Source organism: Brassica rapa, chromosome A07 (genome assembly GCF_000309985.2).
Source record: "Brassica rapa cultivar Chiifu-401-42 chromosome A07, CAAS_Brap_v3.01, whole genome shotgun sequence".
NCBI lineage: Eukaryota > Viridiplantae > Streptophyta > Magnoliopsida > Brassicales > Brassicaceae > Brassica > Brassica rapa.
This window is the reverse complement of record NC_024801.2, coordinates 7,824,113-7,951,972: the sequence shown is the minus strand read 5'-3', so window position 1 is coordinate 7,951,972 and position 127,860 is coordinate 7,824,113. Positions and strand designations below refer to the sequence as shown.

Genomic DNA, 127,860 nt, shown 5'->3' with positions numbered 1-127,860 from the left:
ATTTTTACTATCATGTTTATCATTAATTGTTTTAAGTAAAAATTACTATTAAATAAAATTTTACAATTCTCTCTAAAGATTTTTTTTTTTAAAAGAAAAAAAATCTTAGTTGGTTAAGATTAGAAAATATTTATTTTTTTAGAAATCTCTTTTATTAGGATTTCATGGAAAAGAAGAAGTTATTTTCACGTAATGGCATTTTTTTACGGGAAATTGTCACTAATACCACTTTTCTAATACCACATTTCATTTTTACCTTAATCATCTTTACCATTAAAATTTAAACAGGGAAAATACTATTGTACCCCTAATCTATTCTCTCCCACAAACTCTCCAGATCCAAATCCGATGAACTTCCAATTGTTTTACGGCGGCCAAATCCGACGAGGCCAAACGAGCTTTCTACGAACCTGAGGAGCTCTCCGCCAGATCTCCGATGAGCCTGACGAGCTCTCCGCCGAGCTCTCCGACGAACCTGAAAAACTTGACGAGCTCCGACGAACCTGAAAAACTTGACGAGCTCCGAAGAACCGAACAAGCTCTTTCACGAATGCGTAAGAACGTTAACGAAGTAACAAGATAATAGATGGAGATTTTCGTTCTATTTCATTAATTTTAGCTTGATTTGTCAAAATCGATCTGTTTCTGGGAAAAGAGACGAAGTTTTTTAATGATATTTTACATTCTCAAATTTATAAAACCTTATAATTATTTATCCATGAAGAACATAGTGTTTATGCATTAACGTTTTGATATATTTTGTTAATTCTTCTTTCCGATGAGTATTTTTGTGTTCAGTATATATGTTTCCTCCCTTGATCGCTATATTATTATAATCATGTTATGATGATTGAAATATATTTTATTTGTTGAGAATGGAAACTAATAAATGGAGTTCACTCGATGAAGAGGAATGTGATTTTTGTCTTCTTCTTTTGTTTTTCTGAAAACGATTTGTTTAATTAATTTCAAGTTGAAAATTTTCAAATATGATCTGTTTATGTGATGTTGACAAAGGTGTCGATATTGAAATTGAAATTATACTCTGTGATATTTATAATCCCTTATAAATTTCATATTATAGAAAATACAGAATATTTCTAAAAGTTTTGATGTTTGAATAGTAATCCTGGAACACCACTTTCTTTGGCTTTTGGTTCATGATTGTCAATCTAACTCTATGTGGAAACACTTCTGCTCCTTTGATTAAATATGTACATGTGTGTGCTTAGGTTTGCAGATAATGGGAAGGAACCGCTCTGAAAGCCAATAAGGATGTAAGAGTTACCCTCATCCTCATTAGTGTTGTTCTTGGTAAAGATGGTGGGGCTTTAGGTGTGTGCTCTGTCTTTCTCTCTCTAATGAAACTTGTTCGTGATTGTGTGTGCTGATGATGTTTTATTCGTATTAGCCATGATGATCCCTTTTTCCAAATGTTTGCTGGAGGTCCTCTCGGTACAGGACAACAATGGTAAATTATTCTTGTCGCCTCTCCGCGAATCTAACGACCATTTTTTTCTGCATAATTTACTGTGTAGGTTCTCCTGGATTCACGTGGATGACTTGGTGAATGTAATCTACGAGGCCCTCACTAAACCATCCTACCAAGGTAACAACATAACAAACATACCTGCTTGTTTTCTCTGTTGTGTTTTGATCAAAGATTTAAAGCGGAATGCTATTGGTGTTGTTTGTCGTTGCATGAGTTATAAATGGGACTGCGCCAAACCCGGTTAGGCTTGGGAAGATGTGTCAGCAGCTAGGCAGCGTTTTTGGTCGACCGTCATGGCTACCAAATTCCTGACTTTGCACTCAAAGCTTTGGTCACAGTAAAACAAGAGATTCTTTTTTTTCTATTTGTTATTTTTGAGTAATATTACATTGCTTACATTTATAAGGATTTATAAAATAATCGTACAAGCTTTATTAACTCAATGCTTTTATGTTGAAGATAGAAACACAAAGATCACCATTGATGGTATCAAGTGTGATAAAACTTCGAGATGAAGTTTCTAGTACACAAGATTTGCTTATTCTTCCAAGTAGTAATACTCTTGAGGTATATATTATAATTTTTACATTTATAAGGACTTATAAAACAATGTTATAACACTTTTTCACTTCATGTTTTGTGTTTTAGGGAATAACACCACCATTGATTTTATCAAACACTATTATGTCTCTACTATTCAGTTTTGTCTAATGCTGTTGAGTTTTCTTAATAAAATATTTGTTTTTTAAATATTTTAAAAAGGTTTAAAAAAATTGGAACATAATTAACTTTTAGTAAATAACTGTATGATTAATGTTGTAGAGAGAAACTCTCACATATCCTGAGACTGAATTGAACAACATTTAAAGAGTTGATGAAACCGGTTGTTTAGAACATATTCATATAAATTGTTTTTATAAATGTTTTATAAACTCTTATAAACTATTTACATACCTTTATAAACCCTTAAAATTATTTTATTAACTTTTATAAATTTGTGTAATAAGCCTTTCAAATGGCTATATACTTTTATAATTGATTTAAAGACCTCCAATTGATTTCTAAACATGTATATACCTATATAAACTTTATAAATTATATACATACCCCTTATAAATTATTTATAAACTTTTATAATTTTTTTTGTAATAAACATATTTATATACTTTATAAATTGTTTTATAAGCCTTTATAAATGGTTTATAGACTCTTACAAATAATTTGTAAACCTTTATAAAAGGTTTATAAAATTCATGAATTGTTTTTAATAAAAATTTATAAATGATTTATAAATCCTTATTAATTATTTACATATCGTTATAAATTCTTATAAATTATTTTACATACTTTATCAATTGTTTTGCAAGCCTTTATAAATGGTTATATATTCTTATAAATAATATAGAGACCATATAATTGGTTTCTACACCTATATAAACCCTTGTTAATAGTATACATACCCCTTATAGATTATTTATAAACTTTCATAACTTTGTTATTAATATTTATACATGGTTTATAGATTTTATAACTTGTTTTATAAGCCTCTATGGTTTATAGACTCTTACAAATAATTTTACATACCCTTATAAATTGTTTTATAATTCTTTATAATGGTGTATGAATTTTATAAATTGTTTTTATAAACCCTTATAAATTATTTACATACCCTTATAAACCCTTATAAATTATTATACATACCATTATAAATTGTTTTATAAGCCTTTTAAAATGGTTATAGACTCTTTTAGTTGATTTCTAAACCTATATAACTCTTATAATACAATGGAGAAGCTCTCCTGAAAATTGAATGCTATTCTTTCTAGCCAGTTTTACAACACTTCCAAGGTGTGAATTCTCTCTATTCCACAAACTCCTCAGTACCTAAAATGCAAGCAACATTTTCAACATAATCCAGCTTTGAACATTGGATGATCAGTTTTGGCTTGTCTGATGGATCTATTGAAGTATCACAATACCTTGCAGGTAACTTTAAGGTTGTGCAAAATTTGTTGCTTTGACTGCAAAACATGACAGAATAAATTTCTTAAGCGAACGAATTTATAATACTCTATAAAACACTGATTTGAACTTAGTATTATTGACTAGAAAACCTTATCAACAAAATCAGTTAAATGATAAGTTATACAATTTGAAAACCTTTAACTAAGCAAAATATTCATGTATTACAACTAGCATTCTTATTAAAAATCTAAAACATGATCTTTCTTTTACCTTTATAAATGGTCTAAGAGAAGATATTCTTTTATGTTTTATAAACCTTTTTATAGATATATCTTGTTCAAATATTACTTTATAAAAGCTCATAAATTGTTTTGATGTACTATCAAAATATCATAAAACCAAAATTTATAAGTGGTTATAATGTTTTTAATGTAACTTTGAAACACCAAACTTTATTATATAATAAGATTAAGAGTTTTGCCTGTATCTCATACAAGCATATTCTTTTTACGAAAATTTAGAAATATATCCTTTGGATTATTGCACAAGAGTTCGATTTAAAGATCAGACATAAGGCTGGTGATGTAAATCAACAGCCGTGAAATGGCAAGAGTTAAAACTTAAAAGGAAGATGAGTAAATTTACTTTGCGAGAATTTCAATAACATTCAAGACAATAACCAAAAACGATTTTAGGAGAATAATTTCTGAAAAAAAACTATTAAAAGATACATGCGTACTGTTAGTGCAAAGATGACACCACAATAATGTAATGCATAAGATAAATCAAAGAGACAATCAGATACAAGCAACTAACTATGATTTATTAGAAATCGCCTAAACAATCTATTACAAGACTTACTTATCAGCTTTACACAGCCTGTTAACACCTTAACAACTGTTACTGAAAGATTCCTAATCTACCCAAATTTGTCTCTCTATCGTGAGTACTTCAGCAACTGCTCCAGCACGACTCAAGAACACCCCTAAGGGATTTTTATCATTCCTCTATAATAATAGCCAGTGTTTTCTGGAATACACACGATTTCATAGCTCTTTTATAGTGATCTCAACGTTCCTGAAACCCTAGCCTCTAAGGAACATGGATATTGACAACTTTCATATCAATAATTGCACTTTTCTTTTCTTGAAGCACTTACTCCTCAAGGCATAAACTTGCTCTACAAGTTTATCTCTTGCCTTTTTCTCTAGGTATAAACTTGCTCCTCAAGTTTATCCCACGCCAGCTCAGCATCTTGCGTCCACATGGTCTCTACCACTCCGCATGCCTCCTAGTTCACTCTCTGACACACACTGCCTCAACAACTACTTCAATGACTACATCAAAATATAAACCCTCAGTTTATCCTTCTCCATCTCAGCATATCTTACATTCACATGGTAACCCACCACTTTGCATGCCTTATGTAGTAACGACTAATGCATCCAACATCAGTGACTTTGTCGCCTAGTTAGTCACGGAAGACTATTGACATCTACAAGCTCCACTTGCATCTTCAGTCTCCCCTTTTTAGCTTTGTGTGCTAATCAAGCACAATATCTTTTTGGTTCAGCAACCATGTTTCCTCACCTGGAAACTTCCACACTTGATATGCCATTCTCCCCCACGAGAGTTGCACTATCTTCATCTTCTACAATAGATATACTTTTCTCTCCCACGAGATAAGCACCATCTACTTCAGGATGTCCATCACCATGCTCTTCGCCCCCACGAGATATGCACTCCTTGGACCAGAACGTCACCACTTCTCCCCCTGCTTGATTGCATACTAAGCTAAAACAGATGCTTAGATGTCAAAACAAACATCACAGACACACCCATCTGATTCTTCATGCGTACTGCATTATCTTCTGACGTATCCGCCGAACTACTTCTTGAACTACCTCTCGAACCACTCTTTGTCTTGGCTCCTTAGGCTTGGGCTTCTTCCCCTCTTCTGTAAATATGGTAGGCTCCTCCCACTCAGTCTTCACAACTATCCACGCAGCATCATTGATTCCTCGAACCAACAACTTCATGTGCACCTTCCAATGACCATACCGGCCATCTTTCAACATGATTGTCTTCTGCATAGAACAATCGTGTACATCTTCATAGGATTACACCGATAACTTAGGTGCCCTGCTCTGATACCACTTGTTAGTGCAAAGATGACACCACAATATGGTAATGCAGAAGATAAATCAAAGAGACAATCGGATACAAGCAACTAACTATGCTTTATTAGAAATCGCCTAAACAATCTATTACAAGACTTGCTTTACACAGCATGTTAACACCCTAACATCTGCTACTGAAACATTCATAATATACCCAAACTTGTCTCTCTGTCGTCAGTGCTTCAGCAACTGCTTTAGCATGACCCAAGAACACCCCTAAGGGATTTTCACACTTCCTCTATAATAATAGCCAGTTTCTTCTGGAATACACACAACTCTCTTTTATAGTGATTTCCACGTTCCTGAAACCGTACCCTCCAAGGAACATGGATATGGACAACTTCCATATCAACAAGTCCACTTTTTTTTTCTTGAAATGCACTTATTCCTTAAGGCATACACTTGCTCCCCAAGTTTATCTCTTGCTTTTTCTCCACGGTATAAACTTGCTCCTCAAGTTTATCCCATGCCAGCTCAACATCTTGCGTCCACATGGTCTCTACCACTCCGCATGCCTCCTGGTTCACTCTTTGACACACACTGCCTCAACAACAACTTCAACGACTACGTTAAGACATAAACCCTCAGTTTATCCTTCTCCATCTCAGCATATCTTGCATCCATATGATAACCCACCACTCCGCATGCCTTATGTAGTAACGACTAATGCAACCAACATCAGTGAATTCGTCGCCTAGTTAGTCACAGAAGACTATTGACATCTACAAACTCTACTTGCATCTTCAGTTAACATATGCAAAACGTACAACACAGGAAATATCATATTTACATTAATCTAATACTTTCTAGTTACTATAGATTGAAATTACTCTTTAGTAACCAAGAACAAAGGAGCAATAATGACGTATTCCAATGCTAGGAAGCTAGAAGAAAAACCTACACCAAAAACAACAGACTTTCAACAAAACTCCAATCTAGACACTCTTTGAAGACCTTGCATTTCTAACCATCAATAAAAATCGGCCTTGAACCAACCAAAGTAATACTATATATTTGGCAGGAAATGGAACTCATAACATCAAGAATCTCGCCAAAACCACATGGAGCCGATATATATCATCAAAAAGATTTGATTGGCTTATAAAGAGGAAATAAATCATGAAAAGGGCTATGAAGCAAGGCACATGAAACATTTGAAGATCTCAACTATTTCAACTACAAGAGAGTTAAAGGGGAAGAATGCATAAAATAACCAAGCTGAACGGATCAAAACCAGCCTTGAACACTCCAGCTACAAAACTAGACACTACACAAGCAAACAAGGTACATTCTATTAGTTATGAGTCGATGCAGGTAATCTAAAGTATTACAGTGGTTTCTAGAGCTGAAAGTGACCATGGTTTAAGCCCCAGAAAAAATTGTGACTAGTGTAAATAGTTTTTTTTTTTGCGAACATGCACTTTCTTGTATATTAGATGTCTTTTAGTTTTCCTTTACAAATGCACTTTCTTGTATTTTAGATGTCTTTTAGTTTTTCTTTACAAATCTAAGTTGTTTTGAATCTCTTATTTCTATCTTGTGTAGGCCTAATAAATTCCTGATTAATAAAGTAACACAACTCTTCTTAGATCAGAGCCACTGCCTTATCAAGAAAACTTTTATATGTTCTTAATGTGTGTGGTTCACATAAGACTGAGTGTCTTGTCAGGTGATAATTAATCTAAGAAGTCATTCTTCCTGTTTAGAGCATATGATAGATCATGGTTTATAAGTTTTGATCATGATATAAGTATTATTTTAGAGTCTATATTATATAATTCGAGTCATTTATAGAGTTTTTTACATGTTTAAGTAAATTTTAGAATACTATAGAGATTCTAGAACAATTTGGAGCATCAAGAGAATTGGAGCTGAAAAAATTAAGTTGGAGTCGATTTTTAGACATGGTGTCGGACGACACCCATCCCAAGTTAATAAATCCGACGAGTTTGATGAAGATTCAAGAACTTACAAGTTTAATCCAAAAGTCTTCAGTATTCACAAAAAATCTCAAATATCTTTTAGACCTATGTATTCTACTCTACTCCATTGTTTAAACTAAACTTTAATTTAGATATGGAGAGACAAGTCAGAATGCTTTTAAAGAGTGATTTCAAACTCAAATATTTCTTATCTTAATCTATTTATGCAATTTATTCAGACTATGATTAAGTTTTTTTTATTTATCAATATTAGACCTCAAAACTGAGAGAGAGAGAGGCGACAATAAAGGCGACTAGCGCTTCGTCGCTACTGTCTTCGCCGTCGGTGTGGCCTCACGTCCACCGACGAGAATCTTCTTCTTCATTCCTCGTCTTCCTTTCTGTCATGGCTATGGTGGTGCTTGCTCGGTTTTCATCCTCGACGATTCCGGTTCCAGATCTAGATCCGCAATTCACCTTCCTCTCAGATCTACTTGTTGTGGCTCCACCTCCAGAACTGCCTGACCCATCAGATTAGTTCCTTCCTCTATGTCCACTTTACATCCTTGAAGCTTCAGCCTCCCCTCGAATATCTCGTTCTAGCTTAGACAGTTCAGTTCTTGTGTCTTCTGGAGTGCAGCAATCTACTGCTTTGTTCAGTTCTCAATCATGTCCTATTCTCGAGGAGAACCCATGGTTACCTCTTGCTGGGCCCTTCGCTCCTTGCATCAAGCGTCCACAAGGTTTGGGTTTCTCAGTCTATTGGAGTAAATCACTTATTTTAGAACCTTGCCTTTTCTTAGGTTTCAATTATCTCAATACGAGTCTCCTTTTACCCTGGAATGAGGATGATGTGATCTCTTTGAAGCTCTTTTTACCTCAGTTTGAGGATGTTGCAGGCGCTGTGAGTTTCAGTACGAAACTCTATTTACCTCAGTATGAGGATATTACACTGTGGTGTACCAGTTTTTTACCGCAGTATGAGGTTATTTGGACCTTTGCCTTGGTGGTTTTGGTTCCAATTGTTTCAGGTTTACTCATATGGCAATGGTGGTCCTATTCACAGCTTTCACACTTCATAAAGCGGGGCTTTGTCACCTCTGAGTTTGTAGCTGTAGGGTCCCCAAATGTTAAAACCCTTCCGAGTGATTCGGTGAATGGAATGTGGTTCAAAGCTTTAAAAAGTGTTGGTTTTGGGTGGTCTATCTATGGAAAGGGTGAAGCCCTTGACTCCCAAGTCTCCTCTATTCTTTTGAGCGCATGCTCGTCCCTTGCCAAGGAAGCTATAAGGATGCTTGAAGCTCTTCAATTAGCAAAGACTCATAGACTCTCAAGTCTTCAGTTAATTTTGGACTCTATTGTCGTCTTCTTTGTCATGCGTTCATGGCTGGACATGACTAAGATCACATGTCTTCTTTTCAGAAATCTTGTCACTCTTTTCACTCCACTATCTTGCAGTTTTAATCAATGCACAACCACTTGGTGGATTTTGACTCGCAAGTACTCGCCAATCCACAAATATTTTTAAAACATATTAAATTTGTTTGAAAATTTGAAAAAAAATATGGATTTTCCATAAAAATAACTAAAATAATATAAATTTGTATTTATAAATCATTTTTAGAAAAAATTATATAAAAGAATTATTTTTTAAATAAAAATATTATGTGCGGTCCTGCGGATTATCCGCAAAATTAAGGGAAGCAGGTGCGGGTTGGTAGATTTTAAATTATAGGTTGAACGGGTGAGGATTTTCAGTTAAATAAAAAGTTGACCGGCAAACCCATGCCTACTTGCCGCGTACAATGATAGGGCATAAAGTCACGAGACAGGCCATGTTCGTTTATGTGTCGTGCCATGCGACCTGCAACTAAGGTTATGTTCGTTTACATGTCGCGTGATCTGCGACTAAACCTGCGACTAAAATTATATTTGTTTATGTGTCGTGTAATCTGCTATATGCGACTAGTCGCACGATCAAAATTTTCTTAATTTTTAGTTGTTATTTTTTCGGTCGACTTGAATCAGAGCCTGCGATCGTGCGATATTAAAACGAACAATAACCTATGACTTGCGACCAACGACCAATCGCAGGTTGCCCCATAGGTAACCAAGCGATAGGTAAAGCTACAGTAAAAAGATGACTGCCACGTCTACGAACCTCGATAAACCACATCTCACCTTCAACAAGAAACATCCGGTAACCGGTCATCTCTCACTCTCAATCAAAAGTCTCATTAAGGAATCGAATCAAGCAATAATAAAATAATTAGTAACACATTTTTTCTTCCATAAATCTTAGATTTCTCCTCCTCGAGTGTTTAGGGATTTGTCTGTGTAAAAATGGACATGGGGGAAGAGAAGGAAGTAGTTTCTCTGGGAACTCTGAGTAAGAAGATGGATGATTTTGCAAAGGCTAGAGATTGGGAGAAGTATCACAGCCCAAGGAACCTCCTTTTAGCCATGGTATCTTCTTTTACTCCTTTGATTTATCTCTAAATCTCAAGTTAGTGTATTAATCTTCCAGTTACGATACAAGTGTACTGGAGTGTCACATGGAAATTTAACTTGGGTCTTGTCTGATAAACAGAAAAGTTGGCTTCTTTTGCTATGTAATGGAATCTCTCCTTTTCTTTTTGTTAATTCTTTACATTTCATGGATCTTCGAGTTGGTTATAATGTCTGGTTTTCTCTTGATCTTGTCTTATAAGCTGATCTTGGTTCGTAAAAAATTGATTATGTAATTAAGAACCCGCAAATAAAAAAAGGGGATATTGTGGCTTTGTACCAACTTTGACATGATTGCAAGTGATGGAGCAATGAATTTGCAATTAACATAAACAATGAGAAAAACATGTGATTTTTGTCAACAAAGTCAAAAAAAGGTCAAAACTTTTGTCCTGCAAAACCAAGTGAACTCTTGTTTCTTGTTGTTTTAGAAATAATATTTAATATGAAATGTAGGTGGGTGAAGTGGGAGAGTTATCAGAGATATTCCAATGGAGAGGGGAAGTGGAAAGAGGACTTCCGGATTGGAAAGAAGAAGACAAAGTTCATCTTGGTGAAGAATTATCAGATGTGTTGTTGTATCTGGTGAGGCTTTCTGATGTTTGTGGTGTCGATTTGGGCAAGGCCGCTCTGCGGAAACTCGATCTCAATGCCATTAAGTACCCAGCACCCAAACAGACTGATCATTGTGTTGGTGAACATTCAAGCGACAATACTAAGTTGACCGAAGATAATTAATCTCTGTTTTTTCTCAAAAAAAAAAAAAAAAATCCTAATGTGAGTTGTTGACTCTTGCTTTGTACAACTTTTCCATTGGTCTCTGTATTGTTACTTTCCCCGTCTTGCACTGAATCTTAACATTAGAGTTAACCTTTTTACATATATTGCTCGTGGAGTTGTTTGATTCATCAAGAGAACAGAGCATTTGCGAGTGTCAAAGCAGTTTCTGGTTCACATGTTGAATTGGTTTAGATTATGTTCGTTGAACATCGATCCCTATACAAGTCCACATTAATAGTTATGTTACATGGAAGCGGAAATGTATGGAAGCACGAAAGCGAGATTTAAAAAATAAATAGGAAGCGGATACGTATTGAAAACGTATTCGTGTATATATATATATATATTTTTTTTTTTAAATGAACTAAAAATTATATGATTTAAATTTAAAATAAAACATTTATTCATTTATAATAATTTCGAAATGATTTTATATTAAAACTGTGAATATACACAGAAATTAAATTTAAAATAAATTATTATATTAATTATTTTTAATAGTTTATAATTAACTGAAATAATATATTTGAATATATGATTATCTTTAATAAAAACATCAGTGCATAAAGATAATTTATAGTGCTAATTTTAATATTTGTATTCTCTCTATTCAATACTATTAAAATTTGGATTTTATATAATTAAAAACTATAATTTTATATTGTTATTGATATAAGACGTTTTTTTTAAAGAATGGAAAGTGTAATTTCAAAACGGAATTGTAATCTTTCAACATGTTATTAAAGATAATATTTTAGAAGCTTTTTGAAAGCGAAATTCCGTAAACTTCCACAAGGTTCCAATTCTGATTCCAGTTCCGAAGCGGGAAAGCTTCCGTGTAGATTACTAGTGAACGTAGAGTGAACCCCTCATTATATTCTTTAGATCAAGTCTGAGATCTTTATTTTCTATCACTGCAACGGCGTTATTTTCATTGTGCATTTGTCAGTTTCACTGTTCAACTCTGCATTGGTCTCTTTATATTTGCTTAACCTGTCTTGCACTGAATGGATATAAGCGTTCACTTTTTATATCATGAATTAGTAGACTACGTACATGATGACTGATGAACACTTACATGTAATGTGAGCACGTCTACACTACTACCTATACCATCCCCTCTAAAACCCTTAATCTTTACCTTCCCAAATGCTGTTTGTTCCTCAAAATCCAAAACCTGAAAGAATTTGCGATGAATACTCAAGGTGTGGTTCCCTTGCTTTACAGGTTTGTTGTGGCTCTGCTCATGATTCAGCCGTATTGTCACTAGTTTGCGGTGTTAGTAGAGACAGAACGTCCCTGATACGAAGCCCATTGCCCCAGAAAGAGGCAAGACATAGACCCATTATGGCCATCACAACCACAGAGCATGCTGCTGGCACGGCTTGGCTGCTTCCAAGAAACTGGCTTGCAAGCAGCCCAGCTAAGGTCGAGCTTTGCATTCCTGTGCAGAGAGATATCGTCCGGCTTACTTCCTCCTCTTGCCTGGTTAAGAGATTCAACAGCAGAACTCAACAAAAGTATTGAAGCTAGAAAGAAAAAAAGAAGATTATTACATGTTGCAGTTGTGTTACCTTAAGCCTGGGATCTTGGAGAACCAATATCCCACAACAAATGCTACCGCGTGGAATGTGATAACTGGAAGAATCAATCTAAGACCTTCTGCCGAAAGAATCTGACTTCGATTTATCGAAAGCGGGCTTCCGATGCAGAGTGAAGTGCATACCATAGCAACAAACGGCATCACAGGTCGAAGAAGAGTGACCACAGGCTTTGCGTAAGTATTCAACACAAGGCCAAGAGTGACTGGAACAAGCACAACCTACAAGTTTTGACCTCAAACGATGATTGTTTCTTCATGATCATATAGCTAAAAAGAACTTTTGGTTACCTGAAGTATAGACTTGGACATGGCAACAGCATCAACGGGAACAACGGATCCAATAAGAAGACCGCTTAGCAAAGGAGTAAAGAGAACAGAGGCAATAGTAGTAGAGCTAGTAAGAAGAATGCTCATGGCAACATCAGCTTTGCTGAGAGAGCTGGCGTAGCTAGACAGCTGAGCTCCAGCGACACAACAGGTGAGGACAAAACCAGCGTAGAAAGTGGTCGGCATCCCAAAGGTGTTAGCAACTAAAACCCCAAGGAGCGGCTTCAGAACGTACTGAGCAACAAAGCCAACAGATAACGGCACTGGTCTGCAACCAAAACAAATAATGTTACTCAAAAACTAGAACAGCCTCAAGAAGAAACTTGAATGATCAAATAACCTTTTGAAAGCAAGAGCAAAATCTTGAACTGAAAGCTGGATTCCGATAGATAACATAATCCCACCAAGAGCAGGAGCATAGAGTTCTTTAGATACCCTGCAAACATTTCATCTGATATTCATCTTAAACACTACTCAATTCTCATCAGATAGCTTGAGAACAGAGCAATGGAGAGAGAGAGAGAGAGAGTGCAAACCAGGTGAAAGTGGATGGATAGGAGAGAGCAGCGAGGGCGGTGAGGGCCACGACGAAAGGAAGCAAAGCGGACAAGACCTGAGAGGAGGAATCGGAGTTGTAAGGAGAATGGTTTCCTCCGCAGAAAGATAAGAGAGACATGTTGCCATCTCTCCACTGCAATCCAACTCTTCCCGTAAACGGCGTCGTTGAGCACGCTACTTCCCCCACGCGTCTTTGAAAGCTACTAGTAAGCGATGGCGGAACGATCGAAGAGAAAGATGAATGAGAACAATTGAAGAACCGAGATTTAGCGGCAAGTGTTCGTTTGGGTACTGCTGGTGGTGAGAATGGGAAAGAGAAAGAGGTGATTGAAGCCATTCTCTTTCTTTCTGCCTTGTCTGAAAATTGAGAGGGTCAAGTTTGGAGTTTGAAGAAGGCAAGCAAAAGGGATAATATAGAAAATAAATGTTAAGTGTATGCCAAACTCATGGCGTGGTCGTCTAATAGTCATTTGTACTTAGCCGGTCGGTTTTTGTCTATTTAGATGCACAATTTGGGTGTTACAACTTTGTTTGTTTGGTCCAATTACTTCAGAATTCACGGGTTTTTGGTTGGTAACTGTTAGGTTTTCAAGGTTAAAGATGTCGTCTTTCTCATAATTAACCCTTGAAGAATCTAATCAGTTTCTTCTTCTAACTATATAATCTTTCATATTTACAGCCCCTCCCTATAGATTAAAAGATAGAAAATCGAGTTAGCCAAACATAAAATAATTTAACAGAGCCCAATAAGAATAGTTCATAGTTAGCAGGGCCATGTCCAATGAAACATTTGCCACATGTCTTTATTTTTTATTTATTTTTTTGACAACAAAAAATTGTTTCGTCCCTCAAACTAGAAATAGTCTATGAATCTGACCGGAACAGAAAAACTAATAAAAACTAAATTCTTGTAAAAAAAAATCGTACAATCCTGGCAAGCTAATCAGTTGTCTTGTTTTGTGCCCTTGGAACATGAATGATTTTGAAGTCTTGAAGCGATGCTATCTCTGGTAGTTCCGGTGATAATCATGGCCATGCTGTCGGATCCTTTACCATCGAAATTAGCTCCTTGCAGTCCGTCCCGAAATGCTGGCATGTTATATGTTGAATCATATTCTCCATGGACCAATTGAGTGCGTCTAGTTATGAGTGTAAAGATGACAATCTTTTCTCCTTGTTTTTCAACCCTAGGAATTGTTTATTTCCCACTTCATCTATCCATACCCAACCATATACGTTGTATTGTGAATCTGCAGTCCAAGATCCATCGATCAAACAAATACTTTGCAAGCATAAGACATGTGTATTTTGTGTTTGATGTGATTGTTGTGCATCATCGCTGGACTTTGAGTTTGCATCAAACCAAACGTTACATTTACTTTGGGCATGCCACATGCCCCTATTTTTATGGGAAATTAGAGCGTATAACTATGAAAAAACCATAATTCACATTCTAGCTATTTCCCTAACGGTTCTATACACGTTGTTATATATATATATATATATATATATTAATACTATAATACCTTTTCCTGCAACCGGTGTAACCTGCTAAAAAAAATTATAAATATTAATTATTAACCACACAAAAGTAAATAGTGGTGTATCCTATTTCTTATCTTCCCTTTTTTATTTTCTTTGCTTCGCCTGATTTCGAATGCTTTGCCATATCTTTCGTACTCTCATTCCAATCATGTACTTTTCTCTGCTTGTGCCATCCTCCGACATCGTACGGCGTTAAAGTTGCAGCAGTGGTTAGTAACAAACCCTTCTTCTCCAATTTCACCAAGTTAATTCTTCTCAAATCTTTGGAACTACAGTAAGTTCTCAGGTGTTTACCTTTAAATCTCTTCATATGTTGTTATTTTTCTTTTATATTTGAGATATTGTCGGAATTAGGGTATTATAATTGGTAAATCTGCAACCTCGTTAACATTGCATGTTCGATCTGATTTTTGTGTAGAAGTTTGCCAATTGATTTAGGGTTTTGGTTTCCCCGGCTGTTTTTAAATTTGCATTTTAGGGAAGATACATAGTAAATAGTATAGTAATATAGTTTGTTGTATGGAATAACATTTGTAATACAAGTTATATGCAGTGGCGGAGCCACAGTGTTGGCATATGGGTCAGTTGACCCAGGTGGATTTTGTGTTAAAAAAAGATTTATTGGTATAATTCTATAAAAGTTATGTAACTATTGATAAGTTTAGTTAGATGACCCATGTAATATATGCTATTTTTTAGAGTCTGACCCTCCTAAATAATTTTCCTACCTCCGCCACTGGTTATATGCGTGAGATCTCTATATGCCTATTTTATTTGAGGTGGAATATAAAAACTATATGTTCAAACTATTGTATTTGAGATGGAATTGATTGACAAACTATTCTACTTGAGATGGAATTGAATGATCTGTAACATATGCACTATCATTTTTTATCAACAATCATATTGTTTGAAATATAAAAAGTTATTTTCTATATAAAATAGAATGAATTACTCTGTCATAACCATGTTTCCCTCTTATTTTGTTATTCAGGTTTGACATGGACGATTTTCGTTCCTAATAGATTGTTTGAGATATGTTTTGAACCCACTGGAACAAAGGACTAATAACTATTTCAACCTTCGTTGAATTGAGGTGATCAAAAATGCATTAGAGGGTTCAATCTTGTCCGTTGTTCAATCGTGTTCGTTATATTGGTGTATATGTGTGTGTATATAATTTTGTAAAGAAAAAATAACATATTGAACGTAAATGGAATATAATTTATTATGACATCAAATAAAACAAAATATAATGTGATATTCAATGGGAATGATATTCATATGATGTTGTCTCTTCCACCTCTTTTCTTTAATATCGTTAATCTTCATTTCTTTCGCTACAATCAATCTAAATTTGGTGTAAGTATTACTTCATTCCCTGCAATTATATACACTTCAAAATTTGAACAATATGTACTGTGTTATATCGTTTATCACATTTTCTGTTCTATATGCTCATGTAGAAAGTAAATGCATCTTACTAGCATTTTGAAATTTGAGTTTAGTTTATGAAAGACTGGGGTTGCCATTGGATTAGGGTTTATATTTCCAAGTAGGGTTTACTGATTAGTGGCTTTGGTTTAATTTATGGAAAATTGGAGTTGACATTGGATTAGGGGTTATATTTTCGTGTATGGTTTAGTGATTAGTTGATAGGATTTAGTTTATGTACGATTGGATTGACATTGGATAAGGGTTTACCATTCTGTTCCGGTTTGTGTGATTGGTGGACAGTGTTTAGTTTATGGAAGATTAGACTGAACATTTGGTCTTTAGTTTATTCCTGTGTGGTTGATTAGTTTATTTCTGAAATATTTGGCTTGCTTTTGGGTAGAGCATTACGTACTTTCCTTGCAACATGTACTTTTTTAACTGTAGTGAAATTATGAAGACCATATTTCACTTGGAACTACAATTATAATATTACTATTTTATATACGGTACGTTGTATGGAAACTCATACAATCGGTATAGAATATACTTGTCATCATCTTTAGTTCGCCGTTAGGTTACCATAGGTTCTGGCACACTTACAACTGTTATTCACTCCTCTCGATTCATACCCTTACATCATATGTGTTGAATACATCTGCACAACGCGATCTGTATGTTATGTGATTGTTACGATGCCACACATAAACGCCACGTCTTTTACTTTAAAATATAGAACCGGTAACCTGTTACTTGAATGGGTATAACCGGATAGAAGAAAGCACAAAACTCTGACAATGAATTATGTCAAAATCATAGCTACTTTCTTAATTTATCACCAAAATATGGCCATTTGGCCAATAAGCCCTATTTTTATAGGATCCATTAAGCAAAAAAATCTATATACATTATACATATGAATAATTTTTTTTATATAAAGCCCACTTATTTCTTTTTTTTTAATAACTTAACTAAGTTGAACGGGCTAAACAACAAAGCAACTTAATGATACAATAAATTAAAAAATTTAGTCCACAGAACTAAAAACCTGATTTACACTTAAGTAACAAAATATTTCTCTTTTCTCTCATTTTTTTTTCTTATAAAAAAACTCTCTAACTTCTTTCATTCTCTTGTAAAATTTAAAGCTGTCCCCCATTTTATATCTTGTTTAAGGTCTCCATAATTTTAGGGCCGGTCCTGATAATTGGCACAGACTTAAGCAACGTTGCTTTCATCGGTGGAAGTAAGTGTAATAGAAAGAAGCTGAGAAAGTGAAGTGAAGAGGCAAAACGAAAAGGTTTTTGCAAATATGGATTCTTTATTCTGGAGGATTGGATCATACATTGAGGGTCATCAGTTTGCATGGATTCTTTGGTACATTTAGAAAACGCGAAACAAAAATGTTTTAAATGATCTAGATAAGAATCCAATGGTTACATTGCAGTTGGCAGAAACAGGACAGCACTTTGGAAGGAAGCTCAATTGGAGATAGAGAGCAGAGGAACAAGGAATGAGGATGTACATGGTACACCGCGTCAAATTGGTAGATGGTGCATTACATATGCTTCTTAGAAAGAGAAGGACTTACTATCAAGACAATGTTGATATAGCACTTTAGAAGGCTTTGAAGGTTTGATGGGGGCAAAACACATCAGAGCTCACATTCACCTCTGCACGCAAATATGGAAGTGTTAATTTGGGCGATGGAGTGTATGAAACGGCTACGGCAGTTCCATGTAATGTTTGCAACAAATTGTTTTCAATCGGTAAAGATGGTTTTGGAATTAGAAAAATGGTCTGCTTTTGTAGTATACTTAGAAGAATATCAAAGAATAGATTTGTCGCTTTTCAATTCAAGCACGTTCCTAGGACTTATAACTCATTCTCCTGCTCGTGGTGCAAGAAATCACTATGTTTACTTTGTCCATATGAACACAGAATCCACAATTTTGTTAGTAAAGTCCTGATTAAGTATGTTTATGTTATTGATAAAAAAAATTGTACAATAAATTGAATCAGGTGTAATGAAGCTAATTTATATAGGAGTTTAAAATGAATGAAAACTTTATGTAAAAAAAAGGTAATTATACACATAAAACATGACACATCAATGTTTTCAAATAAAATTATTTAAAACGTAAAATTATTTAAATATTTCAGTTAGCATTTATTAAATTTTAATAAAAAAATATATTTAAATTAACCAAAAAAAATTAATAATTACTAAAATATATTGTTTATATGATTGAATGGTAGATCAAGTTATAGTTGATATTTTGTGACCGCATAGTTTTACATAAAACATGCAATATATTTAGATCCATATGAAGTGAGTTAAAACAATTATCATTTAAATTATAAAATACTAAAATAAACCTTGATCAATGTAAGAATGGTTAAAAATGATAAATTAATATATTTCATTTATAAAAATATTTAGAAACCAAAACTAATAAAAGATACATTAAATAGATGGATTAAAGTTTTCAACAATAGTTTTATTTATTTCTATTTACTACGTATTACAATAAGTTATAAAATCAATAAAATGTGTATATTACATTTTAGCACTCAATCACTTTAGTTCATACACCAAACCCAGTCAATATGTATAAAACATTTAAAAGAAATAATTATTTGATTAAAATTTGTCAAAATAACTATACACTTTAAAAATACGGTTAAAAATATAGTTCACATTTTAATCAGAATCATACTCTAAAAAATCAATAAAAGTCAAGAAAATAAATTCAAATCTCTTATTATCATTTATAGAAATAATTTTGTATTTGAAAATTAACTATTGCATGAGTTTCATATGTGTTTATGACACAAAAGTATTTAACTTGAATACTTGATCATATTATGTGAGTTTATCTCTATTTAATATATTTATACAAACATGAAAGATCTGAAAGTACTATGACACAAAAGTATTTGACTGGTATATTTTATAATATTATGGGTGATTGGTTGTAGCTATAGATGCTAAGACAACTAAAAATTAGTTTAGAGTCAAAAATGTCATCCAATTGAACTTACTTTTTTAAAAAAGTTGTTAACAACCAAAAGGTCTATAGAAAATTAAAATATGGTGGTGGAGAACTTTATTTCGAGAGACAAAAACATAAAGCTACAACTACACCAAAAGTTTTACATCAAATAAATGTACACCTTAAACTCTATAGCCAATGACATAAAGTCACCCATGTTATCTCTATTAATAGTAAAAATATTTTCTCCAAGATTTGATTCTTTATTTCTTGCTAAAATCTTCTATTCCTTTCCTTTTACATTTATTATTTTGTTATTTTCACCTAATATTTTCTTATAATATTATTTTTCCTTGTAATGCTTCCTGGAAAATTTCATTAAATTCCTTATATTTTTTACCATACCTAGTTTTCTCCTTTATAGATATATGCAATACACAATTCTTCTATGATAGATAGATTTCAGTTGTAGTTGCATGTCTCTGTTCATTATCAAAATGGGTTTGATAGTGAAAGCTCTTCTTGCTGCTTCAGTATTGTTGTCTTTGCGTTTTTCATTAACAGAGTCTGCCCCTGAGTCTGCTCTTGTCACCAAAATTTCTGGTTTTAGTGGCACTTTTCCATCTAAACACTATGCCGGGTAAAATTCAGTTGAACTGCTTAGATTTCACAAAAACAAAAAGCTCATCTTTTCATACAGTTTTATTTTTGATTTTCTTCCTAAAGAATTTAATCTCACTTTTCAAATGGACGTTGGTATGTGATCTAAGGTATGTGGCAATAGATAAAGAGCGTAATAAGAATCTATGGTATTACTTTGTGGAATCAGAGAGAAATGCTTCAACAGATCCAGTTGTCATTTGGTTAAATGGTGGTCCAGGTTGCTCTAGCATGGATGGATTTATCTACGAGCACGGTAAGTTTCATATAATCTTTACATTAGCCACTACAGACATTGGTTTTTTCGACTCAAGATTTATCTCGATGTTATCCAAATATAATAATAACATACTTTTGCAGGTCCTTTCAATTTTGAACGAACAAAAACAAAAGAACCTCGTTTGCATCTCAATCCTTATAGTTGGTCTAAGGTGAAAAGAAAGAACAACGACTTTTGATAAACCATCAAATATGCTCTTTTCTTATAATAAATAAGAAAATCATTTTATTTTTGTTTTTTGGGGTCAGGTTTCGAACATCATATACCTTGACTCCCCAGTTGGTGTGGGGTACTCTTACTCTAGAAACAAGTCGGATTATAACACTAATGATTCAAAAACCGCGTCTGATTCTTATGCATTCCTAGTCGAGGTGAAGTATTAATGTTCTATTTTTTAAGAACAATAATAATTTATATTCAAATAATGTTTATTGTGTAGTGGGTGCGATTCAACGAATTAACCATTAATTATTAATGTTCGACAGTGGTTCAAGATGTTTCCGGAGTTTCAGTCAAATCAATTCTTTATCTCAGGAGAATCATATGCTGGTGTCTATGTCCCAACTCTTGCTTCCGAAGTTGTCAAAGGTCATCTAACTTTTGTAACATCATATTATTAGAAAAATAAACCCCTTTTCATATGCTAGCAGAAAAAAAATGGTTTCCAGTATTTCTCTTCAACTCTTGTTACTTTGTAGGAAATAAGAATGGGACAAAGCCGGCTATCAACTTGAAGGTACAACTAAAGGAGTTCAATAATGGAGATAATATTTCAGTTAAAAGTTCTTCATGGTTTCGGTTCGTCAATCTTAATATGTCATATACATTATATATATAGGGATATTTGGTAGGTAATGGAGTTACTGATCCAGTGTTTGATGGTAACGCACTTGTCCCCTTCGCACATGGGATGGGACTCATCTCTAATGAACTCTATGAGGTTTGGTTTTGCTGCTCGATGTCTTATAATCCTTGCTTTATTCATCAGTGCTTTTATCTAATGTGTAACAAGAACTAGCAGGATACTAAAGCAGCATGCAAAGGAGAGTACTATAAAGAGCCAGATGTAAGCGTAGAATGCGCTTACTTGCTTGGAAAAGTGTCAGATGATGTGACGTTATTAAACATATATAACATTCTAGAACCGTGCTTCCACGGAACATCGACGTCCCCGATTGACATGGGATCTATTCCTCCGAGTTTCCTTAAGTTGGGAAAAACAGAAAGGCCGTTACCAGTGAGAAAGAGAATGTTTGGACGCTCGTGGCCCCTTGGTGCTGTTGTGCGTCCAGGCTTTGTCCCTAGTTGGCCTCAAATCCTTGCTAACTCCCAAGTTCCTTGCGTTGTGAGTACTTAACGTCATCATGCATCTTCCTCTTATATATGTTTTGGTTAAGTATATTTGCTATTGCCACTTGAGAAAATTATAATTAAAATTATCACTTGTTTACACACAAATTTACATATGTACAATTAGGTTTATCCATTTGTATTAAAGGATATTTGATCATTATACACAAATATAAGCTTGTGCTACATTCCTTCTCAAATATATGTACTTCTCCACGACATTAAAATGTAAGGAACTTGGTATGGATGCAGGATGATCGAGTTGCAACAGCATGGCTGAACGATCCTGCAGTAAGGAAGGCAGTTCATGCTAAAGAGGTCTTTATAGCATCCATCATACATGTTCTCTCTTCTTTTTGCCATAAAATATTTTGACATCTAAAATTTATGTGTGAAACGTTGATAGGAAAGCGAGATTGGAAGATGGCAATTGTGCACAGACAACCTCAATTACACTCATGATGCTGGAAGCATGATAGAATTTCATAGAAACCTCACTCTTAGTGGCTATCGTGCCCTAATTTTCAGGTACATATATATATATTAACCGTACAAGTAAGACTAAAGAAAATGTCTAGAAACCAAGGTGGCATGGTCCAGTGGTGTTGTTCTGGATCAAACATGCGATAATCTTGTCTGATTTTCTCATGGTCAAGATAAGTCACTTTAAGACGCAAAAAAAAACGGGTTCTACATGTTTTAACGAGTAGTAAACCAGTCAAAGTGTATCCAGTGTAATATTTTAATATGTGCAGCGGAGATCATGACATGTGTGTACCATATACTGGCTCTGAAGCATGGACTAAGTCAATGGGATACAAGGTGGTCGATGAATGGAGGGCATGGATGTCAAATGGCATGGTCGCTGGGTAACTGTTTTGTCTCACTCTGTCTCTCTAATGATTTGTTTCTCAGCTCACTATTTCTACAATAAATTGGTACGATAGGTTTACACAAGGGTATGCCAACAATCTTACATTTGCAACTATTAAGGTAAAAAAACACTCTCTTTTTTTGTATTTTACAGATGAATTCGTTGCTTTTGTTATGTGCTTTTGATGTTTTAATGTTTTGTTTTGTAGGGCTCAGGACATACCGTTCCTGAATACAAACCTCATGAAGCCTTCGACTTCTATAGCCGTTTTCTAGAAGGAAAAAATATATAGACTCCTCAAGTTTTAGCTTGTCATCTTCATTAAAATGATGTCTTCTTTGAGCTTAAAACATCCTTTCTAATAAAATTCAAGTTTCCCATTGATATTTTTTTGGAAATAAAAGAGGAGTTGCAAAGTCGGATAGCAAACTTGGGAACGTTAAACCGTTTCAGTTTCATGACAAAACGTGGAAAATGAATTTTGATTTCGAACCTAAGTTTGCGATGTTAAGCTTGTTCATGTTTTCACTTAAACTGTGTCTAGGACTAGATCTCATCTCCATATGGGTCTTGGTCGACATTAAATGTTAACTAATATATGCATTACTCCGTATTTTGATATTTGAATTAGCTTTTGATCATATAAGTTTAAAGAGGAATAATAGGTGAATGCTCAAGTTCTTGGACTAAAACATTGGGACAATTAGCTTTAGTACTCTTCTTCATCTGTTGACAGAAAACGAGAAACAAAGTTAGAATAATTTCTCTAAGTTTGCAAGTCTATAATCGTTGTGTAAAGATGATGCTTACTATCATTATCTTCCGGCTCGTTATAATCATCCTCATCATCATCAAAGTCTTTATTCTACAAAACATAAAAGAAGAAAGTTTAACTAATTTTCAGAGCCAGAATAGTGACATGTTCATATTTCACCAATTAGTTTAGAAGAAGAAAAAAAAAGAGACAAACCTTATCATAATCTCCGTTATCAGAATCTTTTCCCTCACATTCTTCAGCTTCATCATCACCTACTCCTTCTTTCTTCTCTTCCTTCCCTTCAGCCTATAAACCAAACAAAACAATCAAACAATGTAAAGACTTGTTGTGGGCTCCATAAAACTGTGTTTTGTTATTACCTTAAGCTTTGCTTCAAGCTTCTCCAAAACCACCAACTTGTGCAGATCTACAAAAACAGAACATAGAGTTTCTTTATGTGTAGAATATTGTTGAAACTAATTACAAAAACAACAATTTCAGTTACCTGCGTCTTGAGTCCATTTAGCTCTCTTCACAGGCCGTTCTCTTGGAGTATCTGAGAGATTGCAGCATATGATCAAAACAGTAACTTGAAATATGAATCTAAAACATACAAGATGATTAGTTCCAAACCTCCAAGAAGTTCTTTAGGGAAGTTATCAGGTCTAAGAACAAGATAGTCATAGAAAGATCCTCTCTCATGAGACTTCTTCTTCTTTGGCTTCAACGTGTCTGAAAACCTCTCGATATCTAAACTCTCACTCTCTGAATACCAAAAAAAAAAAATTAAAAAACAAAGTCTAATAAGAGAGTTTATGTATGTTTTGTATAATAGATACCTTTCTTTCAAACTCCATCGCCTAAGTTGTAAATCAAAGTTTTCCAAAATTTGTCGAAACAATCATTGAATTGCTTGTCTTCTGAGATTGATTTGCGGTCAGATAACGTTATGTCCTGCCGGCAGCAAAAAAAGGTTCAGCCTTTGCATATGGGAGGACAGATGAATCAAAGCGAAAAAGTTTTCAACTTACGGGGAAAATCACAAAAGGCTCTGCCTTTGCATACTCAACGCCAAACCCACCTCTTCCTCGTCCTCTTCCTCTTCCTATGTAAGCCATCTACGATCACCGAGAACTGGTTTTCAAACGTCTCTTTCGGAAACAGGCGATTGCGGAGAAAGCAAATTTAAGAGTTCCCTTTGTATTTCCCCTTTTTATTAGTTTAAGAATTATATTTTACTTTGTTCAAAAACAAAAAAGGAGTATTTTACAATGTATCTATAGTCCGTTTACTTTCCTTTTTTTTTGTGCACAACATATATTATAAAAAGGCTCGATGCGCATCAACGTTTACAAATGAAGCAAAAGATCCTAGAGCCATGCTCAACGGTATAATGAAGTTAGAAAACATTACAAAAGAACTAAAGATAGAACGATTAAGGGGCGAGTCATGCTCAACTAAATGATGAAACCCAACGAGAATCTCCACTTTTGTTCTTATGGCGATTGTTGAAAAGAACAATTGATAGTCGAAAACAATGTTGACACACCTATAAGAAGAGGTCGAAATGTTGACTTACAAGAACTTTAGGTTAGAAGCTCCAAAACCGTAGGCAACATTGAGAGTACGACGTCCTATCTGACTTGATTTGACACTGAAACAAGAACAATCAGCTTTAAACCCAACAAAGCTTACCGAAGAGACTAGGTAAATTTCAAACTTTAACTTCACCTCCAAAGAGGCGCTTAGGATGAAGTTTGATGACAGAGCTGAAGGTTTAATTGAGTTCAAACCTCGGAACTCAACGTTACCATGTCCATCCCAAAAAGTTGTAACTGAAGGGACCTAAGCATTCATTCATCACACTCGTTCAACCAGAACGTGTGTGGAAAAACATCGGATAAGAGGTAAGAATCTTTGGGATGGTTGTGTCTCTTTGCCACAACTCCGGTTTGAAGGTTGCATAACTGACTACGTGAAGAACCATCGATGTTTGAGACAATGTAATGTGATGGAGGCGCAGTGACGTAGCAGCGAGCAAATCTGGTGCGTCCACACTCTTGCACAGTAGTTCCGACGACGAGAAAAAAAGTGAGAGGAATGTAGAGCCGGCTGTGGACGAAGGTGGCTGACACAGACACGGCTTCACCAAGATACTGAAAGTAATAGTTGGATGATAGAGTTGACATTGTAACTGGGCCGAACGTTTGGATCTCGACATTACCGTATCGAGACAAACAAGATGTAACCAAAATATTTCTGAACAGCAAGTCATCGAACTTAAGCAATTTGAGACAGCGTGAGTGAGAATCGGGAGAGGTGGGGAGTGTCAGTTGGTGGAGGTTTCTCACTGGAACAATAGGGTCCCCGTGAAAAGTGTTTTATTGGAACGTTTCTTCGATTTGGTGAAGCTATGACGTAGTGCAGAGGAGGAGAAACTATACGACTGACAATTACTTTCCCTAGGTGAGGAGGGAGACATGGCCGCTGTTGATGAGTCATTTCTGCCGGCGGGGATGGAGATAGATCTGGTCGGTTTTGCTTGGCTCCGTAGACACCCTGGCGAGTAATGGCTGTCTCGATGTCGGAAGAGTAGATGGTAACAGAGAGATCGGCGAGACTTGGTGAGTGGCGGCGGCAGAAGTTAGTGACAAAACAGAGATGTGGTGCAAAGGGAGGAGCAGAGGCGGTGGCGAAGTTTTGAACTCGAGATGTGGCACAGTGGGAGAGGTTATAGTGGACAAGGGAGAAAATGGTGAACGAGACAGTGGCCTTCAAACACATGCTTGATTTCGAGAAACCAATCGTCACCGGAGGACTCACCGGATTCGAAGCAGATATCATCACGAGGTAGCAGAGGACGAGGGGAGCCGATATAGAAGAGTAATGGCAGTGATGCCGGTGAGCTAAGCCGTCGCCGCTGGTGTCAAGGAACATCAGATGGTGTATTTCTACTTCAAGAATGCTGCCAAAGGATTATTCCACTTTCGCCGTTCCGCTGACGGAAATTATGCCAACAGTATGTACATGTATGGTCTGCTTATGATGTCCAGAGAAAATCTGGATGAAGGAAAACAATACATGGCTACTCTAGGTTGGGAGGGCAACAAACAACAAGTTGATCATTTCTATGGGAGAATTGAGAGATCTCTGCACCATTTTGACATTGCCATGAAGAGGCGATATGTCTGAAACCTGCTTCTCCTCAAACCCTCAAAAATGTGCCAAATAAATGACATGGATAATCGGTGCAAGCATTGCTTTCACTACAAGCAAGTGATGAAGTTTACTGACTTCATTTGATGGGAGCTTTAGAGTCGAGCCCATCTACTTCTATCATTCCTGTTTTTCTAATGAATGTTTAGAAAAGGAGGCAACTTTAGGTCTAAAATGTTGTATTTCACTAGACTACTTTACAAGAGCTAATACAAAGAGTTTAAATACAAGTAGGAAGGATCTGGAACTAGGTTAAACCTTGTCTTAAATCTCTAGCTCCAAAGTAACTTCAGTCTTCAATTACAGATACTAATAATGTAAATTTGATATTGAGTGTGGTCTTTTGTTCACTGATTCTAACGTCTTGCTTTGCAGGTACGGAAGGTGCAAGCTGGAGCATTCTTGTCTTCACTTGCGAAGTGTTGTTGGGCTTTGTAGTTGGGCTTGACGCATTGGGCTGAGATGATGTTGGGTTACCTACAGCCCCCCTCAAACAAGGGGTGGGTTCAGCAACACCGAGTTTGTCCCGAAGCAGAATGAACGGTTTACTCTCGGTTTAAGGTTTGTGCGGTGACTAGCCGGCTATCAATTTTCCTGTTGCGATTTCTACCTGATTCATACCGATTTAAAGTCCGCGATAGGTTCTCGGCTTATATGACTTGTATGGTATGAATCGAGCATCTTTCTAGAGACAATTTATAAGCCAACTGGAAGTGCTAAACCAAAATTTCGGATTTTTTTTTTGTAGCGCGCTTTCGTCCTTGTGTTGGACGTTCGAGGATCAAAAGAGTGATCGAGTTGCGTTTGTTTAAGACGGATGTGTGTTAGTTGGGGCCAATCGATGAACGGGGTGTCGGGTTGTTAGGGTCGCGTTCGGACAATTTGTTCGCATCGTCTCGAATTTTAACTTGGCGACGTCTCGCAGTTGTTTCAAAGACTATACGTATATTTTCGGTGCTGAAGAATGATTGCTTTGCGATTTTAGGCCGGATAAGGTCGCTGACAAGAGTCTTAACGTTTGTAGATTTTCTAAGTGTGTCCTGAGACTTTGGCGTTAATTGGAGCGCAAGTGTTTTAATAAAAGGGACAAACGCATATTGTAGTAAAAACATTTTTTTTTAAAAAAATCGATTACAATGATGCATCTTTTCCAATGTGGGAGTATACGAGTATACGTACTCACTCCCCCCCCCTCCCCCTTTTTAGGAAGGGGGATAGCTGAACTCGTCTTTTGACGAGCTGCCTACGTACCTCTTTTGAGGATCAAGCCATCTCGTAGTTATGTTTTATGCCGCGAGTTTTCTTACTCGCGGTTGTCGCCGTGCTGACCGCCTTAATCGTAGTTGGCTGAGCTAGCGCTTTGATCCGGATGTTCTGTAGTGTCAGCTTCGGAGTCGTGTTGAATTTCGACGTTTAAAGTGTTCACGTCGGCAGATGATGTTGAATCGTCTTTCTTTGAAGTGTTCTCGGCCATGGGTTGACCTATCTTCGTGCGCTTGCGCGTTGCCGTTGCGGAAGTCGCAATTTGCCTTAACTTATGCTCCGCAAGGAAGCATAATCGTGACTGTTTTTGGCATCCCCAGATGGCTGCGACTCCGTTTGGCGTTGGGAATTTAACACCGAGGTGGTATGTCGATGGAACGGCTTGCATGGCGTTGAGCCATAAGGTTCCCATGATCACGTTGTAGATGGCAGGATGATCGACCACCGTGAACTCGACGATTTTCGTGATTCCTTGGCCATGACTGGCAGCTGGATTGATCCGAGAGTCATCGACACTTCGCCCGAAAACCCGTGAGTGGCTTCGGCGTTGGAGTTACTTCTCCGAGTTCGATGCTCATCCGATTGAGAGTGTCGCGGAAGATAACATTGATCGTGCTTCCTGTGTCAATGAGTACTCTTCCGAGTTCCAGATCTCGTATGACGAGATCTACGACGAGCGGATCGCAGTGAAGTTGATCGATCCCGCCGGCTTCCTCCTTTGTAAAGGTGATTGAGTGTTTTGACCGTCTCGGGGAGGAGACCATGTAGGCTAGTTTGCACTCGACTCTGCATTCCGCTGGTAAGCCTTGATGGCCGAAACCGTAACGTTGCAGTATTGCGATCCTCCAATGATCATGTGGACTTTGCGACGATTGTTATTGTTTCCTTTGTCATTCGGCCTTCTTCCATGTTTATCTCCAGATTGGTTTCTTTGGGGCGGATTTATGTCCGTCTTCGGGGGGCGATCGGTCTCGAGGATGAGATCTTTCATGCTGGTCACTTTCGAGAGCTCTCCAGCTAGTAGTTTCGCGGCCAGCCTTGCTCCTAAGACTTTGCAGTTAGTCGTGGAGTGTCCTCGGGACTGGTGGAAATCGCATAAGGTGTTTTCGTCAGATCCTTGATTGCGAGTCCATGTATTACCCGTGGTTCGGCCTTGGTCCGAACTGATCGCGTAATTGTGCGCTCCTTGGAGTTTTTCCCCCTCGTGATGGACGTACTTGTCGTTACGAGAGTTCTTCCTTTTTGTTATCGGGTCCACGTCTTTCAAGGATGGTCTTGTCGACTTATGTTTTTACGACAAGACTTTCGTTTCCTCTTCAATTATGATGTAGTCCGTCGCTTTGTGGAGGGCGTCCTAGATCGTCCGTGGTTTGTCGAGGGTTATCCATTTACTGAATTTCGACTTGTACTAGAGCGTCTTTCTGAGCGCGTCACTGGCCACCTTGTCGCTTATCCCGCTGACCCTGGACATTACCAGCTTAAATCGTCTGATGAACTCGCGGAGGGGTTCGTCCTCCCTCTGGGATAGATTCTAGAGATCGACATCGGAAGTTTCTCTATCTATGAACATAGAGTATTGTTTGAGAAATTCCGATGCGAGCTGTCGGAAACTGCCGATAGAGTTTCGCTTAAGACGTGCGAACCATTCGAGGGCTGCTCCTTCCAGATTCTCGACGAATAGGCGGCAATAGCCGGCGTCTTTTTCGCCGTCCTTCAGTCTTGCTCTTCCAATCGTGATGTGGGAAGCCTAAAGGTGCACCTTCGGATCGGTTGTGCCATAATACTTTGGTACTTTGACTTTCCCCGGATCGGATACCCTCGTATCAGAGATGCGAGTGGTGAAGGGGGTCTTCAGAGCCCCTACCAGCAACCTGTCGATCTCGGGGGCAGTGCTGGTAGCATGATGGATCTGGGATTTCACGGCTCTTACTTCTGCCGCAGTTTTGGTGATGTAGTTGCGCAGATCGCGGATATCCGACGTCTCGTCAGTAGATTTCCGAGCCTGTCGGTGTTTACTGCGAGTGAGCTCGGTTTGCTTTTCAGCCAGCTCTTCTTGCTCGTTCCAATAGAGGATTTCATTCTCTTCCGTCATTGGTTTGTCGAATGGAGAGCTTTCCAGAGCAGATCGACTTCTGGTCCGTCTTGGATGTCTGTCGACGTCCTCCTCGGTATCGTTGGAGACATTGTTGGGATCCAAGCCGACGTGCTCGACTTCATTATCCTCTGAATCCTTCGCAGGAGGCGGAGGACTCTCAATGTTCCCTTTTTCGATGGGAGATTTTTTGCTACGGTTTTGACCCGAAGGTCGTTCCCGCGCGGTTCCAGGCCTATCGAGTGGGGTTGCGAAGTCATGTCTTTTCCCGCGGACTTTAGTGGTTCCGCGGGGACGGATTGCTCGAGTCCTTGCCGTTAAGGTTTCAACTTGTTTTGTCAAGGTGCTCACGAGCTTATCATGATCTTTCGACCTTTTTTCATAGGTGGCGAACATCTTTTAAACTCCTCGAGCGCCGCGGCTTTGGCTGGTGTGTTGGCCGCGGATACGTCCGCTGCTGGCTCGAGCTCGGTCGCTACGTAGCGACCAAGTGGGATGGATGCTCGGTCGCTACGTAGCGATCGAGCTCGGTTCGAGCTTGGTCGCTTCGCATTGACCCGACAGTGTGCATGTGCGGTAGTTGCGTAGAGACTAAGCTAGGTTTGTCCGTGTTCCGATCGTCATATTCAAACCTATCCGTGGATGGCTTAGATATGTTTCCATATCTGTGGGACAGCTTGTGTTTGATCCAAACGGGATTTGGACATATGTCGCGACATTCTTTTGACCAAGCACAATTTGTCGCGGAAAGATACTCATATTTGTATTTTGCGGAGATTTGGATGTTAACTTCGTCGTAACCGTTTTTGACCCCAACATCTATCAAGAGCAATATAATCAGCTACACAGTCTTACAGTTCCTCATCAAACAATCAGAACAAGAAGAGTACATAGAGGGAGAGAGACATACCTGTTTCGTAGACCTAGAATGAGCAGTAGATTTTCTGTTTTTGATCATACGCTTATGCCTTCTATCTTCTCTGCTTTCATTAGAATCTTGGCTTCTTTTCTTCCCAAACCTCGCAAATTAATTAATAAAAACAGAACAACAATAAGTATCAGTATGACATTATCAATGAATGTCTATTCATGCAGATAAGATGAAACAACACAAAGAGAGACAAAACCCATATCAGAACAACTCATGATGAACCTATAAATATGTTTTACCTTGCCTAGGGGAATCCTCCTCCAACACAACACATCAGCGTCATCTTCTGGTCTGCACAAAGTCAGAGCATACCTCAGTAAGCTATCCAAATCACACAAAACAAGTTAACATTTGAAATAAATATGTCTTATCTTCTTCTTACATTTTGTCACCTAGAGCAGAATTTTTATCGCCTTGATCACTTGCACTACTCATTCGTGACAATGCATTGGTTGTACTTGCGAACTCATAATGAACCTATAAATAATTTGACTTTGTAGCTTAGTTGAATCTAAACCAATGCTCAGTGATACACCCAATGATGTGCTTGCGAACAAAAACCACCCCGAATCTAAACTAGGGACCAGCATGAGTCTACGTTCATCAACAAACATATCAGAAACAAACTACTTCAGAGCCTAATCAAATACCTTTGTAGTCCAGGAACAAGAAGCTACCGCATATGGTGGTAGATCGAGGAAGAAGACAAGCTATGGTGGGATCTTTTGTAGATCGAGGAAAAACAGAAGCTCCGGTGGAGGCTCGAGGAAGGAGTGAAGTTCCGGTGGCGGGATCTCCAAGAAGAAAAGTTATGGTGGTGGTAAGAAGACGGAGAGAAGCTCCGGTGGAGGCTCGAGGAAGAAGAGAAGCTCCGGTGGAGGCTCGAGGAAGGAGAGAAGTTCCGGTGGCGGGATCTCCAAGAAGAGAAGTTATGGTGGTGGAAAGAAGACGGAGAGAAGCTCCGGTGGAGGCTCGAGGAAGGAGAGAAGCTCCGGTGGAGGCTCGAGGAAGGAGAGAAGTTCCGGTGGCGGGATCTCCAAGAAGAGAAGTTATGGTGGTGGAAAGAAGACGGAGAGAAGCTCTGCTGGTGGCCTTAGTCGAGGAGAAGAAGAACATGAATCCTCTGGTGTTCGTCAATGGAGTCGCAGCTACAGAGAACATGAATCGCCATTTCGTCTTTCTCTTTTTTTTTTCAGGTGGAGACACAACAAAAGAGGAAGTGGGGCGGGTTCAGTCTGACCCACTTATACCCGTAGGGTGGGAAAACACATTTGTGATTAAAATATTTTGTTATGTTTTGTGGTTTTGGCGGAAAAACACATGTTTGCGGATTTTTGCGGAAAATGAGTTTTTTTTTGCAGTTTTGGCGGGAAAACGCTTTTTGTGGTTTTGGCGGGACAATGTGTTTTTGCGGAAAAATGAGGTTTTCCAATTTTGGCGGGAAAATGCGTTTTTGCGGTTTTGGCGGGAAACATGTTTTGCAGTTTTGGCGGAAAAAATTGTTTTATGATTTTGGCGGAAAAACGTGTTTTTGCGGTTATGGCAGAAAAACATATTTTCGCGGAAAAAACGTATTTTTGCGGTTTGGCGGAAAACTCATTTTACCACCGAATAAATGATTGTATTTTAGAGAAAATCATGATTTCCTAATGAGAAAAAGACTAGGATAGCACCAAACCAAGTTTTTGTTCCCAAAGTAGCACTCAATGCTCAAAGTCACAAAAATAGGTTTCATTAAAGAGGTAAATATACACTTATACCCCTTGGGTTAATTAATCCAAACCTTAGGGTTTAGAGTTAAGGGGTGGGGTTTTAGAATTAGGGTTTAAAATTTTATAAAAAATAAATACTAAAATAAAAATAAAAATTTTCAAAACAGTTTCAAAAAGTATTTTTAAATTATAAAAAGAAAATTTGAAAAAAAAAAAAAAATTTCAAAAAAAGATTATAAAAATTTTGAATCTGAAAACATATAATCTGAAACTATAAAAAAAACTTCTTTTTTTCATTTTATTTATTTTTATTATTTTTGTTTATTTATTTAATTTTAAACCAAGAGTATTAGGGATATTTTACCCTTTAATGAATGTCATTTTTGTGACTTTCTTCTTCTAGTGCCATTTTTGAGACATAAACTTCAAAAGATGCTATTATTGACAATTGCCCTTTCCTAATCCTATCAAACCTTAGAATTGGGTTTACTCATGGTTTTTTTTAATTAAAAACAAAATGGGTCAGAGTTGACCCAACCCAATAAACTCATGAACTTGTTAACCCATTAACATGTTAACTCATTAACCTGTTAACCCATTAACCCATTGGATCAAAAATAAACAGTTCATTTGGGTTAATGGATGAACTTGGGTTGGGTCAACCCATGGGTCGTGACCCATTTTGACACCCCTAGGGTTAACTAATCCAAACCTTAGGGTTTACAGTCAAGGGGTGGAAATTTGGGTTTGAGGTTTAAAATTTTATAAAACAGAAAATAAATATTAAAAATTTAAAAATAAAAATTTTAAAAATAGTTTCAAAAATTATTTCCGAATTAGAAAAAGAAAATTTGAAAAAAAAAAATTCAAAAAAAAAAATTTATAAAAAAGTTCAAATTTGAAAACATATAATATAAAACTATAAAAAAAATATTTTTTTATTATTTTTTTATTATTATTATTATTTTTATATATTTAGGGTATTAGTGTTCTTTTATCTATTAAATGAAATATTTTGGTTATTTTCTTCTTTGTGGTCTATTTTTGTGACCAAATCTTGAAAATGGTCTATTTATGAGAATTGCCCTTAAAAATATATTTTTGAAATATTTATAATACTATTTTCTGTTCAAAATTAATACATTTTCAATTTTCACACATATTAAAAATATATAATAAATATTGAATATCAATATATTTAATTATATAATTTTTTTTAAAAAAATTCTAAATTTATTTTAATAATTAAATTAAAGTACATAAAAAATTTAAAATAATTTCTTGAAACATTTTTCTAAACACTTTTATTTTCTTCAAACATTTTTAAACACTTTTATATTAGAGTCTTCAATGTACAAAGGTCGTCTTATTGTATGTAAATAGATATATCTATTATATTAAAACAGAAGTTACAACTTCTCTTCATGTGTGATTTTTTTTAAAATGGACATTCCCTAGAAAATTATATTTCATTTAATTAATTCTAATTAACATTATGACATCTTAAATAATTGACATATATAACAACTCACCTATAAAATTTTCTTATTTTTTAATTATAAAAATATGTTGAGAAAAAAATCTACAAAATCTTATTAGATATTTTAAATATTATTATAAACTGAATCATTGGCTAATTTCGTGATTAGTACTCTAATATTATTATAAATTAATATTAGTTAAGATTTTATTATAAAAAAAATTTGTATACTATTTTCTTAAAATTTCTAATTATAGTCTATATTATCTATTAAAATAGAAATAATGAATTCTTTCATGTATTGTTTTATAATTTGGACCATCCTTTAATTTTTTTATTAAATATATTTTATTAATACTAATAATATATAAAATCTTTGAACTACGTTAATCATAATATCTTTTGATATCTTTTCATTTTAAATATAAATATTTATTTTAAAAGTTCTAACAAGTTTGTTTAAAAGATTTTAATAAGATCTTAATTTTCAAAAATTATATGTAAATATTTTCATTAATTTCGAAATTAATTATGAAATAATATTATAAATTTATATATTTTATAATATTAAAAATATAAATTCTACCAATCATAATCAATCATTTTAAGAGAAATTATTAATTATTATATTGTGTTAAATATGATTAAATTAGTTTAAATTGTCAAATTTATATATTTTATTTTTTGTAAGTATTTATATTTGAAATGTAATATGTAGGTAACACGTGTTAATATTAGAAAACTATATAATATACGTATATAAATTAACATGTATTTCATCAAAGTTAATAATACAAATCATTTATGCATGATATCTTTTTATTTAAATATAAATATAAATAAATATATACATATCTATATATGTATAATTTTTTTAACAAATATTTTGAAAATGTTATAGCATTATCTTGATTTTCAAAAATTTTATGTAAATATTTCAACTAATTTTGTAATTAGCAATGAACTATTATTATGCATTAATATATATATATATATAGTAATCATTTATAAAAAACAAATTACCTTTTTATCATTTTATAATAATAATAGTTTATATTAAATGAGATTATTATACTAATATTATTAAACAAATATGATAACATTATATTAAATTGATAAAATTGTAAAAACAGTTTTTATAAATATAAAATATTTATGCTAAAAATATAATACGATGATATAACAATTTAACATTCAAAAACTATATAATACATGTATAAAAATCGACATATCTTAGACTTTTGTATATATAATAATATATTATCTGAAATAAATAAATGTAAAAATATTACTAATAGAAAACTTAGTTTTCAAAGTCGGTGGGTCAAAACTGAATATATTTTTAATACAAAAGTAATATTTAATATGTTTTTAATGCATATATTAATTTGTTAAATAAATATATATACGATAAATGATGTAAAAAAATATTTATGTATATAAAATGAAAATAAACATCCGCAGCGGTTTAGTATATCTTTGTAACACGTTTAAATAGAATAGCCTCTCATATCTGGCTGGCCATGTCGATGCTGCTGAAAATGCAAAGGCGCTTCCTTTCCGCTTCCGCCGGCAATAGTAAAACCCTAAATCATCGGAGATGGAGTGTGAAGCAGGTCACAAAATCCAACTTCAAATCCTCTCTCGATGAGTTTCGCTCTTCCATCGAATCTTCGGACTTCGTAGCCCTCTCCCTACAGAACACCGGCTCCCACGCCGCCGCCTGGCACCGTGTCTCCGCCATTGATACACCTCAGACGAGTTACCTCAAGGCTAAATACGCCGCCGAACGCTACCAGATCTTCCAGTTCGCTCTCTGCCCCTTCTCCCTTCGCGGCTCCAAGCTCACCCTTCACCCGTATGATTCCCAAGTCTCTCTCTCTGTCTCTTTGCTCCTTCTTTACTGATTGATTGGGGTTTCGGCTTTATGTAGATATAACTTCTATTTGTTTCCTCGAGATGAATTGAAGTTAGGGATGCCTTCTTATAGCTTCTCTTGTCAAGCTTCTCGTTTAACGGCCATGGCTAGGGAAGGGTTTGATTTCAACACCTGTATCTATGAAGGTTTATTGCTACTTCATATCTCTCGGTTTGTTTTTTTTACGAGTTGTCTCTTAATGATACTTTTTTTTATGGACAGGGATCTCATACTTGTCCAGAGAACAAGAATCTGCGTCCAAGTTTCTCTCAGGGAATCCGATTTTACCTGATCCCATCACTGTACCTTCTTCTCCATCCACTGTAGCTGATACCGTCTTTGTTGGAAGGATAAGGTCACGCGTCAAGAACTGGAGACAGTCTTGTATCGACTCCAGCTCAAAGACAGGAGATGGTGCACTTGCTACTGTTAAGACACTTTCAATATGAATCTCTTTTGCCTTAAGTTGGACAGTTTTTTTAATATAACGCATCTGTTTTGTTGATTTTCAGATGATTTGGTGAGCTCTCTGAGGAAACTGGTGCTGGGGAGTGAGCAGTATGGTTCAAGGCTATGTTTGACTATTGATGTTTGTAGTGAGCGCCAAGTGCAACTCATCTTAGAGGTAGATGATAAAGCTTACTTGCCACCATGATTGCAGTCTGTGTCGATGGTTTGTTTGATAAGCTTTTAATTTTTTGTCAACACAGATGTTGACCGAGTTCTCTGATGATGTTGTCCCTCTACTCGTTGCTTCTAAGAGCAGAGGAACACAAGCAGTTCGTACTGTCTTCATGAGTTCGAAGGAGGACAAGGATCTTTTTAAGGTATGGGAGATTAATTGGATATTTATTAATCCAGTATGAATCATAATGATGGTGAATATCTATCTTTTTAATAGAATTTATTCTCTTGGACAGAAAGAGCTTCAAGATCTTGAAAATGAAGAGAACAGGCGAGTTCGTGGCTTCCGAGAAGTGGTTGATTTGATTTCTTCTTCACAGAAACCTGTTGTTTCTCAGAATTATCTTAGCGGTTATCTCCTTAGTTTACACATGAATTTTAGCTTTCCCCCCTATTCCTTCATGGATGATAATCATATGCTTAATGTGTCGCAGATTTCACTTCCATTCATGCCAAGTTCTTAGGCCCTCTACCTTCAAATGTTGATGACTTCAGCAGTTCACTGAGCCCAGCTTTTCCCAAGGTCGTGGATCTCAGTCAACTCATGAAAGAAATTAGCCCCTTAAGTAATATAAGTAATCTTCCTGCAGCTATGTCCTCCTTGAATCGGTTCTTTGCTCCTGTGGATGTGGAAGTAGCAAATCAAGGTCAGTGTTCTGCTTTGAATACTTGTAACTACGTGAATTTGGCAATCTGAGTGAATGGATGTTGAATAATAATGGCTTCTCTTGTTAGGATGTGTGGTCAAACCAGACGAAGGCCATCAGATGCATGGGCAGAACGTTGTGATGATATCTCAGCTTTTTGCTAAACTAAGTACCATACAGAAATCAGATAAATCCCCTGCTCAATCAAATGAAGATCTCCAAGCTTTGGATTCTGCTGAACATGCGAATTCAATCACCTCAAACGATGAAAATGTCAAAGTCTGGTCAAAGAACAGCGGGAGAGTAAGCTCTGAGAATTTGGTGTTCATATGGGGAGTGTCGAAAAAGATGACAGCTGCAATGCTGAAGAATGTTCTACAAAAGTCACACGCTGTTTTTGCGCGAGAGTTTGATGTTAAATACTTAGACAGGAGCTGTGCGGTTGTGGTGTTTTGGGAGTCAGGTTCCTCGGAGACTTTCCTCCGGGAGGTTAACAATGAAGAGCAGCTTGTTGGTTCTTTAAGAGAGATGGCCGCAGAAGGGCTAAGAGTAGCAGGTTATGAGACTTACAGGAGAGCATGTAGATTAGGTTTCTGGGAGGCCGAATTGGCAGAAGCTTTAGATAAAACATTGGAATCTTCAGATACTGATCTTGATTCAGACACCAAACCATCAGATATTAGTTGGTCGAGCGAGTTAACTATCAATTTTGATGAGCTATGAATAGTTTTGGTCTTTAGAGAACCAATGTAATGGATTCTCCGTCCATGGCTTATGATTTAATTCTTCAAGTCTTCTTTCTGACTTGATCTATAGATTCAGTTGTGTTAGCAATTTTCGTATTATGGTTTATGAAAGTAAGTTTGCTACGCTTTATATAATCTATACTAATAAAAGGGACCTTTTGAGGCTCCATAGAGAGTCCACATCAGCGGTAAAAACTTCTCCCAAAAAATGACACGTGGCATAAAATATAGTTTTATATTTTAATATTACTAATTTTCAAAAATTATAAATAACATGTAAACATACAGCATAAAAAATAGAAAAACTACATTAAACATATATAAGATTACCATTTTTCACTTAAAAAAAGACAGATTATCTTCATAATGTAACATTACCGTTTTATAAAAAAAAAAAAACATTATATATAATTTCAAAAATAATAAATATATGTAAACATACAACATAAAAAATGGAAATACTACATTAAACATATGTAAGATTACCATTTTACATTTTTATTTTAAAAAAATAATATGTAAACATTAAACATATGTAAGATTACCATCTTTCACTAAAAAAAGACGACTTATCTGCATAATGTAACATTACTATTTTGTAAAAAAAAACATTATATATAATTTCGAAAATAATAAATAATATGTAAACATACATCATAAAAAATGGAAATACTACATTAAACATATGTATGATTACCATTTTACATTTAAAATAAAAATAATATGTAAACATACAACATGAAAAAAATGGAAAAACTACATTAAACATATGTAAAATTACTATTTTTCACTAAAAAAAAAACAGTTTATCTCCATAATGTAACATTACCATTTTATAAAAAAAAAAGCATAAATATAACTATTTGACTATTTGTCCAAGTTTTTCTATAAAACATTGCCGTTTTACATTAAAAATGAAAAAATACATTAAGATTTAAACATCTATCTTAAAATATAAAATATAGATATTAATAAAATATAAAGTATAAGAAAGAGAAATACATAATATATAGAAAAATAAATAATAAGTAAATATTATAAATATATAAATATACGAATTATATATACAATAATAAGTAAATGCACAATTTTTAAAAAATGGAAAGAGTACATTAAATATTAAACATCTATCTTAAAATGTAAAATATAGATATTAAGTAAATAGAAAGTATAAGAAAAAGAAATACACAACTTAAAAACAATGGAAAAAATTATATTAAGATTTAAACATCTATCTTAAAATATAAAATATAGATATTACGCAAATAGAAAATATAACAAAAGGAAATACACAATTTAAAAAAATAGAAAAAGTACATTAGTATTTAAACATCTATCTTAAAATGTAAATCTATCTTAAAATATAAAATTATTAGTAAATAGAAAGTATAAGAAATAGAAATACACAATATAAATAAAAATAAATAATAAGTAAATATATAATATAAGTAAATACCCAATTTAAAAAATGGAAAATTACATTAAGATTTAAAAATATATCTTAAAATTTAAAATATAGATATTACGTAAATAGAAAGTATAACAAATAGAAATATACTTTTTTAAAAAATGGAAAACGTACATTAAGATTTTAACATCTATCTTTAAAAGTAAAATAAAGATATTAAGTAAATAAAAAGTACAAGAAATGGAAATACATATACAGGAAAATAAATAATAAGTAAATATTTAAATCTATAATATATGAATTATATATATAATAATAAGTAAATACACAATTTTTTTTTTTTAAAATGGAAAAAGTTCATTAAGCATTAAACATCTATCTTAAAATGTAAAATATATAATATAAGTAAATACACAATTTACAAAAAAAGGAAAAAGTACATTAAGATTTAAATATCTATTTTAAAATATAAAATATAGATATTACGTAAATAAAAAATATAAGAAATGGAAATAAACATTTAAAAAAAATAGAAAAAATACATTAAGATTTAAACATCTATCTTAAATGTACATATATCTTAAAATGGTAGTAAATTATATAAAAATGAAAATACCACATTAAACAAAACAAAAATTAAAATGTACTCCCTCCGTTTCAAAATAGATGATGTTTTAGAGAGTTTTTGATGTTTCAAAATAGATGATGTTTTCATATTTCAAGGTATCTTTTAACTTTATCAAAAACTGTGTAACCAATTATATTTTGTAGTATGTTTTGTGATTGGTTGAATAATTTTTAATTTATATTTTAGTGATACTTTTTAGATAAAAAACAAGTTTTTTAATATTTGTGTCCCAACCTAAAACTTCATGTATTTTGAAACAGAGGGAGTCAAGAAAGTCCATATAAAACTCATTATTCCATCAATATCAACCTCACACTATCAAGGAAAACTTCAAAGCACTCGAGCAAAAAAATGGTTCTACCATCAACTATTGCCGTCCCAAAAACCCTTAATGACTTTGAAGGAGATTTTTTATAACAACGAACTTTTTGTTAGGTGGATTCATTGTTGGGAAACCCACAACTTTCAAAAGCCAAACTTATTCATGGGAATTGAATTGCTTTTCATAGACTCAAAGGTATTCTTACAAATTTAAATTAATCTAATCCATCATTTTATTGTTAATATTCATACTAACTATTTCATGATCAAACTATTACAGTTAATAACCATTCAAGCATTTATCCCGAAACACTTCATTCCACGCCGAATCAGGTATTGGTTCATGTTGGTTTAGTATTGTTTTTGGTTTATTAACAAGTTTAGGATGGTCTTATTGTAAATATAATTTAAGTTAGTTTAGCATATATTATGCTTAAAATAACTTAAATTAAATAATAGTAATATTATGCTTAAAATATAATTTTAGAGAGTTTTCAAATATAGTTTATATAACATTATAGGTGATGAATTTAATTATTAAATTCGTTTATTACTTAAAACTAAGTTATTTTAAAAACATACTGAGTTATAAATATCAATGATGGATTGGTGAGTATAACATGAAGACAAAAATATAAATATTTGATTTTCAAGATAAGAAATTCAGCTTTTACTCAGTTACTCAATATATAATATCTTAAATTATTTTTTTAAAAATATACATAATTTATATATATAGATTAATCTTCCAAACTTAAACTATTATATTATATATGAATAATGTTTTTAAATAAAAATAATTTCTGATTTAAAAAAGAAAATAAAAAACAACAAATGGTTATTTTCAAATAATGGATATAATTTACAGTATACTATCATTTAACAAGTATTAGATACGTTTTGATATATCATTATTTTCTATTTCCAGAAAACAATAAATTGTTAAACATCAATATCATCTAGATTAAGTATACGAACAACACAAATTCAAATATCACAAAAATATTTACATAAACATTATAATACAATAATTTGATCAAAAAATACAATTAAAACAATATTTAAAATAATAGTTATATACTTAATATCTGAAAATCAAAGATATTTTTGCTAAAATTGTACTTACCTGGCCAAGGAGATCGACCATCTTTTTACGGATCGATTGATTGTTGAGCATGTGGTCGATCCGAAAATACTCTACAGTTTAATTTAATATCTAAAACATTTATGTTAACACTCAAGAGATAGTTTTGCTAAATATGATAATTAGATAGCCAACAAAATTACAAAAAATATTTAAATAGTAAAAAATATGTTAATTTAACATGTTAAAATTTAAAAATAAATTTTAATTATGACATGCATCTTAACATTTATATAAATATATATCATAACCTAAATATAAATAATTTAACAACTTAAATTAGAAAAAAATAAAAATCCCGGGCGTAGCCCGGGTTAATCCCTAGTAATAATTAAAAAAAAATATTGTGGGAATGTAAAGCACGAAGGCAAGGCTGAGTCGTTTTTCTTATTAGGCCATGTTCGTTTGTACATCTGGAAGATGCATCCAGATTGTCCATTTAGATGTCTTATCCAGATGCTCCATCTGGATGTTGTTCGTTTCTTCATTTCGTCCATGTATCCAGATGAATCATCTGAATGCAACTATGTTCGTTTGTTTGTCATTTTTTTAATTTTCATCTGCATCCGGGTGGACTTGTTAATAAAATGACTAAAATATATTTTTTTACGTTTCAGTGGAAAAATAGCATTTTTACGGTTTTCGCCGAAAATATTTTTGCGATTTTTGAGGAAATGTGTTTTTCGCGAAAAAGTGCATTTTTATGGTTTTGGCAGAAAAATAAGTTTTATGGGTTTGGCGGAAAATACGTTTTTGCGGTTTGGACGGAAAAAGTGTGTTTTGAAGTTTTGGCGGGAAAAGTGTTTTTGACGGGAAAAGTTTTTTTTCACGATTTTGACGGGAAAAGTTATTTTTTGCGTTTTGGCGGGAAAATACATTTTTCCGGCTTTGGCAGGAAAATGCGTTTTCCGGTTTTGGCGGGAAAATGCGTTTTCCGGTTTTGGCGGGAAAATGCGTTTTCCGGTTTTGGCGGGAAAATAAGTTTTCCGGTTTTGGCGGGAAAATACATTTTTCCGGTTTTGGCGGGAAAATGCGTTTTTCCGGTTTTGGCGGGAAAATGCGTTTTTCCGGTTTTAGCGGGAAAATTCCGTTTTCCGGTTTTGGCGGGAAAATTCTGTTTTCCGGTTTTGGCGGAAAAATGTGTTTTTCTGGTTTTGGTTGGAAAATTCTGTTTTCTGGTTTTGGCGGGAAAATTCAGTTTTCCGGTTTTGGTGGGAAAATTGTATTTTTCGTTTTCGCGGAAAAATTGTATTTTTCGGTTTTGGCGAGAAAATGTGTTTTTTTGGTTTTGGCGAGAAAATGCTTTGTTTCCGGTTTTGGCTGAAAAATACTTTTTGCGGTTTTTGACCGGAAAATGCTTTTGGAGTTTTGGCGGGAATATGCGTTTTTTGGGCTTTGGTCGAAAAGTGTGGTTTTACTGGTTTAGCTGAAAAATGTATTTTAATGAAAATGTGTGTTTTATGTTTTTTGCGGAAAAATGCATCTTGCGGTTTTGGCGGGAAAGTGTGTTTTTCCGTTTTTGCGAGAAAATGTATTTTCTGGTTTTGGCGGAAAAATGTATTTGCAAAAAATAAGATTGACGGTTTGAAAATAATATTTCGATTTTAAAAGGTCATTTTTGTCATTTATCATTTTGGACTGAACTAGATGCATCTGCATCCAGATGCACCATCAAGACTCACCTTCATTTGGGTGAGAATTTGAGATGAGTTTTTAAAAATTCAGCTGGGTGATCCATCTGGATGTAGCATTATAATGCACTAAACGAACATCAATTTGCATCTTCACCCAGATGGATCACCTGGGTAAGCAAACGAACAGGGCCTTATTACAGGATAATCAATGGTACAGTACTACAACAGGTAATTAGTAACAGTACACATACACTTGAGTAACAAAACTAAAACAAGGTGAGGTTTTAAACAAGATGAGACTAAGAGATTAGTGGAGCAAACTTCATGTAGAATTAACTCCTCCAAAAATAAGAGTATGCCGTTTGAAGTGGAGAGCACACGGTATTCTTTAGTAAAAGGCGAAAGAATAGTTCGCTTTGTGCTCACCACACGGCTCCATGGGTTGTGAAAATTGTCACCAGATTGGTTTTATACATGAATCCTTCGAAGTGCAGTTTCAGTTTTGTTCGATGTGGGAGAAAATTTTATATTCTTAAGTGGCCAAATTACTCTTAGACTGGACCGTCCTTGACCCATGTGTTTTCTATTACAGTATCTTTTTTTTTTGTTTGTTTCAGTAAATTCGTTTCAAAATCACGCCTCGACCATAATAAACCAATCAACCAGATACTAACAAGAGAAGTTGAACCAAACCGAAACATTGATTCGGTCGGGGATTTCAGTTTTGAATAGAGTCAATAACCATGACCGGTTAAAGACGGTTAATGAACCTATAACCCCCCCCCCCCAAGGAGATAGTTAACACCGTCGGGTGAGAAGAAATGGTGATACCGACGGCGGCTAGGGTTTGGACATCGATGTCAGTACTGTTACGCCGTAATTCTCGGCAGTTATGGTCGTTGGCCTCTTCCCCCAGCTCTAATTCCATCCCTCCTCGCACTATCAGGTACCACTCAAAGCATTCGAGCTCCGCTTTGATTTTTCTTTTAGGATTGTTCGGAGTTACGATTCATTTTACGATTTTGTCTTTCTTCTTTTAGGTTCATTTGCTCTCTTAGGTTCATTTTTTTTTCTGTGCACATTATTGATGGTCTTTATTATTGTTTATATATAACTGAACTGTAGGAGGGTTTAACTTATAATGTAGTAGCTCTGGTAATCTTTTGTGCAAGGTCTTGCTTAACGAGTCTTGTAAAAGACCTGCATGGTACGTTGGATACTTGACATCCTCTTGGTTTCATTCTACTCCAGCTCGTGAGACCACCACGAGCAACCCTCAGAACAGTTTGAGTCAAGATGGAGTAGCTTCTACAAAACCCAAGAGGAAAAATCTCAAGGGTAAACGTGCGGTTGTACGGTGGCTCAAGTTTTTCCGGTGGAAGAAGAAGAAAGAGGTTGAAAGAATGACTGCTGAAGAAAAGATTCTCAACAAACTAAGAAAGGTTTCATCTTCTTCTTACCTATGTTCGGACCAGCTAATGTGTTATTGCTATTACACCTCTTATGTTCCTCGTGTTGTTCTGACAGGCTCGTAAGAAGGAGGAACGACTTGTGGAGACGATGAAGAAGCTGGAACCTTCAGAGTCATCTGAAACGACGCATGACCCTGAGATCTTGACACCTGAGGAGCATTTCTTTTATCTGAAAATGGGTTTGAAGTGTAAGAACTATGTTCCTGTTGGGAGACGTGGGATCTACCAGGGAGTGATTCTGAACATGCATCTTCACTGGAAGAAGCATCAGACGCTACAGGTTGTCATCAAAACGTTTACTCCGGAGGAAGTTAATGAGATCGCTATTGAGTTAGCTAGGTTGACTGGTGGGATCGTGCTTGATGTTCATGAAGGGAACACGATTATTATGTACAGAGGCAAGAACTATGTCCAGCCTCCGACTGAGATCATGTCTCCGAGGGTTACTCTCCCGAGAAAAAAGGCTTTGGACAAATCCAAATGTAGGGATGCGCTTCGTGCTGTTAGAAAGTATATTCCGAGGCTTGAACAAGAGCTTGAGTTGCTTCAAGCGCAATGTGAGGCTACTAAGGGAGACTCTCCGAGTGTAGTCAAGATTGATGATGATCAAAGGTCGGAAGAGTTGAAGAAGATTATAGAAAGAAGCCAAGAGTGTTTTGAGGATGAGCAAGAAGAAGAAGAAGATTTGGTAACGGATTCTGATATTTCTGATATATTTGAGACTGATTCGGAATCAGAGAACGACAAGGCAGAGCGGCCGCTTTTTCTTCAGGAGTTTGAGAAATTTCCAGCTATAAACAGCAAGGTAGGAGAAGAAGAAGAGGATTTTGGGGATCCAGGGAAAACTAAATCGAGAGATGATAAGGAGGATGAGTCTCCAGATTTTGATGAGGTCGACAAGATGTTTCTTCGGGCTGCTTCACTTTTAAAGAAGAAAAGACGATGATGAGGAATGACCAAGAGATTCTAGTTTTCATCATCTTTGCAGCTTTGCTCATCTCACAACAAAGTCACGAATACTATCTTCTTTCTCTCTACTTGCTCAAGGGGTTACTCTCTGTTTGAAATTTTGATAATGTGGTTATGAGAAATATGCTTGCTTCTTATTCATTTGGGAAGCTAAAAAAGAAGCTCCAAACTAATGCAAAGCTGCTTGCTGGATTTGAGTCAATCTTGGAACATAATTGAGAAAAAAATGAACTGAATTCGAGTCCAAAAGTAATTAACGATCTATCCCTTGTGTTTGTCTACCAACGAGGACTTTCTTCTCCCCAATCCACCAAGAAACTTACGCTGTCCAGAATTTCAAGCACATGTTTCAAATCCAGTGCTACAATCTTCTTGATCCACGACAGCATTTTGGTCTCACCAATCTTATCTCTGTCTTCCTTGTAATTTCGCATTGATATAACGCATAAATTTTGTTTTCTCTAACAACGGATCAACCTAGGATGCACATGGAAAAAGAAGACATCCAGTTAAGAAAGAAAGTTCACAAAATACTATTATTCCACTAGAGATTAACCCGGGCTACGCCCGGGATTTTTATTTTATTTTTAATTTAAGTTGTTAAATTATTTATATTTAGGTTATGATATATGTTTATATAAATGTTAAGATGCATGTCATAATTAAAATTTATTTTTAAATTTTAACACATTAAATTAACATATTTTTTACTATTTAAATATTTTTTAGAATTTTGTTGGCTATCTAGTTATCATATTTAGCAAAACTATCTGTTGAGTGTTGGAATAAATGTTTTAGATATTTAATCAAACTGCAGAATATTTTCGGATCGACCACATGCTCAACAATCGATCAATCCGTAAAAAGATGGTCGATCTCCTTAGCCAGGTAAGTACAATTTTAGCAAAAATATCTTTGATTTTTAAATATTAAGTATATAACTATTCTTTTGAATATAGTTTTTTTGAATTGTATTTTCTGATTAAATCATTGTATTATAATGTTTATGTAAATATTTTTTTGTGATGTTTGAATTTGTGTTGTTCGTATACTTAACCTAGATGATATTGAAGTTTAACAATTTATTGTTTTCTGGAAATAGAAAATAATGATATATCAAAATGTATCTAATACTTATTAAATGATAGTATAATGTAAATTACATCCATTATTTGAAAATACCATTTGTTGTTTTTATTTTATTTTTAAATCGGAAATTATTTTTATTTAAAAGCATTATTCATATATAATATAATAGTTTAAGTTTGGAAGATTAATATATATATATATATATATATATTATGTATATTTTTTTATAAATAATTTAAGATATTATATATTGAGTAACTGAATAAAAGCTGATTTTTTTATCTTGAAATCAAATATTTATATTTTTGTCTTCATGTTATACTCACCAATCCATCATTGATATCTATAACTCAGTATGTTTTAAAAAAAATTTAGTTTTAAGTAATAAACAAATTTAATAAATTAAATTCATCACCTATAATGTTTTGTAAACTATATTTGAAAACTCTCTAAAATTGTATTTTAAGCATAATATTACTATTATTTAATTTAAGTTATTTTAAGCATAATATATGCTAAACCAACTTAAATTATATTTACAATAGGACCATCCTAAACCGGTTAATAATTCAAAAACAATACTAAACCAACATGAACCAATACCTGATTTGGCGAGAAAGGAAGTGTTTCAGAATAAACGCTTGAATGATTATTAACAGTAATGGTTTGATCATGAAAGAGTTAGTATGAATATTAACAATAAAATTATGGATTAGATTAATTTAAATTTGTAAAAATACCTTTGAGTCTATGAAAAGCAATTCAATTACCATGAATAAGTTTGGCTTTTGGAAGTTGCGGGTTTCCCAACAATGAATCCACCTAACAAAAAGTTCGTTGTTATAAAAAATCTCCTTCAAGGTCATTAAAGGTTTTTGGGACGGCAAGAGTTGATGGTGGAACTATTTTTTTGCTCGAGTGCTTTGAAGTTTTCCTTGATAGTGTGAGGTTGATGTTGATGGAATAATGAGTTTTACAGGAACTTTCCTGATGTAAAACTATACATTTTTATTTTTTTTTGTTTAATGTGGTATTTCCATTTTTATGTAGTTTACTACCATTTGAAGATAGATGTACATTTTAAGATAGATGTATAAATCTTAATGTACTTTTTCTATTTTTTAAAATGTTTATTTCCATTTCTTATATTTTTTATTTACATAATATCTATATTTTATATTTTAAAATAGATATTTAAATCTTAATGTACGTTTTCCATTTTTTTAAATTGTGTATTTACTTATATTATATATTTTACATTTTAAGATAGATGTTTAATGCTTCATGAACTTTTTCCTTTTTTTAAAAAAAATTGTGTATTTACTTATTATTATATATATAATTCATATATTATATATTTACATTATTTACTTATTGTTTATTTTCCTGTATATGTATTTCCATTTCTTGTACTTGTTATTTACTTAATGTCTCTATTTTACATTTTAAGATAGATGTGTAAATCTTAATGTATGTTTTCCATTTTTTTTAAATTGTATATTTTCATTTGTTATACTTTCTATTTACGTAATATATATTTTAAATTTTAAGATATATTTTGAAATCTTAATTTAATGTTCCATTTTTTAAATTGGGGATTTACTTATATTATATATTTACTTAATATTTATTTTTCTTTATATTGTGTATTTCTATTTCTTATACTTTCTATTTACTAATAATTTTATAATTTTGGATAGATTTACATTTTAAGATAGATGTTTAAATACTAATGTAATTTTCCATTTTTTCAAATTGTGTATTTTCTTTTCTTATACTTTCTATTTGCGTAATATCTATATTTTACATTTTAAGATAGATGTTTAAATCTTAATATACTTTTTCCATTGTTTTTAAGTTGTGTATTTTTTCTTTCTTATACTTTCTATTTACTTAATATCTATATTTTACATTTTAAGATAGATGTTTAATATTTAATGTACTCTTTCCATTTTTTTTTAAATTGTGCATTTACTTATTATTGTATATATAATTCGTATATTAATATATTTATAATATTTAATTATTATTTATTTTTCTACATATTGAGTATTTCTCTTTCTTATAATTTATATTTAGTTAATATCTATATTTTATATTTTAAGTCTTTATGTATTTTTTCTATTTTTAATGTAAAACGGTAATATTTAATAGAAGAACTTGGACAAATAGTCAAATAGTTATATTTATGTTTTTTTTATTTTTTTAAAAAATGGTAATGTTACATTATGGAGATAAGCCGTTTTTTCTATTTTTCTAGTGTAAAATGGTAATCCTACATATGTTTAATGTAGTATTTTCATTTTTTATGTTGTATGTTTACATATTATTTATTATTTTCAAAATTATGTATAATATTTTTTTTACAAAATAGTAATGTTACATTATGGAGATAAGTCGTCTTTTTTTTTAGTGAAAAATGATAATCTTACATATGTTTAATGTAGTTTTTCCATTTTTTATGTTGTATGTTTACATATTATTTTTTTAAAATAAAAATGTAAAATGGTAATCGTACATATGTTTAATGTAGTATTTCCATTTTTTATGTTGTATGTTTACATATATTTATTATTTTCCAAATTATGTATAATGTTTTTTGTTTTTTATAAAACGGTAATGTTACATTATGGAGATAAGTCGTCTTTTTTTCAAGCGAAAAATGATAATCTTACATATGTTTAATGTAGTTTTTCCATTTTTTTTATGCTGTATGTTTACATATTATTTATAATTTTCGAAAATTAGTAATATTAAAATGTAAAACTATATTTTATGCCACGTGTCATCTTTCAGGAGAAGTTTTTTTTGCTGATGTGGACGCTCTATGGAGCCTCAAAAGGTCCCTTTTATTAAAAATTGTGTATTTACTTATTATTATATATATAATTCATATATTATATATTTACATTATTTACTTATTGTTTATTTTCCTGTATATGTATTTCCATTTCTTGTACTTGTTATTTACTTAATGTCTCTATTTTACATTTTAAGATAGATGTGTAAATCTTAATGTATGTTTTCCATTTTTTTTAAATTGTATATTTTCATTTGTTATACTTTCTATTTACGTAATATATATTTTAAATTTTAAGATATATTTTGAAATCTTAATTTAATGTTCCATTTTTTAAATTGGGGATTTACTTATATTATATATTTACTTAATATTTATTTTTCTTTATATTGTGTATTTCTATTTCTTATACTTTCTATTTACTAATAATTTTATAATTTTGGATAGATTTACATTTTAAGATAGATGTTTAAATACTAATGTAATTTTCCATTTTTTCAAATTGTGTATTTTCTTTTCTTATAATTTCTATTTGCGTAATATCTATATTTTACATTTTAAGATAGATGTTTAAATCTTAATATAATTTTTCCATTGTTTTTAAGTTGTGTATTTTTTCTTTCTTATACTTTCTATTTACTTAATATCTATATTTTACATTTTAAGATAGATGTTTAATATTTAATGTACTCTTTCCATTTTTTTTTTAAATTGTGCATTTACTTATTATTGTATATATAATTCGTATATTAATATATTTATAATATTTAATTATTATTTATTTTTCTATATATTGAGTATTTCTCTTTCTTATAATTTATATTTAGTTAATATCTATATTTTATATTTTAAGTCTTTATGTATTTTTCTATTTTTAATGTAAAACGGTAATATTTAATAGAAGAACTTGGACAAATAGTCAAATAATTATATTTATGTTTTTTTTATTTTTTTTAAAAATGGTAATGTTACATTATGGAGATAAGCCGTTTTTTCTATTTTTCTAGTGTAAAATGGTAATCCTACATATGTTTAATGTAGTATTTTCATTTTTTATGTTGTATGTTTACATATTATTTATTATTTCAAAATTATGTATAATATTTTTTTTACAAAATAGTAATGTTACATTATGGAGATAAATCGTCTTTTTTTTAGTGAAAAATGATAATCTTACATATGTTTAATGTAGTTTTTCCATTTTTTATGTTGTATGTTTACATATTATTTTTTTTAAATAAAAATGTAAAATGGTAATCGTACATATGTTTAATGTAGTATTTCCATTTTTTATGTTGTATGTTTACATATATTTATTATTTTCCAAATTATGTATAATGTTTTTTGTTTTTTATAAAATGGTAATGTTACATTATGGAGATAAGCCGTCTTTTTTTCAAGCGAAAAATGATAATCTTACATATGTTTAATGTAGTTTTTCCATTTTTTTTATGATGTATGTTTACATATTATTTATAATTTTCGAAAATTAGTAATATTAAAATGTAAAACTATATTTTATGCCACGTGTCATCTTTCGGGAGAAGTTTTTTTTGCTGATGTGGACGCTCTATGGAGCCTCAAAAGGTCCCTTTTATTAGTAAGGATTTAAAAAATAATTTTAATAACATAAAAGGAAAAATCGCATTTTAAACACCGAAAATATCATTTTCTGGTACTTTAAACACTCAAGTTTTTTTACTAGCACTTTAAACCTTCAAATTGACATTTTTATCATGATAAACTTCCAACGACGTTTTCCTGTTCATAGGTGACCGGTACTGTTCATTTTATAGGATAAAATGATGACGTGTCAGTTTTTTTTTTTCTTAAAGAAAAAAAATACAGAAAAAATGAATGAAATTGGAAAAAATTATAAAAATTCAAAACAAAATTAAAAAAAATCAAAAAACAGAAAAATTAAAAATTAAAACTGTCAAATTAAAAATAAAATAAAATATTAAAAAAATCTAAAAATTCAAAAATAAGATCTAAAATATAAATTTCAAATTTAAAAACGAAAATAAAATTCTTAAAATTCTAAAATAAGATCTAAAATATTAAAAAAAAATTTGAAATTTTTCTTTATTTATTTGTATTTATATATTTAGAGCATACAAGTCTTTTGCATCTTTAATGAAATATTTTGGTCATTTTCTTTCTAAGAAAATATTTTTAGGACAAAACTCAAAACAATCTATTTGAGAGAATTATTAGCTCTGCGTGTGGTCACCATCAATTAACATGGGGTGAAATTGGCGGCCCCCGAGATGTTTTCTGCGAAGTGTACTTAGGCGCTAGTCGGGCTATGTAAGGTGTCTGGATATCCGGATTATCAAAAAAAATTTTTTTGATGGTAGCAAGTTTTGATATCATCATAAGTGACTGTCACTTTAAGTGGATGAAATTTTAAAATAAATATAATTTTTTTGGTTAAATATTTACATTTTTTCTTTACAATTTTAATTTTTAAGTTTGAAATTTCGATTTTAGATCTTATTTTAGAATTTAGAATTTTTATTTAAAAAATTTTCTTTTTTAAATTTGACATTTTAATTTTAGATCTTATTTTTGATTTTATTGAATTTTTAATATTTTATTTTATTTTTACGTTTGAAATTTTAATTTTTTATGTTTTTTGAATTTTTTAGATTTTTAAAATTTTGTTTTAAATTTTTACATTTTTTTCAAATTTCATTATGTATTTTTCTGTATTTTTATTTTTTATTAAAAATAAAGAAATCGACACATCATCATTTTGACCTGTGAAATAAACAGTATCGGTCGTCTATGAATATGAAAACGTCTTTGGAGGTTTTTTATGATAAAAAAATCACTTTGAAGGTTTAAGGTGCTAGTAAAAAAACTTCAGTATTTAAAGTGCTAGAAAATGACAGTCTCAGTATTTAAAATGCGATTTTCCCTAACATAAAATATACTTCTAAGTAATAAAATACTTTCTTATATGGGAAAATCTTATGTTTACCAGTTTCATGGTACCACTTTTCATCTTTACCACTATTAAAGTGACATTTTTAAAAATATCTTATTCCTTAAGTCGCAAAAGACTCTTATACCCTTATTATCTATATATATAATAAATCATTATTTAAATAAAAATAAAATGAATAAAATAAAAGTCAGCTATTAGAAATTTCCGAAATTTCTGAAGAAAATACTCGTCTGAAATTTCTGACAGAAAACATTCATCGGAATTTTTTGATGAAAAACATCTGGGAATTTCGTCAAAAATTCATGATGCAGACAGAGAAAAAAAAAAGAAATTCTGACGAGCTAAAACTGACTAATTTCTCTGTCAAAATTCGTCTTTTTTGTAGTGTGGAATGAATTATAAAATCGAAGAAGCTAAAGAAGGGTGAGTGCCACCGACAGATGTCGGTGACCCTAAGAACAATCAACGGACTAGAAAATGCAGAGACAAAGTTTATGAAATTAAGAAACTCTTCTGCTTCTCCTCTCTCCACTCTAAAGAAAAAGGCGATTTCCGGTGAAGACGTTCGCCTCTCCGGTGGTGGGCTTCGGCCGTCACTGCCGTGAGAGGGCTCCCTCTCTGTATCTCCTCTCCTCTACCCTTCGTTGTGTCTCCTTTCCGGATCTCGAAATCTAAGCTAGTGTTGTGAGAGTGGAGCTTTCAAGGCAGTTGTGTGTTTGCTCGGGGGGGGGGGGGGGGGGGGGGGGAGGTTTGGCCGGGGCTCTAGCTTCACGCGGTAGATCTGAGGGGTCGGATTAAGCGCGTGGACCCCAAGCTCTCCCTGATTCTCTCATCCTCTCCCACGGCAGTAGAGTGTTCTCCGGTGAAGAGGCGTGGCGGTTAGGGCTTTGTTTCGGGGTGGCTTGACGCGTAAGGGCTGGTCTCTTTGGATCTGGAACTCCGCGGTTGACTAACTATCAGTTTGTTTGCCTGCTATGAGGACGGCGGGCTCTGCTGAGAAGGAGGAAAGCTGGAGGCGGTGGAGGCGAGTGGTTTGCGGGGTGCGGTCAAGCGGCTGCTCCGTACCGGCGATACCTTTCAGCTTCGGTGGTTTCCTTTTCCCTTTTGTGCTCTCTGTTTTTTTTTTCAGTTTCTCTCCAAAAACGAGTCTCTCTGTTGTGTCCGGTGATATCTATCACCCTATGCTTCGCCGGTTTCCTTGCTGACGAAAGTGCTTCATCTCTCGGCTTGTTTGGCTACGATGCTCCGGCTTTAGGCGATGAATCGCGGTTAACGTGGCGCCTTTTCGGAGGAAGGTTCCGGCGGATTCAATTCGGTGGCGGCCGTCATCTCCTTTGCTCTTCTTGCGGTGTTTTAGGGTTTCGTGGTCTGTTCCGGTTTTGGTAAACCGGCTATTGCGTTGGGTTGGTTCTATTTTTCTTTTTAGCTTTTATTTTTTAGCTTTCTTAATTTTCAGCTATTGTGTTGTATGTTCTAAAAAAAATCCAAAAAAAATTAATATGAAAGCCTTTAAAAAAAAAAAAAGTTTATGAAATCATTTTTTTTGTCAACTTCTGATGGATGATGTGTTCCAAAAAAAGTCAACTTCTGGTGATTATTAAATCCTTAGCTTTAGCCCAATAGATATTACAAGTGAAATTATTTTTCTACCGAGAAGGTCCAACAAAAAATTATAAAATTAATTGAAGCCCACTGATAGAAGAGATGTTTGTGTGTCTCTACGTGTTTATTTCTAGAAGCATCAAATACACACGCGTAAGTCCATGCAAAGGTCCAGTCTCTGATGGTCGCCAGATTTCACCACCGTGGTCTTCCATGATTACTCCTCCGTCCTCTGTCTCTCTCCGCCACAACAGAGAATTAGAATTTGCTGTAAAGAGCTTACTACTTGATTCCACTTGCAGTCTTTTTTTCATACAACAGCTGAACCTGAATCTAACGGAACTCCATCGCAAATCGCCAGAAGTGGTAGCACAGCGAAATCTTGTGAAGATTAAGAGCAGATCCTTTCTTGGAACACCTTCACAAAAAAAAGTTTCATCTCTACTGAACCTGCACGCAATCAACCAAGTTATTCTGAAAAACTTAATTCAACCATTCATCAAGGTTATTTTGGTGAGCGCACTAATGAAGCAAAGATTGACAACAATCTGAACAGTGAATAACCAACAATAGAAAGGAATCTTCAGATTGAAGCGGGATAAAAAAGTAACTTAGAAGAGAAAGAAAACAATTTTAACACGGTAAACTTTACTTATGTTCAAATCATATCAGAGAAAGATGAGAATCACAAGCCGCTCTGATTTAGATGCACTTTCACGTCAAAATCACATACGTGAAAGGAAAATTATCAAAGCGAACAAAAGAAATCAATTTTTTGATAGAAGCAAGAAAAACAAACAAACAAAACTCCTCTTTGTCCTCTTGAACGATTCAAAAAATCAAAATTGTGGAAAAAAAAAACGAAGAGAGAGCATTTTACACGAAAAATGTTTTGAAGTTGAATGAAATTTCGTTTACAATTTGGGTTTATGGAATAAAATTCTTAAAAAAAAATCTTAGGTTTACTTTTTCTAAAGAAAATAATTCAAATAACGTTGGGTTTTTTTTTTTTTGACATCATTCAAATAACGTCGGTTTGATGGCCAAGTTAATAATGTCTGGTTTGCTGGTCAAGTAAATAATAAAGATGGAAAACGGAAACCTTTCTTCTCAGAAAGAGGCTTCGTTTTGTTTTTAACCCTAAAAGAATTATCCAAAGTTTTTGTGTGAAATGCTGAAATACTCTGCACTACTTGTTAGAGAAAGATCAAAAGCTTTCCGATGGGTTTTCTTCACGTTCTTAAGTGTCCAATAAGCTTGCGATCTTACAGCAGCTCCCTAGTCGGCTTCTTCTCCAAATCTCACAGTCCTCTTCTCTCTGGTATTTTCTCGCCTTGATTTTTTGTTTCACTCTTAGCGTTGTTAATGATAATGTGATGATTATATTCAGCGAGATGGGTTAGAGCAGGAGACGCCGCCAGTTCCATCAGATGTCTTGCGTCTGCTATACGTGGAAAAAAGTAAAAGGGTCTTTCTTTTCTCTAGTATTGAAATCAAATCAAGAACCTTTCATGTTTTTGAATGAAACTCTTCTTGTTCTGTAACAACAGCAAGAAGCAGAGACTGGATGAGGCATGTCTCGAAAGGTATCAGGAATACAGTCGCGCACTAATTCAATCATGGATCTTACAAGGTACATACATACATACATATAAAAGCACATAGAGGGTTAATGTTATTTGTCTTTAACTCTAGCGTGTATGTTATTTAGGCAAAGTGCTAGTGGATGGGAAAAGAGCTAGTAAAGCTGGAATGCCTGTAGCCAATGGTGTCTCCATTAAGATTACCGCTGAGGTTCCCAAATATGTATGTAGGTGATTATTCCTCTCCTTGTTACCCTCTATTCTTTGTGCTTTGAGACACTTCGTTTTTGTCGACTGTCCTCTCTCTCTCTCTGTTTTTTTCATCTTGCAGAGGTGGGCTGAAGCTGGAAGCTGCAATAGAGAAGCTTGATGTTGATGTTTCTGAGAAAGTAGTTCTTGATTCTGGACTTTCTACTGGAGGTTTTACAGATTGTTTGCTTCGTTATGGCGCAGCTCATGTTTATGGTGTTGATGTTGGTTATGGTCAGGTGCTTTGTATTGTTCAAAACAGATTATTTGATTTTTTTTCCCTTAATCCAACTCTTCTAGTTAGTAATTATATGGTTTATTGTAACAGGTTGCTGATAAAATTCGCAATGATAAACGTGTGACTGTTATAGAAAGAACAAATCTGAGATACCTCCCAGGACTCCCACAAAAAGTCGATGTAGTGACACTAGATCTCTCCTTCATTTCCATTCTCAAGGTATGTTTGATTCTTTTCATTTTATTTGCAGATACTATGATTGTTATGTTTTTACAAGCCTCATAGTTGTGAACAGGTGATGCCAGCTGTTATGAATGTGATGAATGATGATGCAACTCTAGTAACCCTTGTTAAACCTCAATTTGAAGCTCGGCGATCACAGGTAAACTACGAGAAAAGCATACTATACAAATCATCTCCGCGGTTCTTACAATTTGTTCCTCAACAACTTTGTTTCCCTTGAAGGTTGGGAGGGGTGGTATTGTGAGAGATCCTGAAGTACATCAGGAGGTACGTTTGTATTTCCCTGTAGATTTTTGTGACAGTTGAATCTTTTGTTCGTTGTTAATTTCTCTGCTGGATTCCTTTTGTTACTATCTTTGATGTGTTGTTTATGTATGGGTTTAGGTTCTTGAGAAGATAATCAATGGTATTGAGCGCTATGGATTTACCAACAAAGGGTTTATCGAATCTCCCATCAAGGGCGCCGATGGAAACATAGAGTTCTTGGTTCGCTTTGATCGAGGGACAGTGAAAGGTGAAGAAGAAGAATACTAAGACTTATATTTCTCTTGCGTCAAAATGCTTATTGTTTCTTTCTTCTTTCACCCATTTCCTTGATTTAAGTTAGGCTTAGAACCAAACAAATACCTTTGAGTTAGGCATTTTACTACTGTTTTTTTTTGTTTGTTTTGGTATGTCTTAAATCTTAAAAGATAATTACCAAACCGATCCAAAACTAATCATTTTAGAGAGTATTTTGGGTTTACACATGTATTTTTTCCTTCGAATGTTGAAACTTATCATGCAATGCAATGTATTCACAAACTTTCATAACAAATAACAATTCTCATTTTATTGGAATAGCTTGATGATTCAGTCTGTAGAAGGTTAGCTATTATATAATCAATCCAATTTAATCAAATTCAAAAATAATAAATGCTTAACAGCTTCCATCTTGCCTCTTAAAAAATGTAAAGTTGAAAATAATAAATTTCGGTTTCAAGAGGCTGTTTTTTTTAATTTTGAGCTATAAAATGATGGTAAGAAAGGGTTAAAAACGATGAATCTGTAACGAAAACATTGTGGTTGATGAAAGTGAAGATCAAACGATTCATCACAGAACTAAAAATCTAAATCTCTTGGGTGGAGGAGAAGAAAGATTTGGATGAAATCTAGAATGAGAGCATTAGGATTTCTTGTGAGCTGGATTCCGTGAGCCAAACATAAAGCCCACACCCCAAAACAGCCCATAACTGTCGATGATGATGTAAATGGAACGCAGAATATTGAGGCAGGGGATACGTGTCACGCCCACAATAAACGACTTTCCTAACTGGACGCTGAAGTGGCAGCACATGAGTGAAGCAAACATATTTATATATATATATATATATATATATATATATATATATATATATATATATATATATATATATAAATATAAAGTAAATAAATCATAATAATAGATTAGTAGCATTTTAAATTTAAACAATTTTGCAGTTTATATGTATAAATATTATTTTAAATAACATTTTTATACTTTTAACTAAACATGTTATTTGTATATAGAATCTTTGTTCGGTACAGTTATTATGAAACGTAATTATTTGTTCCTATTCTGATAATATATATGATTTAGAGTATAAGAATTTAAATTTTTTGAATTAACCATATTATGTGTATATTGAATTACAAACCAAAATTACTTTTGGTTCGGTTTAGAATTAGATCAGGTTAATTTTTTATTGTATTAAACTTGGTTATGCAAAACAAATAAATAAATAATATTGTTATGGTAGCTATATATAATATAGTTCTAGTTCATTAAAGATATTGGTTTATGTTAAAAAAAATTCGTCAGCATTGGTTTATGTTAATTAAAAGAAAAAGATATTAGGTTGATAGAATTAAACTGATAATTGGATAATACTTTGATGAATTATATTGATAGAAAACATATTTATAGTACATTTTAAATATATTATGCTGTTTGAGATATATATATATATATATATATATTATCTTTTTAAATTTATTTATTTTTAAATATCAAGGTTATTCGAATATATGAAATTTTTTTACATGGACCGATAAAGAAAACCTCTGCACTTACCAAAAACTAAAAAAAAAAAATCAAATTGAAGACCCTAACAGGCAGGAAGGGATGTTATCTCTTACAGGTGATACAGTCAAGGAGAGTTTTAAGTGTCTACCCCCGTGATCATGGTTTGAGAGGTTCTCAAGTAAAGATTGATGATTGTTAAGGCTTTCATTATTGGTGCAAGATTAAATGAAAAGAAAAAATCAATTCTGTGATACATGATATTTTTTTTGATGCTATCATACTCTAAAGTTTAACCAAAGGAGTAATGATATTTATGAATTGTGAGAGCATATGTGGAACTTGAATGAAATTCAATCAGTGATAAAAGGAATACGAACTTGATTTCCAGAGATTTACACAAATGCAAAAACAAAATGAGTAAATACACAATTTTGATTAAGAAGATGAATTAATCAGAAGGCATGTGTTAATCAAGAAGGGTTCCAATGTGGTGTCTGTGAGGATCTAAACTAGGCTGAAGTGCCTTCACCAAAGTGTTCAGTCATGTACAGAGATTGTTGTTGCACCCAAAGTTAAATCCTTGTGTGTTGAGATTGTTGCTGCACCCAAAGTTGAACCCTTGTGAGCTATGACTGTTGCCGTACCCAAAGTTATAATCTTGTGCCCCATGTGAAGCCGTAATGAGATTGTTGCTACACGGAGTCAACCCTTGGTCAAAGCTTGAAGAAACAGAGTTGGGAAGTTGAGTAAACGTAGCGGTTTCATGGTTAAACAGAAACATCGAGAATTTACTCCGATCATTGGAGGAACCGGACGCATCACCACTCATGAGAAGATTCGTTAATGATGATCCTATTTGTTGTGGATGATCAGAAACAGGATTGTTAATTACCGGCGGACAAAAGCTCATCAATGGATCCTCCTCGTCTATTAGTGAAGAAGAGAAGTCATTGTGGGGGAAGAAGCCAGAAGAAGGCGCCGAAAAGTTGTGATTTTGTTCAGACATAGCAGCAATAAAACGGCTCTGATCTGGCTCGGTCTGATGATCCTGGGAGTAAAGAAGGTAACGAGCCCTGTCTTGTAATACAAGTAACTGATCTAGCAACGAACCCTTGAACTCTCCAACTTTCTTTGTGAACCTTTTGCGTTCCTCTGCGTCGGTAAGAGATCTCCTCTTCTCGTCAACGAGTTTCTTGTTATAGAACTGTGAAAGATTTGTGTTTTTCTTGATTTTTTCTCTGTCGCTTAATCTGTTATACCTCTCGAGAATGTCTTTGACTTGGGACTGATCCTCGGGATAAGCGTTGACGAGATTTCCTTCACGATCGTAATGTATCACACAAATATCGTTGTCACAGAGAATAGAAAGCTCTAACGCTTTCTTGAGAATGGTCTTCTCTCTTAACAACAAGAATGATTTCTTGAAACGGATTTGGTTTCTGACAGAGAGCTTGTTGTTGCTCTTCATCTTTGTCGAAGTAGAAGAAGAAAGTGAATCCATGGCAAACACAAAAGCAGCTTCGAGAGTTTTATTACTGAGAGAAGAGAATTGTGAGTGATTATTAGTAGCGTGACCAGAGAAGGTTTAGGGCTGTGTATATTTATAGATTTTGATGATCGTTGCTGATTTCCTTTTTTAACAATTAAATCAGTGTAATTTCCAATTTTCTTACTCTGTAATTTCCATTTTTCACTATTTCATATAGCCGTTGAAAGTTTATACCGTTGTTGTATACATTTTAATAATAAAATAATTAATTACATAAAGTTTTCTTTTCTTTCAGTCGTTAATCGGTGATATAATTATAGATAGTGATTTGCGAATCAGTGTTGCTTGGTGTTAGACTTGATTTGATTTCTCCACTCGGTTACTCAGTGGTACACATAATTTAATATTAATTGGTTGATTAAATTAATTAACTGCGAATTTTTGTTTTCATTCTCATAAAATTAAGTTTCTCGGTTGTTACGATCATTGGATTTCTTTTCTCCATTCTGCTGCTCTCTCCTTTCTATCTGCTATTATTATCTTATTTTTGAACTAATACGAACACAGACAGAGTTAGATTACGAGATGACAACTCGTAGTCTTTCTTCTACACCCATATAAAATGCTATTGGTAGCAACACGCATGATAACCTCTACATAAAATACTTTGTATAACAATAAAGCTATTTACTATCTTTGATGTGTTGTTTATGTATCGGTTTAGGTTTTTGAGAAGATAATAAATGGTATTGAACGCTATGGATTTACCAACAAAGGGTTTATCGAATCTCCCATCAAGGTCGCCGATGGAAACATAAAGTTCTTGGTTCGCTTTGATCGAGGGACAGTGAAAGACGAAGAAGAAGAATACTAAAACTTATATTTTCCTTGCGTCAAAATGCTTATTGTTTCTTTCTTTTTCCACCCATTTCCTTGATTTAAGTTAGGCTCAGAACCAAACAAATACCTTTGAGTTAGACATTTTACTACTGTTTTTTGTTTGTTTGTTTTGGTATGTCTTAAATCTTACAGTATAATTACCAAACCGATCCAAGACTAATCATTTTAGAGAGTATTTTGGGTTTACACATGTACTTTTTCCTTCGAATGTTGAAACTTATCATGCAATGCAATGTATTCACAAACTTTCATAACAAATAACAATTCTCATTTTATTGGAATAACTTGATGAATCAGTCTGTAGAAGGTTAGCTTTTACATAGCAAAGACTGCGCTTAAGATCTAAACATGTCATTCAATATATATCAAGCCTTTTTCTGCCTAGAGAAGCTTTGTCATCGTAATGCTTCAGTGGTCTTTTAGTCTCATCAGGTCTTGCCATTGCAAAATTGACGCAAAAACTAAATTGGGAGAGAAATACAAAAATAAAAGAACATTCTTGAAAGCAGAGGGGAGTACTGAGGACGCGAATCTGCATACCACATTAGGCTATGTTCTTGAATCAATTATCTGTTCCAACATTTGACGCTTCATGATGCAATTATGGTCCAACGAACTAGGGATGCGATCATGGTCGGACCAGTTAAGCATGCAACCGTGGATGAACCAGTCGATGTCTTGGTCGAACCAGCCGATAATGTTAACATGGATGACCCACTCAACAAGGTGGGCGAAAAAAGGATTTGGACCAGAGCAAACTGGACATATGATTTTGGAGTGGACGAAGATCATATTACTCCAAAACTTCATAGGGAATATTTCAAACAAGTTAAAAATGTAGATCGGATCCAAAATAAAGGTGGTCCAATTAATCCATTATCGGCCCAGAAAGAGAATAAGAGATCATTGATGGTGAGAAGAGCAAGGGTTATCATCTTGCATGCTCCTGCATCTCAAGAAACAACCGTCTATGCCTCCCCCTAATCGCCTATGTCCCACTCTCATTAATGAAATGCGGATTGACAAAAATGCACTCATGTTTAAAAATTAAATTAGAAAAAACAGAAATTGCGGTTTTGTTGGATTCAGGATTGGTTATAGCGGTTTGGTTAAAAATTGATTTCATATTTATCAATTTCAGCTCCTCCTCCACTCCTCTCTCCCGTAGCTTCTCCATCACCGCCGTCTGTCAGCGTAGACCAATCGTGGATCAATTGTAACCCGACGTCTAGCACACCGTAAGTTGTGTTCTCTGATTTGAACTTTCTTTTGGAAGTAGGTTCTAATGGATTTGCAATTGAATCTAATTAGGAGTATGCATAATAGCATTGTTTTGTTTGGGGGTCGATTTGTAAAGGAAATTGGTATATAATGCATTTCAGTGGTGGAATGAGAATGTATAGGAAGTAGAATGGGACCTAGATCGAGTCCGCACCTCAAACCTAGTTCAATTTGTTCTTGATAATTGTAGTAAAATTGTATAACTCGGAACAAATGGTAGAACTGTGGATAACTGAAAAACTAGGAACAACTGATAAAACTGTGGATAACTGCAAAAACTAGGAACAACTGGTATAACTTTCTATAACGTAGTCAGTGTGTTGAGTTTGTTCCTTTTTGACACGATACAATGAGAAATCACGTCAGACCGTTGCATGGAAAAAATGTGGCGGTTTGTGATATACGTGGTAGTCGAGAAGAGAGCTACAACCTGATGTATATTTGTACATGCTAGAGCAAGTGAATCCGAGAACAAAAACATGTGTAAAACTGGATGATGCATGTAAATTCAAGTACCTCTTCATAGCCTTAGGAGCTTGCATTGAAGGGTTTGCAGTTATGAAGAAAGTTATAGTTGTGGATGCGACATGGCTGAAGAACGGATATGGTGCTGTTCTAGTTTTTGCGGATGCTCAAGATCCTAATGGTCACAATTATCCACTTGCGTTTGCAGTACTAGATGGAGAGAATCATGCTAGTTGGACTTGGTTTTTGGAGATGCTTAAAAGTGTTATACCAGACTGTTCTGAACTGGCTTTCATGAGTGACAGAAATCAAAGCCTGATCTATGCTATAACACGTGTTTCCACAGGCTCACCATGGTCATTATTTATGGCATTTGAAGAAAAATGTGAAAGGGCATGCTTGTAACCTCAAAAGGATATAGTGGGGTATAGATTCATGGAGTTGGGCAGATATTACACGGTGGCTGACTTCAACTCTACTTACGATTCATTTAAGATAAAATATCATGCAGCGTACAAGTATGCGGAGGAACATACTGAAAAGGACAAATGGGCAAAATTTTTTTTTTCCACGTGACATGTACAACTTGGATACAAGCTGTGTGAAATCAATGAAGAACGTGTTTAAAGAGGCAACGAGGTGGCCTTAATATCAATGTTGGATTGCATCATCAGGAAATTATCTGATTGGTTCAATCAACATCGGAAGGATGCTGTTTCTAGATCAATCGATACCAAACTGGTGCTTCTGGTTGAGAACTACTTGCACGATCTATGGGCATTTTCACAAAAGCTAACTATGCGGGTGCATGATAGTTATGAGCTTGAGTACGAGATCACTAACACTGAAGGAAAGATGTTTTTGGCGACCTTGGTTTGGAAAACTTGTACTTGCAAGGTGTGGGATTATGAAAAGTTTTCTTGTCTGCACGAACTGGCTGCTTACATATATTTCACTAAGAACATTAATGGCAGTGTTGGCAGGCGCCTTGATATCCATGAGAAGTGCTCAAATACTACTGGACGGAACTGTGAGCTTTGGCGTATTCCAGAACACTTTATGTTGTGCCCAACAGGTCTTCTTGGAATGTACCGTATCACATCTAGGAGGTGAAGATCATACCTCCGGACCGCATCACACGGAGGGGAAGGAAAAGAGTTAAAACTGCGTAAAACTTGGATGAATTAGGAGTAATGCATATAGCTCTCTTCTTTGTTTATTTTGTGTTGTATGCTTCGGAAAACTGCGTAAAACTTGGTAATCTACTTTGTTTTGTAATAACATTAGTATTATCTATATCAAAACTCGGTTATCATAGTTTTACATTTGGTTTCTCTACTCTAACTATAATTCTAACAAACGTAATAAATGTTTTTGATTTTTAAAAAAAAACTCATAATATATCCATTATGAAACCTTGTTATCCCAATTACACTTTCTTAATAAAAAACATCTTACAAATAATTTATTTGAGTTATATCTATTAACGAAATAGTATTGCACAGAACAATATAGCTAATATTTTAAAGTAATAAAATCGAAAGTAAAACTAGAAAACCAATCTAAAAGGATTAGTAACACTAAATAAATTAGAAACCACCAAAAGGAGAACTATAACCAAATTTCGTAACACTAGTATCTTCAGTATAACTAAGAACAAATCTCTCGAGGGAGATAATTTTTTTTTGGCGCTTAAACTATTTAAAACATTCGTTCCAATTATCCACTTTTTCTTTTATGTGTTCCAAAAATCGTCGAAATCTATCTCTTCTCATCTCAACCACACAGCATCCTCTCACTTCCACTTTTTTTATCCATCTCTCTTCCAGTTCTCTCTCTAACAATTCCGAGTGTCAAACCGGTCCATTTCCCGAATCTACCGACCAATTCTCTCTCTCTCTCTCTCTCTCTCAGGGGTCCCAAATTATGGTCGGATATTGTGTTTTTGTGGTTTACTGGTGAATATAACGCAAGCTTGGACTGACAAAAACCCAGGTCGACGATTTTATGGCTGTCCACGTTTTAAGGTATGAAATATGATAATTGAACTTTTTAACTAGTGATTCAGATGTGAAATATAGATTTAAAATGGAATTTGGACCATGTGGCAGCTTGGAGATGAATGCAAGTACTTCTTTTGGTTTGACGAAGGGGAAAGTACAAAATAGCAAAAAAGAGCTTTGATTGAAACCCGTGATGAGATCCAGGAGAAGAATAGAGTGATTGAGCAGTTAAATAAGACCATTTCAGAAATGAAAAGAAATTTCGAGAAAAAAGAAACAGTGAATGACGAAAATGAAGATGAAATTGTTACAAAGTTTGAAATTTTTATATTTAACTGTTTTGGATTGTCATAGAGATGTAAACATAATCTTAAAGAGTTTTCCAATATTCTATGTTTAAGTTTTTTTGGATTGTCTTAGAGATGAAAATTAAATTACATAATCGACAAACCATAGAGTTTTGCAACATCTAGAAAAGGCTTGATCCAAGGGGTTCCTAAATACATAGTCCGACATGAAACAGAAAACATTAACAAAAGAGTTCCAAGTAAACATAAACTTTCATTTATTTATTTTGTGGTTGTGTACTCTTGTACAATCTATGTATGTTGGTTTCTTCTTCTACTAATTTTGAAATTGCAACCTGATATCATGAAATTGAAATTGATACAAGATATCATGAAATTGAAATTGCGACATGATCTCATGAAATCGCAACATCCAGAAAATGAAATCAAAATTGTAACATCCAGAAAATGATAGTTTCAAACTTCTACAAACTGAGAAATCATAGAGTTTTGCAAAATAATATGACATGAAACATCAACAAAACAATTTTCCAATCCTAAATACATTCTTTGGGTTCCTTTCTTCACTTCCTCTTCGATTCCTTCTGCCCTTCCTTCACAATTGGTGGGGACACCATTGACAATGAACCACACTTATTTACTCTTTGCTTTGATTGCTTCGGAGGACTCAAATTCCTGCAAGTTACATTTACTTCTACGTCAGTTTACCAGTAATACCAAATAGTTTTCCCAGGTTATTATAGTATTCCCTAGTATACCTACCTATTACTAATTTTATCAATTACTCAATGTTTCACCAAGTGGTATATTACATATAGTTATACCATAATTCCCAGTTCTACACATATTTCTTTCCTTCACGAAAACATTAGCACTTCAAACAAAATTACGATTCAAAATCCAAGCCAAAATTGGTAACTCCCCTAAATTGTTACCTCATCATCGTCGTCCTCCTCGTCCCCATCCTTATCTCCTTCGACTACACTTTCTAATTCCTTATCCTCATGGACATCATCCTCACCGTCATTCTCCTCTCCAGAGGCAACTGTCACCGCAACTTCCACGAGGACATTTATTGGCTCCGAGAGGACCCCATCTATCACTGTCACCTTTGCTGGCTCCTCCGGCGTCTCCATCTTCTCGATTCACTCTCTCAATTCACACACAAATAGACCAAGAAAGAGAGGGGATTTCAAAATCGATTTTTTTCTTCTAGGGTTTGAGAGAGAACCGTTTGTTTGCGAGAGAGGGGACATGAATTGGGGAAAAAATAGGTTCATTAAATTCGAAATTAGGTTTTAATAAATTAGGTCTGGGTGGAATCGGTCTGGTTTCATTCGGTTTAAGAATGATTTACGGTTTAAGTTTACTTTGGGTCGCGGTTCGAATTTGGTCGAATTAAAGTCTGGTACAACTAGTTATAACTCGTAAATAACTCAACTTTCTTACGGTTTTATGGTATTTTACATACTATCTCAATTAAATAAAGGGAAACAAAATCCACGTTTTATAACGGGTCCTTCCTCGGTTGATCCATGAGATGCAGGGGCATGCAAGATGATCTCCCGAAGAGCGAAGATCAAAAAGATTAAGGAAGCCATTTTCTTTTTGATCCATTCAGTTGAAGGTGAGGAGTTAGTCTTTGGTCGAAATAAAGAAACCAATTCAATCTTCAGCATCTCGGTCTTCCAACACACCTAGTTTTTAGCTTGTCTTTCCTGGCTTTTATATATTTTTCTTAGTGTTTTCATGCTTTTTTAATATAAATCTTTGTTCGATTTTAATTGAATTCAATAATCATTTTAATCAAACAAACTCTTTTCTAAATTGATGATTTATTTACTCTTGCTAACAACTTGATTGTGAATGTGTGAACCTAGATCAATTGACAAATTCTTGAGCTGACTTGGTGTCATATCCAAAGACAAAAGAGTGGGTGAATCAAGGAATATCCACAAGCTTTGTGAGACCTATAGATCTATCTTTTTATCCGGAAGAAGCAAATAGCTAACCGACCATCTAATCATCAACTTTCGACCATCAATCCATCAAACCATCTATCAAATCCAATCCGACCAAAATTAAAGTGGACGAATTAGAGAAAGATTACATCAAGTGGTATTAGAGCACACATTATAGATCAGTATCATCTTTTGGAATTTTGTTTTCTATTTTTTTTATTTATTCTTCTTTATCTATCTAATCTGCAAGTGAGCCGACTATTATAAAAAGATAAAAAAAAAAGGAGAAAAGAATCAGTCTAGAAATATCTTGGTTAATTCTTTGCCACCAAATATCTTGAAATCTATCTATCTTCTTTTTTTGGGGTTTGGGTTTGAGCTTTTCGTTTGATTGGGTTGGGTTGTTCCTCAGAACTCATTGAATCACCCACCATCCATGAATTCTTGCGAGACCAAACATAAGCATGAAAGAGAGGATTTGTTAATTTATTTTTATTTTTTTGGCAATTGATTTGTTAAATGATTTCAGGAAAATCATGAGTGGACCGACAAGAGAAAATCTAACCGCTACCAGTTGCAAGTGGAAGCCATTATGACGGAATTACGAAAAGGATTCAAAACACCTTCATATGCAAAGTTTAGTACATTTTAGATACTAAATGCTATATTTCACATTAACTCCAGGTGGAAAGTCAACAATTTATTGTTTTAACAATAAAAATTGGGGCTTAAATTAAAGATCAAATGTCGATGAAAGATTGTTTGAACAATAAAGATAAACTTGATGACAAAAGATGTTAAACAAGGTAATAGAAGACCACAACTTAAAAAAGAAAAGTATCCTTAAATTCAAAATCTTCGAACGCAATTGAAATGTAAAAGAAACTGAGTGTTTAGGTCTGAAAGATAGAAAAACTGAGACAATAAGCTTAAAAAGTAAACAGCTACAAGTAAAATCACGAGGTAACTGCAGTGATTTACTCTTCGTCATCCTCATCATCGTCATCACCACCTGCTGCTCCGTTCAATGCCTTGACTCTCTCGATCAACTTGTTCTTCCTTTCCTCATAGGTCAACTTCTTCAAGTTGTACCTGTTTGTCAAATCAAAAAACACAAATTGAGATACCAATGAACAAACGACCAATCAACATTAAAAAAGAGAATGACTAGTGCTCGTTAATACCTCTTGTGTGCCTTGGGCGCAGGTTTCGCGGTCTTCTTGGGGTTGGGGTCAGCACGGATAGCTGCATGAACCTTCTTGTACAGCTCCTCCATGGTCTCAGCATCAACTCCTTTCTTCAAGTACTGACTGAAGTGAGTTTGAAACTTCTCAGGCTCGTCTTCGTTCAACATCTTCATGTAGTTGGAGACATGGCCACCATAGATGTAGTTCCTGTGGATCTCAGCATCGAGTTGCTTGTTTTCTTTGTTGAAACCAGCAAATCTCTTGTCACTGTGGGGGATATCGAGCCCTCCGTCCAAGGCACCCTACAGTAAACCATAAACAAACCAAAAGCATTGTAAAGGCTTGCCATGAAAACACAGTGATGCAGACAATTACAACAGAGGACAGGTTTTATACCTTGAGGGCACCAAAAACACGGTTTCCTGTGGTGGTCCTGATAAGACCAACATCAAGAAGAGCACGGAAAGGTCTCCTTGACTCAGTTGGTTCCACAGAGAAGTCCTCTCCAGTGGCCTAATCATTTTATTAACAATTGAGGTTAAACCAGTGAAAAATACATAACGTCAGAGAAATGATGATACTAAAACAAACAACATACCTCTAGGTTGCCCTCATACTCCTCATCCATTTCCAACATCTTGAGAACACGGCGAGCCAAGAGAAGGCCGGTACAGTAAGCTGGTTCGACAAAGCCAGCAAAGAAAAGATAAGCAAAGAATCAAACATCTAAAAATCAGAAAACATAGGGCAGATATGATACCAGCAGCGTAGTTGGTAAGGCCAACAGTGAGTCCATACTGAGGCAACTCATGTGCGTAAGCAGAAGCCTTGACAATGTCACCGGCTATGCTTGCAGACACGATCTGTGCAACAATGTCTTTGTTGGTGAACCTGACAACAAAACGGTACTTGGGTGTGTTGTACTTGTTCTTGTCCTGGTTAATGAGACGGATTCTTGCTCTGTAATCAGTCTTACCATCTGCATAAAAAGATGAAAATTTCAGAACCTCAAAGACCAAACAGACAATATCAACAAGAAACAAATGAAGAAACAATACCTCTCCTTCTCCTGAACTTGACTTGGTACCTCTTGAAGTAAGCATTCGACTTGGATGGCTTCACAAACACCTAACAATAGAAACCGCTCTATTTCATTAGTCTATCTCCCTAATCAGATACTAAGATCTAACAGTATAACTGCTCATTCCAAGGTAATAAAGATCCATCTAAATGTATCAGTGATCTCTAAAACAGAGCATAAAACAGGGTATAAAGGTACAATCTTTATGCAACAAAAAGTTTCGCTCTAACTATAAAATGAGATTTTTACAAAACCCATGAATAATAAAACCATAGACTCATGAAATATCGTTACCATAGCTCAAGAGATTATGAAAAAAAGGCTAAGAGATTTCTATATGAAATGAATAATAAAATTCAATTATTTGACGAGAGTAAGGGAGGAAATCAACAAGAAAACATGACGATAGCAAGGGCTTACCATTGTTTAAGCGAAGCGGAATTTTGGTGTGAGAGATGAGAGTGGAGAAGACAAGAGGCGGAATGACCTAAATGCGAGATCTTATAATGAGAAACCCTAGATGACTCCTTCTTGGGCTCCCAGATGTTCAATGGCCTGGATTTGTCTTAATTTTATTAGGCCCAACTAGGCTTTATATTTGGGCTTTTTGTCTACCCACCTGTCTTTTCTAGCCTATTAGAGTGTGTCGAGAACTGTACTCATTTCAATGAGGGTTTTTCATAATAACAGTTTCTTTGGCGTTGTAAAAACCACAAAATTTAAATATTATGTACCTTTTCTACTTTGTTTGAGCAGTATAAAGACGGCAGTTTTAGCCAGTTTAATCTTTGTGGTAAAGAACGCTTTACATCTTTTTTTCCGTTTGTGATGTTTCTAGTCTCACCAGGGGCGGTCCTGGAATAGCAGGGGCCATAAACAACACAAAAAATGGGGGCCCATTTTTACACTGTAAAAACATAAGTACAAGCAAAAGTAAAAATAAATTAGAATCAAAATGCAGGTTCTATGATAATTTTGAGTTTTTGTCATCATCTTTCCTCTAAATACTTCAAAATTTAGTTCTATAAACTCTTAAAAAAAAAAAAAAAAAACTTAAAAAAAAATGAAGCTTATAAAAGTGGGGGTCCTAGGCCTAGGTTTCACTACGCTCTGTCCATGGACGCCCCTGAGTCTCACATTTGGTATTGTTTTGGTTCTTATGGTTTGGTTATCTTGTGCTGATGTTAACCTCAAACCATTGTTTGTTCCTTTAGTAGTTTTATGCTTATGGTTTGTGATCCTCTGGTATCGAGGTTTGTCTCTCCATTCTAATATATGTGAGTCTTGTAACTATACCAGAATAGAACAATCAATGAATCAATACTCTCTATGAAATGATCCAGACATCTTTGCGAATGAATTTGATGTTGAACCATTCTAATATATGTGAGTCTTGTAACTATACCAAAATAGAACAATCAATGAATCAATACTCCCTATGAAATGATCCAGACATATTTGCGAATGAATCTGATGTTGAACGGTACGCACAAGGGACATATACTTAAAATTAATCCAGTGAAAATATATTTTAAATAACTTTATGTTGTTATTTATTTTTACTATTTTCCTTTTTTTGGTTGCTAATAATATCGAGTTGACCAAAAAAGTGTATTCAGAAAGGTGATCAGTGTATAACTTTTGTCTCTAGATCACTTGGGAAGTTATAGTTTTTAGATATGTCAAACCTAAAAAAAATAAGTCTCTTACAAGAATATAAAAGAAAAAAAATCTAAAATATAAAAAAAAATGAGGACATGTGTCGAAAAACCCTCTCCACTTGTCAGAAGAAGGGAAAAAACCAATTATATATATATATATCTTTATATATAAAGTAAGCTTTGTATCTCTCCTAGAGTGTCCAGCTCAGCTGCCAGCGCACAAATTCATAAGCTGCCTAGCTGACACCTGTCCTGTTAAATGAAACGCGGTGCTTCAATAATTTGGGAACCATATGGGCTTAAGTTTGATGTGCGCATGTGCTGCAATAATGGGCTTTATTTCGTAATTTTTAAGGCCCAGGAACATATCATATGGCGCTAACCTAATTGTCTTCTTCTTTCTCTGACTACAGCGGCGAGTACGACGATCGATTGTGCTCGGTTTCCTGTAACGGATCGCGACGATAATGGCTGAATACTGTATATCCTAAATTTCTCACGCTCACATACGTTATCGTTTCTACTTCTCCAATTAAACACATTAACTGTTAGTCTTCCTCTATCTATACATCTCACAGATCTCCAAATCTTTACTCAGACCCTCAATAATGGCTGGGTTTCATAACCGCTTCAAACTTCTCACCTATATATAGTTCATGTCATACATCAGGGCCGTGCATCTCAAATCAAGTCACATTTTTTAAACCCGCATAGATTTCATCCAGTAGTCGAAATGTCCTCTGGTGCTTCTGTTGCTCAACTCAACATTTGAACCTCTCCGACTTGGCTGTAAAAACGGATGAAAAGGTATCCCTTTTATTACTTCCTCTGGGTTTCTGAATTTAGGATGGAAGCATGAACTAATCTCATCGCTTCCTAAGACGTAACACCAGAGGACATTTCGTTTATGGGCAATGATTGGATTTTGATTTTGTTTGTTGATTTTGTGTCAATTTTTTCATGTACTATCTAAATTTAAATACAAAATCTTTCGTCTATGATTTGAATCATTTGATTTAAGTTTTCAGGGTTAATGATTTGATTTTTTATGATATTGCTCTCAGATGGACAGAGCATACCCGCGTGATTTCATGAAAGTTGGGAGAGTTGTAGTTCATTTGAAAAGGGAGGATGAGACTTTACTCAATCCTGCCATTACTTCAAGTAAGATCACCTCACGTATTTATTCTTTCTTGGTTCTGTCTCCAACTTTTTTGTAGAATGTATGTTTTTCGTCTTTTTTTATTTTGTTACCCTAACTGAGCTTCTTGGGGACAGGTAGGAAACTGTATTAACCGAGACCAACCATTCAAAGACCATCGCATCTGAGAGATACTACAAAGTAGATGTGTAGCTGTAACAGAAACAGGCGGCGACATAACCAAATGACAACACAATCATAGTTTCAGATGATCAAATAGTAAACCAAAGGGAAAGACTTTTGTTTAACTCACCAACCATGTATAGCTTGGAGGAACTATTGCAGCCTGCAAAAGACCAATCAAAAAGGCAGAGATTGTGACCAGCACGATCCAGATCTTTACCGTATGCTTCGTTTGTCCTATACATAAAAGGTTATGCAAAAGTGTTAAGTACAAGATACATGCAGATATGATCATGGGTTTTCGAGAAGTTGTTCAAGGAATCACTTATCAAGCCTTTATATGAACTAATAAATCAATGAGAATGTTAAAATTTTCATTTGCTGACATTGCAGATCTCAGGCTAACATCATACACACAAATTCCAATGTACTGAAATGATCAGATCCTATCAGAACTGATAACCGGATATTCTTTCTTGGTCCAGTTAATTATTTTACCAAAAAATTCAAAAAGTTAATTTCTCACGGTTTCTCAGGCGAAACACACAAGAAATTAACCTCTAAAACGGGGAGGAAACAAACGTAAACCACATTTCATAAATCTGGTCGTCCTCCCAATTGATACAATCATATCGAGGAAGTAAATGATTAAAAATATTTTTTGGGTGAGACCAAAGGAGATTATATGCAAAAACTTTGATATCAAAGCTTATAATTTTTAAGAACCAATTTAATTATTTAATAAGATATGTTGCAAAAAAATACATTTAAAATCATAATTGCTTTACTATATATATTAAAAGAAATAAATAAGAGTCCTTCCTATACACATTTATATCTACAATTTTGTAAAAATTTTGCGGTTGTAACTTCTACCTAGGCCTGGGTAAAATAACCGGAACCGAAGAACTGAACCGGAACCGAACTGAAATACCTGAAACCGGAACCGGACCAATACCCTCAAATATCCGAACGGTTTCTATATTTTTATATCCGAAATAACCAAACCGAACCGGAACCAAACCGAGAACCAAACGGGTACCCGAATAAATAAAAATATTAACTATATATACATATAACATAGCTAAATATATAAAGTATATTATTATTGAGGATAACTAAATTATTATAAAGTATCCGAACTACCCGAAAGTATCCGAAACTATCCGAATAGTTTTATCCGAAATATCCAAAGTAATCCAAAATATCCAAAATTTTTATTTAAATCATCCTAATTATTTGATATTTTACCCTAAATAACCGATATTTTATCCAAATTATCCGAACTACCCGAACTATTCGAATCCGAACCGGATCCAAATGAGAACCAAACTTTTTCCGGATATTTCTCGGTTCCTACATTTACTATCCGAACCGAACCGAACCCAAAATTATCCGAACCGAACCAAAAATAGATCAAGTACTAAATGGATACTGTAGCCCCCTATCCGAACTACCCGAAACCCGAAATACCCGACCCGAACCGAACCAGTACTTGAAATGCCCAGGCCTAAGTTCTACCATTAGGGTTTGATTCACATTTGGCAAGAATGCTTTACGACTAAAATAAATGGGCAATCCCAAATACCAAATCTGGCTAAAAAAATCACTAAAAAGGTATATAGCTAAATAATATAATAAATGTATTTTACTTATTGATTATAATCAAAGAATAAACATCGATGAAAATGTAAAATAATGACATTTTCATCATAATATTTTTAAAAGTTTATTTTTATTTTTAACAAGAATAAAAAAATATTCATTAGAATAGTACATTATTTTAACTATATATATTTTACTAATTAATATATTTTAGTTATTTTCATTTGCTTACCCGCCCGTAGGGCGGGTTTTACCCTAGTATATATATATATATAGATTTTTCCCCTTAGAAACAATTAGTGACAATATATCAATTTATTAGAACCATCAATAAATGTTATTATTATTTGAATTATAGAAGCTAAACTATATAAATATACAGAAATTTAAATATTCTACAACCAAAAAAAATTAGTTCAAGCAAAAAATTTGTTTCTTAAATATAAATACTAAACTTCTAAGAAAAATGGTGTGAAGATGTTTAATTTCGGATAAATGACAAATTTGGTGAGGTAGTTGTTGCAGTGGCAGGATGTTTGAAATCCATAAACGATGCAAGTGCGAGATCTTGGTTTTATAAACAGTCAATGTACACTTGCAAGCTTGAGATCCGAGTTTGAGCAATTCGTTGTTCATAACTTGTTAGCTTCTTCTTCAGCTATTAGGATCTGCCGTTTTAAGCTGTTTATGCATCTTTAAAATAGTTGACAGTAATAATTATATAACTTTTTTCTTTCTTAACAATTTCCACAAGTCAAAGTTCATATCCCTTATATTCCATATGTTTCATATTAAGTGTATTTTAAGATATTTACCACACGGATTAAGAAAATTGCTAAATATTTTATTTACCCCTAGTTAATATAATTTTTTGTTTGGTTTTATTAATTAATGAATTAAAAATAAGGATAAAATTGAAAATTTGTTTAAAAGCATGCATTAGAAATATAAAACGATACATATAATTTTGACCCAAAAAACGATACATATAATAAAACAAAATTGAAAAACTAAAACGATACTTAATATGAAACATATGGAGTAATATGTTTCAGTGGATTTGAACACAAAACAATACAAAAAAAAAATTGACTCAAAAGCTGTCAACATTAAGATGAAATACATTAAACAAATATATGTATCTAAACATAATTCACAAATTTATAGATTGGAAACTCAAACCAGAGAGTAAAATATTGACAAAAAAAAAATTGAGTAAACAACAATGTTATGTAGCTTTCAAGTGCATAACCTTTTTTTTTTGCGCAAACCATACTTGATTAAAACTTAAAGAACACAACATAGTACTTCACTCATCCAACATAGGAGAGCTAGAAAGGGAATGTAATGCTGCTTTTGCAAGAGAGTCAGCCAAAATATTTCCCACACGGGGGGGGGGGGGGGGGAGGTGAATTTAAAGGAAATATTACTAAAAGAGTCAGATAGGGAATGAATATCAAAGAGAATTCCTTGAATCCAAACATTGTTCTTCTTGGTGTTGATGAGAGTGATGAGGCCTTTAGAGTCAGAGAAGACTTCAAGGGAATCAATACCACAGATTGCTGCCGAAGAGACTGCAGCCTATAACGCCAAGGCCTCTGCTACAAGGGCAGAGGAGACTGAGCGGCGTGTTGAAGAGTATGTGCCTGCTGGTGTAGCCAAAGTGTCTTTGAAGTGCCATCCCATTCCACAGTTACCAGAGGTTGAGTTCCATGCAGCATCCGTGTGAACACTCCATGCGTTGTTACCTGTGATTGGAGAAGGCAATACCAGTTGCAAGTTAGCTAGACTTTGGCGAGGCTCCACAATAAGTGGCACTTGTTGTTTTTTGTTGGAATCAATTGCTCCTTTCCAAGCTCTTGAGTCCTGCAGGATTTTCAAAACAGGTTCTTCCACAGAATACTCTTTATTCTCAAAGAGTAGCTTATTCCTATTCTCAAGTGCATAACCTATGAATCACTTAATAAACAACAAAATATTTCAATCTCTATAATATTATTTGAGAAGACATCTTCATCATAATTTTTAGAATGGTTAATTACAGGGATATATTAAATGAACTACAAATATTATGCATATTTCTATTATTATGATTTCTATTTCAAATTTTCTTTTTACTTAATAATATTTTTAAAACTAAAGCATGTCTACCTAAGAACAACATATTATTATTATAAATAATTATATATATTATAAAATAAGATAAATTTTGTAAGTTTATGGAAATAAAATTTAAAAAATATTTATATTCGTGCATGAGCATAAAAAAAACCTAGTTTATGCTTATAAATCATGCTCAGTTAAATATATGTATTAGGTACTCAGTGTTAATTAAAAAAACATATGTTAAACATTAGTCTCCTAAAGAAATGCTAGATATCTTTTAAAAAATTCCGTCTGGCTCAAGACTAAGAACTAGTGTTGCTAAATCATATCCATAAATCTGCACAACGAGGTAGCTATGACTTGAATTTAGTGGTTGAGGCTACCGGATTACGCATAGAAATTCTAACAATCTGCTATCTTGGTCTTCTACTCGCCACAAAAGATTGTTGGAAACATTTATGCAGACTTAAAATTTGTTATTAAAATATGGTATATCCTCTTTTTCATGAGTGGTTGACAACTCTTGGACTTATAGCCTTTTTCACATTGGTGTCTTGTCTTATTCCCTCTTCTCTTCTTTCGCTTTGCTCCACAAAAAAAAAGAGAGGAAAACATTACTACTTAGTTTGAGGCAGAAGAAGGAGAGAAGAATCTAAGTGTAACGAATCTTTAGCTGGTGAAGATCAGTTAAAATTTTCTGTGTTGATCCTGAAGATGACAGCAATAGTAGGAGTATCATTTGGAGCTACCAGCTCTCGTATCTCTATAGTCACCCCAACTCTTTCATCCTCTTCTTTGTTTCCACCACTAACATTGGTCTGTAATGTCTTGATTTCCATGGATTTTTGTATCTCATCCGAGTGTATTGAGTTGACACAGATTCTGTCTTGTATCTTTTGCAGCATCAGTCAGGTAATAAAAAGGAAAGTCAGTTGCGCTGTGCCGTGCAAGAGTCTTCCACTTCGGCTGGTAATTTGTGTAACAGAATGTTTGGTTGGTGGAACTATTGAAAACAGAGGAAACTTACATTCTTGTTATCTTATAGTTGCTACTGAGAAGAAAGAAAAAGAAGACTCAACAGTTGAAGTTCCAGCAAAGAAACCAAAACCGGCAGCTGCGAAGGCAGCCGTGGCAAAACCGCTGAGAGAAATGATGGAAGAAGACGTGATTCCTCCCCTAAAAGCCATTCTTGAAGCTCAAGATGATATCTCTGAGATTGATTTATCTTTCCAAGACGATAAGGTTTCTTGAATCTAACCAACATTCAAGACAAAATATCATCATCATTAGTTCATCTCTAGTCTAACGTAACTTGTTTGATTATAGCTCGAGGGGTTTTTCTTTAAGAAAGGTATTCAATATTCCTTCTGGGCCTTCTTCCCCAGTGGGAACCTCACAGGTAATAATATAAACATTTTTTCTTTTAATAATCATCTGGTTCAAATACTTTGTTGCTGCAAATTTGAATGGAGTTAAAAAAAAATAAAATAGGTGCAAAGGGCTTTTCAATCTCCTCGTACGGATCAGGTCCAAGCACTGTGGAGCCGTTTCTAGTGGACGAGAGGAAACCAACTGCAAACCACGTTGTGTTTTGGGTGGAGAAGCGCCTTGCTGCACAAGGGATTATTCCCGTTTGGAACCAATAATGTAACCGAGATGTTGTTTTTTTTATTCACTTGTTTATAAGAAAACAATTACATTTGTATACCAAAACTGAAGAAAACCAAAGTCCTTCGTATCTCTCAATATGTATTTATTAAGAAACACTCTTCGTTTAAGCTAATCCATTTTCCCTAGAGATTATTCTCTTCCTTGCCTTCTCAGCCTAAAAATTATAGATTCCAATTACTTTAAAGCATTATTAAAATGTAGATATGTAACAAGCTGAAATGTCTAATATTATACTCAAAGAAATAACCTGTTTTTTCCAATCCATGGAAGTTGTGACGATAGCCAGAATAGTCGCTTGAACAGCGGATCCAACCACAACACCGCACCACAATCCTTTTCCATTAAACCCATGACTGAAAGCTAAGTAAAGTCCAACCGGAGCTCCTACCAGATAATAAGACACCACATTGTTCCATGCTCCAATGTGTTGCCACCCACTTCCCCTAGCTACACCATTAAGCACTGCAGTGAACCCATCTAGGATGAAGGAAAGACAGAGCAAAGGAGATATATCCGCGACATAGTCCACGACTTCTTTGCTGTTGCTGAATGCGTAGCCTATGATGTTCCGGCATATGAAGAGAAGTGTACTGAAAAAAACTGACTCTATCAACCAGAGACAAAGCCCTGCCAATATTGATACCCTAGCAACTTGAGGACTCCCAGCTCCCAAATTGTTTGCCACGCGTGTGCTGCAAGAAACCAACAGATGATGACTAATATTGAGGAAGGAGGTTGAAGATGTTTTGGATTAGGAATTGAGATCGTACCTCACAGCCGCGGCAACTCCATTTGAAATTACATAGTGCAATGTTTCTGTTGTAAGACTGCATGAAACAAATATGATTAATACTTTCTCAATAAACAGATAAGAGAAGAACATTTATAAAGAATGTGTATATTTTACTTACCATATTGAAAGAACAGAGGTCTCAAGTTTCGGGTTTGGGAGTAGGCCTGAGGAGAGTATGAGTAGCTCAAAAAGCCACCATTCTAGGCTATATAGCAAAAATATGAGAAAAAAATGCAATTGAGATAAGAGGAAGCAGGGCCGGGCCTCACATATGTAGGTCCAGAAGCAACTAAAATTTATTTGGCCCTACAACAACTTTTTCTAAAAAAATTGTTGCGAATTCGTTGTATATGCGTTTCGAACTCGGCCCCCTAGGTTATTGGCCATCTGAACTGTCAGACATTTGATGTAATTGGCCCCTAAATTATTTTTAACACTATCGGCCCTTAAGCTAATGCTTGATGAGCCTGTGCTCAGGCCCGGCCCTGAGAGGAAGCATTCGTGTATGTACCTTGACCAACAAGAAATTTAATTTGGCTTACCACAACATTGCTGCTGATGGAACTCCGTAATGGAAGAACTGTTTGACACAGGACACAAAATCATCGGATACAAAGGTGCGTGTCATCTCACAAGAGGTGGAGAATCTCACATAGCATGCGAGTATCACAGCATAGAACCAGAAAGACACACTAATAGACAAAGCAGCTCCATTGCTTCCCAGACCAAACTTGAAAACCAAAATCCAGCAAACGGAGATGTGGAACATAAGGGTGGTTACAGCACAGTAGAGAAGAGGAAGAACCAACCCTTGCGTCAGAAGAAACCGAGTCAGTGGTATGACAATGGCTTGTCCGAACAAAGCCGGTATGAGCCAAAAGGCGTAGGAGCCAGCGACTCTTGAGATGTCAGGGTCTTGTCCAAGAGAGACCAAGAGCTTGTCCATGTAAATCCAAAGAGTTGATATGAGGAAACAGATTGGGATATTGGAGGCGATTGCAGAGTATGTGTAGGTTCCGAGTTTCTCGTATTGTTTAGCTCCATAAGCTTGGCCACAAAGAGTTTCTAAAGCACCCGCTAATCCATACTGCGCAAAAGATTTCAGAGTCAGTTGGATTCTAGAACTGAAGCGGAGTGGAGAGAGTCATAGCATAGTTACCATAATGCTGAAACCGGAGACGTTTGTGAAAGAGGTGGCAAGAGCAACGCCAGAGAGCTGAAGCTCCCCATTGTGGCCGGCAACCATGACTGAGATGACAGGTAAAAGGTATTGAGCACTGGTCACGGTGGCCATAGGAGCGGCCAAGCGGCATACTTTCTTCAGCTCCACGGTGAACTGACCTCTGTGCCATGTCCTTGTACTGGGGACTAACTGTTCCTCTCTTATAAGAAATGGCTCTTCCATTGTCAGTCTTCCTAGTGTTGAAGGCCTTTGCCCTTTGGTTTCAGATGATACTGAATCTTTATAAAACTATAACATCACTCTAATTGTACGGAAATGCGTGAAAAATATATACAGGATAATGAACTTGGGAATCACGTTCTAGTTATCCACGACTAAGACAACAAAGGCAACTAGCTAGACAGCATACTTTGGAATCATGTCAAACGTGACGCCGAAGAGTAAGATATCAAATTCGTTTTGACCTGTTTTTTTTTTTAATATGTTATTGGCTAATCTAATATATGAATATTATACTCACCAATGTTATTAATTTCTCTTAACCTCATACTCTTAGAGTTGTCCCAACCAATATAGCATTGACTCTTCTACCAGTCTAGGTCATGTCCAATTTTTTATTTCCACTAAATAATTGTATAAAAGTTTGCAAATACCATTACATAGTTTCTCGTAGATTTCAAATCCACCTAGAAAGGAGTTTACTGGGCTAAATGGGAGAAACGTTTAAATTAAAGATAAAAGTGGTCTAGTGTTTGTTTCGATCCATGAATTCAATATTGTCTTGTAAGCTAAACAATTGTACAGACTAATTCAATATCCAATTTTTTTTTCTAGTACTGGTATTGTGAGGTAAATATTACAAACTTAGTTCAACATTGTGATATATTTCTTGTTATAGTTCATCAGACGTCTAAATAAGTATTCCAGCAGCAAAGTCTTTATTATCCATGGATATTAGGCAAAAGTTCATTATAGCCATGAGATCCGAGCTTGAAAATATCTTTGGATCCCAGCTAGACCTGCTCAAGCTATTTCGCCAGTTATTAATCCAGTGATGGCAGTAAGTGATTTCTTCTATGGCGAAACGAACTAGAATAATGAGACATTGGAAGCTTTAGTGGTGTCAGGCGATATTCTACTGATACAAAGTTTGGAAGTGAGTCAATCACTGCACATGGATGAGTTCTGTTAACTATACAAAAAATGATCAGTATAGTGTTAAATTTGGATATTAGGTGGTCAAAAATATCCTTAACATAGAAACTAGCTATATCTATGTGTACAAATGTTGGCATACATCATCTTCAAGCCTTTGTCTGAAAATAAATGTACCTTAAAATATACGCCATAATGACTGGCCACTTGACGATTACATAAAATTTCATGCACTGTCATATGCGATAATCGTTGTCCTCTATAGGGCTACAAACAAATTAATAAACCGTGTAATTTTTGAATGTCTTATAGCTTTCAACATTGGATCTTATTGAATATACCATCCTTCCTATTAGTGTTTCAGATATTGAATATATACACCTTTCTAGATTATCTGTTCTAGAGGAAACACGACATAGAAAACTTAAAACATGACTAAAAATGAATATATGGAAGAGATGAAACATCTTCTCAAAACGGTGAAGAACATTGGGTGGGCACAAGTCATATATCCAGGATTTTGGAGGTATTCGATCTGATTTGTTTCGTCCGAATAATCAATTATCCTATCTGATTCGATATGTATTTATATGGGTATTCAGTGTAGATATTCAAAATTTATATTATTAACCGAATACCCAATTCGATCCATATAAATAAAAAAATCACAGATAATATAAATATTCATATTTTATTACAAAGATACAAGTTTACATACTTTTAAAATTCTAATAACTAAAATAATCAATTTAATAAATAAAATATTTTAAATGTACATAAATTTTAAATTTTAAAATATAATAATAATATAATTCATATATAGAGCTCTTTAGATATATGTATTTATATGTATATAATGGATTGGATCAGATATTTGTTCTTAAATAAATTATTTTTTCGTTCTTACGGATATTGCATATTAGTACTTGCTTTGCTTCGTAGAATTATGAATATCTAATTTTTTTATTCGAATCTAAACGGATAACAAATCAAATCAAATTTTACATACATTTTTCTCAGTCCTAAGGATCACTAACTACCATAAAATCAATTCTCATGATAAGAAAGATTGAAAGAAGTGTAAGTTTTCGAGAAAAATTTCCAAAAAAATATTGTGTACTGAAAACTTATTTCTGTTATTGAACCCTATATTCATTTTATATATATTTATCATGTGTTACATTAAAAAAAAAAAATCAAACCACTCAAAAGCTAACATGTTGTGTAAGAATTTTTGTGGTTATTTAATATATTTTGTTTAATGGAAGTATCTGAATGAGTATCTCACTATTTTAATAAATACAAAAATTGAAACAATATGAGATAGTATGAGTTTGGGTTCTCAAAATTATAAGAAACTAATTAGAACCTTTGATACATGTCTATTTGTTGTCCACCCATATTGATTTAATTCGTTTAGACATTTTAAAATTTAATTATACAAACAAAATGTATTAGAGTAATTGTATTAAATTACTTAGATACATGTTTTGAGATACAAACAATAAAAGCATGCATAGTGTTGAATTTATGAGTTTCTCATGATTTTAAAATAAATGAATAAATAGAAAATAAATACAAAAGAAAGAATTGGTTTCTCATAAACAGAATCAAGTCTCTCTACGAGAGACTCTTCTCTATATGTCAATCTTGCAAGTGTTCTACCAATTTAAAAGAATAAATAAATACAATTATATAATTAAAAAATAAAATTTTACACTTTTAGAGATTCAACCATAATACCCTGTTGCTGGTGTTCCAAAGTTGCTCTAGGAAACTATTGTATATTTTATGTTATATTTTAAATTTTTTTTTAGTTATTTCTAAGGTATGAATATCTGCTTAAACTTTTCAACTTCTCTATATTTAATGTTTAAAGTTTGCATGTCACATTTTAAATAAATCTATTTAATTTTATTGTAAGAATCGATTAGAATAATATGGTTGAAAAATAATGGTATGTTTGGTTAAAGAATAATGGTAAACTAGATTTTGACCCGCGCTTTTAAAACGGGGGTTTATTTTTTTCTTTTTCAATTGACAAATACTCCCTCCGTTTTTTAATATAAATCGTTTTACAGCTATGCACATAGATTAAGAAAATCATTAATTTTTTATATTTTCGAAACAAAAACATCATTAATTATTTATCTAACCACAATTCAACCAATAGAAAAATAAAAGATATATTATCATTGGCCAGACATCATTAATTATTAATAAATATTACATAGAAAACCGAAAACGACATATAATTTGAAACAAAAAAGTATCTCTAAAACGACTTATATTAAGAAACGGAGGGAGTATTTAGTAAATGTCATATTTTTATATATTTGTGTTTTATTTTATAAAAGACTTAAACTTTTTATCTTTATTTATCGTATTTCATTTTAAATGACTATTTATATTTAAAAAAATAAACTTTATTTCTTTAATGAATTAAGTTAGTATAACTCTGATAAATTAATTTTATTATGTGGTTAATATTTTAATTAAAAAACTTATATACTTTTAATAAAGATTTATACTTTTCAATGATAAAATTCAATTTTTTATGAATGTTTAAATTATATTAAGAAAAAAATAATAATAATTAAGAATAGTTAAAAAAAATTATTTGAATTTGGACTCAATGGCCCAAAAAAAATGTGAGAATTTGATTTGATTTCTTAATCGGCCCAAATGGCCAAAGAGAGATTTGATGTGGGCTGAATCTGAAAATATGGCCCAATATAAATGTGTTATTAATATTACTTGATTGCCCTTAATAAAATATGTAATGTTAGTAAAGAAAAGGGCAAGCTAAGGTAATTTTTAAAATATGATCCTGCTTTAATAGTATATATTTGGTTAGAGAGTAATCTAACAAAATAAATAATTTATAGTTAATTAATTAATCTATACTATTAAAATAGAAGTCATGACTTCTTTAATGTGTGATATTTTAAATGGACCATTCCTAGAAAGTTGCTCACATTATTTATTTTTTGTATTTTCATAACAATATCCTAACAAGATATTTAATTCTCTTTTTATTTCATCAAAATGTTATTAGATATGGATAATTTCGAAAATATATTTATTCCATCAATATATAATTATAGTTGCATATAACCATTTATAATATACTTAATAATAATAACATTTAATTATTCTAGAGTTAATACCTGCATATGATCTAATTAGTAATAATAATAATAATAATTAATATTTATTATGCAAATAAAATCATGTTAAAATTACACCATGCAAATAATAAAATCGAATCAAAAATCATGTCATTATTATTGTTTATGTTATACATTATACATGTATCAATATTTATTAAGATATTGTGTTAACAAAAATGTACTGATAAATATATAATATTTTAAAATACATTTCTATGGATTCAACCATATACTGGTTTTAATTTGGACCATTCCCTAAAATTTATTAAATTTTACATGAAGTAATTATAATATTATAGTATTTATCTTTATAATTGAATACAAATGATTTTTTAAACAAAGTTCTAAACTAAATCTTTGAAAAACATTTTTAGAATTATTTTTAATTGTATATATAAAAGTAATTAATTTTAAATTATTTATCATAAACTATAATTAGAAATTAAAGTTTATTTTAGTTTTGATTTATATATGAAAATTTAAAGTTATACAGAGTATTATAATTATATATTCAATGATAATAACAATTTCAGCTGATTAATTTTCAAAAATAAAAATTACAAAGATTTTGTTAGAAAAATTCATTTTTATTTCAAATTAAAAGAAGATATTTTATCCAACTTAGTGTATATCTCAAATATGATGTTTACGACAAACTTATTTTGAAGTACAATGTATTATAGTATTTCTTTAAAAGAAATTCTTTACAGTATCTCAAAAAAAATTTCTCTACTATATAGATCCAGTTTAATTTGCTTTCATATAAATTTTAAATTTTAAATAAAAAATATGTAAAGTAATATTGTTACATAATAAAGTTTTCAAAATATTTTTTGTTAAAAAAATATAAAATTTATAGTAATAATATATAAGCCACGTAAACATAGCTATTATAGAATTACATAATATATAACACTAAATTACATTAAGTTATTGGTAAATTTTGTTATATAAACTAAAATATTTTAGTATAGAAATAAGAAATCCGCACGGTTGTGCGGGTCGAGATCTAGTAATTATTAAATAAGTGGTACAAGTTATAATTATTATGAAGATAGGGTTATTTTCAAAAGGTACTTCAACATGCTCGTGAATCCTAAAAGCTTTTATATCTTTATTTAGGTATAAATAACTAAAAAATTTGAAGGACCTTGAAGTAATCAACGAAATCCTAACAAATATTATGATCGCTTTGTCTCTTTTTTTTTATTAACGTTGATATAACTGTTATTTTCTAAAGCTAATTAGTTATATTACTAAATGAACCATTCATTAATTTAACATTAGCACAAAATATAGGTCCAATCTTTTCCAAAATATAGATTTCAAATGGATCCATTTTTTTCTTTTCAAGAGTTACATATTATGTTATTTATATAACTCTCACTTTGTGGTAATCACAATAACTATGTTATATATATTTCACGTTTTGAAAAATTACTTGTAGAACTATTAATTCGACAAAAAGACATTTGAAAATTAATATTTATTTTCAAACCATAATAAACTTGCTTTAAGAAAAATGTATATCTATACTATTAAAAGGGAATCAATCTTTAAAAATCTACTTATATAAGGTTGTTGGACTATTTCCTTTTTTTTATTTTTTGGTCTTCCTTATATATTATATGTTATTCTTATTTAATCTCACTTTGTTATCAGCAAAATAAATATTATTAATTGGGCTTTGGGCGTTTAACTTAAAAAGGATAATTTAACTGATACAACCCATTCAGAAAAGAAAATTATAAATCCAATTAACTTTTGTTACAGAAAAAAAATTAACCAAATTAACTTTAGACCCATTTTTTACAAAATCCCAAATTATGAAGACCATTTTATACATAAATACATATAAATGTAATATTATTTAAATTGTATGGATTTCTAATAATAAAATATCTGCCACAAACTGATTTTTTTTTTAAAAAAAAATTGATAATAGTTTGATAAAAAATTAAAAAAGGAAAAAAATAATACTTGCTTCACTATTTTGGTAGATTGATAATTAATATATTTATAAATAAACTTAACAATATTTGTTAAAAGAAATTTCTTATACAAGTCAAATGTATATAAATATATCAAAAATTTATAAAACAAAAAAAAATTATATTTTTCTCAGTGGGTTAATAACGGTCTTTTTTATTTTTAGATACTTTTATTATATTCACTTTATTATATTCTATCCCACTATATATGAGTTACTAGATCTTACGGTTCGACCACAAGTCTGATTCGGATATGAAAACTCAATGAAAACATTGTACCGGAATGAAATAATAATAATAGAACAACTTTTAAATATTTTAGATATCTAATAATAAATATAAATTCATTTAATATTTGAGTTTACGGTCACCAAAAAAATACCCGCGCTTCTTAAGCGCGGATCAAAATCTAGTTGTGGTTATTTAGACAACCATACTAATTTAGAAGATTTATAAACCAAATATAATATATTGATGATCCAAATACAAGAAAAATATTATGTGTAGACATGTTATATAAAAATGATATTTAATATGGTAAATGTTATATCTATAGTATTAAATATCTAAATTATTTATTTTAGTAAAAAAAATTTACTTCCACGCGCCCCGCAGATCAAAGTTTAGTTCTTACTCAATCAAGAACATATGTGAAGACTTATATGAATTCTCATTCAATCCTATATGAATTCCCTTCCACAAATATAAGCGATCAAATCCATTGTGTACCAGAGATACCGACTTCAATTACTAAGGGGGGGGGTTATTGGATCGAGGGTTTCACAAGTTTTATGGGATTTCAGATTTGATAGAATTTAGATGGGATTTATAGATTTTGGTTGGGATTTTGAGTATTTGGTGGGAATTTAAATAGGTGATTTTGGTAGAATTAAAAAAATAAAATAACAAAACAACCTAAAAGCTTTCCAAAAATCGAGCGTCACTCTTACTTCTATTTACCTCGTGCAACATCTTCGGGTTTGAATGGTAACCAAGGGAACGAAGAGGAATATTGCATTCTTTAATGTTCCTCAAAAATGTTACCATTCGTGAAGAATATTTTTCCCTCTTCATTCTTTCTCATTTCCTTTTTTGTAGAGAATTATAATGCAAATTTGTTTCTTGTTAATTTTGATAAGGAACCCTCGTTCCTCATCGTTCCCAAAATTTTATTCATATTCATTCTTTTCCTAATCATTCCTAATGTTCCTTAATGGTTACCAGTTAGACCCTTCGTTCTTCATTGCACAAACAAATTCTGTGACGTGGTTCAAATTGTTTACTTGTTCAAAAAATTCTACAGCTGATTGTGCCACCCCACCAGCATCAACCTGCACCACCCTCACACAAGGACAAGTCGATGGAAAACATATAATATCTTCAGTGAACTTCTAAACAAAGTTGGCCTCAAGGTTAGCAAGCTCAGACTTAAATGTTACATGTACGTGTGCACAACGTATCAGAGTGAGATGTACCTTGAATTTTTTTCTTTTCTCTGGTGTAACTTGTATGAAAACAAAACCCAATTTGACTTTAACAGTAAAAACAAAACAAACGACCACTTGAACCACTTGATTCACTAAAATCAAAAGATTAACTATTAACGAAGAGGTCAAAATTGAAGATGATTGATAGAATTAAAATATCAATACAGTATTAGAGCGGACAAACCCAGTTCTCCGATTTTAACTTCATCTTTATGGTCTTCCCGATCCACCTCTTGAACTCGTCTCGATCGGATTCTTCTCCGATCATATTGTTCTCCTTTTCAAGACAATTTCCTTATAGGTTTACGGGAGCTTCTTCCAGGTGCAAGCAGGTAACACTAGAAGGAGCCGACACACAAAATTTCAGCAGCTTTTTAATCACCAAACCAGCAGTTCTCAACTGATTCAATTACCTCTCTTTTTTTTATAGCCATTAAGGTCTAAACGATAAAAATCAAAGAACTGTTCTGTTTTATCAAAAACCATCTCATTAGGTGGTATTTGTCACAGTTGTATTTTAACTACAAATTACTTCTCAAACCATGTTAAATCACTTTTGATAAAATCCATTGATGAAATTCTTATTTTCCAATAAGGGAGGATTTTATGGAATTTGTATGAAAAACCAATCCAATAAGCTTGGATTTAGTAGAGTTTCTATAAATACTAAATTCAATAAGAGTGGATTTCAAGAAAAAAAGAAATTCTTTCAAATTCCCAATTCAATAAGCCCCTCTAAATCCATTGATTTTCAAAAACTAAAACAGATTTAAACCATTGTGATATTCAATATGCCAGCTTTTAGGAGATTTAAATATTAAATTCTTCTATAAATACTATATCCTAGGTGTTTGTCCGTAATTTTGCGAGTAGTTATATTATATAAAAAATATATATATTATCTTTACACTGTTATAATTTTTGAATAATAGTTAGTAATTAAAATTTTAATTTTTAATTTCAAATATTTGGATTATTCAAAAAATTCAATAAATGTTTTTAGAAAATATGTGAGATTTAAAATAGTTCAAAAACATAAACCTTAGTTATTAAAAATCATTCTCTTACAAAAAAGAATATTATAATTAATTCATAATTGGTTGTAGAATTACTTTATATTTTATTTTAATATATGAAAAACCGAAAATACTCTAGATCCCAATAGAAAAATAAAGAGAGCGACCAATACAATGATCGGAAGCTTTTATCATGAAACATCTTTTATAAACGGTTTTGTGCGGGCTTTATAAACATAAAATTTATAATAATTCTTTACCTACAAATATAATTCTCTTATATAATAATATATAACTATTAAATGTATTTCTATAGAAAATTCTAAAGTATTTTATTTAATTATATATCACTAATTGATAAAAATAAAAAATTGATAAAACATTTATATTATTTCTCTAATTGTATAATTAGTTACCATAAATCATTATTTATAATATCGTTTGTGTTATTTGGTAATTTGTATTAATTAGTTCTAGAGTTACCTTTTATTTTTAGATATGATTGAAATAATAACTAATAAATGTTAACAAGCAATAAAATTATAACTATTTTTTAAAACTTAACCTATTAAAGACACATAATAAAAATTCAGTTAAGTGGCTTCACAATTAATATATAGTAGGATTAATCTCTTTAATACTAAGGATCAATTTGGTGAAGGTAAACATAAAAACAAGTATTATGAAAATGGTAGTTTAAGCAATTCTTTCTCATAATTTGTTGGGGTTTTTGCCAAAACTAACCCACAACTTAATTTTAACCCCAAACCTATACCCGAACTTGAATCAAATGCAAAACTAACCTAAAAGCCTAGTGAAATTAAAGCTCAGCCCCTTGTGACCAAACAAAAAAACAGAAGCCATTTTTACGAATATAGCCCCAGTAAATCGTCTGAGATGTTGGAAGTCGTCTGGACGACTGAAGTGTAAGTCGTCTGGTACCAGTTTATTTTAAAAATAATTTATAAATCTTGTAAAAAAATATTTTGATGCGTGAAAAATAAAAATCAAGTAATTATAAAAAGTTTTAAGTGATATAAATTAAGATATGATAAAATTAATTTGTTTTGAAGATAGATGAGTGGAAGTAGTGAATCATGATATTCTTTAGTTTAGGAGTTTGGCAAACATATGATGTAGTATTGTATGTATTTTTAGGGTTAGATTTTGGAAAAATAAAATGTTTTTTTCAAAAATTAGTTTTCACCTATATGTGTTTATTTCTGTGTATAGTAAACACTTTTCAAGTTTGATTTGATTTTATGAAGTGTTTAATTAGATAATTAAGTTTAGGGGTTATGTTTAGGGTGTGGATGACTTATATTTTAGTCGTCTGTTGAATAATTTACTCGGACGACGTATATTTCAGTCGTCCACATCGTACCGAACCTTTAATTTTATCAATGTACGTTTTAACCTAACCGGATCATTTACCGGACATATAAAAGCTAGTTTAGGGGTTATGCTTAGGGTCTAGACGACTTACATTTCAGTCGTCTGGTGAAGAAATTAAAAAAGACGACTTACATGTAAGTCGTCCAAATTTTTCCGCCTAAAATTTTTTTAAAAAATTATTTTTCCGCTTAAATAATTTAAACATGTAAGTCGTTTGGAATGTCTTCTATTTTAGTTTTCCGCTAAAAATATTTAATTTCCCGCTAAAAATATTAAACTCTTCTGGACGACTTACATGTAAGTCGTCTGTTTTAATTTCTTTACCAGACGACTGAAATGTAAGTCGTCCAGGAAGTCGTCTGAGTCAAAAATATTTAACCTAATTGAATTTTTTGTCTCCCTATATAAAGAAAAAATTTACACATTCTATCTCCTCCTCTCAAATGGCTGCAACAAAAATGTAACGTTCATCATTCTAAAACTCTCAAACCTCTCTCTAATCTCTTTGACTTGAAAACACCAAACCTTATATGAATTTTTCAGTTTTGTCTCATATATTTCTTACTAATCTATCTCTTTTGCAGGTTTTTAATCAAATGGTACTCATCTTCCACTAATTTAAAGGTAGATCTATTAATTTTAGATATGTATTTTTGTGTGTTCTATAAATGTAGATTTAACTAATCTTCTACTCATTTTCTTTATTTTTAAGTCATTTGAACGTTTTTGGATATGCAGGTTTTTCAGATCTGGATTTGATATGCAGGTTTTTCAGATCTGGAAGACTTCTGAGACGACTTACCTGTTAGTCGTCTGGAAGCCGTCTGGACTTCTTGGAAGTCTTCTGACAAAGTCGTCTGGACTTCCAGGAAGTCGTCTGGACTTCATGGAAGTACGAAGTCTCCCTTTCATAATAGATCTGAGCGTTTTGGTAAGTTCTTATGTCTGATTTTTCTTCATTTGGTAACTTCTTGTTGTATAAAGTTTTTAATTTTTTCCCAAACTAAAACTCTCCAAACCCACTCTAATCTCTTTGACTTGAAAACACCAAACTTTATATGAATTTTTCAGTTTTGTCTCATGTCTTTCTTACTAATCTATCTTTTTTGCAGGTTTTTAATTAGATGGTACTCATCTTCCACTAATTTAAAGGTAGATCTATTATTTTTACATATGTATTTTTGTGTGTTCTGTAAAGGTAGATTTATCTAATCTTCCACTCATTTTTTCTGTTTTTAAGCCATTTTAACGTTTTTGGATATGGAGGTTTTTCAGATCTGGAAGACTTCTGAGACGACTTACCTGTTAGTCGTCTGGAAGTCGTCTGGACTTCTTGGAAGTCTTCTGACAAAGTCGTCTGGACTTCCTGGAAGTCGTCTGGACTTCCTAAAAGTCGTCTGGACTTCCTGTAAAGTCGTCTGGAAGTCGTCTGAACTTCCTAAAAGTCTTCTGACAAAGTTGTCTGAACTTTCTGGAAGTCGTCTGGACTTCTTAAAAGTCGTCTGGACTTCCTGGAAGTCTTCTGACAAAGTTTTCTTCCATATCAAGTGGAGTCCAAGCTTGTCTTTGTAGAGGAATGATCTATAATAGTTTTGTTTGTGGTCTGTTTTGTGAATTGCATGTCTACTCTTTTAGTTGTGAATTTTTTGTAAAATCAGTAATAATGTTTTCCAAGATGTATTAAATGTGCTAACAATGTGTTTACACATTTACAAATCAATGAAATAATAGACTTCAGTAGCCTTTTTCTTATCTTTGGATCTCTCATATGCAATAATAAACTCCAATGGCCTTTTTCTCATCTTAATAAACAAGAATGTTGGTAGCTTCATATTGATACAACATTTTAAGAAGCATTTTAACCCTTCTTCCAACTCATAACAATAGTCATCATTATTGTCTATAACAATAATACTTAAGAGATGGAAACAAACAATAGTAACTAGTCAAAGCATATCATATTTTTTATAAGTTTGCGTTGAAAAACTTAGTCAAATTTAGTAAAACTAAGGGAGAGAACATATTTTCTAAATATGAGTTTTACATATCTTGAAGTTACTTATCACTCTTAAAAATACAAGTTATTCAAAAACTAACGTAGAAGACTTAGAAACTAGCGGAGAAGACGCGGACGACTTCAATCTAAGTTGTCTAGACGACTAAACTATACGTCGTCTAGTCAACGCAGAGGTTATTTTCGCAATTGCCTTTGAAATCTGTTATTTCGGACGACTGAAAAATAAGCCGTCTACTATTGTTTGGTTAAAAAAAACCCCCAAAAAAGCTAGACGACTTACATTTCAGTCGTCATAGGTTAGTTTTGCATTTGACTGGATTATTTCAGAAGTTTGACTTTTCTGGACGACTTACATTTCAGTCGTCTAGTGAAAATTAAAATAATAATATTTTTTTTAAAAGTAGACGACTTACAGTTAAGTCGTCATAGGTTAGTTTTGAAATTGAAAAAAAAAATTTCAAGATTTAATTATATACAGACGACTTATAATTCAGTCGTCCACGAGACGACTGAAATGTAAGTCGTCCACGAGACGACTGAAATGTAAGTCGTCCAGGATTTACGAGGTTTGACCAGAATCTCGGAAAAAAATCCTGGACGACTTACAAGTAAGTCGTCGCTGAATTATAAGTCGTCTGTGTATAATTAAATCTTGAAGTTTTTTTTTTCAATTGCAAAACTAACCTATGACTACTTAATTGTAAGTCGTTTACTTTTTAAAAAATATTATTATTTTAATTTTTGCCAGACGACTGAAATGTAAGTCGTGTGGGGAAGTCAAACTTCTGAAATTATCCAGTCAAATGTAAAACTAACCTATGACGAATGAAATGTAAGTCGTCTAGGTTCTTTGGAAATTTTTTTTGAAACCAAACAAAAACATACGACTTAACTTTCACTCGTCTCAGGTTACAGATTTCAAAGTCAATTGCAAAAATAGCCTCTGCGTTGACCAGACGACTTCCAGGTAAGTCGTCTACAGCCAGACGACTTCCCAAGTAAGTCGTCTGACAAACAGATCTGGAAAAAAAACTCGATGTCATACCTTAAATTGGTGAGATAAGTTCCTTAGTATATATAAGGCTTCTCCAAGCACACAAAATCACAAACGAAAGTAACCCACCCAGAATCGTTAGCTTCTATGACTCTATGAACCATAATAAATTTAGAATCAAAATCTTGGGTTTTTTTAGCTCATTATGGAGAGAAAGTGAGAGATATGTTGTGTTTAGTTCACAAGGATGAAAAAAGAAGAAGGGTAAATCGATTTTGGGAGCATTAAGAGCTTCAAATTGGTTGTTCATGGTGGTTGTGGTATTGATGACAATGGCAATCTTGTAATTATTTGAAGATGATGAGGGTGAGAGAGTAAAAATGTCATTTTCGGAAAAAAAAATTGATGGCATTTTCGTAAATTATATGAACTTGTGGGGTGAATAGGGCAAAACCAATTTTCAAAAAAAAAAGAAGGTTAGTTTTGTGTTTGACTTTAAGTTATAGGTCAATTCTGCAAAAAGCCCTAATTTGTTCCAAATCACACTTTCTCACTCATTTTTTTAATATAGTGTTTAACATAAAACTCAAATGGATTAAGCAAACAAATTTTTACTTAAATTATCTCTAATCATCACACTATTTTATCAAACACTAATTCATTCAACCAACTGTGTTTAATTAAAGCTACTCATAGTTTACATATCTTTTAAAATTATTTTTTTAATTTATTTAAAATTTAATTAAAACATACCTATATTAATTAATAAGAAAAAATAATATTCAATTTTTAAATAACCAAATATTGCTACTTTGGCATATATACTTAATATTAATGTGACATCCAATATTATATGAAATAGAATGTTGCTATTTGTATATATTTTGTTAAAGTTTTATCATAGTACATTATAAAAGTTTATTATAGCGAAAAAAATACATCTCATTAATTTTTAAATATTTTTTTCTTACTTTCAATTTACATTATATTTTCCATCTTTGACTTTAACAGTTGTAGAGATGATCATTTTTATTGAACTTCCTTATTAAATTTATTTTAACATTTTAAAAACGCATAAAACTAATAAGTTCATATTCACAGTAACACAAAAAAATACATGTATCTCGACAAACAAATAAAAATAAATACATAAGAATAGAAAAATACCAAGAACACAACAAACATATTTTATTATTCTTCCCTCTTGTTCTTTTATTTATCTCTTCTTTTTTTTCTAATAAAAATAAGCATCCTAATTTTATTATAATCCAAGCTATATGAATTATATTAATAGAGTAGTAACTCTAGAAAAATCCGGTGAAAAATACTTTGATTAATATAAATAAATGACTTACCATATTATAGTGTTAATTCATCTTTTTATATTAATAGATGAATTAAATAAACTTTTTCTTGATTAATATACATTTAAATAACTTACCATATAATTTTTATGTTTTAAAATATAAAAATATTTTAATCATTTCTAAAAGTGATAACGCATATATGATATCACATTGTCATTGGAAAATGATTGGAATTTCTTAGAATTATATATTTGACTGTTTTGCATTCATTTGACACATTTTTACACTATATATATAGTGAATGAGAGAATTTAATTAATATTATTAAGTTTAGATTAATTAGTTTTCTAAAATATATGATTTATTTTATTCACTACTAATATAAACATAATAAAAATCGTTTTTATAGTTTTTTCTATAGTATCATATGTATTTATATGTATCTTATCAATTTATATAATGTAATCTAGATATTTAATTATTTCTATAAACAAATTATGTTAATTCATCTATATTTAAGATGATTAATTGTATGTTCGAAAACATAAATTAGATTAGGTAATTCTATGAATAGTTTCCTTTTAAAAACTTTAATTAAATAAATAAAAATGAAAAACCATCAACCAATCAAAGTATAAAAATTAATTAGAGAGTCTTCTATGAGCGACACATCAGCGTAATCACTAAAGTGACTTCTCAATTAATATATAGGAGGATATGCACCTATCAATAGGAGTGGATTCAATAAGTTCAACGAAGGTCAACATTTTGGGACATATTTTAAAGATCTGATAGAGATAATAAAAGCAACTTTAAGCATGACCGTATTTTTTCACAGAGCTAAGGGTGATACAAGAACCGAAGAAAAGATTTGAGGATATCCTACATTCTTCGGAAACATAATAAAACTGCTGACTTTTTAGCTGCAGCTATTTAGTTTTTATAGGCTCTTTGTTTTGTTGGTTATTTTATTCTGTTTTAGTTATCAAAAACACTTCAAGTTTGAGTAATAGAATAGTTTTTTGATGTAAAAAAAGCTATTCTATTAGATGGGAATGAAACGCTCTAATTTTCTATTTAATCAAATATTCTTACGTCAATTTTTGACAAAATTCCAAAAAAAAATTAAAATATATCACATAATGTATTTATATTTTCAAAACTTTGTGTCAGAAATAGCTCTTCAATGAGCAACAATTTAAGAATGGGTATGATATGGATCGTCAAGTAAAGAACAACTCTCAGTATTGTATGTGAGGGACTAAGGGCATCTTTATTGGTGGGATGAAGAGAGAGAGAGTCCCTTGTTTTGCTTTTTTTTTTAGTCATTGAAGTGTAAGGGACATCCCTTAATTAAGGACTTTTCCCTTCTCTTTCTTCCTCGGTTCCCACCCCCTTCCCTTAAGGGATGTCTTAAGGGACTCCCAATACAGATGCCCTAAGGGTTAACATAGTACGATGTTCTCTAGCGAAACAACTGTTCATGATAATATCCCATATACGAAGAAAAGCTAAATCTCCGTGTATTGTACAAGAAATACGTAGAGAACCATTCAAATAAGAGTTATTCTTGGATTTACCTTTATGGTGAATTGGTAGGTTCACTGACTAATAAAAATTTGTTATTTCATATTCATTATCTTTCAAAAGTAAAATAAAATATTATCAAGTTATATTATGTATTTAAAATAAAAAGGTAAAAATAAATTAAAAATAGTAATAGTTGAAAAAAAATATTTTTTAAAACCGTCAGCAAAAAATAAACCCTAAATCTTAAACCATTGGATAAACCCTACACTCTTGGATAAATCTTAAATCCTAAATCGAAAACACTAAAGACTAAATCTTAAAATTCCTAAACCCTTAATCATAACCCCTAAATCCTTAGATAAAAAAAAAGTTTTAGTTGCTTTTTCAAAATATTTTTAACGGCAAAACACTAAACCCTAAATAATAAACACTAAACTCTAAACCCTTCGATAAACCCTAAACCCTAGGGTTTAGAATTTATCCAATGGTTTAAGGTTTAGGATTAAGGGTTTAATGTTTTTAAGATTTAGTGTTCACTGTTTTTAATTTAGGGTTTAGGATTTATCAAAAAGTTTAGGGTTTAGGATTTAGGTTTTACCCAAGGGTTTACGATTTAGGTTTAAGGTTTAGTGTTTTGTTGATGACGTTAAAAATATTTTAAAAAAACATTTTCCAACTAGTCATATTTTTTTTTCCTTTTTTATTTTATTATAAAAACATAATATATGGATAATATTTTGTTTCCTTTTTTATAGGATACTGAATATGAAATAACAAAATACTATTGATTGGTAAACCCAAGAATAACTCTTTTATTATTTCATATTCAATATCTTTTTTAAAAAGAAACAAAATAGTTTCTTTATATTATGTTTTTAAAATAAAATAAAAGTAAAAAAAATAAAAAAAATAGGACTAACTGGAATTTGTTTTTAAATATTTTTAACGCCATCAACAAAATACTAAACCTTAAACCTAAATCCTAAACCCTTGGGTAAAACCTACAATTTTTTGGATAAATCATAAATCCTAAATCAAAAACACTGAACACTAAATCTTAAAAACATTAAACCCTTAATCATAACCTTTAAACCCTTGGATAAACCATAAACTCGGTTTTATGGTTTATCCAAGAGTTTAAAGTTTAGTATTTAGTATTTAGGTTTAGTGTTTTGCCGTTAAAAATATTTAAAAATTCTCTTTAGGAACTACAACTTTTTATTATCTAAGGATTTAGGGGTTAGGATTAAGGGCTTAGGATTTTTAATATTTAGTATTTAGTATTTTTGATTTAGGGTTTAAGATTTATCCAAGGGTTTAAGATTTATCCAAGGGTTTAGGGTTACCTAAGGGTTTAGGATTTAGGGTTTAGTGATTTGCTGACGGTTTTAAAAATATTTTTTAAAAATGTTCTTTTTATTGCAACTATTACTATTTTTAATTTATTTTTACCTTTTTATTTTATAAACATAATATAACTTGATAATACTTTATTTTTTTTAAAAGACATTAAATATGAAATAACAAATTTCTATTGGTTGATAAATCTGTAGAAGTGAACTCAAGAATAACTCATAACAAAATGCTATTGGTTGCTGAACCCAATAATAACTCTTCAAACAATTTCATTGCCAAACGAAGAAGTCCCTACAACTATTCTTTTTCTTGCTTTGGAAGCCTGGAATATTCAGATAGCAGCCAAGTAACTTCGGTAGAAAAAAAAAGAGAGTAAAAAACAAAAACAAAAAAAGATTGCAATTGACCTGTTCGCTCCAACTCATGCAAGTAGTGATTATAGCAAGTCTGATGCCTTGCCATGAAGAACCAAATATCACACCGATCCATAGCTCTTTTTTTTTTTTGATTAATTTGGGATATTCCGGATCTATGGAAGAGTCCAGATTAATTCGTAAGTGGAGGAGTCCATGGATAAATCATTTTTTTGGGTATTCAAATGGGCCAGAAGAAAAAACCCATATTCATTTAGGATATCAAAGTAATATGAGATTTTGTTTCGCATAACAGATGAATCGAATCTAAAATGTATTGACATCCTAAACCTTCTTCTTATCACTTGACCACAAGTTCCCGAAAAAATCCTTAGTTCTTTGTTGTTTCTTTATTTGTTTTACTTATTTACACTCCAAAGTTTGTATACTTCATCCAACACCATCTTTTAATTTGAAAGAGTTAATAAAGACTAAAAAGCTTGTTAACTACCTGAAAAATACTAGTTAGCATCACATTATCAACAAACTTATAAACACACAATATTAAATAATTCAATTTTTAATTTCATGTATAGCGCATAATAATATTAGAGTTATTATTGGGTTCACCCCCTAAGGTGAACATGTGAGTTCACCCACTAATAGTGTTTGAGTATTTGGTATTTGATATCTTTTAAAAAAGGAAACAAAATTGAATTTTCAAATTAGATTATATTTTTTAAATAAAAAATAAAAATACATAAAAATAGTAATAGTTACAAAAAAATAATTTTACTAATGTTGTTAAGCTGTCAGTAAAATACTAAACCCTAAACCTTAAACCTTTGGATAAACCTTAAACTTTTGGATAAACCCTAAACCTTTGGTTAAATCTTAAACCCTAAATCATACATCAAAACTAAATCTTAATAACACTAAACCCTAAATCCTAATCATTAAACTCTAAACCCTTGGATAAACCCTGAACCCTTGGATAAATCATAAACTCTAAATCAAAAATATTAAAAATTAAACCCTAGAGTTTATGATTTATCCAAGGTTAAAAGTTTATTTATCCAAAGGTTAAGAGTTTACCCAAAGGTTTAGGATTTAGTGATTAGGATTTAATGTTATTAAAGTTTAGTTTTTAATGTATGATTTAGGGTTTAAGATTTTCTAACGGTTTAGGGTTTATCCAAAGTTTAAGGTTTAAAATTTAATGTTTAGGGTTTACGATTTATAGTACAAGGTTTTGTATTTTGCTGACGCTTAACAATATTAATTTGTTTATTTTTTTGTAACTATTTTTATGTAATTTATATTTTTTATTTTTAAAATATAATTTAATTTAGAAATTCAATTTTGTTTTGTTTTCTAAAAGATATCAAGTATCAAATATTCAAATACTATTGGTTGGTGAATCTACAGGTTCATTTTAGGGGGTTAACCCAAAAATAACTCATAATATTATCGTAAAAGTGCATGGAAAATAAATACATGATTTGCAACCCTTTTTCAAAAAAGAATTAAAAATAAATAAATACATGATAATAAATAACACTTGGGGAGCACGTTTCTTACCAACGACAACGAAGCAACGACTAAGACGCTAACAACTAGACGGTGACAAACGTGAAGCCGAAGTAGATGTAAGAGCAGCAAATTTTGTTTTGACTTGATTGAAGCTATGCATAATAGTCGTCAGAAAATCCAGTATCTGGATAATATAGAATATATACACATTGAGAAAGATAACATCAGTGATTTGATCTTCAACTAGCACCGTTCATTTATATGAATTCTCATTCAATCAAAGAGCATACGTCGAGACTTATATGAATTCTCATCCAATATTATATGAATTCCCTTCAATAAATCTAAGCGATCAAATCCACGGTGTACCAGAAACTGACCAGAATACAAACTTCAGTTACTAAAATTCATCTATCTTATTAAAACTGAAACATTCTATCTGACCCAACTGTTTTTTGTAAAATTTTAAATTAAATACATTTTTCGATTATAAAGTTATACCTACATATATCTATTAATTATTCCTCCCTTATGATCAAGTGTTTGAAAATAAACATCCAACACTTTTAATTATATTTCTTTATAAACCAACATTTTTTTATAGATCTATCTATTAATTATCCCTCTCTTATGAATAATGTATCTTAATTTTGATAATTATATTGTTCTATAACCTAATTAATTTATAATGCCGATTTCAATTATGGAGTATATCATATACATATTTCTTACACTTATTCTATTACCCATAGATTTACTAATTTGGTAAATTTGGTTTATTTGATTAAAAAAACCTGCACGGCGCGCATGATCTAGTTGATTTTTAAAATTAAAATAGATTTAAACCATTATGATATTCAATGTGACAGAAATCAGGAGATTTAAATTATTTAAAATCTTCTATAAACAATATATATATATATATATATAACCAAATCCAACCAAAATATATTTATTTTTCTCTAAAAAGTGATTGTATAATATCTTCAAATAGCTGGGACTGAAGCGCTTTAGTTTTCTATTTAAACTAATACTTTTATGTCATCTTTGACAAATTCCCTACAAATAAATTAAATCTATCACAGAATGTATTTGTATTTCCGAAAATTTGTGTCTGAAAGAGCTCTGTAGATAACCATGTTTGATGAGCAACAATTTAAGAGTGGATCATCAAATAAAGAGCAATTTTCAGTATAGTGTGTGAGGGACTAAGGGTGTGACATAATATGATAGTATTCCTACATTATCACCCTCCGATGTTCTCTTCTCTTGCGAAACAGCTGCCCATGATAATATCCCATATTCGAGGAAAAGCAAAATCTCCGTGAATTGTATCAAAAATACACAAAGAACCATTCAAGCAATTCCCTTGCCAAACGAAGAAGTCCCTTCAACTATTCGTTTTCTTGCCTTGGAAGCCTGCAATTATTATATAGCAGCAAAGCAATTTCAGTAGAGAAAAAAACAAAGAGTAAAGAAAACAAATAGATTGGAATTGACCTGTTCGTTCCAACTCATGCAAGCAGTGACTATAGCAAGTATGATGCCTTGCGATGAAGAACCAAAGATCACACCGATCCATAGCCCTTTACCATTCATGTGACACCAAAACGCTAAGAAAAGTCCAACCGGAGCTCCAATGAGATAATAAGCCACCACATTTGCCCAAGCTCCAATATGTTGCCACCCACTTCCCCTAGCAACACCTAGCCAAGTATATAAAACAAGATTGTGTGAGCTGGGAGTTCTTTTCTACCGTCTACAGGTTGATATGGGTATCTTATTACCCCCAAGAACTGCTGAAAACCCGTCTACAATAAACGAGAGACAGAGTAAAGGAGCTAGCTCTGTCACATAGTCCACAACTTCTTTGCTGTTGCTAAAGGCGTAGCCGAAAATATTCCTGGAAATGAAGAGAATTGTGCTACAAATGGCAGCCTCTAGGAGCCAAAGGCAAATACCAGCAAACACTGCAAGCCTAGCAACCTCCGGATTCCCAGCACCCAATTCGTTTGCAATCCTTGTGCTGCCAAAGTAAAACAGGGCCCAATCAGTTGCAAAATTCTCAAACGAAACTTTGAGATGGCTTATCGAAATCATACCTCACAGCAGCCGCGATACCCATTGGTATGACATAGTGTAAAGATCCTGTTGAAAGACTGTCACCAATATGATTGGAAAACAGGTTAGATTTTAATTCCTTCTCTCATTAATGAAATGTACAACAAAATTTTGGTTATATATATACATTCTAACTGAAAACGAATTTAGTTTAAGTTAAAAACATTTACTTGACTAGTACGTTAATTAATCCTGAGATATGTAAAAGGGGAGAGGCAGATTAAAAGAGTATCGTAGATTACCAAACCGAAAGAACAGAGGTCTCGAGTTTCGGATTAGGGAGGAGTCCTGAGGACAATATAAGGAGCTCGAACAACCACCACTCTAAGCTGCACACAGGAAAAGAAACAGACGAATAAAGCAAGATGAAAGCAACATGTACCAAAGATAAAGATGATGAATTGTCTTTACCAAGTCATTGCTGCTGATGGTATTCCATACTGGAAAAACTGTTTGACGCCAGATACGAAATCATCGGACACGAAGCCACGAGTCTTCTCGCAAGAACTGGAGAATCTCACATAACAAGCGAGACTCAATACGTTAAACCAGTAAGACAGGCTAATAGCCAAGGCTGCTCCATTGCTTCCGAGACCAAAAGTGTAGACCAGAATCCAGCAAACAGGTATATGGAACAACAGTGTGCTTAAAGCACAGTAGAGAAGAGGTAGAACTAAACCCTGAGTCTGGAGAAACCGAGTTACAGGTTGTTGCACCGCTTGAGCGAACAAACCCGGTATAAGCCAAACCGCATAGGAGCCAGCTACTTTGGAGATGTCATGGTCTTGTCCGATGGAAATCAATAATTTGTCCATGTAAATCCAGAGAATCGAAATGAGAACGCAAATGGGTACGTTGGAGGCGATTGCAGAGTACGTGAAGGTTCCGAGTTTGGAGTATTGTTTGGCTCCATAAGCTTGGCCACACAGAGTCTCAAGTGCACCCACTAATCCAAACTGCACAAAGACAAGTTTAGCGTTTCAAGATTTTGAACGTCGACTAAAAAGACACAAGTACAACCTATGGTCCAAAGCCGAAACAAAGCACTTACGACGGCTCTTGTAATAAGAGGAGGTTATGAAATTACCATGATGCTGAAGCCGGAGACGTTAGCGAAGGAGGTGGCAAGAGCAACGCCCGAGAGCTGGAGCTCGCCACGGTGGCCGGCTACCATGACCGATATAAGAGGCAATAGAAACTGAGCAACGGTCACGGTGGCCATAGGTGCGGCCATGCGGCTGACGTTCTTCAGCTCCGCCGTAAAATCCATCCGCCATGTCTGCGTTGGCTTTGGATTCCCGGTGGTACACTGCGCGTCTTCCGGCAAAAGAGGATCTTCCATTAACTTCTTGGAATTGTTTAGTTCGTGTCGTCGACCGTTTCTGTGTCGTTGGGACTTGTGAAAGATATAAATGCATGAAAAAGAAAAGAAAAAAAAAACTCAAATTAACAGAGACTGACAAAATTAGTTGTATTTTAAAAAAAGGAACAAAAGTCAATGACGCTAGGTGAATACATTTAAATGGTGGGACTAAACAATTTGTAAGTGTTGTTATCGATGTTTGAAATTTCTAAGAGCAGGTTTCTAAAATATATATATATATATATATATATATATATATATATATATTAGTATTAAAATTATTTATTTATGTGGAATCCGTGGTTTGACTAATTTATTAATGTTTCTACACCACCAGGTCTAGGATTTGCAAATTATACAAATCATGAAGAAAAAATGTTATAAAAAGTCTTCGGCATGGTGCAAGAATGTATCATCGAATATGAATTTCATAGGACGACTCGGGCGATGCAGTAAGACATGCATTCTCATATGATGGTAGAATTATCGGCTGTAGAATCGTCTATGTAATATTTCTCATCGTTGTAATAGCATAATTAATCAGACATTAAAAAGTTACTTATTTATATTTTATTTTTTAAAACTATTTAATCATCTATTTGAATGACATGTATCTTTTTAGTATATCATATAATTTCTGAAAAATTCATAACTAATAACTAAGAACTTTTGCTCAATCTCTCTTTTGATTTCATTTATTTTCTTTAAATGCTAAGAAATCCTCTTAATACTACCATTAGAGGTTCTCTTAGGTACTAATCAGACGAATAAATAAGCATCTTGCTCAGTCAATTTAACAATTTAAAGGAGACTATATTAAGAGTTGGACTGGTTCAAACACAGCGGTTGTGGTTGCGGATGCGGATGCAGATGCGGGTGGTTGCGGTTTCAAATGTTATAAAGCGTTTTGTATGACTGGCACAACGTTTGCGGGATATTTGTGACTAGTATTATAAGTTATTGCAGCGGTTTAATAAGAAATTACCAATATTATCATATTATAACACTAGAAGAACATACTATTGTGAAAAAATATAATACTTATCAATATAATATGATTAATAATAATTTAATGTTTATTTATTTAATTTTTTAAATTAGCTGAAGGTTATAACTTTAATAATTGTTTTTTTGAAGATATATATTAAAACTTTAAAAGAATATTTTGTTTCATTTTATATATGTTTAGTTTAAAGTTTTTATAAAAAAAATATGATAATGTTAGTGAATATATATATATTTTGATTTATAATATTTGTATTTTTAATTTTTAATTTAAAAATTTAAAATATTTTTGAAAAAAATATTATATTTATTTATCCACCCGCAATCATCCACAACCACAAATCCTAACTCGAACTAGCTTTTGATTTTAATAGGTTTGGAGTGGTTTAAAGCAATTTGTAGCGGTTTGTATGATTGTTTTGAAATGCTGTCAACTGCTACCAACATCAAAAGTTGCGTTTGCGGATGGTAACGAAAAACCAGTCAAGCTCTAAGTTAGTCCGACTATAATTCATCATTATGTTTCTAGAATAAATCTTTATCTATTTTAATTAGTAATTTATAGGGGATTTTACCAAAACTAACCCATAACTTGATTTTAACCCCAAACCTATACCCAAACTTGAATCAAATGCAAAATTAACCTAAAAGCCTTGTGAAATTACAGCCCAATCCCTTGTGACCAAACAAAAAAACAGAAGCTGTTTTGACGAATATAGTCCTAGTAAGTCGTCTGAGATGTTTGAAGTCGCCTGGACAACTTCAAAGTAAGTCTTCTGGTGTAGCTGATCTTAAAAATAATTTATAAATTTAAAAAAAAAATATTTTGATAAGCGAAAAATTAAAATAATGTAATTATAAATAGTTTTAAATGATATAAATTAAAATATAACAAAATTGAATTGTTTTTCAACATAGATGAGTGTAGGTAGTGAATCATGGTATTCTTTGGTCTAGAATTTGGCAACATATGTTGTAGTATTGTATGTATTCTTAGGGTTAGATTTTGGAAAGCTTGAATCTTTTTTTGAAAAATTAATTTTTTACCTATACGTGTTTATTTTTGTGTATTGTAAACATTTTTGAAGTTTAATTTGATTTTATGAAGTATTTAGTTAGTTAATTAAGTTTAGGGGTTATGTTTAGAGTCTAGACGACTTATATTTCAGTCGTCTGGTGAAAAAATTAAAATAGACGACTTACATGTAAGTCGTCCAAATATTCCCGCCTAAAATTTTTTTAAAAATTATTTTCCCGCTTAAATAATTTAAACCAGACAACTTACTTGTAAGTCATCTGGGAAGTCTTCTATTTTAGTTTTCCGCTAAAAATAGTAAACTCTTCTGGACGACTTAGTAGTAAGTCGTCTAGGAAGTCGTCTGAATCAAAAATATTTAACCTAATTGAATTTTTTGTCTCCCTATATAAAGAAAAATTTACACATTCTCTCTTCTCCTCTCAAATGGCTGCAACAAAAATGTAATTTTCATCATTTTAAAACTCTTCAACCTCTCTATAATCTTTTTGACTTGAAAACACCAAACTTTATATGAATTTTACAGTTTTGTCTCATGTATTTCTTACTAATCTATCTCTTTTGCAGGTTTTTAATCAGATGGTACTCATCTTCCAGTAATTTAAAGGTAGATCTATTAATTTTAGATATGTATTTTTGTGTGTTTTATAAATGTAGATTTATCTAATTTTCCACTCATTTTCTCTGTTTTTAAGTCATTTGAACGTTTTTTGATATGCAGGTTTTTCAGATCTAGAAGACTTCTAGGACGACTTACATGTTAGTCGTCTAAAATATAATGCACTAGACGACTTCCAGGAAGTCTTCCAGATTATGAGGGTGAGAGAGTAAAAATGTCATTTTCGGAAAAAAAATTGATGGCATTTTCGTGAATTATATGAACTTGTGGGGTGAATAGGGCAAAACTAATTTCAAAAAAAAAAGTTAGTTTTGTATTTAACTTTAAGTTGTAGGTCAATTCTGCAAAAAGCCGTAATTTATATGCTTAATGTATTCAGGCTCCGAATGGAGAAAGCGGATCAAGCGGATCAAGCGTTGTGGTTCTAGCGGATCGAGTACAACAAGAGTGGATCAAGCGTATCAAGTGGTACAAGTGTGGATCAATCGGATCTAGCGGTTCAAAACATATATTTGAATGGTGAAAGTGGATAAAAAGTGGTTCAAAGTACTGTACAAATTTAAATTAATATATATAAATATTTATTATACTATTTATTTTGATAATTAAGAAAAAATATTCTTAAAAGTACTTTATAAATAAATAAAATTTATTCACAATATAATATAAAAAATATTTTAAACATATTTATTATTCTTTTTATTTTTAAAATGAAATATTTATCTTATTTTGGATGATTTAAAAATTTTATTTATGTTTATTTATTTAAGTTACGATTATTTAAAAATAATAATAGTCAACATAAATATAATAAATCTTAATATATATTTAATAAATCTTAATATATATTTAATAAATCTTAATATATATTTAATAAATCTTAATATATATTTTTAACAATGATAAACTTATACATAAATAAATTTAAAGTATATATTAGTAGAATGATGAATTTAAAATATATTTTAACTATAATAAATAATAATGAATTATATAATATTACTTTATTATAAATTATAATAATATATTACATGTTAAGAAAAAAGAACCACTTGTACCACTCCAAATACGAAGGGTGTTTACTGTTACTAGCAGAGGCGGACCCACTTTGAACAAATGTGGTTCAGCTGACACAGGTTAAAAATATATTTTAGCAAGTTTGATAAGTATGATGGAAAATCCCGTAGCTCAGTTGGTATGTTTCTTCCCCATTTGACCCACCTTTAGTTGTGCAACCTGAGTTCGACCCTTCATTTTGGCACCTCTTTTAAAAAATTTGTCTCATACTAATTTCAAACTGGGCCAAACCCAATTAGTGACACCTCTAAAATATAATCCTAGGTCCGCCATTGGTTACTAGTGGTTCTTAGGTTTTCTTTACAAAATGAACCATTTGTGGATCAGATTTTTTAAAAAGTGGAACATACACTTTTGTTATTATTTTTCTTGAATGGCAAATATTAGATGGATGCTTGACAATGGTGTAGGAACCACTTTTGTTCCATCTCCCATTCGAACTCTCAGTATTCTCGAATCATTTGTCATTGGTTACTAGTGGTTCTTAGGTTTTCTTTACAAAATGAACCATTTGTGGATCAGATTTTTTAAAAAGTGGAACATACACTTTTGTTATTATTTTTCTTGAATGGCAAATATTAGATGGATGCTTGACAATGGTGTAGGAACCACTTTTGTTCCATCTCCCATTCGAACTCTCAGTATTCTCGAATCATTTGTCAGCAAAAAATTTGTTCATATTTTCCAACTCAGTCGTATTTTACAATTTCTCATTCAACATATTTATTTCATTGTTACCTAAATAATAAACATTTATCCGTATAGATATAGGCTTCGAATGTTTACAACCGTCCCGCTCCGCACCACAATTAACAGTAACAAAAATCTCTACATATATCATATATCTATATGTTTTTATAACTGTTAAAACCGCACCGCAGTTGAACCGCTTGTCCCGCACCACTCAAACCGCAGTCACCATTCGGAGCCATATATTAATTTGGCCACATCTATACATTTCTTTTGTTATCATCTTAAACAGATTTTATTAAGACTACTAGTGGTTTTTCTGCGCTTCGCGCAAAGTTTTACTCTACTAAAAATATATCATTTAATAATTTGATTTTATATTTAAATGGTTTAAATTTATCTTTTGTCACTTTTATCCTCAAATTTTCTTATTTTAGTTATCATAATATATATTTTTATTTAAATTTATTTTAATAAATAAATAAAATTGACCACTTTCTACATAAATACTGAAGTTGAAATAATTTGTACTTTGTTTAATTTCATTTGTTTTATTTTGTATTATTATTATTTATTAATTGTTACATCAATAAATATTAAACTAAAAACAACATATCAACACTTTTTTGAATAAAATCCTACATCATTCATATCCTCTTATTATTTGAATCAGATATATACCTAATAATCCACATTTATATGTAACAGTATATTTTAAATCCAAATTAGATACACTTTTAAATAAGAAATAATTTTTAACATAACTTCTTGATAAATATTAAGTTAATAAAATTAATAAAAGTTATATTTTAATATTTAATATTTTCAGGACTAAAATTTTATATTTTCTTAAAAGTAGACTAATTATAAATATCAGTATCATACTAATATTTGATATTAAGACACATAAATTATATAGTTAACTTAAATAGGTTCTTTTGAAATGAATATAACATATAAAAATGTGATGGAAACGTAGGCTGTATATGTTTGGTGGTTACTACATTTTTTTCTTTGACAATTGACTTCTTAAAATTCAATTAAAGCCAGGGACAAAATTTATATGTAAACGATTTACGTATGCAAAGTTCTATGTATAAAAAACACATTATAGCCAGGGAAAAAATGTCGTTTACCATATTTATATGATCTTTATATTTGTAAAATATAAGAGAAATTTGTGGTTATTTAATTTGTGAGTTTGACTAATTTACAATTTTAATTTCTTATTTGAGATAAAAGAAAAATATATTTATTGGACATCATTTTTGTCTAACCACTATAAAAATGGAGTGTATATGTTATGTTAATTTGAACTAGATAGAGGAGTTAGATCAACAATTGTTGACAAGAAAGCTAAACTTAATATTTTTATATATTAAAAGAATTGTTTTTAGAACAATGTAGTCAGGGCCACCTGCATTTCTTCAGTCAATAGAGGCTTCTACTTACAGCATAATCTAACACAACATCAACAGAAGGGTTGTTCATCGTAAAACTTGACAAATACTGAAGTAAGACTAATTTTTAACAGAAAGGTTATAGGACAATGATCATCTTTTCTCATTTCTATAAACAGCCCAGCAGCACGTCCACGAACCATGTTGAGATAAGAGACAACGGCATTGGCACATTGATAAGAACAGCAGAACCATATTGAAGGACAACCATGACCAGGTAGCTGCTTACACTCTACCTCTCGTCCAGCGTCTGTGAAGAAGAGAAAATACGACATCAACATTGACTTCACTCCAGGGGTTTCGAAAGTAATAATATATTTGCATTATACTGTGTGCATCAGTGAAATGAACAAAAAGATAACGTTTTAAGGCTTCCCGGTTATTATGATTGATCTTTTCATTCAAACAACATTTTAAACCAAACTTGCATACAAAAGTCAAAAGGCTTGAAGACGAAACAACAAAGTGATCTTACTGGGACTCCAGAAGAAGAATCAGAAAACTTAAGGGCAATAGATTTGGTAGACCGCAGGAGAGGAGAAACATTGCAACCGCGAGGGTGGTTTGAACTTCCATCAAACACAAACTATTTCCAGGTTTAATTGTAGTAGATAACAGTATATAACTTACCATAGAGATGACCTTTGAGACCACAATTCGTTTTGAATGTATGGAACCTAAACCTGTCTTAACTCAATTACCAAAATGTTCGCTTCAAGCTCGGACAGGACCGAGTTGTGAGTGAAATCTTTCTAGGAGCTTTGCCTTTACCCGTTTAAAGCTTTGATCTTATTTGGAACCGGTTTCTTCTGTCCTGCGTCATAAATTTTTTTTTATTATAACTGCATAAAATGCAGTAAACAAAGTGTAACCAAACCAAGAAAATCTGAAGATTCTTCGGTTATGCAATGCCACCCAGAAGATGTTGAATGCGACCATGCGCTCAACTGGATAATAATATTGATGAGACAAGTCTCCACTTCCTAAACTGACACTTGATTTGTCAATGATTATCCATACTTTGTATTGTTCATAAACTCGTCCTTTGTTCTCCGCCCACAACTCTTCTGCTTGTTTCTCGATAAACCGCTTTAGGCTGCCATCACTATCATCAAGTTAAGTTCATTTCATCTTCAACCTAATCCCTCAAAATAAGAAAAAGAATATCATGTACCTGAAACGGACGCGTTTGAAAATCTGAGATCACTTGCCCCTCCTGCTAAGGTTGTGAGAGTGCTGATCCTATATATCGATTCAGCAGCCTGATTCGCTTGATGAAGGTAAATTTCACCACCAAAAACAGGTGTGCTGGTCCCTCAGAAAACGCTGGGACAGTTTTGAGACAGAAGGCTCTGTTTCTCGACTGTAAGTACGGTTTAATGTGGTAGAAGAAGGGGCAAAGTAATCATGGCTGAAACCAAATGAGTTATGACAAGTACACTTGATGGCCGGAGCTGATTTAAAATGTGTCTTTCAGCCATGTTTTTCAACTGCATGGTTTCATTGAAACATCAGTAAGTTGCATACATGATTTCTTTCTTTTTTTGCACGCACTCATATAGCAGAGGGGACAACTTTACCTGAGCGGTGGTTTTATTTAATAACTTCTTTTGCTTCCTTGCATCTCGCTAGAAATTTCTAGTGTCTCCTTTAGTTGTTTGGTTGTTCTTCTAGTTCAACATCTTGAAGCTGTGCCTTTCGTCTAAGATTTTGAAGCTGTCAAAACCATTTATTAGTAAGTTATCAAAGGAGTCAATTAGAGGAACGATAAATGATTCGCTACTAAACTAAATTGGTGAGAGAGATTTTACAATTCAGGGTCATGATCTCACCTGCTGTTTGCTCCACCTACACACACACAAATGAAAAGCTAAAGGGATTGGCCGGTAGATTTCGCCATTCTGGATACCCATCGATTGCTCTGAAAAAAAAAGGTTTGCGTGATTTGGGTGAAAGAGAAATCCATGAAGAAGAGGGATATATAAAGTGTTGAGCAGAGGGCATGTGAATAGATTTATGCATTTTGGTTTCTTGCAGTAAAGAGTGGAGCTTTACTAGAGTAAAAGTGGGAAGCAAACGTTGAAGAGAAGAATCGGAACCGAAAGTAACTGTTCAGTTTGAGGAAGACAACACAATTAGATTGCATAGAGTTTTAGATTTCAGACATATGAGAGGCTAAAGTGGTTGAGCTAATGAGAAATGTGAAATGTGAATGAATAATTTTTTTTTGTCACGAAGGAGAAGTCACGTCAGCATGGAAATGTGAATGAATAATAAATAAATGGATAAATTAAAACTAAAGCCACCGAAAAAAGTGAGAGAGAAGTAGATCTGCCGTGCCGTCGTCGGAGCCCATCTTCTTCCGTTCAAAAGGTTTCTCCTGCTTCTCCTTCGCCTCCTCTCCCTGACCTGCTTGTCGGAGCTCTGGTCCAGTCCCCATCCGCTGTCGTCAACTCGAGGAGTGAACCAACATCCTGGGTGGCGCTACGGTTGGAGTAACGATGCGATCGTGTGGAGGGTTTTGTGTGGTGAAGTTGGCTTGTCAGATTAGGGTTTGTTTCTGGGAGGTGGAGGCTTCTACAGCTCCATCGCCGCCTGCCTTGTTTCCGGGAGGTGGAGGCTTCTTCAGCTCTGCTATCGTCGACTTTAGTGTCTGGGGGGTGAAGGCGTTCCTTGCTTGCGTCGCCGGCTCTTGGTTCCCTAGTTCCGTTTTAGGGTTTCGTTTTTATCTTTGTTTTTGCGGTTTTGTTTTGGTTTCGTTAGAGGAGCTCTCGTTGGAGGACGATCGAAGCTCTCCGGTATTGATGTCTCGGCGAAGCTTTCTTCTCAGTTCCGGTGATGAATGGAGGCGGATGAGATCTCGGTATGCTGATTGATTCTCTCCGATATTGGGAATACATGGGTTGAAAGCGTTTGCGGTGAAGAGGTTGTGGAGCTAGTGAGTGCTGGTGTGCCCTGGTGGATCGTCGTTTGGATCACTGGTGGTGGCTTGAAGCGAGGGTGAGGCCGTGGATCGAAGCGGCGGCGCCGCGCTTGTTTTTTTTCTAGGGTTTCTCTAGGTGGGTTTTGGGCCTTGTTTGGGCTTTGTAATGTTCTGGGCTTGGGCCTTTAATCAATTTAACTCTTGACGGAAGAAAAAAAACTAAAGCCACCGAAAAAGCAATATGGTTTAAAAAAGTACGCCATGTATCCAAATTCGCCCACCTTTCCATGCTAACGTGGCGGCCTAATAAAGGGGAGAAATCTCCTTTATTATTATAGATAGATAGATTCTACCTAGAAAAGAGATTTGGTATATATATGGATAAATTAAGGTAGTTGACTCTTCTCCTGCCCGGTCTGAAAAACCCAAAACAAATATGGACTGAAAACAAAACAAAAATAACGACTGTCTTTTGGAATCTACCACCTATAACCAGTATACCATCTTGTTTAACAATCTGAAGCTAATTATAACGTTTACACAATAGCCAAAAGTTATATATATATATATATTGTTAGTGGTCAGAGGCAGATGTGTTTCTTCTGTCTAGATTTGCTACTGACTCTTAGCACTATGCGCAAAATTATTTGCCATCATATTTTGAATCATGGGAATGTGTTTTATCTCAAAATTCTGAAACTCTCTTCCAGGTTTTGTATTTCTTTCACGTATATTGCAAAAGTAAGTCATTCTTCAGACTATGGGCATTTCTCCGTGCTAGCGCGGGATTGTGGACATAATTCTTATTTCATCTCAATATTTTCTAGGGTTATTGTATTTATGAATTTTGCGTTTTGGGTTGATCATTGTTTTTCAAGTTTTTTATTGTTATAGGATTAGAGTTGTGATGATGAACTGTGTATACATTGTTCTCCACTTATGAATGACTAAACTATGTTAGTAATGTGTTTGGTATTGTTTGTGGTGTTGCTTGTTGTGTCACTGAGAATTACTGTTTGTTTGTCTTTTTAATTTGTTTCTTGTACTATTGAGACTACATAAATTATATTAAAGTTGTTGATAGTACTTTTTGTTTCTGAATATTTTTTTCTCCAGTTTAGTTGTGTAAGTTGTGTGTATTAAGTAATAATTTTTATTATCCTTATTATGTTTGTTATATGTTTTTTTTTTAAATTTGTTGCTTTTACCGAACCTTTAAAACAAATACATGAAGATTTGTAGAAATAACTATAAAATGAGTGACAATTTTGAGTATTTGAGTTTTAATGAGTTTTAAACGAATTTATGTATTTCTTATAAGAAGACAATAACATTGGCATGTTGACATTGAGCATGTAAGCTATTTTCATAAGACAAGAGGAGTAAGCAGGTGGAGATGTTTTTGCCGCCTTTGTGTCTGTCGAGATTGTCTCTTATTTCTCCTGGTGTGGCTATGTTTGTTTCTCTTTTATTTGATGGGTAATATGTAAATAAAAATCATTGTTAGTTGTATTTATCAGTGTTCGTAACTTACTCTGCTTTTTTTGTTTAGGCAATTTCACTGATCTTGGTTTTCGTCTTCGTCTTCTTGTAAGCATTTGTGAAAGTAAATTTGTAAATTATTAAATAGTTGACCGTGTAGTTTGTATTTGTTTAGCTGACTCAATGTATGCGTCGTTGAGTTTTGGTTGAGCTGATTGGTTTGGTATATTTGTTTTGAAGTTTATTTGTAAGATTAGACAAAAAAGAGAGGTGATCATTAATGATTAGTCTTTTTTTTGGATTCTAGTTTTTGGTGTTTTGATTGTTTGGGTTATTGTGGTTTCTTTTAAACTGTAAAATAAATGTTTGTGTAAAATTAATTTGATAAGTAAGGGAGATAAATAGACGACCACATATCTTGGGTAGGAAATATTTTTGATTATTTATGTTAGCACAATATAAACAGTATTGTAAAGAGAATTGTGTGTTGATTGTTTCTTATGGATCAATTAGAAGACGGACAACGACTCGAGTTGTTTCTTTGGCAAGGCTAGAGCCCTGGACAGAACAGATTTGCCCAACCACATCTGCGAGTTTAAATATCAGTTATGATATCAAAACATAATATAAACTCAAATGCAATATGATAATATACCTAGGAGTTTTAGGTTTGTGTTTGTAATCACTTGGAAATTTTCGAACAGTCTAATCATGACTGTAGATTGATCTCAGGAGCACCTGTGTTGACTTCATCAATAATAGTTGGTGAGATGAAACGAATGAGGAATGGATGATCAGTTATCTTGTACATGCTTGAGAACCTAGCAACCTCAAAACGATCGACTTTCACAGTGGAACCGGCTTTCAAAGATGGCATGTAATGATTAGCACATCCGACGGGAATAAACCCATGAATCACGAAATCTGCAAATAATATTATTCAACAAAGAATCAGGAAATCAATTAAAAATAATTATGTTAAATAAGTGTGATAGATCGAAAATTAACTTACATTTTCATCAAGAAAGAGAATCGTGATTCCCATAAACTCACTGTCTTTCTTGAAGTTCAGGGAATCTCAGAAGCGGAGGAGGCCAGAGGCTATGCTTTGACTACTACGACCAAGACGGAGAGACTCGAAGATTGAGTGACGGATGTCGGTGTGAGGAACTGGAGAGGCAGAGAGAGACATTTTCTAGACAGTAGTTAAAGTTAAGAGGAATTAATGAGTTTTGTGGAGATAAAGATTGAGTTCATCAAAGATGAGAATCATATGTATATAGGTTTACAGAGGGGCTAGAAATCAGGAACATTTATGATCAAGCAATTTAAGATGGAGAGATGAAGAGTTCACTGGTGAAAATATAGTTTACGAACAGACATACGGCACAACTCTGTAAAAGAACCCTAACTCATGTTAAACGACGACAATTTACAATATGGGAAAACTATAATTGTTGCAAACTTGAGCTTTTTTCATATTACGTGATAAATCCCATTTAAAAATGAAACCCATAATACACATGTAGGCCCGACCCTCAGAGGAAGCCGAAAAAAACAAGGCCTTCCGACCTTCATAAATATATATTAGTTTCGGCCATCAATGTACAAAGTATCTTTAGTTTAGTGGTATAAATGATGGTGTTTATATCTCAATAACCCGGGTTCGAACCATGGGCTTGACACTTTTTTTCACACAACCCAGGTTCGAGCCTTGGGCTTGACACTTTTTCACATTTTTTTAAAGTGGAACCCACAAAACGCTGGTGTGGCACGCTTAGGAGTGAGCAAAGTACCTCATTATAATGTAGATTTTAATGAAAGAGATAATTATAAAATGAGCAAAGAGAAGTTTGTTATTTTTATTAATCTGCTAATCAAATCGAAGCAAATGTTTTTTTTAACAACAATAACTAAACTATAATAAAAGACCCACCGGTTCAGAAAACTAAACCGGTGGTATTGAATCAACATAGAACACAACTGTAGGGAACTCCAAGCACCTCGTACAAGCTTGTCCGCCACTAGATTAGTTGCTCATGGTATATGTCGAATCTTGAAGGAAGGAAAGAAAATCTTACTGCGTCAAATCAAAGCAAATGTTTACAAAAAAAGAAAAAAAAACTGGTAAATCAAATTGGGAACAACTTTCTTTAAGATATGTTAAGATAGATGACCATGTCTCGAGTGCTAAGATGCAGACTACTGATAATGGTAATTCATAAAACTCTTCTTTAGTTTTTTCCAGATCAACCATGGAGCCTAAGTTCATTACGTTAGACAAAGCAGCTATGAAGTAAAGTGACTTCGTAAATTTTGGGAAGATATTCCATTGTGGAAAAAAAACCAGTCCTACCTCTATGCATACACTACAACTGTCAGTCGACTATAGCTCGAGAACGTAATACTCTATATAATGGCAAATAACGTTACATCAGACGATGACATAAAGCCATTAGACACTTAGGCTTCGAATGTTACGAACCGCTCCGTCCCGCCCCGCAGTTAACTGTAACAAAAATCTCTACATATACCATATATCTATACGTTTTTATAACTGTTAAAACCGCACCACAGTTAAATCGCTTGTCCCGCACCGCTCAAACCGCAGTTCTCATTCAGAGCCTTAATATTAAGCGGTGTTATATATGTGGATTAGATCAAGTCAACTGACAACCTTGCATACCCATTTACCAAAGATTTATCAAGAGACCAAGTATTGAAATCATTAAACGAATCGAAATGAGTTTATTGTCTATGACTTAGAATATGTTTGATGGAACTCCACCAATGTGATTGGAGATCTAAGATGTCGGTTCAAAAGGATAACAAGTCAAACATAATCTGATTAAATCATTGAGAATTACTTAGTTTTCACGATGACAAACAATGCTTCTTGTAAATATTTAAGATATAACAATGTTTTTCAGTGAGATAAGACCATAAACCTTCATATATATATATATTATTACATGATTCTTTTGTGTATGATAGGTTCTAGTGACAATCACTTGGTGAGTTTTAAATGTGGCCGTTTTTAGGAGGATGACGTTCAAACTTTAATCTCAGCTCACTTATAAAGAACCAAGAAAGTTCACAGCCCAAATGAACATAATAGAAACTTAACTCTACGAGAAGACAAATATGGGCTAGCTATATATGTTTTCTCAGTTTACACAAATTTTGGGTAGTTCAAGATATCATATTCACCTCCAAAAAAATCCGACAAGTACTAACAATCCGTGGTTCAAGGCTGGAATATGCTGCTACCTCATATGCAGAATGATCTCGAAAAATTTGTTTGTCTAGTTTATTGTTTAAGTAGAGTCTGCATATGTTTAGAGTAATTTATATTTATTTGGTGGATTGTTGGAACCCAAATTTATAAGCCTTTGGGATGTGTAAACTATTAGATTAAATGTAAAGAGAAATGTGAAAAAGTTTTTTTTTTTTGCTAAAAGATTTTCTATTAAAAAGCATGAGAAATAAAATGTTACAATGCATTAAGCATAGTTAGCCAAGTGGCTTAAGCTAGTTAACATATTAAAGAGCCCAATACGAAACTTGTTAAAACCCAAAATATAGTGTAGAGAAAAGCCCAACTTGGATGGAAGAGTAAGAAGATTGGTCGAGCTTTGGTGTCGTCGACGATCACGAAGCAGCGAACCAAAGTTGGAGAAGGTCGGATGATTCACCTGGATTAGAGAAGCGGTAACTAGCAATCCGGAGTCGGATGATCTTGTCTATTTCAGCAACGAGAGAAGCCGGGGACCGAAAGTGATTTCGATGGAGCCTATGATTGCGTTCCGTCCAAAGAGAGTAGATTGTGGCCTGCCAAGAGAGAAGAAGTAGCTTCCTCCACAGTCGAGAGCCTGAGAAACTCTTGAGAGATAGTAGCGTTGATTCCCAACTTGGAGAAGAAGCAACCGAACAACGGAGAGCGAAAACAGACCAGACTTCAGAGGAATAAATGCACTGGAAAAAAAGGTGATCTCTTGATTCATTGTTGCCGCCACATAAGATACATGAACCATCAGTCTGAAGGCCCCATTGGAGCATCCTGTCCTTTGTTGGGCAACGGTTTAAGATCATTAACCAAGTCAGAAATTTATGCTTAGGAATCCCACCTGAGAACCAAACCTCCTTGTGCCAGGTAACAACCGGAGCTGCTTCTCTGACTAAATTGTATATGAGATTGGTTGAGTATTTCTCCGAGGGCAGATCGTTTGGGCACCATTCGAAATGATCTGGTTGATCCGAGATAGTAAGGGTGGTGAGATGCGAGAAGATTCTGACTTGTTTTTCTGACCTTGCTGCAGGAAGAATCCAATGATCCATCTCCCAAAGCTCTGCCAGAGTTGAGTTAGATGCTATTCCAAGAGAGGTTGAGGACTCACTGTGCGTGTAATCTCTGATGCGTCCATAGGGGGACCAGTTTGATGACCAGAAATAAGTCGTTTCCCCATTGCCTAGTTTCACCTTGATCCATGGGTAAGCGGTAGCGCCAAGTAAGATCAACTTGTTTGTCATCCACGAATGTTTCTGTTTAGTGTTGATGACCCAAAAGTTGTTTATGTTCCCATCAAGGACTTCCCAGAGGAACCAGGAGGACCAGATGGAAGCGGGTCTGAAGAATAAGATCCAGATAAGCTTGATTGCAGCGGCCATGTTCCAGTAAGATAAGTTTCTGAGCCCTAAACCTCCTTCTAGTTTTGGTTTTGTCACTGAGTCCCATGCCACTTTTGCCGAGTTAGGTCCATCTGTTTTGCCTTTCCATAAAAATCTGCTACTCAAAGAGTCTATTTCATCAATGCAGGCTTTAGGAAGAATGTAAGCACAAGACCAAAAGTTGACAATCCCTGCTATGACAGTTGATAAGAGCTGGAGCCGACCTGCGAAAGAGAGTGTGCGCACGGTCCATGAGTGCAGCTTAGACTTGATGCATTGAAGGAGAGGAGCGCAGTTTGTGAGAGTGAGTTTCTTGGTGCATAAGGGTACTCCTAAGTATCTCACAGGCAGGGTTCCTTCCGATAGTCCAGTGGAAGTCTTTATCTGGATTAGTTCATGAGGTTTTATTCCTGCTGCAAAGAGAGACGTCTTCTCAACACTAATAGCCAGACCAGATCGCAGCTCGAAGTCTTTGAGGATGTCCAATATGGCGTTGACAGAGGAGCCGGAGCCATCACAGAATATTAGGAGATCATCAGCGAAACAGAGGTGCGTTAACGCTGTTCTTTGACATTTTGCATGGTAGCCAAAAACCCCATTCCTTGCCGCTTTATTTAGCATAAGAGAAAGACAATTCATAGCTAGCACAAAGAGATAAGGGCTTAGTGGATCACCTTGCCTTAGGCCTCGGGTACCCTTGAAGTAACCATAGATAGATCCATTGAAACCTAGGGAATAAGAAGTAGTACATACACAAGCATGTAACCATCTTAAGAATACTTCAGGCACAGACAGACTTCTTAGGCATTGGAATATGAATTCCCATCTTATTGTGTCAAAGGCCTTAGCTATGTCCACCTTTAAGGTGATCCTTTTGGGACCCCCAATCTTGTGATAGCCTTGGACAATTTCAGAAGCCAAAATAGTGTTCTCGATTAGTAACCTGCCTTGGATGAACGCCGTTTGGTTTGGGAGGATGACCTCTGGTAGTATAGATTTCAGGCGCTTTACAAGTATCTTTGAAATTGTCTTGTATGTTGTGTTGCAGCAGGAAATTGGCCTGAAGTCTGAGATGGATGAAGCGCCCGGTCTTTTAGGTACGAGAGTCAGAATTGTGGCGTTGGTGGCAGTTGGCAAGAAAGCAGTGATAAAAAATTTCTGGATCGCAGAAGTAGTTTCAGAACCGACAACCGCCCATGCGTCCTTAAAGAAAGCTGAGGTGAAGCCGTCCGGTCCAGGAGATTTATGAGGATTGAGTTTGAAGATGGTGGACTGGATTTCTGCTGCGGAGGGGTAGCTTGAGAGTATGAGTTTCTGGTTTTCTGAGCAACGGAATGGCTGAAGTTGAGAAAGCCAATAGAGGGTAGAAGCAATCTGAGGAAGATTGGGAGGGGCCAGAATGCCTTGGAAATGATCGATAGCAATTTGACATATTTCCGCTGGATCAGATACTAGAATCCCAGAGGCCAGGAGGAGGGAACGGATGGAGTTAAAAGCTTTCCTGCTTGCTGCTACTCTAATGAAGAAGGTTGTGTTCTGATCTCCCAAGTGCAGCCAGTTAATTCTTGATTTTTGCTTAAAGAAAGCCTCTTCAATCCCTCGAAGGAAAGTCCATTTCGCCATCAACTCTTTTTCTTCTTTGAAGGTAGCTGGGGTTGGAACTGCTAAAGCTTGTACCTGCACATCTTTAAGCAAACTGTTAGTTTCCAAAACTCTCTTTTCAATGTCTGAAAATCTCTCTCTGTTTAGTGTTTTTAACTCTCTCTTTATCGATTTTAGTTTGAAGCCCAACATATGGAGGTCAAGAGCCGTGCTTCCACTTAGAACCCATGCATTTTCAACCGCAGTTAGGAAGGAAGGGTGATTAGAAAGGAAGTTGAAGTATTTGAAAGCATTTCACTTAAATGAAATGTAAGAGTAACAATTTTCATATTGCTTACAACAAGATAAATATTGTAGTATAAATATGCCAATTTCTTAACAAGTTTCAATACTTTATACAGACACTATGAAGAAGGAGCGAGATGATTCATTATGTAAACAACACACGCTCGCACTATCGCCGCCAGGCCAGACGAGGGTCTTTCTGAATATGGGTTTTAGCCCACAAAAGATGTCTTTTGAAGCAAATTTTTACTAGGATTTTTGTATAATATCTTAGATAATTCTAAGAGATTGTGTCTAAGATATTATAAAATTGTAAGCGTTTTAGACTGTTTCAAGATAATTTTGGAATACTTCCAGATAATTATCAGTATATTTTCGTTGCCGTCAACTCGCACAAAAATAAAGATTATTTTTCGAATATTCTGTTTTCTTTGTAATTTAAATTTATCTTGTTGATAAATTTTTTAGATATATGCCTAACCTATTCATTATATCATATGCCTTAACGCAAATAGAAACTTCTAGAAAAAGTCTTAGTCTTCATCTTAGCGTAAGTGTCGAGAGTATATCCTAGATTAGAGTTCGTAGATTCTGTTTCAAATGTTGCAAAACAGTCTCATATAAGTATATTTTGGAATTCAAAAATCGCATAACTGTTATACATTACACATTACGAGAGTTTTTATTAGTTAAGAAAAGAAATCAAATCTCAATTGTGTGAATTCATCTATTTCCTTGACAATTTTCTAAAAATGTTTTTTACATTGTCGTTTATACGCTTTTTTTTTGTGATTTTTAATAAGTACTTTCGCGGTCCGACAAGAGATACGCCACTTAATATTATGAGATACATGAAAATTTTCCAAGGGAAGACAGAGAAAAACATTTGGTTGATGACGGTAGTGTTGATGAAGGCAGACACATAATACGTGTTACAGTTCAAGCTTAGATTTGTATTTACTATGAACACTAAACCGATAAAGGTAAATCAAGTTCTCTGACTCTATAATACAGGCTTATTATGATCAACGTATAAATTACAACAGTACTGAGAGTTTTATTTTTTGTTTTTAACGTTTTGGGGAGAAACGTACTGAGAGTTTTAAATATTAAGGTTAAGGACTTACTGAAAAACCTAAAGCCAAGAGTGCTTCAACTGGATCAAGTTCATCAATATCCACTTCTTCATATTTACCCCAGTCAATATACATATCTACTGGATCTTCCTCATCATCCCTTGTGACAGAAGACGATAAGTTGGTTTCACAAAAAGGCGTTGCTTGAATGCGGCTTGTGCTTGAGTATTGTAATGCACTGAGCTGGGCTTTAACCCTTTCAAGAGTATTGTATTCAGGATAATTATAAGTATGGTTTGGAGCATATGTTTGTATTGGTTGTGGTGCCGTCGATAATGGAGATGTGATGTTGGATATAACCTAAAGAAGTAAAACAATCATCACTAAAATAATTTATAACCGTGTGATTTCCTATATATGAAATATCAGTTTTCGAAAGATTGTGATTACCTGATGAAGAGAATCAACTGTTTGTGGTACTGAGGTTGGTAGGAAACTTGGATTGCGATATAAGTCGTGAATGAGACAATCATCGTTGAGCTGAAGTTCTGGCTGAGTGGTGACAGTGGATGAGCCAGGCATGGATTGGGGCTCAGTAGTCACATACGGATTGATGAAACCTTGAGTCATGTTGTAGTTGAGACTGTTGTTAAATTGTCGCTTTTCTTGAGTTGAGGTATTCACATGTTGTGGATCGTACTTTGAAAATGTAGTCTTTGTCTCCAGAGGGAACATGGGCAGACAAGTGGTAGTTTGTGGAATCATAGTAGTTGGTTGTTGTGAATCACTGGTCTGTCTTCCGGAGTAGTGGTCTGCTAACCACTGATCTAATACTTGTGATGATGGCCGTTGAGTTGTTGTCGAAATATAGTTTCTGTGTTGACTGGTTATTGATGGAGCCTTGCCTGCTTGTAAATATTGCGCCTCCAACATTTTACGGTTATGTTCTATTTCAAAAGCCATTTGCATTCTTTCTGCTTCGCGACATCTTTGTAAATTTAGATCGTGCTACAAAATATTTTCGAAATTAGTGGAAAACAATTCGATATATTTTTTTAATTAATGAAAAAAATAAAACTAAGGTTACCTCTATACGCATGTAAAGTGATCCATGGTCTTCTTTTGCCTTCTTTGGCTTCACATCTCCCATAACTTTAGGTCTTCTACTCAATTTTGTATCATTATGTTCAGAGATCTCATATCATATGTCATGAGAATGGCCAGTTTTGTTATAAAAACTTGTACTAAATTATGATATATATGTGGTATTTATTTATCTTACATGTTTACTTGTGGGCGAGGTGAATTTGATGCAGCATGTGCTTTAAAAAAGCGTCGACCAGTTCTGTAACCTTAAAAAACAAGATAGAATACAAACCATTTGATTTGTTTGTGTAATTTTGTGTATATATATACAATGTATATATATGTATCAAGATTTGAGTTTTTAAACAAATATTATAGAAGAAGCAATAAGTAAAGGATATTAAGACCAAGAGAAAATGCCCAATATTTATCTATATTTTTCATATAATTTTTTTCTTTTATAAAATAATATTTCTAATACATTTTTTTACTTAAAACATATTTTTATATATCTTAACAAAATACCATAAAGTAGAAACATCTGTAAAAAATAAACTTAGTTTATAAATTACGAATATATATTATATATGGTTTCTAAACTGACCAGGAATAATTTTATATGATCATATCTATATTATAATTTTCAGAAAGAAGAATTGTACAGAAACAGATGTTTGGTATATTTTATATTATAGTTACTACTCATCTTTTATCTTTTTTTTTGAAACAATAGTTAAAATGAATTTTCGACAAGAATGGTACCAAAGAAGAAAATATAGAAGCGAAAACTTAAGGCAATGGAGCTGAACATACGTTTATGATATTGATCTGTTTCATCCCGTATGTTACATCTTCCAAGTCTAAACTTCTGGAAAGATACCAAGATTCGAGTGTTAAATAGATTACAAAAATGATTCATATGAAGAAGATAGGATAATATGACCTGAAGATGACTCTTAACATGGTGAAGTGCAATTCCTTCAACTTCCATTGTATCTTTGACAGCTTTTGGTGTTGCCTCTGTAGAAACAGCAATATATGTGATATAAGTTCTGTGTTCTTTTATATGTACCAACACATATTTGTATATGAACTTTAGTCGTCTCACCAACCATGCTACAATCTTTTTAAATTTTTTATCCCTTCAGGTTAACAATTCATGGACTCGTAAGTAAATGAACGATGATGGTAAAAATACAATGATGGTAAAAGAATTTTATCCCTTCAGCTTAATTAGTCATCTCGGGTGCTAAAATGCTAAAAGTAAGTATTCGTCAATTTTATATCAGTTAAAACCATAAAAAATCAAAGAAATACATTGGAAACTTTTTTTTGTTAGCAACACTATTTGAAAAGTTATTTGCCGCAAATAAAACTTGAGAGAAATCATAAACATTCCCTATTTATTGCTACACCAAATTAGGTAAGATAAAATATTAACAATTAAAATTCCTACAATACTACCAACAAAACACAGATTAAAAGCTTTATTTGAACAAAACTTATACCTCAACAAGTTCAAGTTTCAAAATAAATAAAATAAAAATAAGACGGTAGGTATTTTTTTTTTTGTAACACCAAAGAAGGTAGACATATTTAAAATATTTTAAACAACTAATATGTGTGATCATGTCTTAAGAACGAATCATTCTAGTAATAACCAGATTTGGAAAAAAAAAATGAAAGTATTCTAAGAAGCAGAATGTTTGTACAAATGGTTTTTCGTTTTTGAAATATTAACTTAATTATTAGTATATACCCTTTTAAATCACATATCTACTTATATAAAAAACATATATTACTTTCTTCCTTACTCGTTAAGAATGATTTAAGGTTAATCAATCTAAACTAAAGAAGGAATAAGTGTCATCTATTTACAATTGTTTTATTTTTGAACTGAATAATCTATTTAAAATTGTCTTTTTTAATTGCATTAAAATAAATTTTATGGGTGTGTTTATGATTCGGTTAAAGTGACTTTACCAAAAGTTCCAGAATTGAACTTGGTTAAAGATCTTAAACCAAATAGTACATGAAAACTAAAATGGAGTCTACAGAAATCGTAGAACCAGAAAAAATTCGTCGGTGAGTTTGGCCTAATAAACCGAACAGCACAGGACCATCAATGAAATGAAGCCGGGGTATATCTTGCAAAATTATACTCTAGAAAAGGAAAAAAAGAATTGTAGCCAATATTTTTCTAGTATCTAGAAAAAAATCATACGTATCTTGAACTCTTGGAAATTTATAATCTTGAAAACACAGCATTTTTTTTCTCATTTTTTCTCCTATAAAAATATATATCTTACACAGGGAAGAATCCTAGTAATTGAAATATTTGTAAAATAGAATAAACTCACATAGAGATGCCGATCACAAATATAGAGACGACAGTTTCATCCTAGATTATATCCATGCATGAACTCACGAAAATCTTAAAACTCAAAGAAAACATAGAAACCATGAAAAGGTAGAAATTAAAGATGGCTATAACATGCAAAATTAAATTAGATCAATAAAATGAATATGCAGGTGAAGGAACGAAGAACTCAAGCAGTAATGTAAGTTTTATAGAGAAGAATTTTTGTTACTAACTATCCGGTCCACCAAGTTTCTCAACAGCTTTGACAAAGCAAGCATGAAGGTCGCTTGACCACCGCAGTCTCGCCTTTTCATCTGAAGTATAGAAAATGCAAGGCTTGATTTTTGAAGATGAACTCTTCTTTTGTTGTGTACCAACTTTCTCAGCATTATCTTTCTTATTAGCTTCTAGGAGAGCTGCTATTCCCTGCTCACTGAAATACATGGAGACTTCGGAAGTGGTAGGGTTTTCTTCGGAAGTGACAATTTCCTTTCCTTTTTCTTTCTTCTTCTGCTCTTGGGAACTCATCTCAAAAACTTTTAATTAACGAGCTATTATAAATCTCTATCAACTTCTCTGTTTTTTCTCCTTTGGTTTTGATTTGTTTTCAAGTCAGAGTGAATAAAAAATCAAGCTATACCATGCATTGAAGAAGAAAACAAAAAATTAAAGCAACTTTTATAAATCCCAAAAAGACAAGGTTCAATGAACTGTAACTCAGGGTTATGGTACAAAATTAAGTGACCATTAAGAAATGATTGGCTTGTCATCTTTGACATCGCAGATGAGTTATCTAATTGTACCCTTCAAGAAGATCAAAAAAGTCGAGACCATAATTTTAATGGGGAGGGGTGGGGGGTTACGGACTCGTTTCAGAGAATGACAAAACTGTTATAAATTAAAGTTAGAAGAAGCCAAGAAATATTCGCAGTGGTTGTTTAGAACTTACTTTCTTGCGAAAATATTAGAGTTAACAATTTGTGAAGATCTTTGAACATTTTCTAAATACGATTATGAGTAAACACTGAGGTACGTACTATCTAAATTATATGTATATAATATGTGGATCCATGTATACACAATAATTCTATAAATTCAGTATAATTTTGTTTTTTTTTTAAGTATTCAGTGTAATTATATTATACATCTTCTAGAACAATGAATAACGCTTTACAGTATGTTCGGTGATAATTAAAATTTTATATTTTTATAATTTAACTTTTTGAGAACAAAACGTTGGCAAGAATATACAAAAACAACAAGCGAAAAACATAACCAATATATAAACAAACATAAGAAAAAGGGTTTGTTTATAGAATATAACAGAATTAATAGTAATATTCTACAAAAATAAATACAAAGTATATAGTTAAAATTTATATACTTAAAATAATTTTTTTACTAAAAATATAAATTAAACATATTAATAATCAATATCATTATATTTTGATTAAACTGAAGTAAAAATTTAAAATAATAAATTAATAAGTTATACTTAGCATAATCACTGAATCAATTTAATAAGAGACTTTGAAAAATTAAATACATCGTCAATAAGAATTAAAAATATATATATATATATATATATATATTAATACATATAACTAATAGGTTTAATTTTATTAAAAGTAAAAGTTCAAAATTTATAATCAACAAGGATATGCCAATTCATTACAAAATATACTTTCAAAAGGAAATGTTGGTTAAAAGATAGTCTTTAGTTTATGCAGGAATAAATAACTAAAGAAGAAAAACTACTTTAAGTAGGGATTATAAATTTCATTGGCCTAATGACCAAGTTTAAAGACTTCTATACTAGGTTTGAGGTTCGAATCCAGTCAAAGAAAAAATTCCAGGGTTTTCATTCAGATCAATCAGAGATGTATTTGTTGAGGGTTTATTTTTCGGATGAGATGATAAATAATATGTGTTTATAAATAATAACATTTTTTTTGCAGAATTACATATTTAAAACTTATAAAAGGTTCCATATATAGTACCGCAAGTAAAACCATTTGTCGTGGTCCTTAGTGTTCCGGAGAGTCTTTCCGTCATAAATGTGTGTGTATGAACTTATTGTCGTTGATCCGTATGTTGCGGAGAGAGATTTGTCCTGGAGTTGTCGCTCGAAGATTTTTTACCATAATTGGAGGTAGTTAAATTTAATCGATTACCATATGATTAGATTATAATGTAATAAACAACAAAAAATATAGAGTAGTTAAAAATTTTAATATTTTAAAATATGTGCTAAATTTTAATTATTAAAATTTTAATAGAGAAGAATTATTTATCATCCATTTTTATTGATAGATGGTTTTTTGGTGATCTTTCCAACAAAAATGTAAAACACCTCCGCTTTCATAATCTAATTTTATGTTAATTAGGTTTAAAATTCTATTTCTTTTTCTTTAATTTTTACCATTTTAAAACATTAATTTTTTAACTTTGCATATACATAGCTCTAATCTATTATCGTTCATGAGCAATATAAAAATACATATGTGAAATGCGATCTTACGCTTAGTGATCCCAAAGATCTAGTTCAAACACTGGAAGAGAATTTAAAGGTGATAGGATCTGAAACAAATGAACACAAGAATTAGGATAACGGGAAAGGAGGTAATTATCCGTTTGATCTTCATTGCTCAGTTTAGTATCGACATTTGAATAGACTGAGAGAGAAGATACACAAGGCTTTAATAGTGAATGAGTTTTTTTCTCAACCCAAAAAGATATTAAAAGTTCTTTTAAAATCTTTATGTTATAATGTAAAACTAGACTTTGACCCGCGCGTCCGCGCGGGTATATTTTTCAAAATTATGTTTCTATTTGTTTTTCATGTCAATAATATAAGGGCTATGCAAAATATCCGAATCTGAAGAACCGAACCGATCTCGATCCGAAAAAGTAGTACCAAACCCAAACCGAAATTGAGTAAATATCTGACTTATTCAAAATTTTGGTTTTTAGAGAACCAAAACCGAATCCGATCCGAACCGAAGTATTTCGGGTATCCGAATGTATACGAAATAGATTTATATACTTATATATATATTAATTATTTTTAGATTTTATATATATATAAAACATCTAGAATATATATGATACTTTTAAGTTGGTTTAAATACTTGAAAACATATACAAATAATCAATAGTAAATATATAAAATAGTAAAAGTATACTTAAAACACCAAAAAATACTTAAAATAATTATTGATTCTCTATCCAAATATTTGAACTAAAGTAATTTATATGTTACCTTTAGGTATTCTGACATATGTTATTCAAATTTATATTTAATATATTATTTTGTTTATACTTTTTGATAAATTTAAAGTATATAAATATATAATGAGTTTTAAAATTTTAAAAGTAATTTAAAATTATATCTGAAGTCGAACCGAACCCGCAAAAATCCTAAATGAACCCAAACAGAAATTTAGAAATATTAGAATGAGGCTGAAATCTTTGACCCCGGAAACCCGAAACTCAAACAGACCTGAACCGAACCCGATTATGTACCAGATAGATAATTTCTCACAATATAATGGACTTCCAAATTTTCTTAAAAGTATAAGTCCATTACTTTTTTTCTTCTTAATATAGTGCTATCCATGTTTCCAAACAAACCTATTTTTTAAAACTACAATCTATGTTTCCAATCAAACCTCATTTTTAAAACTGCAATCCATGTTTCCAAACAAACTTTTTTTTTAAAGTACAATCTATCTTTCCAAACAAACTTTTTTAAAAAATTGCTATACATGTTTCCAAACAAACCTAATTTGTACTTGAGTTTTAATAAGATAGATTATATCTATACATATTTGTCTCGTCAAACTCTTAAATCTTTTTCACAGTTGAGGGATCACTATAACTCACTCCATTGAATTCACCACCCATCTTTGTTTGAAAAAAAAACTAAAATCTCTTAAGAAAATAATCACAGTTGAGGGATCACTATAGCTCACTCCATTGAGTTCACCACCCATCTTTGTTTGAAAATACACTAAAAGGGATGTCCGCTCTAACAATTTCGTCTCCGTCTACCAAAACAACCGAAAATGTTTCAAAAATTAGACATACGGCTTACTCCCATCTTTGTTTCTAAAGACGGTGTGTCCTAACCATCCAGCAACTATTCCATCCCCATTTTCCAATGAACCCACTCGGAATAACCCCCCTCTCCATTTTATGTATTATTACCAATATAGTATTATATGCTTTCTGGATCATTGTGTTTCCGAAGGAACAAATTCTCAAATATTTTCAATTACAGTAACTAGTGAGGATAAAATACTCTTTTTAATAAATTGTTTTTATTCAAAAAATGATAAAACCTAACTAGTGATTCATGGATTTAGCTATTTAGTAACTTTA

At 33.0% G+C, this 127,860-nt stretch overlaps 11 protein-coding genes, 2 long non-coding RNA genes, 1 other non-coding gene and 1 pseudogene across 23 annotated transcripts; 7 read left to right on the top strand and 8 right to left on the bottom strand.

Annotated features, from left to right (window-relative positions):
- The first annotated feature begins 9,773 nt into the window (after positions 1-9,773).
- Positions 9,774-10,973, top strand: LOC103828559 (dCTP pyrophosphatase 1). Its single transcript, XM_009104167.3, has 2 exons — positions 9,774-10,025; positions 10,524-10,973. Exons 1-2 carry the CDS (start codon positions 9,903-9,905, stop codon positions 10,803-10,805), a joined length of 405 nt encoding a protein of 134 aa, XP_009102415.1. The 5' UTR covers positions 9,774-9,902; the 3' UTR covers positions 10,806-10,973.
- Positions 10,974-11,802: 829 nt separating this feature from the next.
- LOC103828853 (probable sodium/metabolite cotransporter BASS3, chloroplastic) lies at positions 11,803-13,821 on the bottom strand. Its single transcript, XM_033275129.1, has 5 exons — positions 13,314-13,821; positions 13,118-13,213; positions 12,739-13,045; positions 12,422-12,669; positions 11,803-12,332 (listed from the first exon to the last, which is right to left on the bottom strand). Exons 1-5 carry the CDS (start codon positions 13,670-13,672, stop codon positions 12,092-12,094), a joined length of 1,251 nt encoding a protein of 416 aa, XP_033131020.1. The 5' UTR covers positions 13,673-13,821; the 3' UTR covers positions 11,803-12,091.
- Positions 13,822-16,791: 2,970 nt separating this feature from the next.
- LOC103828557 (serine carboxypeptidase-like 21) lies at positions 16,792-22,860 on the top strand. Its single transcript, XM_009104166.2, has 13 exons — positions 16,792-19,950; positions 20,081-20,226; positions 20,331-20,401; positions 20,499-20,621; positions 20,736-20,838; positions 20,949-20,986; positions 21,089-21,190; positions 21,272-21,595; positions 21,853-21,918; positions 22,007-22,128; positions 22,356-22,469; positions 22,548-22,593; positions 22,683-22,860. The coding sequence occupies exons 1-13, from the start codon at positions 19,787-19,789 to the stop codon at positions 22,764-22,766; spliced, it is 1,503 nt and encodes a 500-aa protein (XP_009102414.1). The 5' UTR covers positions 16,792-19,786; the 3' UTR covers positions 22,767-22,860.
- Positions 22,861-23,054: 194 nt separating this feature from the next.
- On the bottom strand, positions 23,055-32,510 carry LOC103828852 (annotated as a pseudogene).
- Positions 32,511-35,411: 2,901 nt separating this feature from the next.
- LOC103828556 (poly(A)-specific ribonuclease PARN-like) lies at positions 35,412-38,066 on the top strand. Its single transcript, XM_009104165.3, has 8 exons — positions 35,412-35,783; positions 35,859-35,989; positions 36,066-36,257; positions 36,356-36,468; positions 36,554-36,670; positions 36,764-36,878; positions 36,962-37,174; positions 37,263-38,066. The coding sequence occupies exons 1-8, from the start codon at positions 35,449-35,451 to the stop codon at positions 37,895-37,897; spliced, it is 1,851 nt and encodes a 616-aa protein (XP_009102413.1). The 5' UTR covers positions 35,412-35,448; the 3' UTR covers positions 37,898-38,066.
- Positions 38,067-43,373: 5,307 nt separating this feature from the next.
- On the bottom strand, positions 43,374-43,490 carry LOC117127032. Its single transcript, XR_004449790.1, has one exon. It is a non-coding gene; the product is annotated as a U5 spliceosomal RNA (small nuclear RNA).
- Positions 43,491-43,714: 224 nt separating this feature from the next.
- Positions 43,715-45,698, top strand: LOC103828555 (uncharacterized CRM domain-containing protein At3g25440, chloroplastic). Of its 3 annotated transcripts, none has more exons than XM_009104164.3 (3): positions 43,715-44,001; positions 44,206-44,497; positions 44,583-45,698. In XM_009104164.3, the coding sequence occupies exons 1-3, from the start codon at positions 43,877-43,879 to the stop codon at positions 45,471-45,473; spliced, it is 1,308 nt and encodes a 435-aa protein (XP_009102412.1). In that variant the 5' UTR covers positions 43,715-43,876; the 3' UTR covers positions 45,474-45,698. The 3 variants fall into 3 exon arrangements, with proteins under 3 accessions (XP_009102412.1, XP_033131515.1, XP_018508260.1); XM_033275624.1 differs by having other exon boundaries at positions 43,768-44,001; positions 44,228-44,497; XM_018652744.2 differs by having other exon boundaries at positions 43,824-44,001; positions 44,307-44,497.
- An 8,063-nt stretch (positions 45,699-53,761) lies between these two features.
- LOC103828554 (putative rRNA methyltransferase YqxC) lies at positions 53,762-64,714 on the top strand. Of its 2 annotated transcripts, none has more exons than XM_033275183.1 (9): positions 53,762-55,261; positions 55,331-55,400; positions 55,491-55,573; positions 55,652-55,754; positions 55,855-56,011; positions 56,101-56,229; positions 56,306-56,392; positions 56,476-56,520; positions 60,511-64,714. In XM_033275183.1, the coding sequence occupies exons 1-9, from the start codon at positions 55,162-55,164 to the stop codon at positions 60,658-60,660; spliced, it is 924 nt and encodes a 307-aa protein (XP_033131074.1). In that variant the 5' UTR covers positions 53,762-55,161; the 3' UTR covers positions 60,661-64,714. The 2 variants fall into 2 exon arrangements, with proteins under 2 accessions (XP_033131074.1, XP_009102411.1); XM_009104163.3 differs by lacking the exon at positions 60,511-64,714 and adding an exon at positions 56,638-57,006 and having other exon boundaries at positions 53,793-55,261.
- Positions 64,715-67,462: 2,748 nt separating this feature from the next.
- Positions 67,463-69,540, bottom strand: LOC103828552 (60S ribosomal protein L5-1). Its single transcript, XM_033275184.1, has 7 exons — positions 69,393-69,540; positions 68,950-69,019; positions 68,652-68,870; positions 68,490-68,569; positions 68,288-68,404; positions 67,889-68,193; positions 67,463-67,796 (listed from the first exon to the last, which is right to left on the bottom strand). The coding sequence occupies exons 1-7, from the start codon at positions 69,393-69,395 to the stop codon at positions 67,682-67,684; spliced, it is 909 nt and encodes a 302-aa protein (XP_033131075.1). The 5' UTR covers positions 69,396-69,540; the 3' UTR covers positions 67,463-67,681.
- A 1,412-nt stretch (positions 69,541-70,952) lies between these two features.
- On the top strand, positions 70,953-72,342 carry LOC117126633. The gene is made up of 3 exons (XR_004449294.1): positions 70,953-71,440; positions 71,698-71,797; positions 71,912-72,342. It is a non-coding gene; the product is annotated as an uncharacterized LOC117126633 (long non-coding RNA).
- Positions 72,343-76,204: 3,862 nt separating this feature from the next.
- LOC103828550 lies at positions 76,205-77,471 on the top strand. 2 transcript variants are annotated; one of them, XM_009104160.3, is made up of 5 exons: positions 76,205-76,484; positions 76,571-76,637; positions 76,714-76,910; positions 76,995-77,067; positions 77,196-77,471. In XM_009104160.3, the coding sequence occupies exons 1-5, from the start codon at positions 76,383-76,385 to the stop codon at positions 77,312-77,314; spliced, it is 558 nt and encodes a 185-aa protein (XP_009102408.1). In that variant the 5' UTR covers positions 76,205-76,382; the 3' UTR covers positions 77,315-77,471. The 2 variants fall into 2 exon arrangements, with proteins under 2 accessions (XP_009102408.1, XP_009102406.1); XM_009104158.3 differs by having other exon boundaries at positions 76,211-76,484; positions 77,160-77,464.
- On the bottom strand, positions 77,317-82,612 carry LOC103828551 (protein DETOXIFICATION 1). Of its 2 annotated transcripts, XM_009104161.3 has the most exons (6): positions 79,292-82,601; positions 78,675-79,219; positions 78,251-78,337; positions 78,110-78,166; positions 77,587-78,031; positions 77,317-77,493 (listed from the first exon to the last, which is right to left on the bottom strand). In XM_009104161.3, the coding sequence occupies exons 1-6, from the start codon at positions 79,535-79,537 to the stop codon at positions 77,443-77,445; spliced, it is 1,431 nt and encodes a 476-aa protein (XP_009102409.1). In that variant the 5' UTR covers positions 79,538-82,601; the 3' UTR covers positions 77,317-77,442. The 2 variants fall into 2 exon arrangements, with proteins under 2 accessions (XP_009102409.1, XP_033131073.1); XM_033275182.1 differs by having other exon boundaries at positions 77,317-78,031; positions 79,292-82,612.
- A 13,741-nt stretch (positions 82,613-96,353) lies between these two features.
- Positions 96,354-102,363, bottom strand: LOC103828549 (protein DETOXIFICATION 6). 2 transcript variants are annotated; one of them, XM_033275181.1, is made up of 7 exons: positions 101,831-102,363; positions 101,155-101,699; positions 100,986-101,072; positions 100,725-100,781; positions 100,410-100,648; positions 100,123-100,328; positions 96,354-97,058 (listed from the first exon to the last, which is right to left on the bottom strand). In XM_033275181.1, the coding sequence occupies exons 1-7, from the start codon at positions 102,083-102,085 to the stop codon at positions 96,996-96,998; spliced, it is 1,452 nt and encodes a 483-aa protein (XP_033131072.1). In that variant the 5' UTR covers positions 102,086-102,363; the 3' UTR covers positions 96,354-96,995. The 2 variants fall into 2 exon arrangements, with proteins under 2 accessions (XP_033131072.1, XP_009102405.1); XM_009104157.3 differs by lacking the exon at positions 96,354-97,058 and adding an exon at positions 99,703-100,041 and having other exon boundaries at positions 101,831-102,342.
- A 4,529-nt stretch (positions 102,364-106,892) lies between these two features.
- LOC103828548 lies at positions 106,893-110,336 on the bottom strand. 3 transcript variants are annotated; one of them, XR_004449293.1, is made up of 6 exons: positions 110,049-110,336; positions 109,826-109,914; positions 109,574-109,709; positions 109,168-109,483; positions 108,469-109,089; positions 106,893-108,243 (listed from the first exon to the last, which is right to left on the bottom strand). It is a non-coding gene; the product is annotated as an uncharacterized LOC103828548 (long non-coding RNA). The 3 variants fall into 3 exon arrangements; XR_001955284.2 differs by having other exon boundaries at positions 108,469-109,098; positions 109,826-110,331; XR_004449292.1 differs by having other exon boundaries at positions 109,826-110,330.
- Positions 110,337-119,155: 8,819 nt separating this feature from the next.
- On the bottom strand, positions 119,156-126,655 carry LOC103828546. 2 transcript variants are annotated; one of them, XM_009104156.3, is made up of 7 exons: positions 123,711-126,655; positions 122,059-122,135; positions 121,929-121,983; positions 121,312-121,381; positions 121,117-121,192; positions 120,480-121,037; positions 119,156-120,389 (listed from the first exon to the last, which is right to left on the bottom strand). In XM_009104156.3, the coding sequence occupies exons 1-7, from the start codon at positions 124,003-124,005 to the stop codon at positions 120,069-120,071; spliced, it is 1,452 nt and encodes a 483-aa protein (XP_009102404.1). In that variant the 5' UTR covers positions 124,006-126,655; the 3' UTR covers positions 119,156-120,068. The 2 variants fall into 2 exon arrangements, with proteins under 2 accessions (XP_009102404.1, XP_033131071.1); XM_033275180.1 differs by having other exon boundaries at positions 121,929-122,135.
- Between the last annotated feature and the right edge of the window lie 1,205 nt (positions 126,656-127,860).

Excerpts from the sequence above, each read along its gene's own strand:
- LOC103828550 (XM_009104158.3), top strand. The coding sequence starts at position 76,383 with ATGACAGCAATAGTAGGAGTATCATTTGGAGCTACCAGCTCTCGTATC. Across the intron at positions 76,485-76,570 it reads TGTTTCCACCACTAACATTG|CATCAGTCAGGTAATAAAAA; the intron begins GTCTGTAATGTC and ends TATCTTTTGCAG. Across the intron at positions 77,068-77,159 it reads CCCCAGTGGGAACCTCACAG|GTGCAAAGGGCTTTTCAATC; the intron begins GTAATAATATAA and ends AAAATAAAATAG.
- LOC103828554 (XM_033275183.1), top strand. The coding sequence starts at position 55,162 with ATGGGTTTTCTTCACGTTCTTAAGTGTCCAATAAGCTTGCGATCTTAC. Across the intron at positions 55,262-55,330 it reads TCACAGTCCTCTTCTCTCTG|CGAGATGGGTTAGAGCAGGA; the intron begins GTATTTTCTCGC and ends GATTATATTCAG. Across the intron at positions 56,393-56,475 it reads TTGAAGCTCGGCGATCACAG|GTTGGGAGGGGTGGTATTGT; the intron begins GTAAACTACGAG and ends TTTCCCTTGAAG.
- LOC103828555 (XM_009104164.3), top strand. The coding sequence starts at position 43,877 with ATGGTGATACCGACGGCGGCTAGGGTTTGGACATCGATGTCAGTACTG. Across the intron at positions 44,002-44,205 it reads ATCCCTCCTCGCACTATCAG|CTCTGGTAATCTTTTGTGCA; the intron begins GTACCACTCAAA and ends ATAATGTAGTAG. Across the intron at positions 44,498-44,582 it reads TTCTCAACAAACTAAGAAAG|GCTCGTAAGAAGGAGGAACG; the intron begins GTTTCATCTTCT and ends TTGTTCTGACAG.
- LOC103828556 (XM_009104165.3), top strand. The coding sequence starts at position 35,449 with ATGTCGATGCTGCTGAAAATGCAAAGGCGCTTCCTTTCCGCTTCCGCC. Across the intron at positions 35,990-36,065 it reads CAACACCTGTATCTATGAAG|GGATCTCATACTTGTCCAGA; the intron begins GTTTATTGCTAC and ends TTTTATGGACAG. Across the intron at positions 36,671-36,763 it reads AGGACAAGGATCTTTTTAAG|AAAGAGCTTCAAGATCTTGA; the intron begins GTATGGGAGATT and ends TCTCTTGGACAG.
- LOC103828853 (XM_033275129.1), bottom strand. The coding sequence starts at position 13,672 with ATGGCTTCAATCACCTCTTTCTCTTTCCCATTCTCACCACCAGCAGTA. Across the intron at positions 13,214-13,313 it reads TATCCATCCACTTTCACCTG|GGTATCTAAAGAACTCTATG; the intron begins GTTTGCACTCTC and ends AAATGTTTGCAG. Across the intron at positions 13,046-13,117 it reads TTTGCTCTTGCTTTCAAAAG|ACCAGTGCCGTTATCTGTTG; the intron begins GTTATTTGATCA and ends TTTTGGTTGCAG.
- LOC103828549 (XM_033275181.1), bottom strand. The coding sequence starts at position 102,085 with ATGGAAGATCCTCTTTTGCCGGAAGACGCGCAGTGTACCACCGGGAAT. Across the intron at positions 101,073-101,154 it reads CCATCAGCAGCAATGACTTG|CTTAGAGTGGTGGTTGTTCG; the intron begins GTAAAGACAATT and ends TCCTGTGTGCAG. Across the intron at positions 97,059-100,122 it reads GCATGAGTTGGAACGAACAG|GCTTCCAAAGCAAGAAAAAG; the intron begins GTCAATTCCAAT and ends TGAATATTCCAG.
- LOC103828546 (XM_033275180.1), bottom strand. The coding sequence starts at position 124,005 with ATGAGTTCCCAAGAGCAGAAGAAGAAAGAAAAAGGAAAGGAAATTGTC. Across the intron at positions 122,136-123,710 it reads GAAACTTGGTGGACCGGATA|AGGCAACACCAAAAGCTGTC; the intron begins GTTAGTAACAAA and ends CTGTTTCTACAG. Across the intron at positions 121,382-121,928 it reads AACAGATCAATATCATAAAC|GTTACAGAACTGGTCGACGC; the intron begins GTATGTTCAGCT and ends TTGTTTTTTAAG.
- LOC103828551 (XM_033275182.1), bottom strand. The coding sequence starts at position 79,537 with ATGGAAGAGCCATTTCTTATAAGAGAGGAACAGTTAGTCCCCAGTACA. Across the intron at positions 79,220-79,291 it reads TCTCCGGTTTCAGCATTATG|TATGGATTAGCGGGTGCTTT; the intron begins GTAACTATGCTA and ends TCTTTTGCGCAG. Across the intron at positions 78,167-78,250 it reads ACCTCTGTTCTTTCAATATG|TCTTACAACAGAAACATTGC; the intron begins GTAAGTAAAATA and ends TGTTTCATGCAG.
- LOC103828557 (XM_009104166.2), top strand. The coding sequence starts at position 19,787 with ATGTCTCTGTTCATTATCAAAATGGGTTTGATAGTGAAAGCTCTTCTT. Across the intron at positions 20,839-20,948 it reads TGCTTCCGAAGTTGTCAAAG|GAAATAAGAATGGGACAAAG; the intron begins GTCATCTAACTT and ends GTTACTTTGTAG. Across the intron at positions 22,470-22,547 it reads TCAAATGGCATGGTCGCTGG|GTTTACACAAGGGTATGCCA; the intron begins GTAACTGTTTTG and ends TTGGTACGATAG.
- LOC103828559 (XM_009104167.3), top strand. The coding sequence starts at position 9,903 with ATGGACATGGGGGAAGAGAAGGAAGTAGTTTCTCTGGGAACTCTGAGT. Across the intron at positions 10,026-10,523 it reads GGAACCTCCTTTTAGCCATG|GTGGGTGAAGTGGGAGAGTT; the intron begins GTATCTTCTTTT and ends TATGAAATGTAG.
- LOC103828552 (XM_033275184.1), bottom strand. Across the intron at positions 68,405-68,489 it reads AGTATGAGGGCAACCTAGAG|GCCACTGGAGAGGACTTCTC; the intron begins GTATGTTGTTTG and ends TAAAATGATTAG. Across the intron at positions 67,797-67,888 it reads GCGCCCAAGGCACACAAGAG|GTACAACTTGAAGAAGTTGA; the intron begins GTATTAACGAGC and ends TTTGACAAACAG.